The sequence below is a fragment of the Periophthalmus magnuspinnatus genome, chromosome 17 (genome assembly GCF_009829125.3).
Source record: "Periophthalmus magnuspinnatus isolate fPerMag1 chromosome 17, fPerMag1.2.pri, whole genome shotgun sequence".
In the NCBI taxonomy this organism is placed as follows: Eukaryota; Metazoa; Chordata; class Actinopteri; order Gobiiformes; family Gobiidae; genus Periophthalmus; species Periophthalmus magnuspinnatus.
The window spans coordinates 5,148,883-5,267,337 of NC_047142.1; the positions used below are offsets into that span (position 1 = coordinate 5,148,883).

At 41.2% G+C, this 118,455-nt stretch overlaps 13 protein-coding genes across 21 annotated transcripts; 7 read left to right on the forward strand and 6 right to left on the reverse strand.

Annotated features, from left to right (window-relative positions):
- Nucleotides 1-3,742: 3,742 nt before the first annotated feature.
- Nucleotides 3,743-5,151, forward strand: LOC129457038 (tyrosine-protein phosphatase non-receptor type 23-like). Its single transcript, XM_055228663.1, has 3 exons — nucleotides 3,743-3,846; nucleotides 3,919-4,031; nucleotides 4,090-5,151. The coding sequence occupies exons 1-3, from the start codon at nucleotides 3,762-3,764 to the stop codon at nucleotides 5,134-5,136; spliced, it is 1,245 nt and encodes a 414-aa protein (XP_055084638.1). The 5' UTR covers nucleotides 3,743-3,761; the 3' UTR covers nucleotides 5,137-5,151.
- Nucleotides 5,152-6,213: 1,062 nt separating this feature from the next.
- On the forward strand, nucleotides 6,214-12,227 carry LOC117385346 (schwannomin-interacting protein 1). Of its 2 annotated transcripts, XM_055228664.1 has the most exons (8): nucleotides 6,214-6,249; nucleotides 6,338-6,609; nucleotides 8,323-8,435; nucleotides 10,231-10,348; nucleotides 10,563-10,769; nucleotides 11,021-11,144; nucleotides 11,253-11,346; nucleotides 11,447-11,810. In XM_055228664.1, the coding sequence occupies exons 1-8, from the start codon at nucleotides 6,240-6,242 to the stop codon at nucleotides 11,496-11,498; spliced, it is 990 nt and encodes a 329-aa protein (XP_055084639.1). In that variant the 5' UTR covers nucleotides 6,214-6,239; the 3' UTR covers nucleotides 11,499-11,810. The 2 variants fall into 2 exon arrangements, with proteins under 2 accessions (XP_055084639.1, XP_033838537.1); XM_033982646.2 differs by lacking the exons at nucleotides 6,214-6,249; nucleotides 6,338-6,609 and adding an exon at nucleotides 7,299-7,433 and having other exon boundaries at nucleotides 11,447-12,227.
- Nucleotides 12,228-14,208: 1,981 nt separating this feature from the next.
- LOC117385511 (uncharacterized) lies at nucleotides 14,209-20,470 on the forward strand. Its single transcript, XM_033982800.1, has 14 exons — nucleotides 14,209-14,227; nucleotides 14,313-14,473; nucleotides 14,617-14,703; nucleotides 14,777-14,818; nucleotides 14,901-15,023; nucleotides 15,227-15,327; nucleotides 16,722-17,028; nucleotides 17,159-17,271; nucleotides 17,348-17,451; nucleotides 17,722-17,899; nucleotides 17,976-18,093; nucleotides 18,160-18,239; nucleotides 18,300-18,407; nucleotides 20,068-20,470. Exons 1-14 carry the CDS (start codon nucleotides 14,209-14,211, stop codon nucleotides 20,468-20,470), a joined length of 1,944 nt encoding a protein of 647 aa, XP_033838691.1.
- Nucleotides 20,471-20,615: 145 nt separating this feature from the next.
- On the reverse strand, nucleotides 20,616-21,672 carry arl14 (ADP-ribosylation factor-like 14). The gene has a single exon (XM_033982513.2). It carries the CDS (start codon nucleotides 21,450-21,452, stop codon nucleotides 20,850-20,852), a length of 603 nt encoding a protein of 200 aa, XP_033838404.1. The 5' UTR covers nucleotides 21,453-21,672; the 3' UTR covers nucleotides 20,616-20,849.
- Nucleotides 21,673-24,745: 3,073 nt separating this feature from the next.
- ppm1la (protein phosphatase, Mg2+/Mn2+ dependent, 1La) lies at nucleotides 24,746-30,833 on the reverse strand. Of its 2 annotated transcripts, none has more exons than XM_033982512.2 (4): nucleotides 30,015-30,833; nucleotides 26,125-26,299; nucleotides 25,645-25,806; nucleotides 24,746-25,179 (listed from the first exon to the last, which is right to left on the reverse strand). In XM_033982512.2, exons 1-4 carry the CDS (start codon nucleotides 30,411-30,413, stop codon nucleotides 24,827-24,829), a joined length of 1,089 nt encoding a protein of 362 aa, XP_033838403.1. In that variant the 5' UTR covers nucleotides 30,414-30,833; the 3' UTR covers nucleotides 24,746-24,826. The 2 variants fall into 2 exon arrangements, with proteins under 2 accessions (XP_033838403.1, XP_033838402.1); XM_033982511.2 differs by having other exon boundaries at nucleotides 26,110-26,299; nucleotides 30,015-30,801.
- A 1,417-nt stretch (nucleotides 30,834-32,250) lies between these two features.
- On the forward strand, nucleotides 32,251-34,582 carry otol1a (otolin 1a). The gene is made up of 5 exons (XM_033982801.2): nucleotides 32,251-32,282; nucleotides 32,392-32,847; nucleotides 32,923-33,012; nucleotides 33,163-33,234; nucleotides 33,621-34,582. The coding sequence occupies exons 1-5, from the start codon at nucleotides 32,267-32,269 to the stop codon at nucleotides 34,505-34,507; spliced, it is 1,521 nt and encodes a 506-aa protein (XP_033838692.2). The 5' UTR covers nucleotides 32,251-32,266; the 3' UTR covers nucleotides 34,508-34,582.
- A 3,500-nt stretch (nucleotides 34,583-38,082) lies between these two features.
- Nucleotides 38,083-42,591, reverse strand: tal1 (T-cell acute lymphocytic leukemia 1). Of its 2 annotated transcripts, none has more exons than XM_033982908.2 (4): nucleotides 42,382-42,591; nucleotides 40,796-41,365; nucleotides 40,436-40,554; nucleotides 38,083-39,599 (listed from the first exon to the last, which is right to left on the reverse strand). In XM_033982908.2, the coding sequence occupies exons 1-4, from the start codon at nucleotides 42,438-42,440 to the stop codon at nucleotides 39,076-39,078; spliced, it is 1,272 nt and encodes a 423-aa protein (XP_033838799.1). In that variant the 5' UTR covers nucleotides 42,441-42,591; the 3' UTR covers nucleotides 38,083-39,075. The 2 variants fall into 2 exon arrangements, with proteins under 2 accessions (XP_033838799.1, XP_033838800.1); XM_033982909.2 differs by having other exon boundaries at nucleotides 40,466-40,554; nucleotides 42,382-42,581.
- Nucleotides 42,592-43,895: 1,304 nt separating this feature from the next.
- Nucleotides 43,896-59,607, reverse strand: si:ch211-13f8.1 (uncharacterized). The gene is made up of 10 exons (XM_033982803.2): nucleotides 59,518-59,607; nucleotides 57,565-58,618; nucleotides 56,314-56,380; nucleotides 55,505-55,657; nucleotides 53,282-54,384; nucleotides 52,731-52,881; nucleotides 51,484-51,703; nucleotides 50,892-51,004; nucleotides 50,627-50,817; nucleotides 43,896-44,202 (listed from the first exon to the last, which is right to left on the reverse strand). Exons 1-10 carry the CDS (start codon nucleotides 59,605-59,607, stop codon nucleotides 44,009-44,011), a joined length of 3,336 nt encoding a protein of 1,111 aa, XP_033838694.1. The 3' UTR covers nucleotides 43,896-44,008.
- A 429-nt stretch (nucleotides 59,608-60,036) lies between these two features.
- rc3h1b (ring finger and CCCH-type domains 1b) lies at nucleotides 60,037-70,903 on the forward strand. Its single transcript, XM_033983103.2, has 20 exons — nucleotides 60,037-60,181; nucleotides 61,352-61,760; nucleotides 61,894-62,014; nucleotides 62,775-63,014; nucleotides 63,112-63,287; nucleotides 63,387-63,587; nucleotides 63,675-63,807; nucleotides 63,887-64,005; nucleotides 64,166-64,278; nucleotides 64,357-64,602; nucleotides 65,113-65,312; nucleotides 65,390-65,799; nucleotides 65,871-66,029; nucleotides 66,102-66,257; nucleotides 66,343-66,562; nucleotides 66,824-66,911; nucleotides 67,022-67,094; nucleotides 67,175-67,372; nucleotides 67,499-67,596; nucleotides 67,687-70,903. Exons 2-20 carry the CDS (start codon nucleotides 61,530-61,532, stop codon nucleotides 67,841-67,843), a joined length of 3,339 nt encoding a protein of 1,112 aa, XP_033838994.1. The 5' UTR covers nucleotides 60,037-60,181; nucleotides 61,352-61,529; the 3' UTR covers nucleotides 67,844-70,903.
- A 906-nt stretch (nucleotides 70,904-71,809) lies between these two features.
- zgc:110366 (uncharacterized protein LOC550476 homolog) lies at nucleotides 71,810-73,911 on the reverse strand. Its single transcript, XM_033982589.2, has 7 exons — nucleotides 73,808-73,911; nucleotides 73,138-73,386; nucleotides 72,957-73,058; nucleotides 72,777-72,868; nucleotides 72,197-72,379; nucleotides 72,053-72,112; nucleotides 71,810-71,971 (listed from the first exon to the last, which is right to left on the reverse strand). The coding sequence occupies exons 1-7, from the start codon at nucleotides 73,881-73,883 to the stop codon at nucleotides 71,876-71,878; spliced, it is 858 nt and encodes a 285-aa protein (XP_033838480.1). The 5' UTR covers nucleotides 73,884-73,911; the 3' UTR covers nucleotides 71,810-71,875.
- Nucleotides 73,912-74,137: 226 nt separating this feature from the next.
- On the forward strand, nucleotides 74,138-75,839 carry extl2 (exostosin-like glycosyltransferase 2). The gene is made up of 5 exons (XM_033982296.2): nucleotides 74,138-74,199; nucleotides 74,399-74,832; nucleotides 74,914-74,984; nucleotides 75,062-75,177; nucleotides 75,283-75,839. Exons 1-5 carry the CDS (start codon nucleotides 74,195-74,197, stop codon nucleotides 75,680-75,682), a joined length of 1,026 nt encoding a protein of 341 aa, XP_033838187.2. The 5' UTR covers nucleotides 74,138-74,194; the 3' UTR covers nucleotides 75,683-75,839.
- A 232-nt stretch (nucleotides 75,840-76,071) lies between these two features.
- Nucleotides 76,072-78,827, reverse strand: LOC117385053 (presenilins-associated rhomboid-like protein, mitochondrial). 2 transcript variants are annotated; one of them, XR_008649037.1, is made up of 11 exons: nucleotides 78,684-78,820; nucleotides 78,207-78,384; nucleotides 78,012-78,110; nucleotides 77,790-77,922; nucleotides 77,620-77,715; nucleotides 77,392-77,541; nucleotides 77,240-77,310; nucleotides 77,051-77,152; nucleotides 76,752-76,811; nucleotides 76,570-76,667; nucleotides 76,271-76,297 (listed from the first exon to the last, which is right to left on the reverse strand). XR_008649037.1 is itself a non-coding variant. In XM_033982295.2 (10 exons), the coding sequence occupies exons 1-10, from the start codon at nucleotides 78,764-78,766 to the stop codon at nucleotides 76,159-76,161; spliced, it is 1,149 nt and encodes a 382-aa protein (XP_033838186.1). In that variant the 5' UTR covers nucleotides 78,767-78,827; the 3' UTR covers nucleotides 76,072-76,158. The 2 variants fall into 2 exon arrangements, 1 of the variants encoding a protein (XP_033838186.1); XM_033982295.2 differs by lacking the exon at nucleotides 76,752-76,811 and having other exon boundaries at nucleotides 76,072-76,297; nucleotides 78,684-78,827.
- A 2,885-nt stretch (nucleotides 78,828-81,712) lies between these two features.
- Nucleotides 81,713-118,204, forward strand: LOC117385056 (fibroblast growth factor 12). Of its 5 annotated transcripts, XM_033982299.2 has the most exons (6): nucleotides 91,017-92,064; nucleotides 93,065-93,112; nucleotides 96,320-96,430; nucleotides 101,477-101,580; nucleotides 114,879-115,077; nucleotides 115,809-118,204. In XM_033982299.2, exons 1-6 carry the CDS (start codon nucleotides 91,869-91,871, stop codon nucleotides 115,922-115,924), a joined length of 774 nt encoding a protein of 257 aa, XP_033838190.1. In that variant the 5' UTR covers nucleotides 91,017-91,868; the 3' UTR covers nucleotides 115,925-118,204. The 5 variants fall into 5 exon arrangements, with proteins under 5 accessions (XP_055084320.1, XP_033838189.1, XP_033838190.1 ...); XM_055228345.1 differs by lacking the exons at nucleotides 91,017-92,064; nucleotides 93,065-93,112 and adding an exon at nucleotides 81,713-81,800 and having other exon boundaries at nucleotides 115,809-118,190; XM_033982298.2 differs by lacking the exons at nucleotides 91,017-92,064; nucleotides 93,065-93,112 and adding an exon at nucleotides 85,343-85,865.
- The last annotated feature ends 251 nt before the right edge of the window (nucleotides 118,205-118,455 follow it).

The following is a 118,455-nucleotide window of genomic DNA, read 5'->3' on the forward strand; positions in this document are numbered from 1 at the left end:
TCTTGAGTTTCTCAGATTATTCCTTCCAGGCAGTTTTGGAGAAAGTCACTGTCCTCTTCACTCATTCAACTCACCAGATTTGAAAAGTTTCTGAGCCAGGAGATGGAGTCAAAGAGTGGTGAGTGCAGGATTTGGCAGAACAGGATGAGATGAGGCCAGGAGCTGAGCCGAAAGGCAAAGCTCTCGATTTACTGGTCAGTCTATGTTCCTACCCTCACCTATGGTCATGAGCTCTGGGCAGTGACCAAAAGGACAAGATCGTGGATACAAGCGACTGAAATGGGTTTCCTCCGCAGGTTGGCTGGGCACACCCTTAGAGATAGGGTGAGAAGCTTGGGGTAGAGCCGCTGCTCCTCCACGTTGAAAGGAGCTAGTTAAGGTGGCTCCTGGACACCTCCCTAAGGAGCTTCTGGGCATGTCCCGGGGAAGACCCAGGACATGCCAAAGGGACCAAGTCTCTCAGCTGGCCTGGGAATGCCTTGGGATCACTGGAGGAGCTGGAGGACATGTCTGGGGTGAGGGAAGTATCGGAGTCCCTGCTTAGACTGCTGCCCCCCTGCCCCAGCCCCGGATAAGAGGAAGAAAATGGATGGATGGAGGATGAGACAGTGTTCACAAAAATTGGTGAATCTTTTGAGTAAGCCGTTTTGTTTTAATTCTGGATGCTAACGATATTCTCTTTTGCAGAAGTCGGAGGAGTTGGCACTTCTTTACAATTGCCCTTAAAATATAAAACAAACATTTCACATATTTGTACAATATTCTACCATGTGACTGTTGTTTTTAGAAACATACCTTACGACACCAGGCCCCCACATTGAATTTCGCCTGTTTGCCATTTGCCAGGAAGGATACAAAAACCCGTTGCTTTCCCAATACTCTAACTCCAATACTTTTGTTAATACACAGGAAGATTGGTCTGAGAGGAGCGGACCGCAATTTGTGCCATGTCCACCTGCGAACTCTTGCACCATCTGGATCCAAACATTGGCTCCCATATTTATTGATGACCAGCCTATAAAAATAATAAAAACATAATAATGAATCTGTCATATAACTGGATAAGTTGACATGTTGATTTCTGTACCATATGTTCCCATTGGTGTGATAACAAGTGCCTTTGCCATCAGACTGGAACAGAGCTCTCATTGACTGACCAGGGACATCATCATAAACTATGCAGACTCTTCCATGTGCTTTAGTAACTGTGACAAGGATAGCCAAGAGTCCTGACGGGTAGCTGTGATCGTTAGGTCAAGGTATTCATTATGTGTATGTATTAACACAAATGACACATTTGGTTGGTTGGATACAAAACTTGGGCTGACCCATTATCAAGGACTAAAAGGAATTTTTGACCATCAGCATAAAACCTAGTCACAATGTCACCTCCTTCCTTTGAAAAACAAAACATTTAACATTATAAGCACTTTAATTTGTAGTCTGTATTATTTGGTGATTTAAAGCTTACCTGATAATAGCATAAGCCAAAATCAAGTGGTTTATGATCACAAATGGAAACAAAAATCTCATTATAGTTAACGTTTGCATCTGAAAAATTTGTCCTTCTTTCACTTTTACTTTCACGTTCAGGAAACTTCACCCAGCTTCCTTCTTCAGGACAGGATAGTCGGAATTTTATGACATTTGGCCCTGGAGCGACTGAGGAGAGCAAAAAGGTCATTCTAATCATCAAACGTTTTGTGAAATGTACTTACTCCTCAGTGACACCCACCATCGTCTAATACAGGCATGTCAATTAAATAATCTTGGTACGGATTTATTTCTGTATGAATAATAATAGTTATTCCTGATTTTTTAGCAAATTTGCTAAAATCATTTTTACCAGTCTACCTACTCTTTTGGTGACTCCAAAAACATGCTGAATTTGTCCTTTTTCCTTTGATACACCAAATCTCTGTTTTCACTGTAGTCATCTACTGATTTCCCCTTCCACATATTTCTCATCTTTAGCAAAAGCCTGTAAAGCTGTCTCCACTGATCACAGCAAAACACCAGCTCTTCCTAAAATGTAAACAAAAAGGCCATTGCTTGTACATTTACTGTATTATTTTAATCTAACCTCTAATTTATTTCACCTCTCACCTTAGAACCATACATGCCTGTTTCCTTCAGTAAAGGTGAGAGCTCTTGTCCACAATATTCACAATTTATTTGGTAATCACATGGGCCTTCAGTCTTTTGAAAAATGCAAAAACATCAGAAAATGTATTTATGTATTTAGCCTACTTACCAATATTGTCCTAGCACCTTTGTGTCAAATGTCAGCTCACATTCTGCAGATTCCCTCAAGTACTTCAATATTCCTGCAGCTCTGGTACAATGGCTTGGCAACTCAACTGCTAACTGGCAAGAGTGATCCTGTTTCATTCTAATACTCTAAAAGCAGTAATTATTAAGAAAAAAAAAATCTCAATATGGAATTTTAGCTTTGAGCAGTTCTCCTACTTTCATGAGATAAAGAAGGGCAATTCTATCCTGACTGGCATCTATTGCTCTGTCTATAATAAAGGGATAATATTAGTCATGTCATTATAACTTTCATATAACATAGACATATAGATACTTACTTAATCCAACCTCACCTGTTGGGATTTTCTTAATACCAGAGCCGGTACACAGTCCTTTCTGAAATGGCACAAAAAGACAAAAACATTTACCTAAGTGAGTGCATCATATGTAAGTCGGTACTGTCAGTAACCCGGGGGATTCAGTGTTTATTTTGTGCAGCCAATGTAACCAAACTGGTTGTGCTGCTAGGAGAACAGCTCTGGCTTTCCAAACAAACTAACAGCTAACACATTAACTTGTTTTGCACATTTAAAGTATGATTTTGTGTATTTATTGAAAATATATATAGGCTAAAGAGATATTTGGTTGCTCCCTAAATATAATATAATACAATGCAAATCTTACCTTAAATCGGTGGATTCATGTGCAAGTATTTGATTGTGGTTGTCATGGAAATGCATGTTCATTTTTATTCATAAACAGGCCTTCCTTGTACTTGGCAAATAAATAAATAAAATACAATACATGATTTGTCCACAAGAGGGCGGTATAGCGCGGTGTCCAGCTTTATTTTCAAATCAATACAGGTTTTATATCCGTAATCGTTAATTTTATGCGACTTGTCTGACTCAAGCCCACTGAAACATTCTTAAAAATATAAAACACAACAAATAAATAAAATATAAGCCTATTCAATGGGTGGAACCAGCTGTGGGCCTTTCCTCCAGGTGCTCCAAATCTTCCTTCATTACGCGCCGTGGATGCTGATTGGTCTGGAGCGCACGTGTTTCACCTGATTGTATAAATTGGCACCATTTATAAATAAATACCATTGTACTTTCTGAAGCCCACGTGTCCGACGCGTCATAAGATGTTACTGAAACGACGAGCCGAGTGTGCAGCTGTTTACCTGCTCACTGCGTTTTTACTTGCGTTGCACTTGACGCAAACGGAGGCCTCAGTCTTAAGAACAGAAAGACGTGATGGACGGAAAGAAGCGACTGCGAGTAGCTTTCGAGAAGGCATCATTATATTTGGAAAAGGCCCTAAAAATGCATCCTTGGACGATGATGACTCTTACCAAGCAGATTTTCCAGGTAAGACATGAAAGGTGGATTTGTCATTTTTGCTTTCTACTCAAAGCCTCTAAGCTTTTTTTTCTGGACCTTGCAGGATTCCCTGGAGGAAGAGTTTTCGATATGAACCCAAAAGAAGCCCTATGGAAGCGCATGTACCCTGCCCTGCGGTGTGGAGCGGACCAGATGAAATTCACAGCGACTGGCCCACCTGTCAAGTCTTTTGCACTGCACCAAAGTAGGCCTACTGGTTTAAAGACGCACAATTTCTTTGGTTGTGATGGTTTAACTGTGCAGTTGTCTGTTGTAGATCCTCCTGTACCTCTGTCCCACGTGCCTAAAACCTGTGGCTACAATGTGCAGAGAAATCAAGTTGGACTTTCAATGGATGTCCCCTATAGTGGCTGCTATGTTGCACAAGAGGTAAATGACTAGTTTATAAATTTTAAAACCACCCGATGACCTTTTTTTATCTTTTTAGGATGGATACTACAACTTATTCCTGCTCTGGCATGGAATCCCAGTGACCTTGAAGTGCCCCAAGCTTGAAGATGGGCCCCTACCTGTGACACCACCAGTGGTTTACCCTAATCCGTTTCCTGGAGGGGTTTGGCCACAGCCACATCCACACCCACAACCACATCCGCATCCGTACCCATGGTCCATGCATAAACCTCAGGATCCCATGCCTCCTAAAGTGCCACCTTTTTTCCCTTCTCCCCAGTTTTGGCCCTTGACTCAAAAACCAGCACAGTCTCCTGCCCCTCCAATGCAAGAGCCCAATCCCTGGCAGAATTCGATGACTCCTTGGTATCAAGGCCTGAACTTTACTCCTCCCTTTGCTCCTGGGTCTCAGCATGTAGCACCTTTCCATCCTCATCACTACCCTTGGTATTACTACTATTGGTATTATTACTATTTGTACTATTATCATAACCATCCTCATCACCACCAACATCCTCATCACCCTCATCATCCTCACCATCCTCACCATCACCACATTCATCCTCATCACCACCATCATCATGATTCAATGCTCCGAAGCCAAAACCAGGCCATTGCTACTCCACAAGACCCTGTCCCTGAGATGCCCCAAGTTATGCCCCCAAACTTCAATGACTTTCTGAAAATGTTTCACAAAGGCACTGCCACCCCAAATGTTCCTCAGAACCCAATGCCACCCCATTTAGGACCTCCCATGTTTCCCTGGACTGCTGACCAAACCAAGATGCCATATATGCCCCCTGACTTCAACCCTCACATGCATTCCCAACATGTCGGCCAAGCACCGGCACCTCCCCCCTTCGGTCAGCTTCCTTGGCCCGGCCATGTGAAGACTCCATGGTGGCCCCTAGGACGAGATACAGCTGCATCCAAGCCTTCCCAGACTGGCCAGGGGATGGTGTGGCCTCCACAGCCATCAAGCCCCCCCTCCCCAACGGTCAAGGCTCCTGGACAAATGCAGTTTCGTCCTCCTGTTGAGGTTTCTTCTCAGTTGCCGTTCATTTTCATGCAGAAGTCAAAATAAAAGTTTGAGAAATCTAATTTGTTCGCTGTGGTAATATTTCTGTATAAGGAGTCATTTGGAAAGTTTTGTTTCAGTCAGATTGGGTCAACACATAGTGACAAGGCAGGAAAGTTTATATATTGCGCTATTTCATACACAAAGTGATTTACAGGATAAGCAATGTTAAAATCAAATGCAAATCTTGACATTAAACGAGTGAAGAATAAAAACCTTTTCAGTAATTTGCACAGCTAAACAGATCTGTTCTGAGCTTGGATTTAAATGTGGTAAATTTTTGTTGACCAGACTTCACATGGTAGGCTTGCACACTTTGTCAAAGGTCAAGGACTTGATAAAGTGGTTGGATTTTTTTGGTCTATGCTGGAGGAAAAACAAATCCTTTCTAGACTATCAAACGAGGGCTCTTAAGGGAAAGGATGTGAGGTGCAGTGAAATGTAACATGTACTTGTGTAATTTCTCAAATGACTCAAACTTTACATTGATCTCCTTTAATGTGTCCTACTTTTTAACCATCACTAAAGTGGTTTTCTATGAACAAGTCTTTGCAAGTAACACAAAGATATATTTTTCAGTAATAGGTCAACTGCAGGCTAACAGACCACACCTGCTTTGACTTGGAGTTTTACCAGATTGGTAAAATGACCCTTGAACATGGAGAGTGAACTGTGTAATGGTTCTACAGAGGCCAATGCACACACACCCCATTCTGTCTGTTCCTTTACATCTTCTGCACAGTTCTCTTCCTCTGGGCGTCCCGTGATGACACACATACACAGCTCTTCACACTTCATTGCCTCTAAGCTGCACGTGACACAGACACTGCTATCCTTTGAAAAGGACCATTGTACAGCTGTGGTCTTCCTTCCCTGTCCATATAAAACATCTTCTATCATCACTGACTAGGTTAAAATTATGTAGGACACTGGAGATTAGAGACCTGAAACACAGCTGTGATTCTGGCCTCTGATTCTGTGATTCTGTTCCATCTACATCAGAGGTAAGCGTTCAGTATTTGCTTAACATGGGGGGTAAAATGATATCGTCATATAATCCATGTGCTTTTTGTTTATAGAGAAATTACGATGGAGAAGAATGGGACAACATGTCAATAGGTAATTTATGTAACAGTTATTTTTATTTTCTTTATCCCTATAGCAATTACTACAGCAATCTATATAACATTACTCACACCCACATTAGCAGTGGCAGTAGCTCCAACCCATCCACCCTGTGTCTTTATGGACGACTATGATGTGGACATGGAAGAGGAGGATGCATTGTTTGTGATGAAGGCTCCGCCACCCAAACCCTGGTGGATGGAGTATGAGGAGGACAGCAACACCCAGCAAAGGAGCGCCACGCGGGGGTGCATGGTCAACAGTCGTAGCTGGGCCGAGGAGCTCCAAGACATTATAGCACAGGCCCAAACCGAAGACTGTTGTGAAAGAAGAACGAGACTCTCCTCCATCTCTGTGAGTGATGGTCCCAAACCTTTGAAAACACAACACGTATTTGAATTTATATTTGTCATTGTGATGAGTCTATTTATATCCACATGGGGGATTGTGTTATGGCATTCACTGAAGCATAAAGGGTGAAAACATTATGCTTAATCAGCCCATAATATGCCACTGAATTCAAAACGGGGCATTTCTCAGTAGAAAGAAAGTGCTTTGAATAATTATGCGAACACAGAGCAGATATGTGATTACAATGCAACTTGCTTAAGGGCAATGAAATTATGTAGACCCCATTTTCAAACTGCACAGACCCTGGCATGTATCGAAGAAGCTGATGTTCATAAAGTCAGGCTTCCTAATGGTTTTGTTTTGCAGTATTGCAGTGTCATTTATCAAGCTATTTTAAGCCCAGCATTACCATCATCTTTCATCTTAACACTATTTGCCCTTGTTCCTGTTAAAAAAAAAAGAGCAGTCTGCCTGATATTGCCTATGCGCTGCTTTCATTTCAACAAGATCCACTTTGTATTTTTAATAATAGATAGATAGATAGATAGGTGAATGTATGTGAAAGACTGAAGAGGAGATGCATATCTAGTTGCAGCGTCATTTGTACGTCCACTCCGTCCCCCCACCGCTTGGGCTCTCCCTCCTCCTCCTCCTCTTCCTCCTTCTCCTCTCGCGGCCCCCTCCCTCCTTGATTCTCCTGCACGCAGCTGCAGTAACTGAGTGTGTCTCCTGGGTCTGAATTCACTGCAGCACACAGAAAAAGGCAGGACGGCTGTTTTCATACGATGTGCTAAAGGATGGTGCACCAGGAGAAACGCGTCTATCAGGTCTGTGGACACATAGATTTACTGATGTTACAGTGGAAAAGGATGAGGCACAGGAGGGTGAAGGAGAATTCTTTCAGGTATCTGTGATGGGTATCCATCATGGCCGTGCTGCTGTAGATAAAGATCAGCCATACAGAGGGAACAGTCATTTGGAGGTGTGGGTGTGCCTTGAGTGCTCACACATTTGTGGTCTCAATTGAATTCAACTTATTTAAGGATTCAACAAAAATCACTTTATGGTTTATGCTTGTAAAATAATAACATCTTTGGATGTACAGTATTGGCAAGGAGTGTATGGAATAGGACTTTGGTTCAGAAATCTTCAGAAATCTTTTTAATTTCATTAGACCAAGGTATTATGTGTGAATACTGACATATTTGAGAGCTTGTCACTAACATCCAAAGTTTTATATAGAGAATGCTAATGAAAAATGTTTCCTAAGAAAATACAAAATTGTGATTGGTACAACTGTCTTTTTAAAGCTGAAAATACAAGTGCATCGTGACATGGTGGTTCTTCTGACTGACGTGGTCGTCAGCGTAGGCTGCCAGAGTGATCTATATTAAGCCCAGTTTGCTGATTACTGCTGTACCTGACTGCGGTTTGTGTTATTTGTGAAATAAGTCTGTCATAAAGGCTATGTTCCACTCAAAGTCAGATCTAATGAAGAAATGTTGATGATCAAATCACTGTGACTTTTTGATCATTTATGTTCACAGCGTTCACCCTCCTCTTTACCAGCAGGTGCGTTGCTATTTTGGTAGACGTGGCCTAATTCTAACGACTGCATTTAATATCAATACACACTGCAGCAGAAACAAAAAGGTTGCAGAAAAAAAAGAACACAGAAGATGAATACTAACTAAAGTGATTTTTCTCTCTTGTCAGGCCCAGAGGAACGAGAGGGAGTCCATCAGGCAGAAACTTGCCCTTGGCAGTTTCTATGACGACGAGCCCGTCATCTACACCAGCAGCTGCAGCAAAAATGGACCGTCCTCCCGGTGAGTATTTTCTCTCTGGTCAGATAAACTAGGGAAACATCTAATCAGTTAAATGTATTGCTATTCATCCAGATGCAGTGCTAGTCAGCTGACAGCAGGTCAAGCTTTATAAAAACCCAAGAAAGAAAAAGTATAAAAATTGAATTCAAGTTTTGGATCTATATTTATATATTAATTAAATGTTATTATTAACCAAGTCCGTACACATGTACACATTTTTTTTCTGTTATGTTCGGATTGTTTCACTTTAAGTGGCAGTGGTTTATAGCTATAAAGCATATTCATTTATAAATAAAACAAAAACTTGATTCTCCACATGCGGAATTGCCATATTATAAACACCCGGCACAGCAAATGTGGTCAGAGACGACACTTGTTCCCATGATTCCATTTTTATATTCTGTGTACTTTCTGTACATATCAAGTCTCTACTGAGATTTGCTCTGTATGTGAGATTGATATTTCAGATTGTTGAGAATCAATGGCTTTCTTGTTTATTTGATTCCCTCGCCACGAACCTTTTACGGGACAGTTGCATTACATCAGAACTAAAATGGTTAACCAAAGCCACACTGCTCTGCTTTCTTTCCGAAAAGAGGGCATGCTTTTTCTCTTTGGACGATTGTCTATTTATTGACACTGTTACACTGGTGACTTGTTTGAGGAAGTGTCTGCGCCTGTGGTCATACACAGCTGAAACTGGAAGTGCACCCTTATATGTCAGTGTTTAGAGTCATACTTACACACTGCTGTTATATGACCCTCTAAAGGTAAAGGTGGACACATCATAGGTTTAGAACTGGGTGTTGTGGAAAATCCCTCTGTTGTGTAGGGTGAACGCTGCAACAATAACTAAATCTAATTCATTATGATTATCTGAGGTAGTACTGAGATACATATAGTCAGGTCCATGAGTAACATTCTAATGAAATTGTTCTTCTCTGAGCAGATATCAGACAAATACTCTACTTGAGCACTCTTACTCGGGTAAAGGTTTTGGGTGCTCCTCTCATAAGTAAATTTACAAGCGACAAATTCTCTATGTTGACAGTATAAAATGATTTAAACATTTGTGTTTTTTGCACTGCTACAGGTATGATTTTTTTTTTCTATTCTTTGAAAAGACCAAATTTTTAAATTATTATTATTATTATTATTATTATTATTATTATTATTATTATTATTATTATTATTATTATTATTATTATTATTATATCATGTTTGCCCTTCCAACGTCAAATTATAAAAAATATATATTACTCTTAAAACTATATATTTTTACTTGAGTAGTTTCCAAATGATTTACTCTCTAAGCCATTATTTTGAACTTCTAATAGTAATATTATTTTGAAGTACACTACTTTTTCCAGTAACATTTTGGCTACTCTACCCACCTTTGAGTATTATTTTTTTTGGTAACATAGTAATAGGTAGAATTGGGAATCTTTAACTAATTATTATTATGTCAGTTTGCATCTGCCCAAGTATGACATTACCTAATTACCTACCATTACCTAATACTACTAATAGTGAGGTCACTTTGTGTGATGGTTAGGGTTGTGGTTTAGAGACCTGCTTTATTTTTACCTCACCTGAAATGATTCTACAATCCTGAAATTATTTAACACATTAACACGATACCTCATCCTAGACATTTTGCACCATGCACACTAGCTGGATTTCCAGTTACAGTCTCTGGTCCAACATGCCGTGTCTCTCACACATCTCAGACTGTCATAGAACTGTCTTTCTGTACATTAGTAAAACACAAGCTTGTATTGTTTTCTTTCATCAGTCGGCAAAGTGCTGTGAATCTGCAGGTGTGCTTTGTCAATGACAGCAGCAGTGACAAGGACAGCGATGCAGAGGACAGTAGGACAGAGACCAGCCTGGACACTCCTCTGTCACCTGTGGTACAGTACCTCTATCAGTTTGCAATTTTTTAACAAAACTTCTCAGTAACTTTTTTGTATTGCATTCAATACATTTATATTGCACATTTTATATTACAACTACATCTCTGTTATGTTTCAATAGTAGATAGAGTAAAGAGCTTTTTTCTCTCACTATAGTCCCTGATTAGTGTTCCTTTATCGAGTTTTGATGAATGTGCATCTTGCTGTTCAGAGCAAGCAGAGCTCCTCTTTGTCAGACCGGGACACAGCGGAGGAGGATTCAGACCCTTTAGATGACTGTGGGGGCTTCTGGAGGGTGCAGAGGAGGCTCCAGGAGGAGGCTCGCGTGGCTCTGGCCCTGGCACGGCCCATGGCTCGAATGCAGGTGGAAGTGGAAAGGCAGATCCAGCTTCATCGGAGGTCACCTGTGGCTGACCTGGTGAGCCACACAAACTGTTACTACATTATATGTGGATGTATGAATCAGCTTTCAGAAGACCCAATATCCCGTGGTTTTACAGGGGAGAAAATTACTCATTTATAGTATATTACCTTGATAAGCTGTTCTGAATAAAAGGTCAGTTTTTGCCAGTAAGTGGTCAAGAACAGCCCCAAGTCATCATTCAAAAGCAGCATGGACATATGTCTGAGCAGGTTTGAGTAGGTTTTTGCTTTTGTGTTTGTATTTAGCTTCCTAATCTTCCTCACATCAGTGAGGGCCTAATGAAGAGGACGCTTCGGAGAGGGGACATGAGGGACATGAATCTTGGACAACTGCAAGTCATCACTAATGACTTACACTCCCAGGTTCAGAGTGAGTGCAAGCACAAATGCATATTATCTCAGACAGTTTGAATCAATGAATGGATCCACTTGAACACAAGCTAAAACACTGAACACATTCTACTATGTGGCACAATAGGTCTAAATGAGGAGCTGGTGCAGCTGCTGCTCTTGAGGGATGAGCTTCATGTTGAACAGGATGCTATGCTCGTCGACATTGAAGACCTTACCCGGTGAGCTCAATACTAACTTCTGTCTGAACTTGCAACAATATTGTTTTGTTTTGTCTTGTCTTTTACAGAATATATGTTTTGTTTTTTTTTCTTTTGACAGGCATGCTCATACTCATTACCGACACCAAGCAGAGAAAGCTATGTCAAAATAAAAGCCCTGCTCCTGTGTTCTGCACGCCACCAACATACAACATGGTCCAACATGTTACTAATGACTCCATCTGTACTGACTGTCCTTAGAACATTAAGTGCATCATCCCTTTGGATAACACACTACTGCATTACTGGATAATGTTGGAGAAAGGGTAGAGCTGTGTGCATTGTGCAGAAAAGATTTTCACTTCTTTTCATAGCATGAACAAACAATATGTGACTAGGCCAGATAAATAACCCCAACTTCAGTTAAAATGAATTTCACAAATATGGTCTTTATTTGAACTTCTACAACTATTGTTGCCAAGCAAGTGAATGATTCATACATAAAACATGAAATATATTGAGTATATACAGTATATTGACATGGCTACACAGTATCATATTTACATACAGTATATGTAGTTATCAGCTTCACTTTGTTGCTCTAATACGGCAGCAGCTTTATCAATGACAGTTGGATGATGGCACAGGACGGCTTCACCTCAAATGTTAAAATGTTTTGAGAATTGTACTAATGTATTAAGATGTTTCATTTGCCAAATGTGCTCCACATTTTATGGTTCCATTTAGAGGGATAGTTAATGCAAAAGTGGAGACAACTTTACATACAAAATATGCAATGCGTTTTGCTCAAGTTTACTAATGAGATGTGTTTATGTAAACAACATAAAAAGAGATATTTATTTGTCAATACATATTTATGGACACCGTGTGTAACTGTAAAACAGACTTTATTTAAGATGAAGGATACGCCTTGTTTAGCTAGGTTTCCACTCTCGCTTTTTACCACAGATGTCTTTATATGCTTTGTCAGTGGTTGTAAAAATAAAGTGTGTGAACATAATATGCAGTGTGTAATGTGTGAGTAATAAATGGGACAAATTTCTCCTTGTGCCAAAAAAAAGTTTCCCAACTGCTAACACTGTCACACTTAAGCTAACACTTGATTGGTGACGAACTAAGAGAACTTCCCACGCGATACACACTCGATACCTCTATGTAATAACATGTTACATCATGTACTTGTACTTTAAGATACTTTCACAAAATGAGCTCAGTGATGTTCTATACTTTACATACACTCAACATTTGGTGTTTAAAATTATATTTGACCCTTATGGGCCTTTGAAATATATATATATATATATATATATATATATATATATATATATATATATATATATATATATATATATATATATATATATATATATATACACATACACACACACACACACATATACATATTTAGATATAAATATGATAAATACAGCACCCTAAGCCAACACTGGCACTCTATAATGTAGAAAGCAAGCAGTAAAAATCCTTTTTTTATTTTATCATAACCATGCTTTTAAAAACGTTCTCCTGAATAGTAAACAAGGAACAATTACAAATCTTACAGAAATTTTTATTTAAACAATGTGTGTCTGACGTAGGCTGATCTTTAGTGGTAGGATGTGAGACAGAAGACAGCAGCACTCACATGGTTTACCAAAGCACAAGTGCGTTGTGCCTTGGAGGTTTGAGGAGCAGTGTCTCCTCCAGAAGCAGAACATGGTGTGTTGGTCTCAGGCAGCTTTTATACTGTCCCACTAACTGGATAAAACAAATGTTACTTAAGAGAGGTTTGTAAAATTAACATTAACTTTAAAAACTCTAAAACCTCCACAAACCCAAATAAACTCATAAACCAGATTAACTTTATACATATATACACATAAACCCTAAAACAAAACACCAAATATAGTTAAAACCCATAAACCCTTTAAAAATGCCCGACATGCCTCCCTCACACATTCCCCACCCTGGTCCTGTCCCAGAACCTTTTTAAGGGAACTCCATCAGGCACCCCTTTGACCTGGACACAAGGGCACTGGAGGTTAAACATTCTTAAAGCACTATTCACTAAAAACACTACAAATTACACCACACACACACACCCACACACACACACTTAAAAACATCCTTAAACAAGTGCACATATCCAATTGAATTAATTATTAGCTATTAAGTAGGACACACAGCTTCAATTAAAGTGCCAATGTGCCTCTGTATCTAAAATTGTGTGAAAATACAGACAAGTTAAATAAATAAACATGTTAAATTCCTTTGTGTTCAATTGTCTTATTTGTTAAAGTGCAAATAATGTTCAAAGTGCTGTGTGTTATTAAAGTGTAAGTGTAATAGTGCACATAGTGAAGAGTGTAAGGTGCTGAGTGGGTTACTCTTGTAACAAATGGGCAGTTTGTTATAAAGTGCCACAATTACTGGTACCTCAGTTTGATTCAGATTTTACATAAGGAAAAAAAAAGTGTTTTGATTTTAATTGTATGGAGTACATTGAATATAATCAGATACAAGGGATAATTATTCAAAAACATACCGCAAACCTTTATTATTCAAAAACATACCGCAAACTTTTATTATTCAAAAACATACCGCAAACTTTTCCCCAAAATGACTTACTGACCATAACATAAAGGTCTCGACCCCTTGATCTCAGTCCCCTATCAGCAGAGACCTAAATCCACTTTCAACAAAACATTACTCAGAAAAGGAAATGACATAAAGTTGACCGTGCACTTTCAACCTACGGTTAGGTGTCACTTAACTGCATGGAAGGGAATTCCCTGCCTCCTCTCAATAAAACACCTAAGGATAGCAAGTTTGTTCAGTCACAATCTCACATCTGTTGGAGTCAAGATGCTGCCTGTCACGCTATGTAAGTACAGGCAACTTTAACCAACTCTTTATTCTGCTTATACTAATAATGACCACTGTATCATTTTGTGTTTATTGTGCTTTAGACCCTGCATCGATGCTTGTACTGTTGTCTATATGGCATGGAGGTTTTGCATTGCCAGTGAAAACTACAGAACCAGTGACAAATACATGTGTCCTCTACGCACGGGCACTTTTGGATAACATCAAGGACGCCCTCACCCAGGACGATGAGCATCTACATAAGGTTGGGTATCTTCTCTCTGTGCAGTATATACAGTGTATAACAAACAGGCTTATCTGACTAATTAGGCCTGTACATATGAGTACGACTTGCATATCATAGCCTACATGATTATCAGTAATAATGTATTCATATTTATTTGACAGAAAAACTTGTTTAAAGGATTCAACTGCACACAACAAAGTGTAGACCTCAACACAGAGACTGACACAGTATATGCCTGTGCGCCTCATGTAAGAAGTCTCTGTTCTAAAATCTTTTCTCATCATAAAACTTGCCTGTAACACTGTGTTGTGTGTCACACAGGGAACAAGCTGCTCTGGAGTGACAAAATCAGACTTTAATCAGGTAAATTAAATGAAACTACGCTCACGAAGAGAGATTCATGTCATGTTGATATTGTGGTTTTAATAATGTTCTCTGACCCCAGGACATGTGTATGAACAACATTGAGAAAGACCTGCATCATTATTACAAAGTCCTGTCTGCCCATCCTGACCCGGACATGTTCCTCAGAAGTACTGTCCTCGTCAGGCTCAGGGAGCTCATGATGGTAGCTCATGCCTTTTCACTATTTATATTATTATTATAATTTTATTGTTGCTCTACCAGTGAAGAGTTCAAACCTTGTACATGTTTTTGACAGAGTTGCTTTTCAAGGACTCTACCTGGAGACCTTAATAAGGTAATAATGACTAAAACATACTTTGAATAACTCACTGCACAGTTAATAATGTTGATGGTTGTCTTTTATAGATGCCCTCTGAGAGTTCAAGCAGCTACGACGACAGACTGAATCTGTGTAAAAAACTGAAGGGCTTCCATATCCGCACCATCACAATCAACCGAGCTCTGGAGTACATCCACTCTGGGGATCACAACAAATAACTACGTGAGAGTTAAACAGTAACATCTGTGATGTGCTCATCTACTTATGTAGTAGACTTATTTATGAACAACATTATTGTTGTATTTAATTTATTTATTTAAACTATTTATTGTTTATTTACTACCCTTATTTAAATCAAATAAAAGAGAGAAAAATATACATTTGTCTTAATTTTTTGTAAGACCTACAAAGGGTCTGCTGAAAGTGTGTGTAGATTTTATGGCTTGATTATTTTGTGGTGAGAAACAAAAACAAAAAGATGTTTTGCCACTACATTGATGAATGAAGGTGTCTTTTTATGGAAACTCCTCACTGAAAACAAAAGATTGTGTCACACCCAGGTCCGATCAACTCGTATCAACTATTAAGCTCTTAAGGTTATTCATAGAGGCATCAACTCTGAAAAAAACCTAATCAAATAAAAACAATTAAGAATATAACAATATGAATTTCATTAATAGTCGCAGCTGAGTAATATTTTTATGAACCAAATGAAAGAGTTTATACTTTCATGTTATGTCTGACTGAGATAGCTGGCTCACATAGGCTGAGATGTGGTTGAGAGAGTGGTGAAGAGGGGAAAAAAGAGCTATGACACGCTCACCACATAGGGACCAGATTTTGGGCAAATAAAAGCACTAAAAACTAAAGTGTATAATGATGTAACCTAAAGTGTAATGACGTAACCTAGACACACACAACAAAGGTCATTAAAACCTAAGTGACATAACTGAAGAGGATATACCTCTGTCACCTCTGGTTAGTCAGGCCCTTTAGTGTCAGGCACATGAAAATCATGATGTTTCATTTCACAGCAGAGTGGGTCTTTTTCTCTTTATATTAATGAAGGCTGTAGCTGAAGAGCTGCTGTAGATCCTCTGTGTACACCATGTGATAGTCTGGGTTTCAGACTAGTTCTCTTGATGTGTACTCTGCAGAAGTGAAGTATGGAGAAGCGGGTATTGTTTGGCCTTTGGCCAAGAAAACTCTGCTGCTGCTGCTGCTGCTGTTCTGGCGCCCTCTAGAGGATTTTATGATTGGTGTAGTTTCACCAACTGTGTCCTTCTGCAGAGCTATGATCTAATTAGGTCAAAACCACGTTATAGGAAACATCACTGTTAGCACTAAGATACACCGAAGACCAACGCGCAGTTTATTCAGTCCGGTCAGGAGAGTTTATCTGAGAATAACAGTTTAGACCTGGACTGTCCATGTAGCGCATGCGCAGAGAGAGTTTCTCATCAAGGTCCGCGGAGAACACCTGTGGAAACAAACAGCTCCAAGGACTAACCTAAACATGTTGAAAACTTTTACCTGGTTCATAAACATTGTAGTTTTACTTACACTGACAAAATGCCAGAGGTACAACCATGGAGCAGATCAGCCTCATGTGAAAAAATGGGAAAACGACGTTCACGATCCTTTCCACACCTCAAAGCTCCAGAGCGGAGGCTCTCCCCGGGCTGTGGTCGTGAGGTGCCACCCTGACTCTCTGGAGGTCATCATTCAGGCGGACATGTTCAACACTGGCCTGGTGGTGGAGGCCAGTCACTTACGCCTGGGTTTGGAGGAACAAATGAATCCAAATGTCTGTAAAGCTGCGCCCTCAGGACCGAGCGAATTCACTATCCGGGCCCATCTCATGGACTGTGGCACTGTGAAACACCCAGTAAGCGCTACATTGTGTAGTATTATCTTTATTTTATGTATTGGTTTGAGATTAGGTCTAATGATCAGATTTCTAAATCTTACACAATTTATAACAGCAGTAATTTACGAAAAAGTCCATTGTTTTCTAGCCATCAGAAAAGATTGTCTACTCTAATGTGCTGGTCTATGCCCCTAAACCTTCACCAGAGGGTTTACTGAGACTGGAAGAAGCAACCATTCCAATTGAATGTCATTATAACAAGTTAAGTTCAGTGTGGTTATAGTAGCTACAGTGAGCCATGTTAAACTGACAGACCTTTTTTACTCTTTTTGTCCAGGTTTCATTCTGTAAATTCCCTCTCCGTGTTTCCCACATGGACCCCTTTTGTTTTACGGACCACAATTGAGAGTCAGATGGATTTCAGTCTGAGGTTGATGACTGGTAGGCTACTGACTGCATTCTTCATATTAGAAATGTCTGACTTTTCATTATTATTGGAGTGCTATAGTCACCAAAGATGTGACTGAAAGTGTATTTTACGTAGTCCCTTGGTCATTATTACAAAAGCAATCAAATACATAAGATTCTAAGTATCTGTGGGACTATCCTGGTTACATAAAGAATAAATGAAACCCTTGCAGCCAAAACATGTTAATGAAAAACTGCTCTTGAATTTTCAAACAACAATATCATCCGTTGACATTGTTGTAGGAGACTGGCAGTTTGAGAGAGACTCGCATGCGTATTATGTGGGTGATCCAATTTATTTTGAAGCATCATCCATCTCGGGAAACCACAAGCCTCTTCGTGTGTTTGTCGATCATTGTGTAGCTACAGTGACTCCTGATGCAGAAGCGGCATTACGATATGACTTAATTGATCATCACGGGTGAGCCTCTTGGAAATGTCCAGGCCATTTTGTTGTTCTTGCGTTACACTGCATGTTGTTGTGTACTTCCTTTTAGATGCTTTGTTGATGCGTATCTAACAAACTCAACTGCACGATTTCTGTCAAGAGCGGAGGATAACCGGATTCAGTTCCAACTAGATGCGTTTAAGTTCTACCAAGAAAACACTAAACAGGTGGATTTCACATTATATTTTATCATGCATTTGTTGTACTAATTCATTTTTTGATTTAATTTTCAGATTTATATCACCTGTCACCTAACTGCTGTTCCAACTTCGGTTAAATCAAAACACAAGGCCTGCTCTCTCATTGCCAACAGGTACTTTCACTGCTCAAAGTACAATTCTTTCCCTCCGTTACAGTATATGTCTGTTTTTAGGTGGCGTTCCGCAGACGGGAATGACGAGGATTGCAGAACTTGTGGTGTTCCGTATCCGATTAAAGAAACGTCCACGACCGCATCACCCACCGTCGTTTCACCAAGACGGCCGGCCCAGAGCATGCTTAAATCAAAACCGGCCAAATACATATGGGTCCGCCCACAAACTCATCAAAATGTACATCCAAAACCGCCATCATCTACTGCAGTAACTAAGGAAGCGGAAAAAATAAACGGTAAGTTAAACAATGAATGGTTTTCTATTATTATAAACATGTATGTAATAGTTGAATTGGGCAAGTTTGCATTCCTCTATTTTAGTGGTCAGAATTTGAGTATCAAACATGGAGACATAAGGATTAACCGAGTCCAGTAATGCAGCAAACTTCTGATCATTCTGTGTTGCAATGTTTTTAGGGACTGTCAGGCTTGGACCCCTCATAATCCTCCCCTCTTCAAAAGACCATCAATGTTCATCAGACAAAAAGCCAAAGGAGCGATGACATCAAAATGACGTCTTGAAGCAAGTTTTCAATCAACTTCCTGGGTTTTAATTCACTATTCTTTTACATTTGGTTCATTTTTAATTTTTTGTTTTTCCCACACACCATTTAACAGGATTTTTGCATGATGCCGTTATGGGGTGATACTTGATCTTTACAGTTAGTTTCCTGTAATCCTTTGGGTGAAGCAAATGGCTTTGGCAATCGGTTTAATTTGCAGTGGTTTTAAGCACTCAAACTTCTCTAGATCTGTGCTATTGTGCTGTTGCATCATCTCCTCGCCATTGTAAATAACATTTAACATGATAACTACTGTTTTGAAGAGAGAAAAGCACAGACGCTTTTAGACAGCACTTTCGTCCATTACAACCCACAATCTACTCATTTGCAGTTATTGATTAGACGCTGTGTTAGGCTACATCATAAAAAGAATATTTCAGACATGCAGTATTTTCTTATGCTATGGGAATATGTTTCTTCAGGCTGTGTAAGATTTGTATAATTCCAAAACACAAATATCAGGCACTTGGTTTGTCAGTATTAAAAAAGAAAGTGAATTCTCATGTTTCATTTCTAAGCCACTCACTCCTGGTCTGTTTGGTGTAATCATCCTAAATGGACAGCACAGCCTTTTAAAAAGCGCTTTGGCTTTAGTTGACCCTACATTATAGACAGGGCTATATTCAGATTGCTAATGGGAAGTGCATGAGACAGCGCCCTGACTTGGACTTCCTGGGCGTGTGAGTGGCGCTGTCCATGGTCCTGAAACGTCCCCCCCTATGACGTTTGGAAGACTGTTTGGTCTCAATCCGACTCCCACAATGAATCACAGCTTATCCTGGCTTTCCAACAGGACTGGTCGATGACTTGGGCGCCTGTTTACTTTCATGGCATTTACATAAGCACGCATGTTGGACTCATTGTGTGGACTGACGCCATCAAAACCTCTGCCAAGTGCATAATGTATGAGAGACGCTGGTCCACTCAGAGCCCGTGACAGCTACTTTATTTGCATATTGTGTGAACTAGTAAGAGTTGTTTTGGGGGTTTTTTTTGGTGCTACTTTTTATCCTCCTGATGGTCTGAGGTTGCGCATACTCCCTCCAATGATTTTGTGATGTCTACTGCCTGACTCTGAGCACCTCCTTTTTTTAACACACCTGGATTTATCGCGTTTTGAGGATCATGTTTTCTTCCAAAAGCCTAAATATCGCGGTGTTGACTCTCATTTGTTTTGCGCGTAAACTGGTTCTGGCAATACGCAGATGTGGACTGAACATTTGCCGTGACGACCAAGTGTGCTGCGTGCGTGGGAATGACACCACCATAGTGACCTGTTGCAAGGAGCTCGTGGACAACACTTACTACAGCATCGCGATGGTCACACGGAAACTTTCTGGGGTTCTCATCATGTTACTGCTGTTTGCGTTTGGGTATTTCGTGCAGAGGATGCTGTGCTCCAGGTCCAGGCAACTCTCAGCCCCTTATAACGGTCCCCCCACGGCCGCAGTCTCCCAGGAGATGCTCATGGAGAGTTATACGCCCGACAGTTTGCGGAGTCCAGCCTTGAGCGCCCCTTTACCCTCATATGAGGATCTTAAACGGCTCCCAACTTATGAAGAGACTATACGTGAGTCCCGCGCGCAACAAGGGACACTACACTCTTAAAATGTATAAATAAAGCAGCTTAATCGCTTGTAAGGCTCATTGTAGGTTGAAAAGTATATTTTAAGAAACTTTACTGTGAAATAAAGATACATAGACCCTTGTTAAATAATTAAAAACAGCAAACATTTATTGCATATACGTTTAAGTTAATCGATCAACTCTTAAATAATATATGCACGTTCTTTCCTCTCTCATTCCAGTCAGCTTGCCTTCTTCTTTTTGCATCAGTGCATCATTAAGGGTTACATTTCTCACATGTGTTTATTTAAGACATCCAAACATGAACTACAAATTAAGTAAAGCTGTGTGCGTAATGTTGAGCGTCTGTGCCAAAACGCGTCATGGTTTGGAAGAATGTGCCGTCACTCAAAGTCAAAGTCTACAATCTACTCCCACTTCTGATGGATTTCACCGTTTCCTTGATGTTGCTCTTGACTCCAGTGACGTGTGAGGGTTTAATCATGCTGACCACCCGCGTGAAAGCCTCCTCGACCCCGAAGCCCGTGGACCCAGAGCACGGCTGAACGAACCAGTCCCGGTCCGGGCACAACTTGCTTATGGTGAGGTTGCTCTTTATCTCCGAGGCGGTCATCGAGTCGTCTATGTCCTGTTTGTTGGCCAGCACGATCAGAGGACGTCCGCGCAGCTGGTCACTGCTCAGGGTCTTTTCAATCTCACGTTTCGCCTCCTTAAAGCGTCGTCGGTCCGAACTGTCCACCACAAACACGATGGCCGCGGTGTCCTGGTGGTAGCTGTTCCAGTGCTGTCTCATTGCGCCCTGTCCGCCCACGTCCCACATGGTAACGGTGATATTCTTGTTGTTTTTTCTCGCGTCCATCGTTTCCACGTTAAAACCCACGGTCGGACTGGTCTTTACGCAGATGTTATGTTTGAGTTTGTAGAGCAGGGTGGTTTTTCCAGCATTGTCCAGACCCAAAAGCAAGACACGGGCCTCTGGTAATTTGGACCCTTTTTGGCCCATGTCTCAGGATTACGAAATGTTCAAGCTCAAGGCTAAAACTTCTCCTCTTCCTCCTCTGTGTGTGTTTGCGCACTGCGTTTGCCTTCTTTTAATAGATGATGTATTAGTCCCATAGCTTCCGAGTGATCCAACTGATAAAGAGCCACACCAGAGGCCAAAGTTTGCATCACTGATCAACTTTTGCATTAACACGCTTTACATGGAGCTGTTTGAGTCCATGTCCAGCTTATGGCTCATGGCGGGATCATGTTCCATGTAAATGAGACTTTATTTTCCAAATTGCTCTCAGGCACAATTGTTCCAAAACAACTGCAAATAATATTATATACATTATGGCTAATGCAAGTCAATAGTGTTTAACTGCCTAAATTCAATAAATAAATACATAAATAAAATGGCAGGCACCCCTTATTGTAATTTTAAAAGCAATGTTATGTATAATTTCTAACGTAGTCTAGTTAATAAAAGCAGTTTGTTCTTACCCATTTATTTCAGTTCATTTGCACTTTTTTCTGATTTTGCTTTAAAAAATCTGACTATAGTAACAGCATCGGGCTTGGTTGTCAACATGGCAAATAACCAAATATTACATAATCTGCATAGTTTTTTTTTAACAATGAAAACTCGTTCTCAATAAACATGAACAAGTGACCTAAAGTTTAATATTTGCACATTTCGTACAATGTCATTCAGTACAAACGAGTTGTTCAATTGCCTCTAGTGTTGTAATCACAGACTCAGATGATGCTGTTGAGTCAGAGAGCCTCGTCTATTTAGAGAGCAGAGTCTGGCAGGTTTTCAAGCACCTCCATCCCACTGCTGTCTTATTTAAAGGCATAATAAAAATAATATTCCTGACTTTGTAATAAAATAACAGGAATTAAAATAAATAAATAAAAATGTTTACAAAAAGGAAGAGGGATCGAAATCAATGTCAGTGAATCACTTCCAACTGACCCTTTCTAGTCCTGCACTGGTTGTCTTAAACAGACTTAAACAAGAAATCCCAGTGATCATCCAGAACAACTTTCTTTTATCCCGGTTCCACCGCGCGCCGCGGTGCGTAGTCACCACGGACTGATCCATCCGCTGCGTCATATGCGCTCACATACTGCGCCACGCACTGGCACACGTCACACACGATCGATATTCATCAAAGAGAAAGTTACGGATGTTCAGGATCTGGTCCATCGCTCTTTGGACTTGACCCACACGCCCCCGGTTGGATTGTCCATCACGTACTCCAGCCCGTCAGGCTCACTCCGGTACTGGGACCAGCAGTTCTCCGGGCTCTGGGCCCAAGCAGAGAAAATAGGACTTCCAGATCTGCAATCCACCCTTTTCTGGATTCTAACAGAAATGGGACTTGATGATCGGTCCATTCTGCCTGGGGACCCGGTACCAACGCGCTGAAACACAACCCTCGCCTCCATGGAGGATTTGGAGCCCTGCTGACCCATGATGAACTGTACAATTCTTTATACTCAAAAGCTGTCGATGGACTTGTTCTGCGGACAATCCGTAATGTCTGAGCTTGTCCCTGTCCAGTCCTGACTTATAATGCGCCGAGGTCAAGGGGATGGTTGTAATGATTTCCCATAAAGCAACGCGGTGACGTACCAAACTTAATGCAAGGGTGAAACTTGTAGTTGCTTCTTGGCATGTGGAGCAGCGCTATTTTGAGTGCGCCCACCTGGTTTAGACCGTCACCAAACGTTGAGTGAGATCCAAATTTAGCCTAAAGAGCCTTGGTGTTATTTACGTCAATGTCCCGCAACAAATCAGGCGCCACTTGGGCATTTTTAAACCTCTGCATTCTTGTGGTTGTTGATCTACACTTGATGGACACTTATGGATGTCTCTTGGAGGCTGATGACAAGTGCGCACGTTCCCGGAGGTGTTAAAATGTGGAGTGTACAGGAAATGCATTAGTCAGTGCTGTTATTATTTCCAATCATGAGGATGTAGGAATAGAGGCACTGACCATCAGCAAAAACTATGGGAGTGATTTGTCCTCACGTGGCTCATATAACCTGTTCTATTATAATACACTCACGCTGCTTCATTCCATTGCAGAGGACATCATTTTAATCTTCTTTAATAAGGTTTAATAATGCATAAGAAGTAAAGAGGCATGATCATTTCACAAGTGTCCATTTTATTTATTCAGATCAAGTAAAATATAACAAAAACACCTTGACAGACATATCCACAAACTCAACAATAAATAAGGCATTAGGCAAACTGTTAAATAAAAGGCTTATTCTAAACAAATTCCATAGAACACGGTATTTAACATGAATGACAAAACAGTGTAAATCAAGTCAAATCTTTCATAACAGATCATTGCTTTTACTGTATTGCTTCATATTCGCGCCACAGGAAACAAACGTTCAGTTCAGTGCCATATTAGTTCATGATAGTTGTGTATTCAAATATGAAATACTACTGTAGCTATTTGATGGAGTGCTGCACATGCCTGGAACACATTTAAAAAAATGCTAAAGCAGATTTACATACATGATAAAACCCCTGCTGGGGATCTTTTACATTATAGTTTTGATGTAAAAAAAAAAAAAGTCCATTCCCAACAAATAAAAAGTGCATTTTTGTGTGATTGCAGTCCATGCGTTCTATCATCGAGTATCGTATTCTGTGCATTATTCATTTTGATACTCATTAAGTACATCAGCATTTGCAATATAAAGATCAATCCAAGCCAAACAGATTTCAATTAGTAAGTTCAGGTGCCCACTGAATGCACAAAATTAAATTCCCTCAATTATATGTATCTTTATAGGCACTAGTTTGAAGTCTGTTAAATGTAAATAACAGGAAATTGCCCAGAGTAGTTGTACCATTCATGTGCATGTACAGTAGATAACATTGCAATCATAATCTAGTGTACGCTGGTTCAATAATAAACAAGAATGTAATGGAAGAGAATTATTCCAGTTGTCCAAAAAGTAAAACGCATGTTTTTACACAAAAGGTTGAGTTACTAGTGGACACACTGAATGACAGTCTCTTCTACAGTTACAAAACTATGTTGGATACCCTGACTAAGGCCCAACACCAGCATTTACTTGCACAGAAATAAACCAGAAGAAATGAACAAAAAAATGAGCTTCACTTTTAATGTAACTACTGAAATATTGACTAACCCATCATATTCCAGTGTCTTTTACACTGGAATATGCACCTGTACAACATCTTATCAGGTTAAGGGTCTGTTATGAAGCTAAATTCCCTTAACACAACCAGATGGTATTTTGTGGTGTTTTATTTATGTGTTTGTTTTTTTATTTCACACCAACATGTGCTACTCCATCGTCATTCAGATGAAGAAAATACTGGCGTAATCTCTTCTACGTCTACTCACTTGTTTTGCTACCACCCGCTCCACTTTTAAACTTCACCACCATGACGGTGATGTTATCTGGACAGCCCCGGTAAAAGGACTGGAGAACGATGCTCTTAGCTCCAAAATGTGGCTCATCCAAGCGCTCGCGGACAAATCGGACAGCCTCCTCATTACTAAAAGCATCCCACAGACCGTCAGAGGCTAGGATCATGAACTCTGGTTGGAGTTTATCCAGGTCAAACGTCATGATGTCAGGGTCAGGAATGACAACATTGAGGTTTTTCAGGGGATAATCACCGAGAGAGCGGGACATGGCCAGAATTCCTTGGACTCTCCACGATCCATTAAAGCTGATGAAGCCACCTACAAAGTACACAAAAGAGATCCATTATAGTCTGATGCAAATGAGAAAAATAAGGATTTAATGCAATGGTCAGACTAGGTCAGACTTTTTATTATTCAGCAGTTTGTGGAGTCTAAATTTGAAATTTCTCACTATAGTGAGCCACTATGTAAGGTGCTGTTTACATATTAACCACCAGATGGCACTAAAGCTGTACATGTCACGTGAAATGAAAAAAAAAAAAAATCTCTTGTAAACGTTTTGCCATTTTTATGTTGATTAAATTAGATATTTAATCATTCCTAGAATAAAAGGTGAATTTAACTGAATATTTTTATTGTTATAGTAGACAGTTTACTACTAAGTCTGTTTCTTTAGTCACTATGGATGAACCACTGTTAAAATATTGAAAGTTAAGCTTTTTAAAAATGTACTAGTTAATGTATGCTATTCATCCTAGTCTCCATGCTATTCCTGTGTCGTACCTGCTCTCTTGATCCTTTTGCGCTCCTTGAGTTGATATGGTTTGTGATCATGTGACAGTGCAACAGCATTTCCATCTTTGTCACACAACACACCACGGGAGTCTCCAACATTTGCTACAATGAGTTCTCTATCTGACAGTAAGGCCACTAAGCAGGTGGTGCCTGTGGATAAAATACAAAGTAAAATAAAAGCAGATAAATAGGAATGTTAAATTATATTAAATAAAACTTTGTTTTTAAGATGTACATTTTTTAAACAACAGTCTTGTGCAGTTAATTTCAATAAAACCTGTTGCTGTTAATACATACAGTACTGGACAAGCTTCTTTGCATTTTACACAGGGCACAAACACAGAAAAACTATGTTTTATGCTTAAATAAATCATTAGTAGAGGCACAGCTTGAGCCAGTTATTTAAGTGAAACATGCTTTGAAAATTCCAAAAGTAGGTAGTATCAGACATACCCCCTCCCTTCTGACCTGCTTCATCATGGCTGGCAGAGAGTTTGTCCAGCATTTCACGGTCCACAGCCAGGATGCGCTGCTCCAGGATACTAGCATAGGAGAGCCCACTGTCTCTCTTCTCCTTCTCAAAGGCCTGCAGGTGCTGCTTCAGAGCATCGGGCAAGTGAGCCTTCACAAAATCTGCTGCAGCCTGGGCAAAGAACAAGATGATAGAATACAAAGAGTTATTGTTTTTGTTAATAGATGTCTGTAACATATGTTTACTTGTCTAAATATGAATGCTTCAGTGTATGCCCAAGCATACTGCTCTGAGAGTGAACCACCATGTAGCACCAGGGAAGCAAGCATGTGCACACTTCTCCACAGGGTTCTGTCTGCTTGAAGCTTGTTGTCATGGAAATAATTTTGGCGATCAGCTGATGGACTCTCACATGAACCATGGGCCCATCTGGGGTGAATGATGTGTAATGTCTAATGATGTGTAAGGGTGTACGTCAACAGGGCCAACCCAAAAGTGAAGTAAACAGAACTAAAGTTAGTGTGGGGTGAAGTCAGTCCAGAGAATGCATTAAAGTGTGAAAACAACGCTAGGGTTGCTCAAAGATTGTGGGGTAGTGAGGGATTGCACAAAGTATCAAGAAATGTTTTATATTTTAGATCCTTCAAAAAGCCACTCTGCTTTGATCAGTGCTTTGTACACTCTTGGCATTCCACTAAATGGCCCTGACAAGGCACTGGTGAAGTGAACTATTTTAAGTGACTTCATCATGGAGCTCATTGGGAGAAGGCCAGTTTGCAGCTGCAGTGTTGTAACAAAGCAGGCTACTTTGAGAAATCTAAAATCTAAAACTAACTTTTTTCTGCAACATAATTCCATACATCATTCTTCATATATTATGTCTTCAGTACATCTCCACAATGCAGAAAGTAGTAAGCAAATTTTTTTTTTAAAGTGAATGAGAAGGTGTGTCCAGCCTTTTGACAGAGGTACACGCGACAATAGCCAGAAAATGAAGACAATCAATTTGAATTAATATCACAAATAAATATTTTTCTTATAAAATAGATGGTAATAAGATTCATGAACCCCAAGCTGATTCATGCCACAAATCATTTGATTATTATTCCATCCTAGAAGTGTCCATATATTTATAATAAATTATGAATCTAAAAAAAAAAAAAAAAAAAAAGTATACTATATTAGTTAAATTCAATAGCAAACTGTGTCCTTGGCACCTAGGCCTTCAGACTCATATTCACAAATGGCCTACAACTATCAGTAAAAATGTGACTGTTTGCAGCCTTACAGCCCCAGCACATACAGGCGGAGGTGCACATACCTGCAGTGGTGCACGTACAGGCGGCGGTGCACATACCTGCGGCGGTGCACATACAGGCGGCGGTGCACATACCTGTGGCGGTGCACATACCTGCAGAGGTGCACGTACCTGCAGAGGTGCACGTACCTGCAGAGGTGCACGTACGGGCAGGACTAGCCCCAGACACATGATTTAAACCAATTTTCGATGCGAGTGGAACATGAGTTGCGCTGAATATACACAACTACTGTTGTTAAACTGTGCTAAGCCGGTGTGAACCCAGCAGTCACATTCTGGACCACAGTAAACAGCCACTCTGAGAGCGCCCGAAAGAGGAGGTCTCGGAGCTTCTCCACTCACGCTCTGGAGCCGACCTCCGTAGTCCACTGTGACAGTAAAAGTGCTTGGGATTGGGCAAAAAAGCACTTGAATCACATATATTTCTATGAATGGGTGCTGTAGTGCTGCAGTTTGACACATTCATCTGACAAGGCAATTTGGTTCAAATAAACATCAGCAACACATCTCCACCTACCTCTGTCTGCGCAGGTGAGCCTGGGTCTGCCTGCATGTCTTCCGAAAGCTTTCTCTCTTCCACCACCATGTCTCCTCCTCGTACAGTCCTCACGATGTATTTACCCACAGGTGAAAGAAAAGACCACCGTGTACAGGGGACGCAACCGAGCCCGTTTTTTCTTTCACCTGTGGCTAAATACACTGTGAGGACTGTGCACGCTGGTGGAGTAGGGAAAAAAGCTTACTGAACGACACAGACAGGCCCGGGCTCACCTACGCAGACAGGCCCGGGCTCACCTACGCAGACAGGCCCGGGCTCACCTACGCAGACAGGCCCGGGCTCACCTACGCAGACAGGCCCGGGCTCACCTACGCAGACAGGCCCGGGCTCACCTACGCAGACAGGCCCGGGCTCACCTACGCAGACAGGCCCGGGCTCACCTACGCAGACAGGCCCGGGCTCACCTGGGCAGACAGAGGCAGGAGGAGACTGTGGCTGAGATTAAGTTGATCCAAATTGCCTCCTTAGACTAACGTGTGAAACTGCAGCTCTGCTTGGAATGTATTTGTATGAATGGTCATTGCACTTTCACTGCCACAGCGACTGCATCGGTCAGTCTGAGGTCAACTGCGTTACCATCACACTCGCCCAGCTCCAGATGGAGCTGTTTTTACGTTCATGTTCACACCGGCCCTAGTGCCCCACTCTCGGAGCGAATGTTCTTTTACGTCGACCTAACAAGTGGCAGTATGAAAACCACCTTTGTGCACAAATGCATAAACACATGAGCGACGCAACAGAGCACTAGTCTCCATTTCTTGTTTTTAAACTCCACTAAAAGTGAATCGCAAGCTAGCCGTCAAATAACTTTTAATACAAGTAACAGAGTGAGGTGCCGCTGGTGGTCATTCAGTCACTCCACAGGAGCAGTGCAGGTCTACGAGGAGGCGTGGGCGGGGCCACACAAATGCACTGGGCTGCTTTCGGCCTGTTAATCAACTGCAAAGCGAGAATCTGATTGGTCAGTGCTAACCCCAGGGCCCTCAGCTTGCTGTCTGCAGGCCAAACGAACGAGCTAGCAGTTCCTCAAAACTACATCAAATCTGATTGGACATTGTACATTTTTGTACTCAGGACATTACTCCTTATTTATGAAAAGTCTGATAGAAATATAGCCTTAAAATTGTGATTTTATTTTATATATTTAGTGCAATTTAATCAGAATGATTATATTAAATCTAACATCTACATGCTGTCCCTGACAGTTCCCCTCTGGTTAGATTCCTTTGTAGATACAGTCCATCTAATGTCAGTGAGACAGTGATACATTGCAAAAAAAAGTTGATGACTATTCCAATAATTTACTTTATGAAGTGCCACCAGAATCAGTGTATGCAAGATTAAAAACTCAAATGTATGGATTATGAAAATGAATACAATTGTTCTGTTAAGGTTCGACTGGCTTATTTCTTGTCATTAGAATCGTTTCATTGCCACTAAGCCATTTATCACTTCTTACATGTTCCCTAAATATTTTTAGGCCCGGAGAGAAAAAGGAACCATTTGTCCATATTTGGTGTGATAGTACAGCCAAATTTATGTTATGGAGTGAAGAGGAACCTTATACACTAGAATGATTATAACTGCAAAAAGGCCAACAAATCAACCCCTCTTCTCTTTTTATTCTATATTTATCTATAATCACAATGAGGGGAAGTTCTATGGAGGTACATCCCAACATTTCAAATCACCAGTGTTTTTGTTCACAATTATTCTTGTCTTAAAAACAGGAAAGACATGTAATACCTGCAACAGAATCTCTGGGAAACATCAAATACCAGATGGCCACCAAAATAAGACTATAGCCTGTGAGCATAAACAAAAAGGGGACCACCCCTCACCCACAGACTTAAATGCAGAGTCCCACCACAGCTCACAGGCAGCAGAAAATGAAGGGGGTATGGACAAAGTGGTTTAAATGTCTGGTCCTCTACCAGTTGTGTTTTAATGGTCCTATACTGCCATATTAAACGATCTACTTAAAACACAATAACTGTAATGTCCCATACCTCTCCTCCATGTCCGTCAAATATTGCGAATATAGATGGGTGGCTCTTGTTGGTGATGTCAGTGAGCACTTCAAAACGGTCCTCCATGTGGTCTCTCCGTCCCTGTATAGAGTAAACGGCCACATTGTTGTTCTTGAACTCCCATGTTTTGGAGAACTCTGCATCCAGCACACTCAGGCCTCCCAGACGGTCGTTCTGCATCATCTCGGCTACTTTTCCCTTCACCATCTTTACGGCGTCCCGACTGGATTTGACGATGGTTTTCACCTCGTCCGTGTGGAAGAAATAACTCCATAGAGCCAGACTTATACACAGCAAGAACAAAGTCTCCGGCCTGAGGAGGAAATAACGCATGATGCGACCAAGGAGAGACAAGAGTGTCATTGTGTCTCCTATCATCACACGCACCAGGCGGCGGTCTGTCTTCTCCTCTCTGCTCTGTTCATCCGTTTACAGAAACATATCGTGTAGATTTAGCACCTTACTGTTAGGTTCAATCTCAACATTTGTCGCACTTAACGCGCACCTCCAAGCGCACAGCGCCGGGCTGAACGTGTCTCATCTCCTCATGCAGCATTACAGACTCAAGGAGTTGAGGTGATCTCCCGCAGTCAGTCCATTGTAGGACGGTGACTTTGTCCGGACGCTACGGGACGAGGTAAAACCTCCAAATCAACTCCGTGATGTCGAGGTGTCCTGTTTGAGTAAATGACCTGTTTGTTCAAAGCAGAGTCAATTTTCCTCCGCGTTAAATTCGGAAACATTCACACACGTCCTCTCCAGCGATGAAAACAAGAGAAAACACCAGCGATGAGACGAACACACACCGGAAATGTGCTTCTTTTTGCATAAAACGTGCACACATGTGACGCCTCTGTAATTTTGTTTGGGACATTTATTTTGAAAATAAAAAAGGATGCAGTGTTCTGAGACTCCCAGAGCTTGATGCTGGTGTGAGAGGATCGTTGACAAAAGTGCGCAGCTGCAGACTCGGGTGACTGATGCGCACAGCGCGCGCACCAATGGCGCAGCGGTAATGGATGAGGTCATTTGTGTGATAAACATCGAGAACTAATGTAAACTGTGCTCTACGCCTTTATTCTCATGTTGATTTGGTCCCATTGACCGTCCCACTGTAAACGCAGCATTTGGTCGGTTAGATAAAAATAAACTTGAATGTTGTAGGCGGTTTGTCACCTGCTTTAAAAGTGTGAGCAGTGCCCCCTGGGGTCTCATTTCATTTTACACTGTTAAGGGTTTTTGTTTAGTTAAGTTTTTGTTTTTTTAACTGACTTTTTAATTGCCCATACCTGTTCATTTTTACAGTTTTGACAGAATCATTCACTTTTTCCTTGATTAAAACCAACATATGGGAAGCTTTGACCAAATTTCAAATAGAAATGAATGAATAACTTTGTTTATAATTATCCTACAGCAATTAATTGCCTAAGTGGGTTAAAGGTTACACTATGTAACTTTTCTGTTGGAGGCACCTGCATGCCTCCATGTAGATGTTAATGCTGTGCCTGAAATGTTTTAGAATGAAGAAAAAAAAAGAAAAAAAAGATACGTTAATTGCTCTAATGAGGAACATTCCTGGTCAAATAAAAAGGTGATGGCACCTGTTGGTCTCTATGGAGATGCTAGTGCTCCACCAGAAAAGTTACACAGTGAACCTTTAATGTAGAAAAAAAACAATAATTTCTAAAATACAGAATGTGCATTCATCAAGATCAAGAATTCTTACCTGATTGATTTTCTAGAGCCAGAGTTCTAGAGCCAGTGTGGTGAATAGTTGGATTGACGCCTTCCAGCTTCTGGGACATTGATCCGCTCCATTGGGTTTGTGGTGATCCATTTTCTGCTTTGAAGCTTTGCCAAATGGCTTGGCCACTCAAAGGTGATGAACTTACAAATGATTAAAAGGACTAGAACACGCTGTGTCTCTCTATGTTCTGAAGGTGTCTTTCTTTTAGGTAATCTTATATTTATAGTGTGTTTGTGTACAAATCAGAGGTGTGTGAAAACAACACCATGCACTGAGCATGAACCCTCTGTGACACAGGAATCATATCCCATATCACAAAGTCTTGTGGCAAATACGGCCAGCTTTGTAGTATATCCCTCAGGAGTCATATAATCTGTAGGTGCCAACCCACCTTACCCTATAACCTGCAGTGCGCTGTCTTTGTTCACTGGCAATATAAGGGAGTGGGCTCCATTGATCATGAGCTGGAGGCAATGGATGAAGTATGAACACATCAGCAGGTACCTGTGCTACATTATCAGTAAACTTGGGCTACTTTCATTTATATGGGAGGATAAGAGTTTGTTCAATTTACTGGATCTTCCTCTTTGATATTGTTCTTTTTTTTAGTTCGTTTTGACTTTCATCTCAGAATGACCCGCGCCCACTTCCTCCTCCTTGTGTGTATTCTGGTTGGGCTGATGGCTGTGCAGATCTCTGAGGCCAAAACCACACGGGGGCTCAAAGCAGACAGCACTAAGAAGCCCCCCAGAGCAGGAGGCAGTGGAGGCTTCAGGAGGACCACTACCACCACCCCGTCCAGCCACACTGATGAGACCACTGATGTGATGACAGACTCATACACTCTGTCAGCAACTGACAGCACCACATACTCCAGTGACCTTTACCCCACAGGCTTTCACAATGATGCTGTTGCACCTGCCGGGAACGCCCTTGCAAACTACACCCTTGACTACAGTGAATGTTTCTTTAACTTCTGCGAGTGTTGTCCACCTGAGAAAGGTCCTGTGGGGCCCAAAGGAGATCCAGGGCTACCGGGGCCCCCAGGGCAAGCAGGCCTACCTGGTAAATCTTCACACATTTGTAAAGTTAGTTTTCTCAGTTTATCTGTACCACATCTGATTTGATTGTGCTTTGAAGGACTACCAGGAGAGAAGGGAGAGGCAGGGCTCAGAGGACTGCCTGGCCCAGAAGGACTTCCTGGAGCCAACGGACTCAATGGCGACATAGGTACATCGGAGCTTAGCAGCAGACGAGCCTTTGACTCATGTCTGTCTCTTTCCCTCACTTTATGCTTGTCTCCCTTTTTGCAAAGCACTGTTTTATTTAAGTATTTTTTGGATATCATTTTCTACGCTTTATTTATCACAACTACTACAGGTGAAAAAGGTGACCAGGGACCTATGGGCCTGCCTGGGCCCCCAGGCATTCAAGGAAAACAAGGAGAAAAAGGTATGACAGTATACACATACACCATATACAGTGTGATCCTGGATATAAGACCCCTCTGTCCTGCTCTATGACATTTGACAGATACATTAAATAACAATATTACAAAAATCTCAAGGTACCCAGAAACACTTTGCAGTTGAGGACAACAAAAGTATATGTCCGTCTTTACATTAGTCCTAAAGGTGCATTATGTAACTTCTCTGGTGGGAGGTATGTGAGCTGTGTGTCTCCATAGAGATGTAAATGTTATAAATTACATTTCTTGTAAACAGCTCAAACTAATATGTGTAGGTGGGGCCCATTTTCTAAAAAAGTGAAATTGTTCAAAAATACAAAAAATAATAAATAAAGTACATATTCTACATTTGCCTTGTCTTCTAAAACAGGTGATCCTGGCCCCAAAGGAGAAAAAGGTGAACGTGGTGCTATTGGTTTGAAAGGAGATCAAGGAGAAAGAGGTGAACCTGGTCAGAATGGGACTAAGGGTATCGCGGGGCAAGAAGGCCCCATGGGTCCTCCTGGGCTGGCTGGGCTAAAAGGCCTGAAAGGTGACCAGGGACTCAAAGGAGAATGTTTGCTGGGTTCTATGGGCCCTAAAGGGGATGTGGGAGCCCCGGGACCCCCTGGAGCTAGAGGTGAAATGGGGCTCAATGGGACTGAGGGTTTGAAGGGAGACAGAGGAGACCCAGGCCCTCTGGGACCAAAGGGGGATGCAGGGGCTCGAGGTCCTCCAGGCCCTCCAGGAGGACGGGGGATGCCTGGTCAGAGGGGGGAGAGGGGAGTCAAAGGTGTACGAGGACCAAGGGGTCCTAAAGGCCCTCCTGGAGAGAGTGTGGAACCAGTCCGCTCTGGTTTTAGCGTGGGCCTGTTTCCTAGTCGGTCCTTCCCTCCACCTGGACTGCCTGTGAAGTTTGATAAGGTTTTCTATAATGGGGAGGGCCACTGGGACCCAGCTCTCAGCAAGTTCAATGTCACCCACCCAGGGGTCTACCTTTTCACGTACCACATTACAGTCAGAAACAGACCTGTTCGGGCCGCCCTGGTGGTCAATGGTGTAAGAAAACTGAGAACACGGGACTCCCTTTACGGCCAAGACATTGACCAAGCCTCTAATCTGGTCCTGATGCAGCTGAGCGAGGGCGACCAGGTGTGGCTGGAGACTCTGAGAGACTGGAATGGGATCTACTCCAGCAGTGAAGATGACAGCACTTTCTCTGGCTTCCTGCTCTACCCTGACTCAAAGGACAAGCCCATCGCTTTAGAAAACCTCTGACAGTTCCACCTCCAAATGCTGTTAGATTAGACTCATAGTTCTGCTGCTTGCTGCTGCCTCACTTGCACCAAAAGATAGTTCCTATTAGATTGCTTTACTCCTGTGTCTCATATGTACTTTGCACGGCAATAAAATTACCATGCATCACTTTTGTCTTGCATCTGCTGTTTTACCAACCTAAAATAACTTGGAAACTGTAGCTACCATGAATAACCGCTAGAGGGGGTCAGATATCTAACCTCGTAATGGTCGCACTTCCCTCAGTTTTACAATGTATGAATACATTTTAATTTCAACTTTAATTTGCATACTAGTCATTTTGTCAATATTCTAATAAAATAAATATTCCAATAGCTACAAGGGCTTGCAGAAGGTAAAATGTGGATTTGGTTATATTTTATAAAGACTAATCAGACCATTCAAAATCAGACCACCCTCTGTCTCACAGCAGCAGTGTAATGGAGTAAAATGTGTGAGGACTGAGGGAGAGTGAAACAGTGAAACCTGACCTGCCAAGACTAAACACACTGGGACAGAAACATCAGACTACCACAGGTCCATCTATGCATGTAGTGTGTGCCAAATAAGCAGTAAATGACGCAAGTCCTACCTTTTGATACTCTTTATACAGTAAACGATATAATGCAAACAAAATCAACACGCAGTCCAGATTTTCCTTTTATGCTTTATATAATATTTGTCAATGACCTCAAACACAATACACTGGGCAAAGACTAAGTTTAAATCTGTCAACTGGACAAATCGTTGTAGAATTTGTCCAGTTGACTGATTTAAACTTCATCTTTTGCTGTGGATCAGACCTGGATGATTGAGGGATTACACAGACAAGACACACTGGGCTATTTTCAGGGGCTTTTTAAATCTTGCATTTAGGCCTGTAATAATCCTACATTAGCTTAAGTCTTTTATATGGAATCTTATTTCATTTGTAAATAGGCTAAACATGACTTTTAAGGTTAACATTTAAAATATTAAGTATAGTTAGTATAGTATAGTACTGAGTATAGCTATAATGAATGTTTTATGTGAATAACATTTTTATTCAAACATCAGGACAGTAAAGTGGCTGCACACAGTAGGCTGCACACAGTAGGCTACACACAGTAGGGTGCACACAGTAGGCTGCACACAGTAGGCTACACACTAGACTGCACACAGTAGGCTACACACAGTAGGCTACACACTAGACTGCACACAGTAGGCTACACACAGTAGGGTGCACACAGTAGGCTGCATACAGTAGGCTACACACTAGACTGCACACAGTAGGCTAGACACAGTAGGGTGCACACAGTGGGCTACTATTGCAACTGCAAAATCCTGTGATTTAACATAAGTGATGATGAGAATAATGAGTATATGTACTCATACCAAATTTGTTGTAGCCTAAATGCAAACTTCGTAAAAATAATTGATGAATAATTAATTCATCAATATTTGTCAAATTCGGGCTAAGCTCTAACTTATATGGACCAGTGACGTCTCCATCTACTGGTGAAGGACGTAAATGTACTCCAAGTGCCCACATTATTTACGCCTCTGCTTGCACTGGGACTGTGTGTGTATGTAGCCTATGTTAAAATGTTATTTGGCTTGTTTGTTTATAGCCCTATCTGTGTATATGTGTGCGCGCGCATTTACGCAACTTCTCCAGCCTGTGTGGAAAAATATAAATAACTACCTTGGCGGCGTGTGCAGTGTGTAATCTGTTCCCGGCAGGCTGGATTCCCACTGTGAGAAAGACAGTATATTGTTCCTGCAGAGGCGCAGATAACAACTCATTAGCATACTGAATCATTTGGCTGCAAGAGGCACTCTGCCACCCATCTGCACGGCACTGATAAACACGCACACTCGCGCATCCACACATACAAACAGCGTTGGCTTTACGCGCTCCTTCCCTTTTCAAAACCTCATATACCCCGCCTGTATCCCTCTTCGTTTTGTGAGCCTGTCTTTTTTGGAGGAGGCGCAGGTAAATGTTTGGCAGGCATTAACCCAGAGAGGTCCTTCAGTGGAGCCAGGTCCCCGAACACCTGGATGTCTCTGATGCTCCCTGGAAGCAATTATAGTTTTTTAGAAATGCCCAAGAGCTGCTGGCGCTGGAAATGTAACAGTAGGAAATAAGGGCTGAGACTGGGAAAGTTAGGAGAGAGTTGGCTTTTTCAAATGGCAAAGCTATAAAAACACACCTAATTCCCTCTAACTTTTCGATTGCATAAGCAAATAATTTGGCTGTTTCAATGTGTACAGACACAACGTGCGCAAATGAGCACTGGGGAGGCTGTCCAAACTACTTTCACAATGGCAGGATATCCTGTGGGTCAGCAAGCCAGCTTCAACTCTACAGGAAGTTGTCACTTGTTGGGGGGAAGTAGTAGGATTCCATTCTAGTCCAGATTAGGTGTAGATTTTATAAGGACACTGCATTTTAAACTATACAAATATCTATCTATCTATGTGTGTGTGCGTGTGTGTGTGTGTGTGTGTCTCCAATCACCTGCCCATCTCCATGAAGATGCTTTTGCTTTACCTTGAATGATCCACAATAATACATTAAATTTATCTATTTTAATTTTATGTGATCAAATATGTTAAAAATAATGCATTAAAAAACAGCAGCCGGATTCACAGATCTGTCCTGTAATGTTGCCTGGTAGCGTCTCTTGTTTGTAAACATAGAGATATTTAATTCCATACAGTAGAAAATTCCAGGCAAAGGAATCTTTTTGGATCCAAGCAGTCGGTAAAAAGTTGGTAAAAAGTTGGTCCTTTAAATAAAATGGTTGTCCTGCATTTACAGAAGTGTGAAATGCAGAACAACCAGACTTAAGAACTCTTTCTATCCAACGATCATCAGACTCTTGAACTGTTGAGCAAACTCCCTCCTCCTACACATCGACTTACATCTTGCACATGATAATTTGCACTATTATTTATTTGATTATATATTTTATATGCTCTCTTTATTTTATTATTTATCTATTTATTATCTACATAATTTTCTCTGTACTTTGGCATCAGTGTGGTCAGTAAAGTAAGAATTTGATTGTATAAGAAAACGTGTTTCTTACTCTACATCTGATAATAAAAGCTTTGAATCTTGAATCCTATACAGCATGACAAAACCAAATTGATCGTTCAGAAAAGTTTTTTTTAATACAAATCTAATATTTCTAAATATTATAGGCGCAAACACTAGTTTCACCATGTATTAAATTACATTATTGTTGCTTTATACATTTATACATACAGTGTATTTATTTATCTTGAGTAAATTTAAAGGATCTTCCAGGCTGCAGTGGGTGAACCTGTTCAGTGGGTCACACTCTGCCAGAGTAAGTCTCTGATTTGACATAAGATGAGCAACAAACACTGATGCTCACATTCATTACACACTCGGGGTAGTGTATGTATGGTCACTTTTTGTTTTATCAAACACCTTGAAAACCAATTTAAAATTCTGTGTGGGCCTGAAAAGTGATTTTGTTCAACTTCATGACAAACATTTTCCGGTTCCACAGATCCGGATGAATTTAAAAACTGCGCACAACCAATTTTCTCACTTTGTTTATTTAGGATTTTTCATATAAAATTCCTGTGACATTGGATATATTTATAGATACAACTATACAACAAATAGCCTTTACCAAACGTACAATTTCCCTTTACTGCAGTTAACAAAATACCATAATTACCAAAGGTACCAATATAAGCTACAACGTCCTGCTCAGAAAGAAGCAGAACCCAACAACAGCAAGCATTACGACTGTCCTTAGCAGAGAGATGCTGGTGTTGCTGTTATTAACACTGTGCATGTGAGAGATACTGCAATTCAGGGATATTTCTGTGTACCATACTACACTACTAAACCATGTTACAGCTTTAAAAATATGCAAACATTCATATCAAAAGGACCTCATGAGGCATTTTATGATGTTGTGTGACCCAAAGACACACTGCATGTCCGGTACCTACTCAGCAAATTCATATCTTTCGGTTGGTTCATCGTCACCAAAATGGTACCACATATGTTACAAAAATGAGACCTTACATGTTCATGCCATCAATCTATCAAACCCATTGACAAACACTACGTTGTTACCACATCAGTCACTGTTAGTACGTTTGCTCTATTTACAATACGCAACTGGGATTATGACCATCGCTTCAATCTTCTGAAACATGTACAGCATTTTGGAACGGGACTACGTTGTAACCATCATGTCAAATCTGCACATTGTTTGCCAAAATTGTTCCTTTTTTGGTTTTGTATTATTTATATATATATTTTTTGTGAATACTGTGTCTTTGGGCAGCAAATATAATAATCAATTGGTCAAAAAACATGCAGAATGTACAAGTCCTTCAGTAGAACCGATACACTCACAAAAGCAGTGCCATGCAAACTGTATCACTGCTCGAAAATGAAATGAAATTCGAAATCCACTAATGGCGAAACGTTTTTAAAGGTCCTGGGCAAGATTCAACCTTTTATCATCCTCGCTTGAGTTGGTTGAGTTTCGGAAGCCGGCTGAAACGCTGGATCATCGCCGGTTGGCCCCGTCTAAGGTGCGTCCGTTGCGTCTCAAATCTCTAGATGGCAGATGGATGGAGCGTTGAGCTGATATCGTCCTTGGAACTGGAGGCGAATCCTGGTCCTCCACAAAGCTCTCCGGACTGCCCTCTCCGTCCCCGTCGGGCAGACTTCCGCAACTAGAACTGGGGGACATTGTCTCTAGTATATCATCCCGGGCCAAACTCACCACCGTGTCCTTCCGCGGCCCTCCCTGCGGCGTCCTATCGTGAGCTCCCACCCCGACTAGAATCCCAGTGTCTCCATCCGTGGTACTTCCGAGATTCCTGCTGCCATCCTGATCTTCCAGCAGGTTGGATAGGAAACTAATGTATTTCATGGCCAGCCTCAAGATCTCATTCTTGCTCAGTTTCTTGTCCGGAGGGTGAGTCGGGATAAGCTTTCGGAGCTCGGCAAATGCCCCGTTGACGTTCTGCTGCCGCCAGCGCTCTCGGCTGTTTGTGAATATGCGGCGGACGATTTTGGGCTGGCCCGCTAAAAGATCGAAAAAAAACAGGAGAAGTTGGTCAAAATAGGGTTTCGTTGCAAGTTTACAACACAATGACATCTACTGCGATTAGGTGATGTACTTTTAAATAAAGAATGGAATAGTCACAGTAAAGAATAGATTTCAAATACACACATTAACTTGAATCAAAAGAAAACACAAGTACTTCAACATGACAGCTTCATATTGTCCTCCATACAGTCATGAACTTTGTTGTGTGAACAATTCCTAAGAGGAAAAGTTTGTGTTTGAAGTGTATCTTGTGTAACTGTATAATAGGATGAAAGAGGAATAGCAAGTCCCGTGCCAAATCCTAGAAACCGGGGCTCTTCTGCTCCCTGATGGTGTGTGTGCAGGTTTTTTTAATTTTTGTTGTTGTTGGGGTTTTTTTTGGATTCTTTTAAGGATGACAAAACACCCTACTGCAGGTACTCTCATCCTCCCTAACCATGGTGTGTTCAGGCTATTGTTGCCCTTGGAACACACCCAGTCTATCTTAATCCTTCAGCCCACTCTGCAGTAAAGCCTTGGCATAGAGGCGGCAGCACCCCCATCTTGCACCCCTGTATGGCAGCGAGTGGGCAGTGGAAAATAAGGACTACATTCCAAATGAAATAAACTGTCCCAAAATATGTTTCCTTTGAACACTAAATATTGCATGTATGTGACACCATTTGTGGTTTAAATGTGTTTAGCTCATCCTGCTGTCTGCAGCATCTCCTGCAGCACTCAGAGTATAGATCCATGTCAGTGGATGGATGACAATGGAGATGAGGAGGGGACTGTATTGGCAGAAGGAGGACACAGCAGAAGTGCGTCTTACCATACTTATAAAGATCTAAAATGCGCCTACCCTCGTCGAGTTCAACCTCATAAGGCGCCGGGCGGCGCTTTACCCTGTTGCTGGGGTACATGCTGTACTGCTCTGAGTCTCCTCCAAGACTGCAGTCCCATGCAAAGATCACATAAAACACAGGAGTGAGAGAAGTCAGCACACACTGTGAGATGCCAGATCCTGAAACATAATAACAGCCTGCCCTATGATAGAAGTGGCACACAGAAGATGGCCTCATTCTATTGTGCAATAGTTCTTTAATAATGTCTAAGTCATTTCACATGTCAATAAAGTTTTAGAACAGGCCTACACGTCATTCATTCATCATGCTCATGCTGTGTGCGTTACCTGTTGATGGCGGCGAGAGGCTGTGCCAGGTTGTAGAGCATCGCCCGAGCCGGGACAGGGAGCGCGTTTGGGCTCAGCTGGACCATTCGAGCGTCGTCTCGTTGTGGCGGCGGAAGCGGCAGCGGCGGAGGTCTACGAAGTTCTGTTATCGGCACCAAATGATTGTCAGTCCTGTGTTCAAGCGCTTTTATAGCGTCCCTCCTGGAGAGCTCGATCACCGGCACTTCCCTTTTCAGGTCAAGGGCGTTGTGAGAGGCAGTTTCCTTGGCAACGCCGTTAATGATGATGCTGATGCTGGTCCCGTTGCTCGACTTCTGCAGAGGAACGTCATCCGTCTCTTCCACTGCCTTCATGCCCCCTCCTCCTCCTCCTTTACTCCTCTCCTCCTCCTCACACCCCTCGTGCTCCCCCCTCGCCTCCTCGTGCTCCTCCTTACATCCATTCTGTCTCGAGAATTGGTCTTCCCGCTTTTCAGGACCTTGGACTGAGTCGGGACTCCCGGGACAAACCTCCGGCTGCCGTTTTTCCATCATTTTCACCGCGTCACCGCTCGCACCCTTCCTCGACAATCTGGACCATATTAAACCATTATTACAATCTTTACACCTCTTCTACTGCTGCTGTGCTGATTATCAGACAAACAGGATCATTGCACCGTAGAAAAAAACATTAAAGGCTATAAAGGCCTAAGCATCCTGTCCTGTGCAGTTTTGTGCTTTTCTTTTGACCTTCTTTCATGAGCCTTTGTGTTTGGACACTGCAAAAGGCCATGTGTGCACAAAATGATTATTATTATTACTATTAGGCAATATCTTTCATGTATCCTTTCCGACTAATAAACTATTCGTTCTGCTGCTTGAACGCACGTGCTAAAACACATGCTAAAATGCTAAAATGCTTGTCTTTAAATAAAATCCATATTATTTGTGTGTATTTGCTGCATTATAAAGTCGTTGTAACAGACTGATTAGAAGGCGGGTTTTTTCTTGTGATTTTCATGCGTTTTCTCTATAAACCTCTTATTTTCCTTCAGTTTCACATTTCCTAAAAGCCAAACGTGATCAGCTTAATAACCAATTTTAAAAATCCACATTACATCAAAATGAAATTAAATAAGCCAACCTACATTCATTGAAAGGCACAGACAGACACAGAACTATTCAAAACGATTAGTGCGGGGGATTCGTTTAGCCCTGGGCATCCACACAGTCAACAAGACGCGCACAAACAGAAAAAGACCATTTCAAGCACAGGACAAAATATTATGTTTGGATCGAAGTGAGAAAAAAACAGCAACACAAAATATCACTTCTTTTATTCACGAAACGTTTGAGGTAATACCGCGATTTTAGCAGCATTTAACTCAACTCAAACGAAAGGTAATTTAATGCGTAAAATAAAACATAATCAAGCGTAATGCCTGAACTCCCTCACAGGCCCCGCGCTCTTTATGTCTAACCACAGCATCCAGTCGAACAAAAGCGCTCATCTGCTCAAATATAACCATTAAGCACAAAAATACCGACCACCAGCCACAGGAAAGAAGCCCTAACGATTATTATAAGGTGCGTATTTGGAGAACTCACCGCCAGCGCCGTGTTGTTGATGTCAGTGTGGAAGTGGAGCCATTTTGTGAGTGGGTCATCCATGTCTGCGCTTTTTCTTTTTTTTCCGCGAGTTCTCCCGGTGTGAATGTATGTGTATGTGTGTGCGTAATGGTGAGTTATTCCTCTCTTCATCCTCGTGCACGCGCGCGCTCCCTCAGTGTGGGGAGCAGCGGAACACAGGCCGCAATGTGGCCGAGTGAGATAAGCGCACGGCAGCGGCCTCTTCATTCCCGATAAGCTCCTAAACCCATTATTTATGAAATGATTCATTATTATTTGGCTGTCGTTGGCTATATAGGCTTGTGGAGGGCAAAGCATAAAAAAGGAAAAACAGCCACGGAGCAACGGCCTGTAACAACCAGGATACTGTAGCCTGTGAGCTGCATAGTGCTGTTTTAATTTTGATGAGAGAAACAAAAGTGAGGGTTAAGCTTCTGACCTGTATATTCTCAACAAAAGATTCTCTTTAATCCCGGGATAAGATAACAAAGGTGGAATGTCTTTTATTGGCATAATTTAAGGAATAGTAGCCTAACCTAGAATCCATGAATGCCTTAAGGCTGCCGTGTTAACAATAGATCACAAAAACGATGCGCTTCTAATTATGATAAGCGCGCGTTAATTGAAAGGACAGCGATTATTTATGAAAGAAAATGGACGATAAATAGATACAGCAGTGGTCTGTTCACGGGGATAGTTTTGTGTTATGGGGGTCCCTGGGTCCAGGGGGAGTCATGGGCGCGTGAGATAAACGCGTATCTGCTTCTGTTGTATCAGATAAAACAGAAGCTTCAACGAACACGCGCTATCAGTGCGCGCTCCCGCAGGTACGGCCCATTAACGACAAACCGTCCGTGTTCACAGTAAATGGGTCATTTGGTGCTTTTGGTAAAACACCCATAATGTTTGATATATTTTGAGGCGCTTTGCTGCGCACAGTCTGCGCACAGTCTGCGCTAGAACCAACAGTCACGACCTTCATCCCGCTTCCTGTGGTCGGCCGTAAACATGTTTATTCAGCCACAGCTTTGATCCACCTGAGTCTGGGGAAAATGACAACTTTTGTTGGATGGAAAAATTACACACGTTAAATGATTTAAAATGATGTGTCTATCCATGTCTTGTATATATATTTCCATAAAGTTAATACAGAATTGTTATAGCAGTCAACAGTGTTTGTTTAAAATTACTAAGATTAAATTTACACATGAATGTTCCAAAAATAATTTTATTAAAATATTAAAAGAGCAATGGACATGTTTTAGATCTACAAATACCATACTGCAAAGTCTATCATTTTTACTTATAGTAAAAGTAGTCTTAGTATTTTATTTATTTATTTATTTGCAGTTAATTACCTAATCTCAAATAAGAGAATATACTATCAATAATAACAAAAATCATAAAATACACAATATTTCAGTATTAAAATATATACACAATATTCCATTATTTTCTCTTTTTTTCACAGCTGTATAAAACAAAATATTTCTCTTACATTTTGAGAGTTGCTGTGCATTTTGATATTTAACTGTCATTGGCAAAGCCTCAACAGCCTTCGATTCCAGTGTCACATCCACAGGAGGAGTTATGTACCTCAGACCCTTTATCGCGGGCTGTGTCGGGCTGGCATGATCCGCAGAGACGCCGTGCTGTCCCGGGTCATGAGCCTGGTGACCTGATCCAGAGCGAGACCGGCCACCGCCTCTCCATTCACCTGCAGGATCTCATCACCCACTCCCAGGAGGCCCACGTACAAGCCCTCACCGCTGCCATCACCCACCTTCTCCACATACACACCTGAGACAAGAGGCCAACACCACCATGAGTTTCATTTACAGAACACTTATGTGGCAATAAATGATACAAATACATTTCTCTCTAAACAGGTTTTACAGTGACATTTGTGCAAACTGCCAGTTGCAACATGAACTGATATTATGTGACATAACAGCAGTTAATGTTGTGCAATATTACATTTCCAATCTGTCACTAGAATTCACTGGAATTAATAGCTTCAAAATGCAACAGCAAAATCTTTAATGCACATTAATAATAATAGTTGAGCAAGTGGCAGAAATAATTCACTTGATACTTATGTCAGTATATTTTCAACCCCATGTCAAAGGTGCAGGTCAACACGCCTGAGATAATATTTATTTGCCTATATGTTTAAAATAACATGCTTGATTTAAGCAAATACTATCACTGCAGAAGAATCTGGGTATCAACAGAGGAGGTTTAGGTACTACTAGAATGGTACTTGTACCACAGTTTGAGAAACACTGTCATAAATTATAGGAATTAGGTAAGTAATTTGCAAAGTAATAGTCATTTCAAATATATTTTTCTCTTTTGGTTAAAAAGGTTTCTTTGCTGGCTGCACCTGACAGGATCAAAGGAAACGGGTGGTTCAATAATAAATGTTTTATTGTTAATACAAAGCTGTCGTAACGGTGCGGATAGGACCAAAGGATGCAGACCAGAGCAGTTTTAACAGTGTTTATTTACAGCGGTGAAAATGCAGTCTTTAAACAGGTCACAAGAGCAGGTACAGGAACCGGGGAGCGGGAGACGGGTCAGGCGGGTGCGGTGCAGGTAGAGGCGGGCAGGACAGGACCAGGACGGGGATAGAAGCAGGTGCGGTACCAGGGCGGGCGGAGCAGACGAAGACCAGAGCGGGGAGCGGGTGACAAACCAGAGACCAGGACCGGACAGGAGACGAGACGAGCAGGAGACGAGACGAGCAGGAGACGAGACGAGCAGGAGACGAGACGAGCTGGAGACGAGACGAGCAGGAGACGAGACGAGCAGGAGACAAGACGAGCTGGAAGCGATACCGGGACTGGAACGTGGCGGCAGGAGCTGGGCGAGTAGAGGCAGGAATGTTTTACACGCGGACGGTCTGGCACCGAGTGTAGACTGCCAAGCCTTCTTGTACTCAGCAGCAGGTGGTGGTGATTAGGCTGATGCACCCCAGGTGTGCACGGGAGGAGTCAGGCACTCCACCCAGCTCCAGACACCCAGGTAGGGGAGGGGGAGAGAGCACGGGAGGACAGGGAAAACTGACATCATGACAGTACCCCCCCCCTAAGGTCCACCTCCTGGTGGACCCCCAGGCTTGTCAGGATGAGCGCGGTGGAAGTCTCTCACCATGTCGGGATCCAGAATGCGTGCCCTGGGCACCCAGGATCGCTCCTCCGGACCGTAACCCTCCCAATCGACGAGGTACTGGAGGCCCCTACCACGGCGACGAACGTCAATCAGGCGGCGGACGGTGAACGCCGGGTGGCCGTCAATGACTCGGGCGGGCGGTGGGGGATCGGCCGGAGGGCACAGGTCGCTGGTCCGGACTGGTTTAACCTGGGAGACGTGAAAGGTCGGATGAATCCGGAGAGACGGGGGTAACTGGAGGCGCACCGCCGATGGATTTATGATCCTCATGATCTTAAACGGTCCCAGGAATCGGGGGGACAGCTTACGGGAGTCCGTCTTCAGCGGGATCGTCTTGGCGGAGAGCCAAACCATCTGGCCAGGTTGGTATACGGGCGCCGGGACACGGTGGCGATCGGCCGTCGCCTTAGTGCGCGCTCCAGCCCGAAGAAGGGCCGCCCTGGCCTTCTTCCAGATCCGGCGACAGCGCTGGAGATGGCGCTGAACAGACGGGACGGCGAGGTCCCTCTCCTCCGTGGGAAAGAGAGGGGGTTGATATCCCAGCGATGCCTCGAAGGGGGACATACCAGTGGCGGAACTCACGAGGGAGTTGTGAGCGTACTCTATCCAGGGTAGGTGAGTACTCCAGGTCGCGGGGTTGGCGGAGGCTGTGCACCGTAGGGCCGACTCCAGGTCTTGGTTGGCCCGCTCCGTCTGCCCATTAGATTGTGGATGGAACCCGGACGTGAGGCTAACCGTGGCCCCCAAACTGTCGCAGAAAGACCGCCATACCTGAGAGGTGAATTGGGTCCCTCTGTCGGACACGATGTCCACCGGGATGCCGTGGAGTCGGAAGACATGACTGGTCAGCTGGTCGGCAGTTTCTTTGGCTGTGGGGAGCTTAGGCAGGGCAACGAAATGGGCGGCCTTGGAGAAGCGGTCCACAATGGTGAGAACCACCGTGTTCCCCTGGGAAGGGGGAAGGCCCGTCACGAAGTCCAAGGCGATGTGGGACCAAGGGCGACGAGGAACTGGGAGAGGATGCAAGAGACCAGAAGGGGGTGAGTGGGAGGCCTTGGCCCGAGCACATACCTGGCAGGCGGCGACATAAGCCCGGGTGTCTGTGTCCATCGTGGGCCACCAGAAGCGTCTCCTGAGGAGGGAGAGAGAGCGACCGGCACCAGGATGGCAGGCGAAACGGGAGGCATGGACCCACTGGAGCACCTGAGACCGGACAGAATCGGGAACAAACAGTTTATCTGGAGGGCCGTTACCTGGGTCGGGGTCGTTGGTCTGGGCCTCTCGGACGGTGTCCTCGATATCCCAATGGACCGCGGCCACCACACACGAGGAGGGAATAATTGTTTCTGCGGTGACCGGGCTATCCTCCAGGGCGAACTGGCGGGAGAGGGCATCGGGTTTGACGTTCCGAGATCCGGGGCGGTAGGTGAGGAGAAAGTTGAAGCGGCTGAAGAAGAGGGACCAACGAGCTTGACGGGGATTGAGGCGCCTGGCGGACTGGATGTACTCCAAGTTTTTATGGTCGGTCCAGACGATGAATGGTTGCTCCGCCCCTTCGAGCCAGTGGCGCCACTCCTCCAAGGCCAGCTTTACGGCAAGGAGCTCCCGATCCCCCACGTCATAATTGACCTCGGCCGAGGACAATCGCCGGGAAAAGAAGGCGCAGGGACAGAGGCGGTTGTGGGGGTCGAACCTCTGCGAAAGCACGGCCCCCACTCCCGAGTCGGAGGCGTCGACCTCCACGATGAATTGCCGTGAAGGGTCGGGCTGGTGCAGGATGGGAGCGGAGGTAAATAGTCTCTTAAGCTTCTCGAAGGCTGTCTGCGCCTCAGGAGACCAGGCAAACTGCAAAGCAGGAGAGGTGAGTTTAGTTAAGGGCGAGATAACCCTACTAAAATCCCGGATGAAACGTCTATAAAAATTGGCAAAGCCGATAAATCTCTGGAGCTGTCTCCGGCTGGTAGGAACGGGCCACTCAGTGACAGCCTGGATCTTTTCAGGGTCAGCTCTTACTTGGCCCCGCCCCACAATGAAGCCCAAAAAGCTGACCTCCTCTGCGTGAAACTCGCATTTCTCAGCTTTCACGAACAGTTTATTCTCGAGGAGGCGCTGGAGAACCTGGCGAACGTGCTGATGATGCTCCTGGGGGGACCGCGAGAAAATCAAGATGTCATCCAAGTAAACAAAGACGAATCGGTTAAGGAAATCACGGAGCACATCGTTGATGAGGGCTTGGAATACGGCAGGGGCGTTGGTGAGACCGAAGGGCATAACCAAGTATTCGAAATGTCCCAGGGGTGTCTTGAAGGCCGTCTTCCATTCGTCTCCCTCCCTGATGCGCACCAGGTGGTACGCATTCCGCAAATCCAACTTGGAGAAGATGGTCGCACCGTGGAGGGGCGTAAATGCCGAGTCCAGTAAGGGAAGCGGGTATTTATTCTTTACAGTTATATTGTTCAGACCCCGGTAATCAATGCAAGGCCGCAGGGATTTGTCCTTCTTAGCCACAAAGAAGAACCCCGCTCCCACGGGTGAAGTGGACGGGCGGATGATTCCGGCAGCCAGGGACCCACGGATATAGTCCTCCATTGACTCGCGTTCAGGTTTAGACAGGTTATATAGCCTGCTAGACGGTAGTGGGGCACCCGGCAGGAGGTCAATGGCGCAGTCATATGGGCGGTGGGGCGGTAAAGAGAGGGCCTTGCTCTTGCTAAAAACCTCCCCCAGGTCGTGATATTCAGCAGGCACCGAGGACAGATTGGGGGTGTCTGGGGACGGATCAGCGACAGGAACGGACCTCCCGGCCGGAGGGAGGGCGGACCGAAGGCACTTGGCGTGGCAATCGGGACTCCAGCCCGAAACTCCGCCCCTGGCCCAATCGAAAACAGGGTTGTGGGCGCGTAGCCAGGGGTAACCAAGGACCAGAGGAGAAGCGGAGGAGGACAGGACATGAAACTGACGGTTCTCTTGGTGGTTGCCGGACAGAATCACGGTGACAGGTTCTGTGATGTGAGTGATGTGCCCCAGAAAACGTCCATTGAGCCCCTGGGCATTTAAGGGGCGTTCGAGGGGCTCCAGGTAGACCCCGAGCTGCTCCGCGACTTGGGCATCAATAAAGTCCCTCTCAGCCCCGGAGTCGATAAGGGCGGAAACGCATAAGGTCTCTGTGCGAACGCACAGGGTGGCGCTGAGCCGCAGTCTATTAGAAGAGTCCAGGATGTGTTGCTCGCCCACCAGTACTCCCAGTGCTACTGGTGGGCCCCCCCTTTTGGCCGAACTGGGCAAGTGACCACATAATGTCCGCGCTCACCGCAGTAGAGGCAAGCCCCGGCCAGACGACGCCTCCGTTGACGCTCCTCGGCCGACACAAGGGTCCTGTCGAGTTGCATGGGCTCATCCGGCGGGGGCGGGGCAGCGCGTGGCTCCGGCGGGACCGGTGACCGGCGTCTCTCTCGGCGACGAGCCCGTAGGCGGTTGTCTATACGGTGAGTGAGGGAGATGAGGGTCCGCAGGTCGGGGGGTTCGTCCCGGGAAACCAATTCATCTTTCAAAGTCTCGTTCAGGCCCCGCACAAACACAGCCCGCAGCGCGCTGTCCGTCCAGTCCAGCTCCGCCGCATGTGTCCAGAATTCAATGGAATAATCCGCTACCGTCCTGGAGCCCTGGCTGAGAGTCAATAACCGGGAGGCAGCATTGTCCTGGTAGTGCGGGTGGTCAAACACCAGCTTAAACGTGGACACAAATTCATTAAAATCCAGGCTATCCACAGACGTCTTCATTAGGCGCGCCTCTGCCCACTGGAGAGCTCTGCCCCGGAGTAATCCACATATATATCGGATCTTGGTGGCCCCCGAGCTGAAACGAGAAGGGCATTGCTGGAACATGAACTCGCACTGGAACAGGAATCCGCGACAGAGGTGAGGTTGTCCAGCATACGGCTCCGGATCCGTGCCTCTCGGCTCCGGGAGGCATGGTGGCGCTCCAGCTGCAGCAGGCGGGGTGACGAGGAGCGCGGCCACCTGGTGGTTAAGCTGTGCCACCTGCTGGGACAATGTCTGATTTAGCTCCAATAGAGTTCGAATGGATTGTTCGTGCTGACCCAGCACCGCCTCGGGGTGAGAGTGCGTGAGGCGGCGCGTCTGGTCCGGATCTGAGCCTGCTTGGTCCATATTGGCCAGACCGTTCTGTCGTAACGGTGCGGATAGGACCAAAGGATGCAGACCAGAGCAGTTTTAACAGTGTTTATTTACAGCGGTGAAAATGCAGTCTTTAAACAGGTCACAAGAGCAGGTACAGGAACCGGGGAGCGGGAGACGGGTCAGGCGGGTGCGGTGCAGGTAGAGGCGGGCAGGACAGGACCAGGACGGGGATAGAAGCAGGTGCGGTACCAGGGCGGGCGGAGCAGACGAAGACCAGAGCGGGGAGCGGGTGACAAACCAGAGACCAGGACCGGACAGGAGACGAGACGAGCAGGAGACGAGACGAGCAGGAGACGAGACGAGCAGGAGACGAGACGAGCTGGAGACGAGACGAGCAGGAGACGAGACGAGCAGGAGACAAGACGAGCTGGAAGCGATACCGGGACTGGAACGTGGCGGCAGGAGCTGGGCGAGTAGAGGCAGGAATGTTTTACACGCGGACGGTCTGGCACCGAGTGTAGACTGCCAAGCCTTCTTGTACTCAGCAGCAGGTGGCGGTGATTAGGCTGATGCACCCCAGGTGTGCACGGGAGGAGTCAGGCACTCCACCCAGCTCCAGACACCCAGGTAGGGGAGGGGGAGAGAGCACGGGAGGACAGGGAAAACTGACATCATGACAAAAGCCCATCAAAATCATGTGTAACCATTTTATGTTGTAAAGACAAATATTTTGTTAAGTTGCATCTCAAGTGTTCATATGTGCTGATGTGTGAGAGAGTATGCAGAAGAACAGATGTAAATGAGCTCATGGCCACATTCTGGTGTTTACAGGATGTATCTGGTGTGTGTTCATTATCATGTACTGTCTCCACTAAATACACAAATAATAATTAAAATAATAATTGAATAACCTGTATCTGGGCGCCCTTTGCCTCTCGATATAACAAATCCAAAAGGACCATTGGGGGGTTTGGTGAGTTCCAAGAGCAGTGTCCCATCAGCGAAGGCCTGGGTGACCCTGCCCACGGGACGCCCCATCCTGGACACAAGGACATTCTCCACACTGAGGGCCCGGTGGAGTGCCAGCTGAGGGCTTTCAGGACTGCAGCATAAAACAAGGTTTTGTAAAACCTTTTCCTGTTTATTTGGACTTAATCTGAATTTTTGGTTCTTTACCTTGGAGCCAGGCCGTACGGTATCTGCACCTCCCCCAGAATGGTGGAGCGCTCTGTCCTTCTCTCCAAGCTCTGTACAGAGGAGGCTTTGCGCAGCTGGGCCAATGGGAACACCTAGTGGCGCAAGAGGGAACTGTTACTGTAGCATTTTAATTATTATTCGTCATAGATAATTTCAACTATTGCAACTATCACTGCAGCACAGCACCTGCTTTTCAGTTTTCTTTCTGACTTAAGTGACTCATTGTCCACAACAGCTTTTCATTGAAATCAATATAAAACATTTTAAGATTGAAATTTGGTAATAATACAAGTATACAAAAGTGTGGAAAAATGTATCCTAACATTGGAATAATTACAAAGAGAAGTGCGTGAAAAGGATGAAGTTGCAAAGGCCTATAATGAATTATTTGAGCTCAGTGACAGCCAGTGATGCTGTTACTTCAAAGCCTCGCATGATCCACTGTGGCAAACAACTTGTGAAAGGCTTCTCAAAGCCAAACTGGGAACGTGTCATGATTTGAGGCGAATGTTGTGAGCCTTACACATGAAGGTAGAGGCTGGGGATGAATCACATTTGAAGCGTAACTCACTGTGTGCAGGGTTTGCAGGGAGGGGGTCCTCTGGATGCGGATGGTGGGTTGGGGTCTCCGCGTGGGGCTGGGGGAGGCAGAGCTGGCCCGGGGGGCAGGAGGAAGGCTCAGCTGCTCCATGCTGCTGGAGCGAGACCCCTTCACCAGTCTGCCCACACTGTTCAAACCAATGGAGGAAAAGAAACGACGCAGGAACAGTTTTGGACGCCCATCCAACTTTCTGTGTGAGATAACAGTTACACTACATTGAACATGTAACAATATTTAATTCAGGTTTATTATCAAAGTGGGACACCTAAACTCCTCCCACAATTACATTTCAAATAGAACTGCTAAACTATAATAGAGTATACACCTGACTGTAATCAGGGCAGTCCTGCATAATGTCACATAGTGCTTGAAATTGCAGTGACCACTGGAGGCAGACGACCATGCACACACTGAATTTTTTATGTTTTTTTTTTTTTTTTTTTGTACGTTTTTGACCAGAAAGCCATAAATGTACCTAGTTTGCACAAAAATTGCAAAACCGGGACTAGGAACACTAAACAATACAATGAATGAAGCAAAAACATTTTAGTGTTTTAGTGTTCAGTTCTACTTCAGTTGAGTGTGAAAACCCTGCTTGGCTCTGCCCCCTCCTCTCCTGTCCTGCTTTCATAGAAGAGCAGTCAGATGTGCTACCTGCTTTCCAGCAGTCACCATGTGTTCAACTCCACTGTTTTTTCCAATAAATTAAAGCATCAATTGGGATCCCATTTGTCCCATGTATCTCTTCTTATCAAGAATCGAGACATTCTTGGCACCATCACAGTAGGTTTAATGGTATAAGTGTTTCTGGAATCATTTCTCCAGGTTCAGATTCAGACAACTTTATTAATCCCACCAGGGGTGGTTCATCGCACTTTACAGTTTTACAGTTTTAATACTATTAATTACACAATTACAATTGTGCCATAGAATTAAACCAATGAACAATATCATTTTAGCAAGTGTTTTTACAGAAAAGCTAAAATATATCAGTTTGGATATGAGATATTATATGTAATTATTTATTTGTATGTGCTTGCGTATCGCCATCTGTCCAGAAGAGGGCACAATTGTCAAGCCATAGCGTAGCGTTTTGACAATGGTTTTGACCAATCATATCATAGCCTTTCATAGAGTCTCTCTTGGCAAGGTCTATGTTTTGAAACAGCAGTAATGGGGATAAAGGATTTATTTTAAGCTTTTTTGTGATGTCTTACCTCGAGCCATCCGGGCTGTCCTCCCACATGGCCTCTGCTTTCAGATGTTCTGCCCTCAACAGATCTGCCCTCAGGTCGTCTGAGCGGGACAGGGCCATGTTCCGCAGGATGGGGCGACCCTCTACACCCCCACTCCCCTCCACACACAAACCTGCTGGGATAAACAAACACTATGTAAAAGTAATGTTAGTTTGTTGATAATGCAATAACTTTTTCATATTTTCATCATTATTATGTAGCAAATTTTGTTCATATAGATTCTCTCATTAATTCAGGTAATAATAATCACTTAGATAATAGGAGACTGATTATGCACCACTTAACTGTAAATGTATCATGAAATATGCATAGCTTTCAGTTAAAATGTATTTTTGGTATTTCAAAACAGGTGCCTTTTTCATTAAGCAAGCAATGTATGTCATATTGTATTTGGGAAAAATAAGCCCCCTGGTCTAAAGTCAAACTTGTATTCACTCAATTACCCAAAGTACTGCAAAATACAAAAACAAATATTTATATATAAGCCCTTAATCTGTGTAATGGCAACTCACCCGGCCCATCTGGAGCAGAGTCCCAGAGGTCAGCATCTGGCAGGTCGGAGGTCATTCGGGCTGGAGAATACCTCAGAGTGGATGGTCGGATGCAGGAGACAGGGCTGTTGGTACTGGCAGCTGATTGGTTTAAAGACACTGGACTAGACTCTCTTCTCACTTCTGATTGGTCGTGCTCTATGTCCCCCTCCACACCTGCACTGGACCCAGCTTGAAACTGTACCACGCTCTGGTTTGGACTAACACGATTCCTTGAGCTTGATTTAAGTGCTGATTTGATTGGCAGTGGTGGACCTGTTAATTCCTTTGTCCCACCAGATGCTTCTAGCAAACGTGGTTCTAGTGCAATGGGGCTTCCGGGGGCAAAAGTCACCCCCCTGGGCATGTTGACCCTATTTCTTGGATTTGAGTTACGTCTCTGAGCCCAGGATGGACCATAAGGACCATGACCGGACTCTATTCTGCTCTCCCCTTTCCTGCTCCTCCTCCTGAGTTTTCCAAATCCTGAAGACTTCCATCCTGAGCTGACTTCCTTGTCTTCTCCCAGAACGTAGGCTCCAGCAAAAGTGACTGTGAGTGGAGCTTTTGGGCGTGTGTTAACTGGTTTTGAAGCCTGCTTAGTTCTTGGATCTTCAGAGGAAGTTAATTGTTGAAGGTCAGTATTTTGTGGTTCAGATGGAGAAGTAACAGCCTGCGTTTCTCTGGCGATGGACCCACACGCTTCACACTTTTTCACCACCACAATGATTTCCCTCACCACAGTTTGAGTTTCAACACTGACAAGAGCAGGAGGCACGGACACGCTTCTTTGGTTCTTACCGCTGCTAGCATCCTGGTTGTTTTCTCTGCTCTTGGATCTGCCACGTTGTCTCACTCGGTCCAAATATCGAGACTGTGCTTCTTTCTCAGATTCATCCTCGAAGCGCACTCTGGTTGGGGAGCATCCATAACGCCTGGTCCGACCTGTCTGCTCTGAGGGAGATGTGTCTCTGTGCTCTGGGAGAAGGAGCGGGACATAGACACTTGGAGGAGAGAGTTCCTCTTTGGTCTGGACTGCTTTCTGCACCCGTGTCGGACTGTCAGAGTCAAATTGTTGTTTCTTACTGCAAATTTGAAAATAAAAACACAATAGATGAGCTGATTAGATTGCAATCACATGCTATAATTTGAAAATGTAATAATGGACCTATTCATGCGTTTTAGAGTGATGAAAATCATTGCCATAATCAACAAATCAAAACTAATTACATCTTTTGAGTAAAGGTCCTCAAAATATCATGTATAAACAATAAGCTGAAACTCATTCTATGGGAGATTTACTGTTTTTGAAAGGAATACTAAAACTTAAAGCTGAACCAACCGGGATTGGCTCCTCAAATTTGCCATATTAATCTTAGCTTTCAAGTGACAACAATGTCTTTAGGGTTGAAAACTGGTCCACTTTTTTCCATTGTGAAAAACAAAAATCACTTTTTCAATTTGTGCCAGTTTTTGTTTCATGTGGGTTGGTTCAGTAATTACAGAAATATAAACAATAACAATGGATGACTATGACAACTATTAACAACATTTTAGTAGTACCTGAATAATATTTTATTTAAGCAACACCGTGTAACTTTCTGGAGGTGGCATGTCACTTGTATGATTCCATGGAAATATAAAGTTACCACCATACTCCGGAATATTCTCCATGGAGAGAGATGAGTTTTACTGTTACTTATGAGTATACTGTGGAATATTTTAACCAAACATTTGCATAGAAACAAGTAGGAGCATGCCCTGCTCCAGGCCAAGTGTCAGGTTTATGGAGATGCAAGCCCGCTCAGAGTAAAAACAAATATTTTCTATATGTCTTTCTTTGCAATAAAAACAACCAAAATGAAATAAACACGCTTTTATTTTAGTTTGTTTTTAGTCTTACATGGTGGGGCTTTAAGATTTGTCATACATAGCATTTTGCTCACTAATAATAGAGGCCAAAATATATAATCTGTACCATCATACACAACAGACAGTACTATTATGCACTGGATGAATGTAGCTCTACTGAATTTGTCCAAGCAGATCAGCCCTTGCTCCCCATAATCGCTTTGATCTAACTGAGGTTTGTAGCCTAAGATTGCAATTTTGGAGTGAGTGTGTTCATGGGTGGAACTCCAAAAATGATAATCTTCAAACTGTTAGAGTCATAATGATATGGCTGACTGGCGTGTACAGGCTTACATGACGTCACTCTGATCAGGTTCAACTCGTCTGCTGACTCCATCACCTTTCATGTGATTGGACCGTGCTTTCAGCCTTGCTCTCTCCAAAAGGCGTTTAGCTTGTTCATGTCTTGGACTAAGAGGAAGTTCATCAGATATTACAAGAAGTGACCTAAATTTGGACAAAAAAGAAGAACGGATTAGACACTGTGTGCCAGTTAGGTTGACAGTGGTTTGATTAAAATCTGTAGTTACACAACTGTCTAAATGTAATGGGGATCAATGGGGAACAGTAGTGGCAACAAATAACAGCTAATGGTCTATCTGTTCTTTTGCACCAGAGTTAAGCTGCTCAGCATTGTGCTTCAGCGTCTTGTCTTTATCCCATAGCCAGTGATAAAGATAGAATGATACAGCCGCCATGTGAGTAAGCCTCATAATGGGCTAAGTATAATTTATTCTCTAGTGGCGTATCAAAAGCAAAACATATTTAATTAAACTACACTTCATGTGCTCAAGATAAGAGACCTGAGTAAAACATTTACCATAAAAACTTTTCTCATTTCAAAAGACCTTATGTAACACTATGTAATTATGCAAAATAATGCAACGTTTTTAGAGCAATGCCTCTTCAATCCCTGTGCCTCGTTGCAATGTTTGTTTTGATCTTCTGCACAAGGCGGGCTGTTTGTGCTCTCAATGGATTTGCTTCTATTTCCTCAATCCTCACAGCACTAAAGTAGAATTTATGAGACAAGGGTATAAATAGTGCATAGGGGTTGTATGTCACCAGTTGTACCAGGAGGATAGAAGTGCAGGGTCGCTTACCTCAAATATGGTTCAAGTTCCTGAGGAAGAATGGCTGAGTCTATGCAGTTTGAAAGACCTGAGACATCTGAATGACATAAGCAGAGAGGTGAGAGCAAAGGTCAACATACATTTAGACTGCATATTACTCAGCATATTGAAAATAAACATTAAAAAGTCTGTCAAATGTCTGCAATTCGCTTCTCTTTTGTTTTTATACAGTGACACAGTCACATGATAATAAAAAGTACATTTATATGACATTATTTGAGGTTACAGGTAGTCTGGAAATACTGTCATTAGATTTTTTTTGTGGTTTTTTTTTTTGCATCTTTGAAAGCTTTTATTTAATATGAAGTCTAATGCTGTTGGTACCAAATGGATTTATGCACAGTTATAATCACCATTTGACTAAGCTGTGTAAAGTAAAAGTGCACCATTGCAACACTTTATAGAAAACCTCATCTGTCACCTATCAACATGGAGAATGTCTGTTAAGTGCAATAAAACACAAATGCTGGGACTGTTCCCCTGGAGCTCAGGCTGCTAATAATAGCATCACCCTTCTGCACATCTGCACAACTAACATCTGTTCAGAATGGGAAGCCGGCAGCTTCCAGCTGCATTCATAGACAACATGGGAAGACAAGCTTAGGTCAATCTGCAACAGCTGAGACCTGTTTAACAAGGCACATTTTACATATAGGTTTTTGTTTTTTTTTTACTTACTTTTTTTACTGAATTTACTTACAGAATGTTATCCTTAGGCACCCTAAACACTCCAGCATCAACGTTAGGTTATTACCTTTAGCATGCGGTGATGTCATGTTGATTAGGTATAAGGTTTGTGCAATTTTAATAAAGATCAAGATTCAGTCATTTCTTTGGCAATGATACGAGTCATTATAATTGAGAGGGCCACAGACTATTGTGGTTATTGTGATTAAGAGTGTTTTATATCTTCATGAAAGTAATATTTAAAGTAATTTTATTAGTTTTTAATAGGGCAAAAAAATGTAATTGAAAATTGTTATTGATCAATATGAGGAAAGTTATTAGGGGTCACTTAGAGGAGACCTCATTCCTCCAAAGAATTACATTTTGTCTTCTTTATATTAATGAATACTTGGTTTGTTTTAAAAACAATAAAGTTGGTTATTTTTAAGACAATTTCAGAATATCGCTTTTAAAAGAATTACTGCTTTCAGGTGTCCTCATTGTTCAGCTAGTGTGAAAACAAAATGGAAGCAAAAGTTGTACTTTTGATATCACCTGTGTCGTCTGTTTGGTCTGCACTTTCGCCTCCCGGCTCCTTTGTTACTCTGCGACTCTGTTGTCTTTCTCTTAACTTTGCATAGGCTTTTTGTTTGGCTGTAAGTGTATCATCAGATGGAGGACTTTGCGAGGTTGTGTTCACATTATTGGCGTTACACAGTCCTTTGGCCTCCATCTCCTTCTGCTCACACTTCTCCAGGTAGCACTCCATACTATCTGAGTGTTTAATCCCACCCGGGGCATCCGCATCATCTACTGCAACTCCCACATTCTCACATTTGCTGTCTGTTTTGGCAGGTTCCTTGCATTTTTCATCAATCTTAGTGTAATCCATTATGGGTAAAGTTGACGGTGTGACACCACTTAAAAGTAGTGTTTCTGGACGTGCTATCCTCCAAAAACCTTTAGGCGGTGCCCAGTGTCTTGTGGATGTAGTAAAGGTTGAAGACACATTAGTACTTGAAGATGTTGCAACAGAAGGTGCAGCTTGTAGAGGTTCTTTTGGCTTTTCATGATTTATGTTGTCGGACAAAAGACTTTCCAAACTTTTACATTGTGTGATATTCTGTCCTGTTTCTGATGATGCCTCTTGTGCTCCCTGAGACAGCATCTGTGTTTCAGCAGGTGGACTATGGATCTCCAACTTAACCTCAACCTCAACCTCCTGATCCTCATCACTTGTACTCAAATTCCTGGCAGTTCTAGAGCGACAAGGTGGAATAGTTACAGGTGCCAGACTCTTTCCTTTCTCCTTTGGTCTTAGATAGATTTCTGGTGCAATGCCACACAAACCTCCTTCATGAGAGACCAAATTTGATCTCTCTTTGTCCTTCTCCCTGCCTCTTTGCCTGCGCTGGCCAAAAGTCTTCAGTTTGGTTTGCAGCGAATGCACAGCTGAATCCTGTGGCAAGATAGACGGAGAAGTGGAGAAGATGGGCTCACGGACCGGACCAGTTATAAGATTCCAGTTAATCGGTAACCCTCTAGGTGGAGGAGAGCTGTTTTTTTCTTGTACTAAAACCTTATCCACACCAGCTTCTCCCTCCATTGGCTGCAAACAAAAAGAAAGCACACTTAAACTGAATAGATCTTACATCTCAGTTGCTTTGCCTGGCTTGTAGATATGTAGTGTGGATACAGTCACGTTGCCTTATCCACTGATTACTTTGCAGTGCAAAGGATAATCCTTTCGGATGAGAATAAGCAACTGCTGCCTGCTACTGAACCCTTCTTCAAATAAACTATATTGCTTTTCATCCGAAAACTGATCCTAAATTGTAAATGCTTTTTTGCAACTATTTACACAGACTTAATTTTGATAATTATTTCATGATTAGGCCTACCTTTTAGTTGCATCAGGAAATTCAAAAATTGTAACTATCGGTGCGTAGAGTACCTGGATGTTGTTGAAGGGGATTGATGACAATCCTTTAAAAGACAACCTCAATCAGGCCTAAAACTCATCACAAAAAACTCTGACGAAGAAGCTCCGAATTAAGTTGAGTTGTTTTGGCAAAACAGTCATCCGGATGGATCGATCACCATCATAAAAAATAACCCTCCTGATGGGAAAGTGCCGTGGTGCTGATGTTGTGATTTCACACACCGCTTTGGGGAGGCGGTACAGAGCGCGTGGGACGATCCAGCAGTCTCTCAATCATGATTGGTTCGGTAATCCCTTCAGAAATCAGTAGGATTAGAAAAAAATGGAATGCAAAAATGCATGCTTTTTTTCTTCCCTGCCCAGTGAATAGACTCCGGAGAGTCTCTGTCTTGTCTCAAGTGCGCACACAGTGGTTGCCAGAGCGCAAAGAAAGTAGGCTGTTTTCAACTGTGACGCGTAAGGACCATGAGGCCTAGCCTATATAATACAAGCTTTCGCCTGCCCTCCCATAACCAGGTCTACATCGTCATTTAGCCTCCTTTAAGCCAGTATAACAATCTACAAACATTGGCGAACCTTCTTTTGATCAAGTCTGCAGAACCGTTTCCTGGGCTTTTGCCAAAATTATCTGTCAGCTCCACTCTCTCTCGTGCCATGTTTCTCTGCAAACATTTGGATGTTGCTGGGAAGATAACACAGCCATAATATGCAGGCTAAAAATGGGACATCTGACATTTAAAAACCAGGCCTACACTTAGACTCTTGCCAGAGTCTTAAGACTGTGAGCCTCAAAACTCACAATAATTCTTCGAAATAAAGAATAAGGCACGTCCCTTATCTGTTCAGTTTAGGAACATGTGTTTTTTGTGTTCAAATAACAGCTGGTTACCACCGCAAACTATGAGTGTAAAGAAACTACTAAGTCGATCAAAACTAAAAAGCTAAAAAGAATGTTTTAACTCATCAGTTCTTTGCTGTAATTCCCGGTCATCACCTTCAGGGGGCGCCCTTTTCATACACAGTGACACGCCCGCGAGCGTACACGCACACACACACACACACACACACCCGCACAGAGCTAGCTGTAACCGGCTCTTGGGCTAGTGCTGCTGTAGCAGTTGACACCCTCCCAAACCTCGGCAGCCGCAAAGCTGCTCAGTCGACATGGCAAGAAAATATCGCAATCTTATCCCTAAAACGGATGAAAATCTTCCGTATCGTTTGGAATGAGTAAGTTCTGGTGATGCTCGTTTATCTCCGGTGAATAGAACTTAAAGCTGTGGATACATTTGTGAATTCTCCCGTTTATGACGCAAAGCAATAGATAGTTGCTACTAACAGAAGCTAAGCTAAGCTAAAGGCTAACTGTGGGTTAGTGTTGGGAGGAGCCATGGCGCTAGCGTTTATGTACCGTGTCGTATATGTTGTGTTTTATCTGTTACAAATTATCTCTAAATAGTCTCTGTGATCGTCTGCGTGACAATTTGACAGACTGGAGATCTGTTCTGGAGTTGATAACTGGGTTGATCGGTGTTACATAATCTCAATATTGCAAATGGCTAACGTTAGATCTTCGATGTCACTGTGGTTGTTCCGTTGCCAAAGCTCAAAATCATTATTTAGGCAGCAGGTTTTCCGGTAGCCTCCCTGCTTTATCTTCCTATGCACTCGGACATAGTTTAATGTTGTGGCAAGTCTTTTAATGACAGTTTAATGTTAATAACATAACACATAGGCGACGGATACTTGATAGCCAACATATCAACTTAGCCACCCATAGCTTAGCATGCTAACGCTTCAGCCAGCTAGCGTTTGCAAAACAGCCATTTGTGTAAATCTTCCAAATGCGCTTTATGGCATCGCACGCGTTTATAGATCATCTATGACAACGGTATATGTTTCTGCTTGCTTAAAATACAATTTAACTATAAAGTAATATCAAATTACAAGTAGTTAAAACGCAAAAGGACTTGGCTGTTAGCCTGCTGAAGACCCTTTGTCCATAGTCGCAGTATCTGACTCTTTAAAGTAGGCCACAGTGGTTGTTTTGATCTTACTGTGGATCGTTATTAACATTTATTACAAAAAGGCGCAGTGTCAGTGTTTTGTTGTAACAGATAAAGTGTGATTGTCAGTCCATTCTGTATGCATCGACAAATGCATTTAAACAACGCAAAACGAATGAGCAGTTTACTCTGACCAGAGGCTTTGGAAAGGAAACATGGCAGCTCATGTTTTGAATTCTATTATTAACATGTAAAATTACCCTGCATAACGTACATGCTATTGCTGACTAATTATGAAATATTCCATGTTTATGAAGGTGATAAATATGAAAATGAAGTGATTTTAATACATCTATTAATGTTGTGCTTCCATTTTGTGTTTTTCTTGTTACAGTATTCATCATGCAATGTAATCCAACATCCACAATGTGTGGGGACATTTAAGAACAATTGAGTTCGAAAGAAGAAATTTTGATTCCAGTGGAATCTTCCATATATAATTATTATATTATTATTATATATTTTCTGTGTTAAGATAGATTTACACACACTTGTCCCATCATCATATAACCATGCCAGTGCAAGCACCTCAATGGACAGAGTTCCTGTTGTGCCCAATCTGCACGCAGACATTTGAGGAGACTGTTCGACGGCCTATTAGCTTGGGCTGTGGACACACTGTCTGCAAGATGTGCCTGAACAAGTTGCACCGAAAGGCCTGTCCCTTTGACCAGACGGCCATCAGCACGGACATTGAACAGTTACCTGTTAACACAGCCTTGTTGCAGCTGGTTGGAGGCCAGGTAGGACACCCTTCTATATAGCTGTGATTTTATATTTTTTTGCATTGCATTCATTGCAAAATTTCTAACATTATGCTCAGTTCTCTTAGGTTTATCAGGGAATCTGACATATTTCAAATGTTTTTCTCTGTAGGTTCCTAAAGCTCAGCCTGTTGCGTTGATCACCAGTCCAGAAGATTCACAACATTATGAGGAAGCCAGGCAGTGTGTGGAGGAGCTTGCTCTATACCTCAAACCTCTCAGCAATACTAGAGGTATCTACACACATACATTTGATCAGATTTTAGCAACTGTTTTTTACTGACCATTCACAACTTTTATTTTATATATATATATATATATATATATATATATATATATATATATATATATATATATATATATATATATATAATATAAAATAGTACATGTATAATATATATAGTAATTTATGACACCTATGGATCATTGTTATAATTTGGCAATATTGATGTAAAACACTTTAATAAAAGAAACAAGTCACAAATAAAAGGAACCAAGCTGATCATTGCTTAAAATTTTATTTTAAATTAGGGCTGTACAAGTAGTATAGCTGTAGTTCATAGTTTTACATTGAACATCAGTGCTAGCTAAAACCTGACATGCCACTGCATTTTGGACGTATTGGGCCTCAGACTGAACTAAAACCGGGCTTCCTCAAGCACACACATTTGCATTTTTCCTTCACTTACACAGCTTTTTAGTGTTGTGATGGTTCTGGCCATTGGACTTGAAAATGGCTTGTCCCCCCAAGTTGGAAGTTGCAAATAATAATTTTTCACAACCCACAATGATTCTTCATAAGCACAATGTTGGCTTGAAATGCTTCTTTGTATTGTAACAGACCCCCTTGAAAAAGACATGATGCATTTCAAGGAGCTATCCAAAATAAATAAGTAAATAAACAGGAAAATAGGTAGTATGGCTGGTTAGTGTATGAAGCCGTTTTATAGTTTGCCAAAAATAATTTGTCTACTCTACAATGTTTTTTCACAGGTGTAGGCCTGAGCAGCACTGCACAAAGCATTCTCAGCCGACCCATGCAGAGAAAACTGGTGACACTCGTCCACTGTCAGCTGGTAGAGGAGGAGGGCCGTGTGAGGGCAATGAGAGCTGCCCGCAGTTTGGGTGAAAGAACAGTCACAGAACTGATTTTACAGCATCAAAATCCTCAGCAGCTTTCCTCCAACCTGTGGGCTGCTGTCCGAGCACGAGGATGCCAGTTTCTTGGTCCAGGTATACATACATATATATATTCACTGTTTTTTATTTTGTTAAAAGATCCATTGTGGACATTTTTCATATTATGTTTGTTTGTTTGCCTGCCTTCTAGCGATGCAGGAAGAGGCTCTAAAACTGGTTCTTCTAGCTTTAGAAGATGGCTCTGCACTATCCAGAAAAGTATTAGTTCTTTTTGTAGTCCAGAGGTTAGAACCCCGCTTTCCACAGGCATCAAAAACTAGCATAGGCCATGTGGTGCAGCTCCTCTACAGGGCATCCTGCTTCAAGGTAAGTAAAAATCCAGTGCAGAGATATGTTGAGTCTGGCATAATGCATTACATTTTTTATTGAAAAAACCCCCCCACAACATTCTATGTGGTTTTACAGGTGACAAAGCGCGATGAAGATTCATCTCTAATGCAACTAAAGGAGGAGTTTCGTACATATGAGGCTTTGAGGAGGGAACATGACTCTCAGATTGTTCAGATTGCTATGGAGGGTGGCCTACGCATTGCACCAGACCAATGGTCTTCTTTGTTGTATGGAGATCAGTCTCATAAGTCACATATGCAGTCTATTATAGATAAGGTGTGTATGAGAGAAGAGATGTCTCAGTATTTCATATATCTATATTTAAGTCTGTTTTCCATAATAAATTGTGCATTTTCCTTATAGCTGCAAACTCCTGCATCGTTTGCTCAGAGTGTTCAAGAGCTGACAATAGCACTGCAGAGGACTGGTGACCCAGCTAATTTAAACAGGCTTCGACCCCACTTGGAACTACTGGCTAATATTGATCCCAGCCCTGGTAAGCACAATTAAACTTGAATCTTGGAAATTTGAAGATCAAAATTATTAATTTAAAATTGTCTTTTTTCTTTTTGCAGATGCTCCACCTCCAACCTGGGAACAACTAGAGAAGGGATTGGTTGCAGTAAAGACTGTTGTTCACGGTCTGGTGGACTTCATCCAGAATCACAGCAAGAAAGGAGCCGACCCTCAACAGGTCTGTACAATTCCCAGCACACTTTAAAAAAACACTATTGAACCATTATGTTTATGGAAAGAATACTGTGTGATGATCTCACAATGTCATTGACTCTAGTTTATGATGAGGGTCAAATAGTTCTAGTGAACTACAATACATTCTTAAATTCTTTTTTTAGCCTCCTCAACACAGCAAGTATAAAACATACATGTGTCGTGACATGAAGCAAAAGGGAGGATGTCCTCGTGGTGCAAGTTGTACCTTTGCTCATTCTCAGGAGGAACTGGAGAAGTGAGTGGTAAACCATGAGCACGTACTTTTATTTAATGTAAATAATAATACTGAAACTCCCACACTAATTGTATCCAGATATCGGAAAATGAATAAACGACTGGCAGCTCGCCTTCCTGGAAGTGGAGGGCTCATGCCAGAAGATGGCCTTCCCCTAGATGTGGCCGTAACCCGGAAGCCTTCGCCTCTCACCAACGGCAGTGGGGCGCCTTCCCTTCCCCAGCTCATTGCCCGTGGCACTGATTCAGTTTCTTATGAACTGCTCCGCAAACCTGTCAAAATGGATGGAGGCAGTCCCAGTGCACCCGGATCACCACCTGATGTGTAAGTTAACCTGAACTTTGTAGGTCATTCAAGACACTTAACATTGATGTAGTGGTGCATGTTAGTAATTAGCACTTCTCTAGTTGAGATTCTAGTTTTAGTATTTTTTTTTTTTTGCATGTGAGAATTTAGATTTTGACTGCATAACAAAAACATTCCAAGACATTGACACCAACTTACAAAGTGGTACTATAGATACTTTTATCTGTAAGTGTAGTTTGAAAGCACTTTGATAAGGAGGCTTGGGTACAAATGTGCCACCAAAGCCTGATTTTGTCAGATCTCAGAAGCACACAGGGTTGGCCCTTGTAGTAAGTGATGTCTGGACTATATATGACTAATGTATTATCATTATTTCATTAAATGTAATGACTGAGGTATTACACTCATAGTTATACTGTATATCTATTATTCTTTTACACCATTTATGATCTGCTTGAAAACGCATTACCACAGAATTACACAATTTTGTCTTTGTTTGTCTTTGTTTGGTTTTCCTCGTTACTGTAGACTGGAGCCTATTCCCAAACCTGGCATGCCACTACCACCTCATAGCATGGCTCATCCCCGGCTGCCCACAGACCATCACTCTGGGGTCAAGCCGATGCCTGTAGTGGCCAGAGGTTCTTATCCACAGCCTCAGTTAACTGATATGTACTGTATTAGGCCACCCTCTGCTTCTCAGTATGAGCCCTCCCAGTATCCTACAGGTAAGGAACCAAAAAATTCAGCTGTCATTTTAGAAAAGTGTGTGTTTTGTATTGATGGTAATATTTTTCATTGTCAGGGTACCATTATCAACAACCACCACAATATGTCACCCGAGACTATGTCCGTAATCCTCAACCCCCCAGTGAGGCAGGTGGCCCACCTTACCAGGATCCTTATCCTGGCTATGCACCACCTGAGCGGCCGTACCAGGCATCCCACTCTGGTCCTCCCTTCTCCTATCCTCATCCACAGCACTATGATAGAGGTCGGCATGGCAACTACAACGGCCCCCCACCGCCGCCACAGCCATATCCACCACAGAGGGAAAGTCTTGTCAGAATGAGCCCCGCTCCACTTGATGTTCCCCCACAGTCAGGGCAGGCCAACTCACTATACCATCAAGAGCCAAATCCTCGCGATAGATACCCACCTGATGGCTACTATCCACCAGGCACACAGCCCCCACCCATGAGACCATATGTCAGGGTAAGTGTTACATTCTCTGTTATAGCCTTCTGTAAATGTTTAAAACTACAAATAAGCTGTTTGGATTTTAGGGCTCATCTTACACAGGCTCACAGCATAGTCTGGACTACTTACATCGTCGCCGGCAGGAGCTATTGTCACAGCTGGAGGAACGGAAGGTCATCTCCCCACCTCCATTTGCTGCATCTCCAACGCTTTCTCACGCATTTCCCAGTGATTACCCGCACGAGGTTGGTTCATATTAACAGTTGTTTTAAAATTTCAGAATGAATCATTAAATATTATTATTTTTTCCCTCACAGTACGGTGATGAGAGCTCAAAAACAATTGTGAAATGTAGGGAGCCAGATTATGCCAGTCAATATTCTCCTTGGTCATGTGATACAATTGGTTCCTACATTGGTACAAAAGATGCCAAACCCAAAGACGTTATGGTTCCAGGGAGCATGGATATGATGGTAAATAATTTTGCATATCTCAACAGAAGTCTAAATTATTAAACATATGTATTTGAATGTAATGGCTACTTGTTTTTATTTTTAGAATGTAGAAGCAAAAAATCTCAGAGAGCCATCACTGGAGACTCCTCGACGGGGAACAGAAGTCAAGGATGATGATCCTATTATCCCTTTTGGTCCTCAGCCCACTGTGTCCCGATTTGGTGCCATTTCCCGCACCTCAAAGACTGGCTACCAACCTACCGGCCCTATACCGACGATTGTCGCTAGCTCTCAGAATCCTAGCTCAAAACATGCCATGCCAGGTAGAAAATGTTTCTTTTTCATCTACTTTCTATTCCCAACTTCTCATCAACTCCGTAAGTTATAGTTACAACTGAGAACATCCAAAATATTAATGACACCAAGGATGAATAAAAGTTCCATCAGTCCCCAAGTTCTAACCTGAAATGTGGCAGGCACTTTATGTGCTAGTCATGTGCTCTTATTTACTTTCAGCTACCACTTCAGTCTGAATGTGACCCAAGTTATACAATCCCAAAATACAGTTTTGTATTTTTTGACAGAATATTCATATGGAAGCCATGGAGGATGGGGTGGAGCGTCATACCCCTCCCATCAGCCAACCTCTTCCTCTCAGGGACACTTTGAGCGGTGAGGACTGATGCTCATTTACTTCCTAATTTTTTGACTTTCAAACTGCATACTAAATAACAGCTGTAATTTTACAATAAACCAACATTATTATTTATTCCTTTCTGTAGAGAACAGTTAAAGATTGAACTGCAGCAGGTCAACCAACAGATTACCCAGCAGACACAGATGCATAGCATCGAAGTGGGTATATTTTGATATACACCAGATTATCTCGTCTTTTATGAATATTATGGCTAAAGTTATTTTTATTACCACTCCAGGCTGCTAGTAACTCCTTAATGTTGCAAAGGGAAGCCAGTGCCCTTGCAGGCCAGGCTAGCCAGAGCCAAACAGTGCAGCAACAGCCAAAGTGGCCTCCAGGGGGCACAAATGCCACAACAGTTTCCAGCGAACAGCTCAGCCTGGAGCTGCATCAGGTGGAACGAGAGATTGGCAAGAGAACAAGAGAAATGGCCATGGTAAGACATTCTGGGTAAAGTAGATCTCTGATTTACTAATCCAACTTTGCTCAACAAGTAGTATTTTATTTATTGTCTTGGTTTTGGAATGTTGCAGCCTGTATAACATTTTAATGTTTTAACCAGGAAAACCAAGTAGCCCATGAGCAGTTTAAAATGAAACCTGCAGAGAATGGACAACCAGAGCCAAAGGCGCAGTTAGAGGAAATCTCACTGGCCCTAAGGTATAGTAATAATGAGGGGAAACACCATTTATACCACTATATTGTGGGTTAGTTTTTTTTCAGTGAAATATTGTCTTTCTTTTTGAATAGTGAGGTGTCTAACGGCTCCAGCAGTTTGCAAGAAAGTGCAGTGGGCGGGTCCATGCTGTCACTGACCAATAAGACATCTGCATTGAGTCTGTGCTCAGATCCAGGTGCTGCTGGTTCAGAGATTCAGAAAAATGGTGTGGTCCATTCATGCTCTTAGTCATGAGATACAGATTGACACTGCACACACCTACAGAAGAGATGCTCAGTTGAAAAGCATGCACAGGCACACAAACCATTCTATTTAGAAGATGAGCAGTATCTGCCGTGATATAAATTTTCTTTCTTTTTGTTCTGTGAATGAGCTTTTTAATGATTTTCCTTGCCTGGAAACCAGAGCATATGATAACATTTCTCGTGTCTGTGTTTTTTGTGTTGTTTTTTACTGGGATTATACTTTAACAAGGCTCACGGAAAATATATCAGGAAAAGAAATAGTGGTGATGCTGAAAGTAGTATCAGTTTATTTAAAAGGACAAACTTTCACCTTTGTATTTCTGGTTTACTATTTGCCTTTTGCCTTTTTGAGCGCAGTTTACAAGAAGACAATGTCTCAGCCCAATTAGTTGCTTGTTAAATTAGGACCTCTTTCATGGGATCGTAGGATGGAAAGTGAGGTTGAGTGCATGGAGCTTACCCCCAAAGTTGTAAAAAAAAAAAGGAAAAAAAAAGAAAAGTGGTTGTCCAGATTATGATGGTCTGAGAAGGCGAATATTCTAAATGAGGCCTTCAGTATTAAAATGAAGTGATAATGTTCAAAAATGTGGCTGCACCTTCTGCCACATGCATGGTTTCACCTGCCATGAGAAGCATGATTTTATTAATGCATTTTATAAACACATTTTATGTCTGTTTCATACTTGAAAGCAAGTTTATTATATTTGATCAAAGCATTCTGTTTTAAAGATTGCAACAAGTTTTTGATAAAGAGCTTCTCACATGTTTTCTATAAGGAAATACTTGGAAATCTTACTATGTGCTTCTCTTGGATGTGGTTTAGCTGTGATGCCCAGGCTGTAAGAAAGGACAGAGCGGTTTCCCTCCTCAGAACTTCTCATCTGGCCACTCATAAAAACCTCCCCATTGGGATTATCTTGTCATTTGTTCTCCTAACTTCTATGAAGTTGCCTTCCCTTTTGACTTTTTGTTCAATTGTGCTTTGTTTTATTTTCATGCTTTGTTGTTACAATTTTGGGGGTCACAACTCTAATAGCACAGACCTTGCTCTAAAAATAGAATGACGTAACAAATGTGCTTCTTTGATAGGGTCGTGTTCCTAAACAAGCTCAAGTATATAATAGGAAAGAGGGCAGCATATTTAAAATCATGTGAAAAATTATTTTGCACAGGAGAGCTATGTGTTTCCTGGTTGCATCATTATACACACCTTCTCTGTTTTAAGACGGTTTATCCACACTGATTTAAAATTTTAAAACCTATCATCATCACTACTATTGCTATTTTAATTTAATTTTCTTCATGTCAGTTGTTTACTGCAAAGCTCAATGGAGTTTGCTGCCTTTTGTAAACAATTAGCATGACAAGCTTATTTCCAGCTCTGCTGAGAGCGAGTGAGTCCTTGTGCTTAAACGGTTGAAGGATAGAGGAGATGTTCCCACTTAGTCCGGTTTACTGTAAACTTGTCTTTATGAGGGGTACTGGCAAACTGACAAGTGTAACTTATCCAGTGGTAGTATCAAGATGCAAATGCTTTTGTTTCCTTTGAGTTTCAATGTGCATCTTTAACAATGTTTCTGCGCTGCAATAGTGATGTTGGGTTTTTCATTTTTCCAACTGCGTTATAGCCACTGGCTGCTCCTCACTATGTTTTATTGTTTAGGTACACCGCTCACTTATACATATGAGTATGTATACATACATTAATATACTAAAGCACTATTAATGTGCCACCTGTTATTCTACTCGCTCAGCATTTATATTAAATGATCTACTTAGAATCGGCAAAATGTTTTTTTTTGTTTTGTTTTCTGTCCACTTGTTGCCAACACAGACTTTATCCTTTCCCAGACGAAGGACTTCTGTGCGCATTGATGTCTGTTCACTTAATCTTTTGTGTTCAAACAAACATGTTCTTTATAGACTATGCTTCCGAAGAAGACAAAATGTTGTTCCTTTGGAAAGTTTCTTGTGTGTTAGATTGTATTGTAGAAAATGTAACCGGATTTAAGTTGTTTTTCCTCAAAGTGTGCTGTACTGGCTAATAGTGTTCAGGTCTAAGAATGGTGTTGGGGGATTGTTTTCCTACTCAACTCCTAAAACATTCAGGATTTCTTTGAAAGGTTGGCCTTACATTCTCCCACCATGCCCCTCCATGCTCTAGGAGCATGAAGTGACAACAATTTAACAGAAATTGCTATATTGTTCTATAGAAATCTCTCAAAATTGTGTGTATTATTTTGTAAGGCGATGTCATAGATGAGGTGTAGTTTTCGGCAGTAGTTGATTGATTTTACTGGCCTTTGGTTCATGGGGAAAAGAAGAAAGAGTAACCCTAAACTAGTTTGAGTTACTTCCTTTTTGAAGTGGGGGAGGCAATTATGAAAAGACCACAGGTCCCAAATTTATAGAATGACTCTATTTCTAAGTATTGTTGTATGTGGGTCCTGCAGTTTTACTGAACAATGTTTATCTTAAAATAATGCATATTCAATTGTAGTTTACAAAACAACATTAGCAACATTACTCAGAGCTTTCATTTTTCAGTGAAATTGCTGCCTAGACCTACTTTCTCTGGCCTCTATCCCAATTTGACCTCTGAACTCTGTTACTGCTGTTTGAGGCTCACACTTAAATCCCTGACTTTCTGGGGAAGTTCGCAGATGGATTTTTATATGAGTGCTCCCTTGTAAAATATCTCTTAAATTAAGGTACAAGTTTGATTTCAGCAAGAAGAAAGTTTTTATATGTATATTATACTCCATTAAGGAATGTCTAGAATTATCTTCCTCCAATGTGGATGTAGCCATTATTACGCCATTTTATGACTTTGTAAGAGAATTCACTGTGTGAAAATTGGTCTGCATTTTTGTATAATACAATCTGCTGTTTTTTCTTTTGTTTGATAAGAGAGGGAGGTCAAACTGGAAGTTTGAAGAAAGGAAAAAATGAACCTGTGAAATTGAAATAACAAAATGTAACTTATGTGCAACAGTGATTTTAAGCTGAGGGAGAAAATATTAAATGATATTGCTAATTCTGATTGTGTGTTTTTGAGTTTTAATGCTTTAATTATTTACACCAGACGTCTATTATTACGTTATTATATTAAGTACTTATATGATTTTTTTTTTTTGCCAACTTGCAGATACTGAATTTAACCATATTTTCTTTCAAAAATACGGATTTAAGAACTCTTGGAGAAATGTTACAGAGATGTAAATAAAAATGTGGCCTATATTCTGGTGCCATTTTGATATAATAGTGTCTTTCTTTGATAGAGCTTCTCTTCTCAGCACATGACATGGGCGGTGTTGAAAGCCATAGTGCAGATTAGTTATTTTAATTAGGGATTATTTCAGTAATCAATTTATCACAGTTGGATTTGGTATGTTGTAGAGCAGAGGTGCACAAGCTTTTTTTTAATCGAGGGCCACATCTCAAAACATTCGAAGCGGAGGGCCACAGACCAGTGATCAATGCAGTGTCGTGCTTTGACAGAGCCGCTGTTTATTACTAAGGCTTGAAGCACATTCATTTTTTAGGTCTGCTTAGGTCTGTATCTCACTGCAATGTGATGTTTGAGGTTATAATGGTAGAAATAGTTTAATTTGCTGTTAAAACTACTGCTTATGATCAATTGGGCCGGTTCAGCAGGAGGCTTGAGGGCCAATAAAAACTGGTCTGAGGGCTACATTTGGCCCCCGGGCCTAAGTTTGGACACCCCTGTTGTAGAGTTTTAAGATACAATTTTTTTTTTTTTTATCGATTTGATTTATTCAGCCTTTATTTATCCAGGTAGGTCGATTGAGAACCACTTGTCATTTAGAGCAACGACCAGGACTGATTACATCTGATACTGTGAGTATCAGATGTATCTGCTGTATCTGCCTATAAACGTTCTCCAAAAAGTGGACACTTGAAAGTGAAGCTGCATAATAGTCTTGTTGACATGCATTTATTTGTTTAGGATTTTAAGGCAGAATTGAATACTGATCACATAAAAACATTTTTGTCACAGTATGTTTGATGGATCCCATGTCACATGTCTTCCGTCATGCATTTTGCCTAATGTGTTCATGTCTGTTTTATCCAGGTTAAAGTCAAACACCTAAAACAGAAACCGAAGATTCACACAGCTGTAATAACCAAAGCAATGCTAATTTCAATAACGATGTCCAAAGCAACTCACCTGACAGTTTTCTCGTATTCTTTCTGTTTTGGTTGATTTTGGTATTGTAACAACTCCTTTCTACAAAAAAGTAAAGCATAAGACGATGGGCATGTTCTTACGCACCAACCAAAGATTAGGGGCAGTATAAGTAAAGACAACCACCTGTAAGCTCCACCGAATGCAGATCTGGGCAGGTGTGCGTCTGTGTTTTTCTGCTATTTGAAGCACGGTTTGGTCATTGAGGAGCTGGCCCTTGGCAAGAGGACAGTATCCCTCAAACACAATCTTCTCCTGGTTACAATACTCCAGGACTGTGGTGGGCTGCTGGTATGGATGATACTCCACCTGCGTAACATGCCCAGATGCAAGTTAAAAAAAACTCAAGGTACTTTACGAACAAAACATCAACATTAAAGAGACAAAGACAAACTGTAAACACCTTGCCTGTAGTTTTAATGTGTGTAGATGATTGGCGGTCACCTACTCAGGGCTATAGTAACTCATTCATTTGTATCAGTGAATCAGTAAATACAATGAAAAGCGTTTTGGGTGTTTTGTTGTGTGTTTGTTTTATCTAAATACTACATGCACCTATAATTTAATATCTATTGTTTTTATTCCACAGTCTGTTTCTTAGAGAGTATGTTGTACTTTGATGCATTATAGTCACAGGTATAGCGTGTTTTGTAACAAGTAGCCATCAAGGCATTATGATACTCCATTTAAATTATGTGAAGATAACCTGGTTAACATGCGGAACCACACTAGAGTCCTCTTTTAGTTGTTCCAAGTGACAGACCATGAAGTTGCTCACTCCAATAGATTTGCAAATTCCTAAATAGAAGAGACACATTTTAGCACTCATTTACATACATTTTATGTTATAGAGAATGCCAATGCAAAAGTGCTACATGCATTATACCTTCTTTGTAAAGTTCTTGTAATGCCCGCCATGTCTCCGCTCTTGCCTCCCTGTTAGAGTCACAACTTTCAAATGCCCCTGGCCAGTGCATCAGATATAAATCTTAAAGAGAAAGATGATTGCCAGACCACATTAAAATGATATGGCTGATTTAAAAAAAAATGTGTATAGCATTTCATACCAAAATACTCGAGACCCATCCTTTTGCATGATTTGAGGCAGGCTTCTTTTGCTGAGTTGAAGCCATAATGACTTGGCCATAACTTATTAGTGATCCACAGATCTTCCCGTGGCACCATACTCTCTCTGATAGCTTTGCCCAGTTGTTCTTCACAGCCATAGCGCTCTGCTGTGTCAATGTGGCACACGCCACACTGTGTGAGAGCATACACAACAGCATCATGGGAGTATCCTCCTTGATGAGATGTGCCTGTTGCAGAGGTAAGTGGTCAATGTTATCTGGGACAAACACACAAAAGCACAATCCATTCAATCATATATTCAAGCTAATTTAAACCTGTGCACTGAGAAAGCCCTGGACAAAGAGACTTCATACTCATTCATGAACTACATAGACTCATTTGGCTGTTGTGTATATTTTGTAGGCTAACTTGTTCTTTCCTATTTTTTTAACTATGGGCCAAATTATATTTGTGTCTGAAATGAAAAAAATTAAGAATTAGAAAGTGACAATATAGTCAAACTCCAAGAATGAGTTCAAAATGATTAGATTTCAAATTAGGCCTAGTTTTATCCACACTCTAGTTTTTTTGTCAGTATATACAGAATACCTTTACTGCAGTAGACAGACGCTACTTGTCTTCAGAAAATGGATTAAATGGGCCACGTACCCAGTCCAAATATTGGCATTTCCAAACCATTAGAAAGTTGGATCGTGGAAGAGATGTTGGATGCTGGAGATAACATATTTTTTCCACAAATAAAAACAAGAAAAGTTGTTATGTAGCCAGTTCAGTAGTTTCATGACGTCACGCGTGGAATTGTATGGAAGCCGAAGCGGTCCAAACTTTATCAATTTCCAACAGCAGCTAAAACCTCATGGATTGGTCTGAGACGCTTATCTTCAACGATACGATATATATATTCGATATGTACGTTGTATCTGCAGACAGTAGCTTAAATAGTTGAAGTTTCCTCAGTTTTGTCATGTGTCAAAAAGCTCGTTTGGTTTCATTTTTTTCTGGAAAAGTTAACAAGTTAGCCATTTCCAAGCAGTCATGAGGTGAGTTATGATTTAACCTAGTTCTGTGTTGTTGTAAATCTGTGCAAATAACTGTTAAAATGATGAGTGTTTATGTAAAATGTGTTCATATTAAACTGTTAATAGCCATAGCAGCAACCCTTTCATCTGCTAATATAGCACAACTAGCACAAGACAGTTTTCATGCATGATTTCTGATTTTTTCATGTTTGTGATTCAGACTCCACAGATGTTGGATGATTCCCAGGAGAGGTTACATGGTGTTGTCTTTACTGCTGGTTCTGCTGCTGGTCGGTGGAGTCTTGATGGCTTTTGTGCCTTCTGCAGAGAAACATCAAGGAGCAGACTTCAGACAACACAGCAACCCAGGGCTCACACAATCTCACAAGCAACACAGGATGGTGGAAGAGTCCAAATTTACTATCATTATGCAGACTTACAACCGCACAGACGTTCTGCTCAAACTTCTGAATCATTACCAAGCGATGCCTCATCTGCAGAGAATTATTATAGTGTGGAACAATATTGGGGAGCCTACACCTCAGAAGTTATGGGACTCCTTAGGACCTCACCCTGTTCCTATAGTTTTCAAACAACAAAGTACCAATTTAATGCGTAACAGACTACAATCATTTAAAGAGATTGACACTGATGGTTAGTGTTCATTATATTTAAGTATTAACCCATTTTAATATCTGTTCTTAAACTTTTTGGGATGTTTTTATTTACTTTCAGCTGTATTGATGCTGGATGACGACACCTTGGTCAGTGTTCCAGATGTCAGTTTTGCCTTCTCTGTCTGGAATGTAAGATAAATCTACACAATATCACATTTTTGCTTTACATACTCTATATTTTTGTTTACATTTCAATTGTTTTACAGCAATTTCCAGACCAGATTGTTGGGTTTGTCCCCCGTAAGCATGTGGTCACAGACAAAGGAATTTACAGTTATGGAAGTTTTGAGTTACAGAACCCAGAAATCTCAGGAGGAGACCGGTAAGCACTGTTTCTATGTCAACACAATAACCACAACAGTATTATTTATGACATTATATTTGTATTTTTCAACCATTTCAACATCTTAACAACGTCTTAACGCAGGTACTCCATGGTGTTAATTGGTGCAGCTTTCTTCCACCGTCGATATCTGCAGCTCTTTCAGGAACAGGATAAGGCGGTGCTGGCATTGATAGATGAAACTCAAAACTGTGATGACATTGTAATGAATTTTGTTGTGTCTCTGTACTTGAAAAAGATACGTGAAACTAGTTACAACCGGCCATCTGGAGTCTTTGTCAAACCAGTTGACATGCGAAATCTCGAAAAGGATGCCAGTAGCGGGTATCAGGGAATGTGGCATCGTCCAGAACATCTACTTCAGAGGTCTTACTGTCTGAACAGGCTGGCACACATTTATGGTGTCATGCCGCTCTGCTTTTCCAACTTGATGGTTTCTCAGTTTGGTTTTCCGAGCTACGCAAACCACAAAAGTAGAGGCTGAATATGACAAAAGGAATTTGAGTCATTTCTGCTTAAAATGACCAAATTATGACCCTATATTTCCCCATATTTGCAGTTTTATTTGTAGTCAACCTATTTTGGAACCTTTTTTAAAATTTAAGTTTTTATGTTATCCTTATCGTTCAGCATCCCTCTGCATTTATGTAATGAACAATGTCACAGACTTTTCAGGTGTACAATGTTTGGTTTTTTTTGCATATTTTCTACTTAATAAATGACTTTGTTTCATTAAAATTAAGCATAACATTTTGTGTGGAGGAAAAAGGCATCAATAAGCAATGAATATGCATCAATTAATAACAATACACTCAATCTATTGTAAGAATATTGGAGAAAATAATTGAGAAATAATCAAATCCAACAGTAGATGGTGCTGGTATGGCATTTATTAACTTAGAACATTAACAATTAAAATAGTGTCTCTACATCCATCCAAGTGTGGGCCCGTCTCGTCTCTTAACGTTCACCCCTGTCTGCCCCGGGACGAGTTGCAGGCCTGGCCTCATCAGTGACTTTAGAACGCAAGCTGTGCCAGAGCTTCACAAAGGGCTCCCTTCTCCTCCAGATAAGTCGGTGACCATCTGCTATATACCACCTACAGTGGAAAAAAACAGAAAGTTTAATTCTACAAAACATTAACTTACCTAAAGAGAAGTGCTGCACTTAATCTTTAAAAAGACAAAGTGACAGAAACAGACACAGTGAGCAAGGAGAGAAATCAGGGCTTTTACGAATGGAGGGATTTTACACGTAGCATTTCCTGTGACACTAGTCTAAAAATAATACCCAGATGAAATGCAAAATAAAACAGCACTTATTAAATTGTTATATTTCTTGGTACAAATGGAAAAACTAAGTGAAACTCACACTCCAAAAAGGGCTCCTCCGAGGTGAGCAGCATGGTCAAAGAACCGCCAACCCAGAAACAGGCCAGCTGTATCAAAAGCAACAAGTGCTTTCAGCACCTATGGTCCATTGAGAAGTCCAAATAGAAAGTTAATACAACTAAATTAAATAACTATCAAACATTCAGACATACAGTACTTTACTTAGACATTTGCACACATATACTGGGTTATTTTGTTCATGCACATATTTAAATCTGATGACTTCAACAAGACACAGCAAAATCACAATTTGAAATCTATTGCTTTTTCAATTGTTATGCACAATATGACTGTTCGATTATTGCTGATACCGTTTTTTCCATGCCATGATTAAAAGTAAACATGTGTTACACACAGTGGCAAGTCTACACCAATAACACTGAAAATAAGTCATTTTAAAAATGAGTGAAAGGTTAGTGAAACATGGATAGCCTGTATAATTATTCTAAGGGTTAACTTACATGTCCTGCACTGACAGTGACCATGGGAAGGAATATGATGCCTAGTTTGGCTTCTGGCACCTTTGTACAGACTGCTGCCAGCACTGCCATAACAGCGCCAGACTACAGACAGGAAAAACAAGGACATGAATGTATATACTGGTATATATATATGTAAAAAAAAAAAAAAAAAAGAACTAACTCTCTTACTGCGCCTAGTGATGGATGGAAACGTCCTGTGGCAGTTTTGCACATGTAGCTAACCATACTTGAGATAACACCTGGAAGTGTACAAAATCCAGTGTATTACCATTTATTAATGCACACTGGTCAACGGGGGTGATCATGTGAAGCAGACTCACCTGCAGAAAGGTAAAAGGCTATGAACTGCTCCTTTCCGAGGAGAGAGACTAGTCCCGAAGAAAAATTCCACAGAACATACATGTTGGCCATCATGTGGATAATGGAAAAATGACTAAATGTAGACAAGATCATTGGAAGGCACTGTGTTTCTGGTGAGAAAAATATAGAAAACAATGCCAATAATGGTTTACATGTGCATTGCTAATAATTAAAATGTGTGTACTCACTAGAAACTGGGTTTGAGGTAAAGTACTTAATCATGTTTCTCTGCATAGAAGGAAGCCTCCAGCAGCACACAACAACAACGTTTAGTGCAATAATGCCTGAAAGATTTCAAATAAGTTGTTCTTATAAAAGACATGGAAAAATACAATTTGAAAATGATGTCTACAATTACCAGTTACAGTCCTTTGACCCTCTGTTAAGCTACCCCAGAAGTCGTCCACCATCGACATCAGTAGAATAAGCTGCTTCTGAAAAGCTGTCAATTGATTCCACCAATTATGCCAGTACGTTATATCATGTGAGCCCTGCAATAATGTGTTTAAAATACACCATGAATATTACTGTTTTTTAACAATGATGACATAATGTTATTTTACTTGTAATGTAATTTTACCTTTGAGAGTTCATCTGAATCTTCTTGTGCCGCCTTGACCTTTGACCTCAGGTTTTCATACTGTAGGATGGCTGCAGCAGCAAAGGAGCATCCTGTAAACTGACATGAAATTAGACACATCTTGAAGACGTATGCACTCTCTTCTCACAGGTTTTTTTGAGTTTCATCATCAAGAATATTGTTGAGATCACCTACCCCTAACGTGAAAAGAAGAGGTTTGAGCAGTGATGGACGAGGGATTTTGGGAGGAGGTATGGCTGTCTTGTTTGCACTTGGTGGCACTTTTATTTCCTGTTCATTAATGCTTTTCTTGGTTTCTGACCTTTTTGCTTCTCGACGGAAACATCTGATTTGCTGCTGGTAAGGGTTAAGTCTGTGAAATAAATATAAAAAAGTCTCTTAAAAATAATACAATATAATAACATGGTCAGAACGTAACAAAAGATAAATAACATCCCCTCTGATGGTCAGAAACACAACATTTAAAAAGTTGAATTACGAAAAATATTCTTTTAATTGTCTTGTCTGAGGCTACAGTTCACTATGACAGTTAGCTAACAGCACTGCAGCTAACAGCACTGCAGCTAACAACACTGCAGCTAACAACACTACAGCTAACAACACTGCAACTAGCTTGTTCATTAAGGTTTGCAGTCGTACATATTTCCTCACCTATAGCGAGACCACGTTGTGTTTCCCGACCTCACAAACTCAGTTTTGGTCAGTTTTCTTACTATAATTCCTCTCCACGCCATGTTTGTTTTTCAGGCAGGGTTAGTGGGTTGCCAGATTCGGAATAGAATTTCCAGCCTCGCCACGTGGTTTCGTGAATTGGCAGCACAAAAAACAGCACTGTTCAAAAAGAAATAAAAAAGGATCAAAACGGGTTAGAAGAGCAACATAAAATCAATGAAAATGAATGAGTAATAATAAGGACAGCATAATGAGGTCAAATGTTCATAGCCCAAATCATCTTCTTAGTTTGAAAGCAATAAATGATTTGATTTGGTTTTGATATGGAAGCAAATCTCATAACATGTCATTACTTGCATTAACAATAGCCCACATTATAATTATTCATGAAGGCTTATGTCTATAAATGTTTATAATTGGTCAATACAATTGCATTAAAGGAACGCTTTTACATCAATATTAGGCTTTTGTGCATTTTTTAACTGGACTGAGAAGTAAAAAGTAGTTTTCATGTAACAAAAAAAAAAACATTGATTCATATTGTATCTGTTGACCAAAATATTTATCTGTTTTTTTGTTTATTTGTTTGTTTTGTTTTTTTAATCAATATCAGTACATTTACACTGTAACAAATTAACAACATTTGTGTGAAATTCTTTTGCTTTTTATTCTACATTTTTTAAACAGGTACTTAAATACTTGTACTTGAGTAGATTTTTTCATGTGATACTTTTACTTGAGTAACTTTATGCCTCTGTATCTGTACTTTTACTTAAGTATCAAAATTCAGTGCTTCTTCCAGCGCTGCTTCTGTAGCCTGCACATTCAGGAGTCTACGGCTAAATATTGATGATGTTGGGTGTAACTTTTGGCATCTGGACAAGTGCCTCACAGATCTTGCAGGCTTGTGCCAAGGAGGTTACAAAAATAGTACAATTCACGGCAAGAGGGCTGCACTGCAGTGTCTATGTAGTATAGGGTCCTCCTCTTTATAAAGACGCACAGTCTCAAACTCAATGCAGGCACAGTATGAATAGAAGTGTGAGAGAGAGTAATTAATCATAGACACACATAAACTCCAAAATAAAGATAGGATGAGGTGGTGCAATAGAGAAAGGACATCAATATGCCTTTGCCACTGTATAGACCCAAGGACACACGGCCAGGTTAGATGATACCCTATGGGTCCAGGTCTGGGGCAGAGGAGGACACAGATGCAAGGGAAAGGGAGGGCTGCTACAGGCCAGAGCTTCAGGGGAACTAGAATCAGATATTGACATGGAGAAGATAAGTCCTACTGGTGCAAATAATCAACAAATAAATCTATGTTAATTTCATGCTCGATGATCATAATGTTAAGAGGGATGTAGGGTCCTTTGTTCAGCAGAGGTGTCTGCTTTCAGTTCCTCTTCATCGATTCATTGTGAGCAGACGCCAGTCAGAATTTGCCTGTGTCGGCAACCGAGGCCTTATTATGTGTTAGAAAACATCATTATAAATGCTTTGATTTAGTCTGAATATATATGGTTGATTAGTTTATTTTTGTTAGAGTTTGACTATGTCAATATGAAAACATTAAGTGGAAATCTGATGACTTGGAGATCCCTACAATATGTTCATTTAATACATTCCTAATTGCTTGAGTAGCACTATATGAATTTTAGAGACCAATGCCAATAATGTGCAACTGAAAAAAGTGAAACAGGCGACTGTGGGACAAGTGTCAACTTTGAATTTCCCCATAATCTTTCCACAATTCCTCTCTTGGCGTGAATTTGTAATGTAAATGATATGACACTGATGCATGATTTATTATAGCATGAGTAAATAAATAATACATTAACATTTCTATTTTAGTAGAAAGCTCATTTACCAGAAGCGGCCTTTTTATAACGCAAAAGGAAACTGAAGCTGATATCATAGCGTCCCACTGGGCTGCTGACAGAGAGCTTTTTAAGACACTGATCAATGGGCCAGAGACATAACACCAGCGTCACCGCTTCACTGTTTTCAGACCAGATGCTGTTTGTGTGTAACTTCCTGTTTCCACAGTGGACAGAACACCACAGCTCTCACTGTGTGCATTTGGAAGTCTGTATGTAACATTTGTTCAGCAATGATTTGACGGATGTGATTGATGGAGTAAACTTCTCACATTCAGGACACTCCTGATCCAAGAGTCAGTCATAAATTATTCATTTACCCCAGTAAAAAAAATCACCTTTTGGCAGAGGAGCAGTGTATGTGGTTAGCAGTTTGCCAGCGGCCTGTAAATACACAACACTGAGTATGTATTTTTCTAATTGTTTTTAAGATCATCTTCAATTTAATGTTGTGCAAGATTATTATAGATTGCATTATTATAAACATAAGTCTAGGCTCAGACTCCTGCATAGTAGACTTATTAGACCTATGATATTCCTAGAATTTTGACATTTGACATTTTAAAATGGTGATAGAATATTGCAGACACAGATTAAATTTCAGGACAATGCAACAAAGTTACTGCTGTTTGTCAAATATCCTGTAATTTATAGACTTTTTACATTTGAATATCACCTACGTAAATTATACTATGAAGTATGTTAAGAACTTTACCTATGTGTATAAAGTAAACAGAAGTAAACAGAAGTAAACAGAAGTAAACAGAAGTAAACTGAAGTAAACTGAAGTATGCATATAGTCCTAATGTGACTCAGTCTGACGCACAAGAATCTCCTGCCTCAGCATTAAAAACCTCGACAGTATTATGTTTCTTTGCTACAGGACAACAATGTAAGAACAGCTTGTGATGAAATAAAACAGTGTAGCCTCTGCTGCTCACGCTGCATCTGCCCCACCCCTCCTCCCTCCACATCCCGCTTTACCTGAGTCCTGTGATCCACCTCCGTCAGAAAAGCGACCCCACAGCGCGGCGCATGCACAGCCGGCTCCAAGGCGCAGCGCATCAGCCACGAGGTCCAGTTTGAGTCTTTCACTGAGAAACACAAACTTGTTTCCTGTGGTATTTCTGCCTGTTCCCCGGCGGGACAGAGGAAAAGCGGGAATAAGGAAAAACTTTTACTGCACAGAGGGACATGGGGGATAAAAACGCCGGTAAGGAAACTTTAAGTGTTTTAACCGATTCGTGTGGGCAGTTTTGTGCTCAGATGAATGTCGTTATTCGTGTGCATTGTTTGTATGAGTGCCAAAATGTGTTAAAACTTTACATTGTTTATGAATGGAGTGTAGCCTGGAGCCAAACATCACTCACATGCGCAGTGTAAAGCCACGTTTAAGCCACAGACTGCAGACTCTACTGTGAACCAACCACAGATGTGTCCATACTGTAGGCTTCACTGCAGCATCCTCTGGCTCTGGAGCTCCATCCCCTCCTCGGAGTTACTGAATCGCCTCTGACGTGTCCATAAAGTCGAGTTCAGTGCAGCTCACACATCCACGCGAACATAACTTGATAAGTGTTCCATTATAGTCATCTGTGCGCCCCCAGTGTGGCGTTATTAAGGGCTGTGGGCTCCAGCTTTCATTTTAGCGACCCTGGGCTCCGTCAGCTGATTTAGACTGAAACTGCTGCCTCTCCACTTTTTTTTTTTTTCGGTGCAGCTTTTCCCTCGAGCAGCGGTAGCGGTGGGGACGGCGTGGTCTGGGAGGGCTGTTGAAAAAGCTGTTCAGGCTATAATGGACTCTGCTCAAGCTAGAAATGCAGATGTGAATGCAGGCAGTGATGCATGACCCCGCCTCTCTAAAGTGAGCAATGTGCATAAAAATAACTTTACCTACACTCACATTTTTAAGGGACATGGCGTCTTGTTTGCCTTTGTCCTGTTAGATAAGAACACCTGCAAAAGGGGATTGTGTTGTGTTTGCTTAAATTTTAGTGGCAGTTTTAAAGAATGTTAGGGCACAGAGTAAGGGTCATGTGTGGCCCTGTTAATCTTATGTAATTGTTTGCAGTTATAAGGACCATATTTAGCTGAAACGCACATTTATAGGTCTGGAATGTCAGCCTGATTTTGCCTTCCTTCCATAGTGTTATTGTGTTTTTGGGGCAAGACACTTTTTCATGTTTGTGGCCTTATGTGTGTGAATAAGAGAGCTGCTCATCCCTGTCAGTCTAACTTTGGTATATGTTGGGGAATGATTTTATGTTTTTATGTAGCGATTTTCCACCTTCAAGGCTCTCAAAGCACAGACTAATTTAACACCATGTTGTTCAAGATTTACTAAAATGCGTGCTCAATACAGTCAGCACCAACATTATTCTCATTTCTTTATTCATTTGAGTAGATAACCTGGTTAGAGTCCAGTCAAAACCTGGATCGTAATTACAATAATATAAATTTAAAAATGATGGGTTGTTATCTGACTCAACACCTTCACTGTCAGCTCTGGATTAGCAGTGGTATGTGAATCTCAAGGTGAGCACTTTGACCTCTTAGTTGACACACATTAAGAGGTGTAATGGGAGAGGACTTGTCTGGGATCTTTGCTCTGTGTCATCACAGACAGAAGTGAGTGCAGATGGGTGTATTCATGCGGCGTTGATACTGAGCAGAGGGTTTTTGTTGAGTGCAGAGTTTGATTTAGTGCTTGCCTTAGTCTATGCACCTGCTGATATTATAGAGGCTTGAATAGCTTTAAATCAATATTACTAGTGAAGGATAGTTTGTTCTAAACCTCCTTTAAACATTGACTTGACTGTCGCAGAAACACATTTCATTTAAATAAATATATTGGGTACAGACCTGAGGGTTTACACAGACTTCCTCAGCTTTACTGACTTTATTCAAACAGATAATGTGTGTGTTTTTGACCAGGCACGATTAAAGGCTCAAAAAGAAGATTTAGCACAGTACTGAGGCTGTATCACTTTGAAAATTGTACCATTTATGCTCATTCTGCATTTTATGTTCTTGTCAGTTGAAATGATTGACATGGATGTGTCTTTTGATCTTGTTTATCAGTTTGAACATAATCACAGGTGTGTGTCTGTATGTTCTACAGACTGTATTGTCTTATATACATTAGTTTGCTTCTTAGAACTGAAGTGAACATTCTCTGAAAAAAACAAAAAACAAAAAACATTGCAATTCAGATTTTATTTCTGACAAATATCCGGTTTTGAGATGGACAGGTTCAGGCACGTCTTTTAAACAGAAAACCCTGTTGAGACTTAATATTTTGTCAGGTTTCAGAACACATATTACCTAAATAGTTTCAGACTCTTTTGTAGATAATTCATTGTTAATAGTAACCACCAATCAAACCGTGATCATCATTTGAATGTGGCCGGTTGCCTTAGTGTAGTGGGATGTTTTGTGTTTGCAGTGTGTTTGTGTAGTTTGTACGATGCATGTTTGGATTTAGTAGCAAACTCTTCACTGACTTTTCTAAAATTTTGTTTACATATTTTCCTTACATGCCTTTTATAGGTTTTAGAGGTGAATTCAATTTTTGTTTAACTATTGTCAGCTCTCAAAAGAACATTATTATTGTTGAACACCCGCTGACTTGCCCGGGATCTAAAATACACACATCTTTAATACTTCAATCTGTATAAAAACTACAGAGGCATCTCAGTCTGGATTTGCCAGGCAACCTACTAACATAAAATGCCCTTTGCACTTTCCTTCCTAACATTTCAACTCTTTGGGTTATGGCTCCCCCTAGAGTTGCCTTCTGGAGTTAGACTTTGCTTTTGTTGTTTGGCTTTATTATCAACTTTTTATTTTTCATCATTAAAAAAACCATTTAATATCTAATAGAAATGTTCACAAATATAAATGCTGGGTTAAATACATAATTTTACTGTGAAAAATGTGAAAGTCTCAAATGATGGCAGACTGCTCCATCCCTCTACACCTCTATTGTTTCTCACATCCTTCTAAAATTCCAAATAACTGTACTCACCCCAGTGATTAAACATTACTATTCTACATATGTTTTTATCAATCTTTTTTTTTTTTCCCCAGCCACACAACACACGAAACAGCAAACATCCTTAACATTTCAAACATAATCATGCACAAAGTATTGGCCGGGTTGCACTATAAGTTTTACAAGTCTATAAGTCACAGCTTCCAGCACTAGCACATTCCAATCTGCAGCTGTTGTGGCCTGTTCCAAGTTTGCAGTGGTCAGTGTGTGCCAAAAGTGGTGCAGGAAAGAAAAGTGGTGATCCGGCAAAAGGACATAAAATGGACAAACAAGTGTGGTGCATGGGGATAGACACGGACCAGTTGTTGAATCCAATCCACAAACATAGACTAAACATACACTTTACACCACCATCATGCAGTTTTTTTTAAGTTTTGTGTTAAGATTCCTTTTGTGACTACCCTGTACTTGGATATTTACATAACTTTTCTGTATCCTAACTCCTCAAGGACTTTGCAAACCTTCTGCATAACAGCATCCCACATCCCTTTACGCACAATAATGGTCTGAACTGCAAACTTTCCTTCCACAGTTGTCCAGTACTGCCATTCTGCTGCTTGCTCCAGCCTTGTACATTTATATAAACACATCCCCCCCTCAGTTTTCCACATGTGTGCGCGCAGCCTCGTCACCTGAACTGTCAGCTCCGCATTACCTCACCTCACCAGTGACTCGTGGTCGGCCTGCCACTTACCCCTGCAGTTTAACTTTGGCGTGCGTGCACTCTCCCTCCCTCCGACACAATCACACTCCTCCTCTCTCGGCTTTTTTCTTTTTCCTGCTATTACGTTCGCTGCTGCTGCTGCTAAAGACGCGGAGAGACGTAGAGGCTGTGCAATTAAGAGCACATTGTAACGTCCTTGCGTTGCCGTTACTGTGGCGGAAGAAGAGCAGTGTGCGCGGATGACCGATGAGAGAAACAGGACTGTGTTGAGAACGAGAGCAAAGCGGGGGAAACGCTCAAGATGCCCCGTTTTAGCGTCATTTGTCCCGCAGACTGTGCCCTTCCGGCGTTTTGAGGGGGCTATGCTACGCGCTATGCTGTGCCTGACCCCGCTGCTACCACCGTGTTTTTGTGATAGCGCCGTGTCCGACTGTTTGGATTGAGGAAAGGCTCTCATCAACCCAAATCAATGAGGATTCTGAGGCCATTCCTTCAGAAAGGAGCGCATATGCTGCAGTGTTTCTGTGGACAACGATCGAAGTCGACCACTATTACCGACGGTGAGACATCAGGCTGCACCGTGGCCACTGTGATGTTGTATGCTTGCTGTAAATGATAATAGAGAGATGCATTTGCCAAAAGGAGTGTGTGGGTAACATCTTGCCAGTCTGCAGCGGTCTCCTTGTACAGCTGTCCTGAGTTTGGTTGTGCAGTCTCCAAAAGCTTGTACGCGACGACGCTGGATCTTCTTTGGTAGTGTGATGATGATAATAGCACCAAAAACACACTTTGAGCTACATTCAACATCTATTTAGCTCTTCCAAACCAGTAGGATGTGTCGTTTTGTATGAAGAATGCAAGTGATTAAAGTTAAGGCTTTGTGTAAGTGGAGGAGTGAGGGCCCCAAACAAATCAGCACCATGGACAGCGCCATAGCTGTAGCCGCTACTTCCAAACTTTTCACATTATCTTTAGGCCTACTCCAGAGCCTCAGAATCTATGAAAACTGCTGACCACATTACACAATTAGCAGAAGTTACCAGATAATCTCTTATTGGAGTTGCCTGTTCTGTCACTAGAAAGACATTTAGAAAGAAAGACATGTTACATAGGCCACATGGCGCTGGCTCTCAATGACACACAGCGTATCCACACTATCCACAATGAGCAGTCTTTGGCAACACGCCTATAGCCATGTCCTCTACAGTCATGTCTCAGCATTTCACTGCATTGCTGATGTTGGGGCATAATATAACGTCTACAAAGGCTCAGAGTACCGTGCTTTAGAGTTATCCTATCAGTCACTTTCAACTAGAGTAGCAGTTCTCATATTCAGGCCAGAGACAATTAGCAACCCCATTAAGCACAGTTGATTCCTTTGAGGTGGTTGGACCAAAAGCAGCACGCACACTGGGAGCTGGTGTTATGAAGCGTCGCCGGTCCAAGTGCTGTCTCTTTCCTGTTCACCGTTACATGAACCACTTGACCTCCACCTGAGTCAGCTAAACATTCGGGACCATGGCTGCTTGTTTACACTCAGATTTAGCTTTTGGGGAAAATTTGAGGAGCGTGTGTCTGCAGTTTGCAAGCTTAGTCATTCTGGTGTCACCTGTGAGTAATGAGGTCTCAGTAGTTTGCCAGTTTCATAAGAAGTTGGTTTTATTTATATTCCTGAGCTTGCGTACTTGTTTCAGAAAATTAGTTCCCTGTTTGTTTTACAATTGCAGTCAACCCTAAATGAAGTGTGGGTTATGAAAGATGTTTGTCCTGCGGGTGTTTGTTGTTGTTAGCAGTAAAGTTACACATGAAAGTCTCACTGACAATGTTTAACCATCAACACGTGTTTGTTCCTTGAATTACAGTAGTAGAAGGACAAGTTATTTGGGCTTCTTGGCTGACTAAAGACGTGCTCCATTCATCGATTTGTCACTTAAATGAGGTGTGATGCCATCTCTGAAAGCTATGATTCGAAATAACACTTATGCATAAATAGAAGTACAAGTAAACACTAACTTCACATATAAAAATCTACATTAAAAACATGATTCGTCTTGATTCAGCTACTTCACTACTTCACTCCATGCTCTTTTCTGCTGCTGTGCATATAAAACTTTTGTAATCCTGATATAGTAATGATGAAATATATAGAAATGTTGAAATGTTGGCGGCTGATTAATTGTCCAAATGACTAAATGCTTACTGTAATAGTTATACATTAACATTTCCTACACTCCCATTAAGCGGCATGTTATTTACCCAATACAAATGAACAGTATAACTTGTGTTTATGTGAGCACAGTGTAAATCATTGTGGGAAATTGTGGAAAACTGTATTTTTGCTCTAAGATAAATGCTCACGGTTTATAATTTTTATGGTTTTGTAAAGAGGAGTGTGCCTTTACCAGCGATGAACCAAAACTATTTAGACACAGGAACAAAATCATTAAACATGTCTGGTTCAGTTCCTCCAAGGACACTGCCGAGAGAAAACTTCAGATACCAAAGATACTACTTCCTTGTTGCATGTGCTGTTCTCCTTTTTTACAGCAGGTGGCAGCACGTCCACCATAAATGCAGCAGTTGTCGTTGTAGTAGTGGAGAGCTCAGACCTACAGAGAAATGCTCTCTGGGGAAAGCATTGACTTTGATTCATAGCTCCTCGTATTCAGAGGTATTTGTTATGCTGCCATCTACAGTACTGTTATCCACAGCTACTGATGCAATTAAACAACAGAAAGAGAGATTCACACAACCATATGTTCAATTCTTTATTACAGTTACATCAATCGCTCAGTCTAGCAAACATGTATACTTTAATGATGCAAGCCTTTTGAATACACAGCTCCAGTACTATTCCTCACTGCGTTGGACTGATGCACCATCAATTGTCTTTGTCTGAGGTTGAAGCCTTGCAGAATCTCATTGGGAATACTTTATCTTTTCTTGACATAGACGTATTGTCTTGTATCCCTGTAGTGGGGCACATCCCTTGTTTTGTTCACATAATGGCCTACTATAAAAGCATGTATTGCATTTTAAACTTGCATAGGCGCTGCTCTTGGCTCAGCAAAGACCATGTTGAGTCTGACTCTATGCTTGGCACGTATGCATGAGGTTATTAACTGAGCCTAAATGAAATGCAAGGTTGCCATATGTACCAGGGGTAGGCAGTATTGTCAAAAAATAATATGAATGGAAGAATATTTTAGTAAACCATCCAAAATGTAAGAGTAAATGCTTTGATATTGTGGTGATGTTCAAGTATCAAGACAAAGCACAAATGAGTCAAATTAACCTCAAAAGTGCAGATATATCACTATATATCCTTATTTGAAATATTATATTTAAAGGTGTTTGATGTTTCTTAAATGATAAATATTTGTGTCGACTCAACCCTTCACCTGGTTATTCTCAAAGTCCTTTCTGTCTAAGGCCCATAGTTGCTATTAGGCTCCAGTCCATCACATTTTCAATTGGCAATAGCTGTAAGAAGATGAAATGCCCCATATTACTCTTTTTTCTGATCTGTTAAAAAAGTAGTTTCCTCATCAAAAACATACCTGAAGTTGTGTTTTGTTTCATTCACACATGTTCAACACACAAATCCTAAATATTTCAGATTTGAGCCAAACAGAAAACACTCTGTTCCACCTTGTGACGTCATGTGGTAAAACAGGAAGTGCTCCATCGTGTTTTTAAACTCCACACACCTTCACTAGAATCATTTGGATAATTTCATCCCTGGATTTTTCAAGTTCCACTAAACAAAATGTAAAAGGTAGCTGTTAACTTGAAAGGATTTCTCAAACATGTGTGAATGAAACAAAACATAGCTGCAGGTATGTTTTTGATGAGGTAACAACATCATAACATGGCGTCAATTTTACACAATGTAGCTGCTTTTATGTATTCTCTTCTGGTGCTTGATTATTCGCCTTATGTCTGCCTATACAGCATCGTGTGAAAGTGTTTCTTGTTGTGAAGAAAAGCTCTAATAGGCTATATCTGCCGCTTTATCTGCTCTCATGTTTCTCTGTTCTCTGTCTCATGGCTTTGAAAGAGCAACAGCCCCTGAGCATGGACCACTTTGATCTATTGTATCCAAATGTTACATAAGGGACAAGTGTGCTCAGCCAGACAGCAGCAGTGGAACCACACATCTCCCCACATCCATCTCTCCCTTTGGTTTGGAGGACCGGGTGTCAAAACCGGTCCTAGAAAAAACCTATAAATGTTTCATGCAGTTTCATCAGTGGGAAGAAGGAGGTTTGCGGTGCTGCCGAGAATTCTCATGTTCGTTCCTCCCGCTGCGTGAGACGTGGGCTTTTCCCAATGCATAAACAGCCACTTAATGCACAAATGATTTCCAATGACATATCTCCATTCAGCAACTACTGGGCCAAGTTTTAATCATGTAGATCTTATATGCAAATAGATTCAGGAACACGCTCATTTGTTTTATGTTGTCCGTGGTGTAGCATTACAATTATGGGTTATCAGTATGGTTTGCATTATAAGAGCTTTAAAAATATAGTTTGGTAGCTATAGAAAGTTTGGATGGAGCATATAGTTTAATGATATTATCAAAAGCTGGAACTTACAGTGAAAAGGGTAGTTTTTTTTTATTGTTTTGTACTTTTATTGTTCATTTTACCATCTTTTGTTATGTTTAAATTCCAACCAAGACATTTACAGACACGTTTTAGCCTTTCTGATGTATTACAAAACAGTCTATTTTGTCCATTTCACCCTCTAACTGCAGGGTAGACACTCAGAGAGCCAGTCACTCTCACATACAGTTATTATTTTATGAAAGCTGCAAATATGCATGATTATGGTCAGAAATTATCCTAAAAATGACCAAAAAAAACTTGCTCATGTTCATTTTTCATTGCAATAAATAGAAAAAAGTGGTGACAAACAGTAGTCTCCTGGTTCAAGAGGCAGGTCTGAAGAAAAAAATACCAAACACCCCCAAAACATTTGCTGTGTGCTGTTTGTAGACAATAACATTATCACACATCATCATCAGACAGAATTAATACAGTGCGATAAAGAAAATCAGAGAAGAGTGAAGACGTGAAGAAGCGGCTTGGATGAGCAGCAAAACGTCTTCACTCCTACAACTTTTTGTCCAGTTGACAGATTTAACTTTGGCTTTTACTATGGCTCAGACCTGGACGACTGAGGGATTCCACAGACAGTCAGAGAAGAGCTTTTATGTTTTGAGTAGTTTTATGACTCCCTGTGAGATATGGTCAGGCCTGTGGTACAGTGAACGTTAGTGTCCCATGTTCACTCTGTGCTCGTTGTGCTCATGTCTTCACACCTTATTGTTACATGTTGTCATTTGTCATTTGTCTCTATAAACCTCTGATATCACACACAGCCAGCTCTTGTCTTTAATGTACCGTTTTATTGCATGACAAACCTGTTGCAATTCACTGTTTGAGTATTTCAAATAGACTCTCTCTGTATGGCCCTGTGTGAATGTAAGACTTCAGACTGGGCCTGATTGGGATTGCTTTTTCATGCATTCTGCCTACGGGACAGCTCTGATAAAATGGTCGGCACTAAATGTAATTCGAAGAGAGACTCAGACCACCCCTTCCCCACTTACAAACGCCTCCTCCCCTCTTTTACATAAAGAATGCCGCTTTTATTGTCTGTCCTCTGTGGCACATAAATATCCAGATCAGATAGCTTATCTTGGGTCATAAGAAGCCTGAGAGAATTTCTAATACGAACCTCAATCACGTATGATTGCGTTCAGAGTTAGATAGAGGGAAGAGGGGAGGAGGGGGGCTGCTCCGGCGGAGAGCTGGACCGATTCACTTCGTTCACAGTCGGCGATGGAACAGCAGCTTCGGTTCGGTTTGGGCTGCGCATGAGGAAAAAACGTCAAAGGGGCTTCAAAAAGAACATTAACACGGAGAAGGGAACGGTGCATCGTGGCATTGCGTTCCGCTACAACTAATTGTTGCTTTACGGACGCTTTCCTCGGTCTTAAATCACATCTCCGCCGCATCCTTGCAGAGTATCCTTTGGCTGCTCATTCTCTTTTCCAGCTGCATTTTCTATGTAGACGGCAGATCACAGGCTCGATGAGAGGTCCGGGACAAGGACAGCACTGGGGACTGATAGAGTAAATCATTTAAGAGAGGAAAAAACTTCCTCTCAAGCAGCTCGAGCGTTTGAGTCGCATTGCCAGACGTGTTCACCTGGAATACCTGAAGCTCTCCAATGACGCGCGGCCGCATCAACTTATTAAGACTGTTGCATGTGATTTTCATACAAGATCCAGTGGGCCGGGGGCCTATAGCATGTAAATAGATTTACTTATGTATCATATGTGAGCCAGGTGTGCGCTAACTGGCAACTCTGCTGCTTCGTTACTCCTAAAAGGGAGCAATGCATTGGACTTGGAGGATTTTTTAAACGGAGCAGGATGACGTTTGGGTAGAAAGGCTTCACTTCATGGACTTTAAATTTTTGTTGCATTTATAATCTGCACTACATCCCACATCTGCTCATAAAATCAAGGCTTTTCTTCAATCGGGGAGATGGCTGCAATCGCCAGCTCCCTGATTCGCCAGAAACGTCAGGCGAGGGAGTCCAACAGTGACCGGGTGTCTACTTCCAAACGGCGCCCCAGCCCCAGCAAAGACCCCCGATCTTTGTGTGAAAGGCATTTCTTGGGGGTCTTTAGCAAAGTGCGTTTCTGCAGCGGCAAGAAACGACCAGTCCGAAGGCGCCCAGGTCAGTCCGTGTGTGTGCGTTTTCCCCCTTTCTGTAATGTGTGCGTTATGGATGAGGGGACAGAGCGGTTTCCCCCATCCCTCCACACCCTCTCCCCCACCCCACCTTTTTATCCTCCTCCTCCTCTCTCTGTGGAACATAGCATAGGCGTTTTATACTGCAGTCAAAGGCTCCCATACGAATACCACTGAGAGCGATGGTCCTCGGCTCCGCGTAAAGCCCACCTGTTTCTGTAGGTCCTCCCGCTGTCTCTAAAGCCCCTGCACAGGACACAGCCAGACAACACGTAACACATGGCATGTAATCTCTTTAACTCATATTTCTCTACACTTAACCACACTTGTAGTAATTGTTGCTCTCACATCCAGTTGAAAATGCGCCGCTTTCAAAAGCCTAATTCAATATTAATGTATATTGGGCTTCTGAGGAGAGATCAGTTGCACCGCAGTGCACCAAGGCTCTTTTGAGATTAAATGTTTTTTAAAGGTAAATGTTTATTGCAGAGGGGCTTTTACTGCAGTGGGAGGTAAAGCCCCAGTCATTAAGATCTGCTCTCACACGGAGTGACAGTAGAATGACAGCAGAACGAGCCCCTCTGCTCTATACGCAGTACTGATTTTTCCTATTGCAAACCACTTTCTGAGCCTTTACCTTTTAAACGGCCCGGTCTATTGTGTTGTGTGTATCTATGACACACAGAAGGACAGACATTTTGGAGACGACTAGGGAGACAGCCAAGAAGACCAGACAGAATTTAAAAAACCCATATGGTGACATCAGGCGGCGATGCTGCAGCCAAAAGTGAGAGAGATGACTAAACGTGAGAACGTGAGGCGCTAGGATACTAAATCAATTTGCATATCCACAGCTTAATCTTACCACAGCTTATAACATCCTTTATCCTCAATGTTTTGTTTGTATGCAAATAAGATATTGCATGACAACTTCTTTCTGAATTCTGCCTGTTGTTTTTCCTTCTGTCCCTCCCCCCCTTCGTAAGATGCACCCTCCAAACCTCCACAGGTGTCCCATAAGGGCTGCAGGCTAGGTCAGTAGCTCAGCCTCCATCCGTGTGTGATGCTGTGTTTTTTTCTTGCTTTATTTTAATTTTTGATTCCTTCCTTCATCCCGTCATCCCACGCCCATGTCGACACTCCCGGCCTATGGAAGGATGGGAGGGCTTTAGGAAAGGGGTGGGCATGATCACGGGCTCTTGACACTTGTCCTAAACAGACAGCGACCCCCTCCTATCTACTGACCGGTTGAAATATTTGTTTCTTTAATCAGTGTCAACTTTTATGTTTTCTCGAAATCCCCCTTATCAAACACTTGTGTCCCTTGAGTCGCCTTTGGCTCTCTCATTTCGTCCATTGTCAGTCAGTCAGTCAGTGTTGGATCAGTCTTGAACCTCCTGCTTATTGTTCTTTGTCTAAATCTGTGCTATTGTGAAGTACTGTTTAAGTGTTTTGATGTATGTGGTTGGTTATAATGTGTCTGGCAATACAAAGTGTTGATCATTCACTCTTCCACTATCATGGTGCCATTTGTTTCACGTGTTCTTGTCCTTCCTTCTATATTGGTATAATAATAAGTATAAGTACAATTTCTGATGACACAGAGGTTTGAATACATTTGTGTTTTTTTCACCGTGTTGTTTGATGACAAATGTAACAAACTGCAAAGCTACCAGACATCAAAGGCAAGTCAAAAACAAAATGTGGGGTTGCCTAACAAATCATAAGGAAGGTAATCCTGCAGATGCCAGCACACTCTTTAAACCCCCTGCAGTAGCTCAGAGCAGCTCCACTGCACTCCGCTGGGACAAGCTCTCTCTGTACCACCGGCTCTCACTGCTTCCACCAAGACAGTTACAAGACGGTCAGCTGCTCTAAACCAACCGGCCAAAAGCGGACTTCTCCAGATCAGTTTCATGTGTTTTCACCAAATATTTGATTCTTTATATATATTTTTGTATTTTTCTTGGTCAAAAATACAGCATAAGACACATTATACAATAGAACGTGTTGTATTGCTACCAAAAACCCTCAGGAGGCTTAATATATGACAACCTCCATATTAGAAGGTTAGTCTTTGAGATTTCTTTCATACATTTGCAACAATAAAAATGTAATATACTAACACAAGGCTTACACAGCATACTGAAGACTATTATTGATAAAAGAACAGATTATACAAGTTTTTGTGCCATTTTGTTGAAATATTGCTGCTGTCTTTTTATAGATAGTGTTTTGGCATGCAGCTTTAGAGTCTGTACAGTCCAGATAACGATAAACGTTGATTAAATAGCTAACGATTGTTTTAATAGTCGATTCGTCACAATTATTCTGATGAATCGTTGCCTAGTCAGCCCCGCTGTGGAGGCCTTTGGGAACGTGGCTGATATAAGCTCTGAGGTGTGACTTTGTTTATGCTCTATCTCCAGCACATGCATATACACAAAGCACACTCTGTCCACTAAATGATTGGAACTGATGAGCCGTCAGCCAGTGCTCTGCCTCACGTTGGGCTCCTAATTTATGGATGTGTAGTTATCCCCATGATTTACAGCTCTGTATACGCTCCCGTGTGCTTTCACTAACACTAGAGCACACATGGTCGCACATGCACGTCCTCTGCACCTCCACGCCCCCCTGTCCTGTGATGGATGATGAAAAGGCCCGTCCCAACAATTGATGGCCCCACCACAGGGGTAGGTGAGTGAGAGGGGAGGTGATGGTCACGGTGATGAGGAGAATGTAACAACGAGTCACAGCGTCCAGCAGACTTGGATCCTCTTCATTAATGTTAACTCAGTCTGGGTGATTTAAACGCTCATTGTCAGCATCACCAGGTAAAAGTGGACCAAGAACTATTGTGTTTTAGGTTTGTCTTGTGAACAACAGCAGCATTTAATTCTTGGCACGAACGTAAGTGACAATACAAATCTTTTGACTCCTGATAACTGATGTATACAGCAAAATATAGAGTATGAACAAGATGTAACATAGCTATTGCTAAAGCTGTCCCAAGAGACACACCAGCGCTGGTAGGTACGGACCCACGTATTTGCTCAGGATTAAGTATTAAGGGTTAGTCTATTAAAAATGTAATAAAAGTAGATGTCAAAATACTGATTCTGTGAATGTGGTTCTAATGACTGAATGAGCTGACTCACTGCCAAACAAATTTACCTGTTGGTACTAATTAAGTCAGTGTATATATATATATATGTGTGTGTGTGTGTGTGTATAAATATCAGGACAGGTTTACATTTGCATTTCTACATGTCTCTGGTGTTTTTAAAAAATACTATGTACAAACTGGTCACACACACCTGGGGCACTTGTTGCTGGGATAAGCTCAAGCCCTAATGACAAACACAATGAAATTAATCAATGTGTTAATTAGCAATCATCTGTTCTCGTGATCTAAAAAAAAGTCTGTTCTAACATGGCTAATACCACTATAGAATCAAAGTGGTCCAGTCCACGGCATCAGTATTATTCAGAGGTATTTGATACTTTCCCTGTGGCATGTTTTGTTTTTTGGCCTTTTTTCCCTGAGCTGTTCACAGTTTTCACCTGCCCTGAAGTGAAGAGCACATACAGCATAATGTTGGTCCGGCGCCAGATGTCTCCCCTTCCAAGTTAGAGGTCGCTTCAGGGTTAGAACAGGAATGCAGCTGAGTTTCATTGAGCTCATTAGCCAGATATTTACTTTTGTAGACATGAATATAGCATCCTATTCCAGTTCTGTTGTTTCTTCATACAAAATGACACATCACATTATTCTGTAGAATTATCACCACATTAGTCAGTGTGATAATGGCATCATGATTGTGTCTGATGTATGGTTATAATTTTACCCTATGGTATAGACCTGTGTGTGTTAATACGCTGTTGTCCATAGGTTTTAATAATTTGCCTATAAATTTGGAATCATATTTATTCCAAGCCCCTTTTTTCTTTTTATTCCTACATTCACACATCAGGAATGACTTGGTTTGATTATATTCTCAGTCACAGTTTGAAGGTGAAATCAGTTACCGGCATGACGTGAAAATTCTTTCTGTTGAAAATATGATCATACACAAGACTTTTGGAGTCAGTCTGGGGGCTGGGAAAGTATGATTGTATGATGTTTTGGTAACTCTTTGCAGTCTCCATGACCATGTGATTAATGATGTTTTGTCTGTGTAAGTCTTGTGCTGACTCTCTTGTCTGGGTGGGGGCTGTGGTGTGGGTGTGTGTTGCAGAGCCACAGCTGAAAGGCATCGTGACACGACTGTTCAGCCAGCAGGGCTTCTACCTGCAGATGCAGCCGGATGGAACCATCGACGGCAGCAAGGACGAGAACACCGACAGCAGTGAGTGTGCTTAGATTAGACACAATATTAAATAGCAACCAGCCACTTAGTCATATGATCTATTGTTACATTAGAGGCACCATATCATTATGTGTTTCTTATTAAGTAACCACTGACCTTTTTAGGATGCAAGTCACTCAAAAAGAATTGTCCCAGCAGTGAATAGCTCGGGGCAGGGTGAAAAATGTGTATTTGCACAAATTGTGAAATCAAAATATAAAACTGAAAGTTCTTGAATCATATAGTATACATTTTACTGTTTGTTTTTTTTTTGTGCAGAAGCAAAATATTTCATTATCAACTTTAGTTTTGAAACGTTCTGTTTGGTGGTGCAACAAACACCTTTAGAAATCATATCATATGGTTAGTCCTGGATTGAACACATCGTGTGCCCGCACATTCTACAACACAACATACATAAAGATATGACCAGCAAAGCAAAATGAAGTGCCCTGCTCCCAGACGTCTAAACCACTGTGCACGTGGCATGATTATGAGTGCCACACAGATTTGATTGATTCCCTTCTGAGGCATGTGTGATTACTCACTTCCTGGAAAAGCTATCAGCTAAAACTACTGTAACTGCAACAGTTTTAATTCCTGATGGGAGCCCTGTCACAAAGATTCCTGCTTGAGCCACTTCTTTGCAATATTTCACTGTCCAGCCATCGACTTTCTATAGTGGACTACGGCTGGATAAATAGCCTCCTGGGTCTTGTCGCCTAAGGCCTCACACCTCTCCTACAATCCCCCCTGAAAACAAGACAGGGGATTTTCATGTTGGAATACAGGATCGAAATTTAGCGTAATAATATTTGTTAACATAGATGCCTCTCAAAATATTCAAGATGAAAAACATAAAAAATATATAACATAAAAAATAAGTTAAAAAGTAGGGAAAGTATGGGAAGCCAATAAAGATAAGAGAAACGTCAATGTGCGACTTACAAAATTGAAAGTGTAGCATCATCTGAACATTAACATTGTATTTGAAAAGAGTAGGAGAGACATTTAGAAAATAGTCAGAGAGCTGGAAATCGAGCTAGCTGAAGCTGGTGTAGATGCTTTATGTTTTATTTATAATTAAGGATAGCCCCGTGACATGAAACATCTTTTTTCAATAGCTTTATGCTTATAAATGCAGTTTCAGCTCTAAAGCCTTGTCTATAGCAGTGCTGCGGTCTTCCCCTGTCAAGTATCATTTAGGTTACAGAGGAAGTACTCATTAGGAGCTTACATAAGAGGGATGGAAAAGCCTGCATAATGCTCCTTCACTCTACGGCTATATATCACTTGGCCTGTGCAGCTTTTGTGTTGCATGCGAGGGTTCCCCCACCTCCAGGTAATCCTCTTGTTAAGCAGCCTCACTGGCCCAGAGATGGAAGAATACAGTGAATTATTCAGCCATAGGAAACTAAAAATACCAGCGTCTCCGTTTGTACCAGATGAATTATTCTATGTGTGCGATGCCTCCAGCTCAGAGACTGTCCGAGCAGAGACGGTCCAAAAAGCGGGAGTTGCGGCGCGAGGCTTTCCCAGTTTTTATGCTGAGAAACTGAGACACAAGAGCGCGTCAGATAAGACAAAAAGGGTAACAATAGATTCATCGTCCAGGTGTGATACAGTGAGATACAAGCCATTACCTGCAGTTTGATATGCAGGTCTCGCAGCAGCTATTGATCGACCAGCCGTATTATTGGAATAATAGATTACCCCCACTCTTGAACCATGTCACTCTCTGACCCGCAGAATCCGCAGAACAGCAGCAGATGGAATACAAGCATTTGTCCTGGAACGAGTGAACGGGCTGGCGCTGTTACCACTTTTATTTGCGTTAAATTATAGGCAGATAGAAAAAGAAGGCTCTATAAAATGATAAAAGAAAATAGGTGGTGATGGGGAAAGGATGATGAGGTTTGAGGTACCAGGAAGAAAAACAAAAATGGATCTCTGAAAAAGGATGTGGACAAGTTGCCTCTTTAGATTAACCCTACTGCTCTTACTGCTACTACTATGAATAATATTAATAGCTGCATTCTTAAATCCACACTTTTTGCGATTTAGCTGATGACATTCTACAAAAATAACTGCGAAACCTTAAACATGCACCTCAATACGCTGCACTGTACTGCCGAAACTAGCCAGTCTCCCTCAGGATTGTGAGAAGGGCGCTACTCCTCTCCGCTCCTGACAGATTGCACAGCAGGATTGAAGGAATGGTCAAATGCCCCCGTTCTGCTCCCTACAGAGACCCGAAAGCGTGCCTTAACATAGCCATAATTAAATCCCTCTAACCAATTCTTCTATTCGTTATGTAATCATTAACAGCTGATTGACTGCAGTAATTACCTGTGTGTGTAAAATTAGTTGTTTAAGAAGCACCTGCCATCAAAATCCATCTGTTTCCAATTCTCCTGTTTTATCAGAGGTTTGGGTGAGGTGTTCTTGTCTTTGTAGCCACACAGTATGGTATGATATAGGAGCTGTGCCATCTTTGTGTCTGGATGGCTTTTGGAGAGGTGCCATTGGCTGCTAAACCTTCTTGTAGATGCAGGGGCTTTCTATATGCCTACCTGCTGGATTAGCTTGTAGCTGATTAGCATCTCAATGACAAAAAAGAAAAAAAACGTGTCTGGCTTTGTATTGATGGTAGCTCCCTAAAAATCTCCTGCCCAGACTAAGAAAGATACGATTGGGGTTATTATGGGAGAGGAATAGCTTTGGGAACAACCTCAGGTGCGCTAACAGCATCTAATTGTGGTATCCATCAGCCTGGGCTAGTGCAAATAGAAAAGCAGAACATTTAGTATAGAGCTGAGCATCTCCTGACATCTCCTGTCACCAGTGTCATTTTTTGGCAAGCGAACGAGATTGGGGGAACAGCAGATTGCAATTATAACAAAATAGCATTGTAGAGCACCATCTATTATGTCACATCTCCAAGCGAGGCCATTATGGTAATGCTTTTAGGGACGATTTCTGTGCAAGTATGACTGCACCAAAAAGCTTGAATTTATTTGAGTGGCGGAGCTCTGGGGGGGAGCGCGGCTGGATTTTAGCGAGACATGACAGGATTTTGGACAGTGCCTCAGAGACACTGGAGGCAGAAGCCATGAAAGGCAAATGAGACGAGGGTCAGTGAGGGAGAGACAAAGCAGTCATAAATAATAGTGCAAGAAGTAGAGGTAGTGTTTGAAACAAAATGGATTCATACGGAACTTTTAGAGCCTAAACTTTGACAGAGTAGAAGCAATTATAGTAGTACGAAAAACTGTCAACGAAATCCCTGATTCATCCAGGACTGGTCTATAGAGAGTCATCTGAACAGTGCTTTTAAACTCAAGACATTTCACAACCTATTATATTATTATGATTTTCTAATGTAACTAGCATGTATTATTTGAAAAATACGACAAGTACACTCATTTGTAATATATGAATTTAAAGTGATGCATTTCACACACAAACATTTAAATATTCAAAATGCAAAATTTTTATTGAGGATTGATTTAGTAAAAAATAAAATATCAAACAATATTTACATTTATAAATCATATTTGAATAATCAAATATTTAGCCACAGGACAAATGAAAACTTGTTATATATACACCATACCATCAGGAGCTCAGTGGAGTGTTTGTCACTGAACCGAAGGCTGGAGGTTTGAATCGACATAAATATAGTAGAGCGTTCAGATCCACTGACCCACAGGGTGGTGGTATGATCCCAGCTCCCACAGATGAATGCTGTCGTTGTGTCCTTGGGCAAGGCACTTAACCTATCTATGTGTACATGTCTGCATACACTGGTACAAATGTGTGTGTGAATGGGTGAGATGTTCCTTGATGTAAAGTGCTGTGAGGGCCTTGAAGTTAGAAAAGCGCTCTATAAAAATGTGACAATTTACCATTTACCACATGGTCCATATTTCAACAGCACTCATGAGTTACTTGCATATGCGTAAATGTAACACAAATATTTAAAATAACCTATATAATAATCATCTATTACCATAACTACAAGCATTAAATACATAAGACACATTACATGGAGGGAAGTTCACTGTGTTACTGACAGTTCAAGACAGCACAGGTGCAGTGCCCCTTAGACCTTTTAGTTTCCTTTGTTTGACCTACGCAGCATCAGAATAAGGACAGGTTGAGACATGATAAGAGCCATTTGTGAACTTGAGCCATGATATAGGCAGTATAGCAGGCAGGCTGTTAGCATTAGCTGTGTATCACCTGCAACAGTGGCCCGGGGGCGGCTTTCAGTCATTGGCAAGCGGAAGGAGCGTGTCGATATTTATTGAATGAAATTGAATCCGCTCAGAGGACGCACCCGTGTTGGCACATCTCCTCCGGCCTCTGCCAGCTTTATCTGATAGTCCCCATCACCGCTTTCAGAACAATCATTCAAACAGCTCTTCGTCATGGGCGTCCTCACACCCTCGGCACTGTCAGCTGGGCAAAGTCATCACACTTTAGACAACCGTTAATACCAGTGTGAAAACGGATCGATAGCAATGATCGCGATGTAATACAGTAACAGGTGTTTTGTCAGTAGATTAGGATAATGTTGAAAGCGCAGTGCGATTATGAAATAAATAACAGAAAAAACATGCATAATCACACAAAAAACACTTTAAAATCTCAACTAAACCTCAAATTAAACCAGGACTAGAGCAAGTCACCTGTGAACACATCCATTTTGCAGATTTATTTTGTCAATAATCTTGTAATTGTAATACAAAATAGAAAAATAATGAGGTTTATTATTTTAAAAGTCTTTATTACCACAAGGCAGGATATAATAAAAATACAATCTACCATTTGATAATAAGATCTCTTCTTTTAAATTGTTGTATTTGAGACTGGCCCCGACACTGAATAACACCAAAAGGATGGTTCAAACACATGTACACATCCAAGTACAACCCCTAACTTCTATTTTTTTGCTAATTGTAATGGCATCAAATCAGTTTTCGCAATGACTTCTAGTTTAAGTGTCGTCTTTGCTTCTTCTTTTCTCTCTCCACTCTGCAGCCTTGTTCAACCTTATTCCCGTGGGTCTGCGAGTGGTGGCCATCCAAGGTGTCAAGAGCGGCTTCTACATCGCGATGAACGGCGAGGGCATGCTCTACAGTTCGGTAAGATAAAGTTAAGTCACTCACGCTGCGTTTTGTGCTACTTCGCCAAACCTATTCATTACTGCGCAGACGCATCCTCTTTAATCCCCTCTCTGATTCAAGTGCTCTTCACATGTGGCGCCTGCTTTGTCTCACTTCTTACCATTCTTTGTTGTTTTTCCGAAGCCGCGTGGGGCATGCTGTACATTTAATTTGACAACAACTTGAACGCTCACCCCGTTTTTTTTATAAGCCTTTTGTTTTGTTGCCCGCTGACAGAGGCTCATTAAGTTGAAACTGTAAAGAGTAATAGGACTGCGCTTTGTTCTGTGTGTTTTGATTTAGGAGAGGTTGTTGCTTGAGTTGTTAATGTTTTGCTATTACAAAATACAAAGAAACAAACTTGCCCTGAATTTCAATGCATTGGCTGTTCCGTGTCGGAGCAGAGGTCAGGTATAGCTGGTAGAAATTCTTGCCCACACAGGGCCTTCTAAAAATAATCTTTTAGTCCAACACTGTCAAGTTGAGTCAAAAATCAATAATAGGAATATGGTAGAAAAGTCGGTAGTTTTAAATCGTATTTGTATAAAGCACAAATCTATTTCCAGACTTGAATTTTGTATATAAAAGAACCTACTCAAGTCTAAATAATTGAATCTCTTATCAGTATACTCCCTGTGCATGCTCTATACATAGATCATTGGCAAACAAAGGGCATCCGTCTAAATCCGTGTGTAACGTTTGCAAAAAGATGCTTCAGATATTAGTTTGATTCTAGCCTTTCGCGCAGAGAAAGTACAAAATCCTTGGCAATACATAAATCCTAATATAAAACCACCACATCCTTTCCAAATCCAACACTGTGAGAGCTGATTATTTGTATTTTTTTATATTTATGGGGTAACTCGATAAAAGAAGCCAGCGTGGGATGCAGCTGAGCGGGAGGAGGATGCAGTCACGGATGTCAGAGGGATTGTCAAGTTATACCCTATGCAATACGCAAGACATGTTTTTGGTGCGTGTTTGTCACATGTGAGCTGTGAAGAGACAAACGTGGAGGGGGCGAAGTAGACAGGGATATGTGCAGTAAGATATCCGGTAATACTTCAGAGACTTAAAGGTCCTATATGGCACAGAATTGACTCTTGTGAGATTTGAGCCATGTTAGAATGCCGTTACCTCCTCAAAAATATACCTGGAGTTGTGTTTTGTTTCATTCACACATGTTTGCGTAACCCTCAAAATGCTCTGTTCTACTTTGCGATGTCATGAAGTGGTAGTTTTCATGTTAACAGCTCCTTTTACCTTTAGTTCAGTTGAGATTAGCAATAATTCGAGGACTGAAATGATCCAAATGATGGAGTTTATAAACACAGTGGAGCACTTCCTGTATTTCCCATGACATCACAAGGTGGAACGGAGTGTTTTCTGTTTGAGAGAAGTGCTCAGCTTGAATATGCAGGGTTTTTGAGGAAACAACATTACAACATAGATCAGAAAATAGTGTAATATAGGCTCTTTAAAGCTAATTAAGGTGCAGTTAGAGTAAAGTAGTACCAGATATCCCAGTGCTTGTTTTGTTACATCATTTGCTTCAGCAGACAAAGGATAACTGGAACAGGTTTTATACCCATAAGTCCTGGCAGGGCTGGCAGCTGAAGTGATGAATAAGTGACAATGCTAGGACACAGACTGCCCATCAAACTTTGTCAAAATGCAATCATAAAATCCCTCAAGGACAGTGTGTAGCCAGGGCAAATTGCATTGCATTGCTTATTGATAAGAACAACCTCACTGCGGCAGAGACAGGGGAACATTGCAAAAAGGCTTGTGCCAAATAAAAGGATCACAAGCTGCATTTTTAAGAGTGCTTCTTAAAAAAATGAAAGGCAAATGATTTTATAATTGTTATTTCCAAGCATTCAGCCCGATACGCCTTACGGTACTACAAAAAATTAACTTGTAGTAAGTTCAGGGAAGGACATGCAATGAATGGGATGAGTCAGTAGATTCATTCGTATCTATTATTAAGCATCCACCCACCTATCTGCATTGAACTTAAAGCACCTTTCAGTTCATTAAAACACTGCAAATCTCTGACCCAAAAACACACTCTCTTTACATCATACGAGCAGCGCTGACAGATTAAATGATCATTATTAATCTACACAGACGCCTAAGGTCATGTGACACCTTTTGCAAATATGCTGTTTATCAACTGAATTGTCATTTTTATGGGACAGCCAGGTAGAACTTTGACCTTTTAAGCGGTTGCCTGAAGCCTGACAATAGCCAAGGCATTGACAATAGAATTAGTTGAAACTTAGGGGATGTAAAGCGACGTCCCGTTTCACTCTCTCTCTGTCATATGGAGGTGACGTGAGTGCAGACATGTAAAGAAATGAACAAGCATTAGTAATGAGAAGGCAAGTGGAGCTATTAGGGATCACAGCCATATGAATTTTTAAGAGACTCAAGGCTGAATATTGATGTAAGACACGCAGGGCAGTTTTATTCCCTGGTGTCCTTAAACATATACAGTTTTGAGCATTAAAAATAACGTTAAAGAAGACTTATTGTGCTTGTGCCTGCTATATAGCTATAATCTATGAGACCCGTAGATTCATGTTATAATTTGCACATTTTAAATTGCAATATTCATCTAAAACGACTTAATAAAAGGAATTCTGCTGTGTTAGAAAGCTGCGGTGCCCAATGGGAGCCGACGTCGATGTAAATGTCATCACAACGAAGAGCCGTGTAGCTGTCGGCCTCTCTTATGGATATCTGCACATCACACTAGCGAGTAACACATTTTTTTCCATTTATATCAAAGTGACTACTCAACACTGCCAAATTCTACACATTTACCATCGATTATGAGTATAAAATTGGAAAACAGAGCAGTGGGCGTATGCCGGTGGCGGTGAAAACGGGGATTGATCGGCAATATAGTGTCTTAAAAACAAGTCATTAGAGCAGAGGTGGACAAACTACGGCCCAAGGTCCACACACAGCCCACTGGGCTTTATAATCTGGCTCATCGAACATGACCAAATTATATTCAAATTGGTAAAGGTAAACTTTGTTCAATTTACGCATCCCAAAAGATGGTGCACTTCAGCTACATCAACCTTGTTCACGTGTATTACTTTCTTATTCTCTTATCAGCCCTTCTGCCAAAATGAGCTTATCAAAGAAAAGAAAAGTGGATAGTGAGCGCTGAGTGTTTAATACAGAGTAGACAACAAAATATTTTTTTCACCGAAGTCCAAACAAAGTAGCAAGGCAAGTTTTTTGCTGGCATTCAAATTAGCAAAAGTGTTAGCAAGCGTTTCTCCGAAGGCGACTTTTTAAAAGAGCATTTGGAAAACAATTTGTACAATGAGCCTTGCATATTCATGGTTTGCTACATGTTACAGGGCAAATCTCTGAAGTAATTAATATTTCATATATATATATATATATATATATATATATATATATATATATATGGATATGGCCCGGCCCCTCTGTCAAATTTTAGAGCCCACTGTGGCCTGTGTGTCAATAACTCTACCCACCCCTACATTAGAGACTAGTCACACATGCACAAATCACTCCAAAAACAACTTAAAAAGGGTAAATGAGAAGGAGGAACAACTATAATATGGTTAAAATCTCTGAAAAGTCAATGTTGCAAAATAGAACTGCTTTAAAAACATTAAACACTAATTAAACATCATTTAATAAGAATTAAGATAGGGACTATGGCCAGGACTAAAACTTGTCGTGTGGTACAAGGGCCAAGGGTTTGGTAAAGACAAATATACAATTAGCTCCGTGCTATAGTCATTACTGAATGTCTCTCCCCCACTCTTTGTCCCCATTTAGTGTTGTTTGCTGCCCTGTGCGGTAAAGACTAGACTGGTGATGCTTGCACACACTCAACACACAAGTTAGTGACTTGTCTCATAACTAACCCTAGACTAGATAAGGACCAAATCAGGACTAAACTCATCCAGATCAAAAAAGTAAAGAGTTTAATAGCAAAAACAAATATGTCTGTTTTGAAAAATTGCTAAAAAAGCTGTTCTGTTCTTTTTGTTACCATCTTCTAGAGATATTATCAATGACAATAACGTATAGCGGACTTTATTAAGAAGGGATGGAATCATTTGATAACAGTAAAATACAGCTGGCTTTTGAAAATATTACTACACTAAGAGTGAACAACAAGCCTCCGATGACTTTTTCAAACGGCACTTTCTGCAAATGAGCTCTGCAAGTGCTTAATGAACTTCTACTGGTACTAAAACATCTCAAAACGAATTCTAGGACGCAACAACTAAACACAAAACTGAAAAAAGAACTGATCCATGAATCCAGAAGTAATCCAGGTTTAAAACTCTGCCTTTAAGAGCCATAGATCTAAATCAAACCCAGTCCAATAGAATGTGAACTGTGACTTACTCCTGCGTCCCACTAGCCCAAGTCCACATCCCAAGAGTTGAAATTTACTAGCCAAATTTACTAGTGCTGATTAGGCATATGATTGACGGCATACGGAGCGTGTTTCGAGGCAACCATAAAAAAGAACACAGTGGTTCTTATTCACTCTTTTATGGCTCTCCTCGTGGTGGTACATCCAGGGCTATAAAGCAAACCTGGTCCGCGTTCTCCGTAGTAGCTCAATTTACGTTATTATTCCATATCCCTATCTTTATCTGTTCTCAAATTACTACCTACAGTCCTGCACGCCGTTGTGGTTTTGGTGGTCTTGCTTAGGCCTTGTCATATGAGCGAGTGGAGATGTACGGAAGCCCTCCTGGGACGTAATTACTGAGGGGTTCTCTTCTCTTCCACCTCTAAAACTACCTCCCTGGCTTTTACCTACTCCACTCAGCGCTTCTATACTCCGTCTTCCCAATGACAAAGCTAATCTCGTAGACTAAAGGGAGCTACTGCGGCAGATTTGCAGCCTAAAGCCGTTCTAATAGGACCGTCATGCAAAATAGTTTCTACGTTTTGCCATGTGTGTTTGCTTATTCAGGCAGGGAGATGATAATATCTGAGTGGAGCGCTGCTGATGAAGTGTGTGGGGGCAGAGCATCGACAATGAACAGTTTTCCTACATTATTTATACCACTTCTCAATATGACCTAGTTTACAGCACAGCGGCAAACAGTCCTCCATCATCAGTATGCATGTGGTAGTGTCTATAGACGTTTAGCGAGGAAGAAACTCGTGACGCTATTTATTCAAACATCAAGGTAAAGAAAGCACATAACGTAATCTTCCTGTTTTGTTTCACTGTCTCACTATCCATTATAACCATGGAATAGAATTAATATTAATACGTGAATGAATTAATTACTCCAGACAAGTTATTGCCGCTCCTCAGTCTGGAAAAGTTGGAGGATTGTTAAGGAAAAACTAGCGCGAAACTTTTTAATTAGGGCTGTGTGATAAGACAAAAGAACAATCTTTGTTTTTCCAATTACGATTTTTGAATGCGTTTGATTTTGTCTTATTAAAAAACAAATATAAATGACTTTCGATGTTAATTTCCTGAAAATATACGACGCATTAGTCAGAACTTTATTAACCACAGTCCAATTTCCTCCTCCAAAGTTTGAACTCGAAACCTCAAATATTTTTATACCAACGTTTAAATTTCAAGGGTGAGCTGTTTTAAAGTCTCCTGCGTTTGTATAATTATCTTTGCACCATTTTTTATAAAGGCAGAAAGAAAATTGTTATTACAGAGTCTATATAATTTAAAAGTATGAGGATTAATGTATTAAGTGGGTTGGTATAGATAGTTTAACAAACATTTATAAGAGAAATAAGATGTACATGTCTTTTCCGTTGCTTGTGTCGTCTTTAAAAACGTCTTATTAAAATTCAAGTCAAAGTGTTTAACAATTTACTCGTCTGCACATTGTGATAGAGTGATTAAGTAGCACTATCGAAGAAAGAATAAAGACAAAAAGCAGGGCAGAAGTAACAGGGAAAGAGCTCGGAGACGTTTCTCACTTAAGTAACGTCTAGACCAGCTCGGTTCTCTCACAGAATAATGATAAGCTCGGTCGGATTTAGAGGCAGACTTGAGATTTATAGCAGCCAAATCTCTAAAACCTCCAAACCTCCAAACCCTTCACTGGTGTCATCTGTCTCCGTTCCTGTCCAGACATCCCCCGCTGGACACCGCTGTGATGCAAGACCAAACAAACATGGACTCACTCAGGGCTGACCTTCTGTTTGACTTTATATTCTTGTAGTTACTGGGACTTTTCACTTTGTGCGGTGTTAGCAATGGTGTAAAGATATTTGGATCTGTAATTTCCACATGATAATTGGATCGCTGCACAGTCGGAATGAAACCCAAGAGAGCTTAATTCTATTGGAAGTTTTAAGCAAAGATTATCAGTCCATTGTTAACCACTGTCTGTTACATTTCATATGAACCAGTAGAGATCGGCAGATATGGGTTTTTTTCATGGCCGATGCCGATACTGATTGTTTAGATTTCAGAGAAATCAATGGCCGATAAGCTCTGTTGATATGTTTGGATCGATATAAAGGGCTGATTTAGATGATCTCCCTCAACGTATTATATTAATTTATTACAAACTCACACACAAACCTGTTTTAATTGGACAAGTCGACAAATTTTATGCTGTACTCTTGTGTGTTCAAAAGAAGCTTTATACATGTTTTGTTTTTTATACATATTTTGTATACATATTTTTATTATTTTATTTTATTCTATACATATTTTTATAGATATTTTGATACATTTTTATACATATTTTTTATTATTTTGTTTTATACATATTTTATACATATTTTTAGTTTTTATACATTTTTATACATATTTTTATTATTTTATTTTATACATATTTTTAGTTTTTATACATTTTTAATACATATTTTGATTATTTTTATTTTATTTTATACATATTTTTATGCATATTTTATTTTTTATACATTTTGTATACATATTTTTATTATTTTATTTTATTTTATACATCATACATTTTATACATATGTTAATTTTTTAAATATATATTTTTAGGTAGTTGGTCTGGTGGAGATTTAAGGCCAACCGATATATCGATATATGGTCTCGATAAACCAACAAACTGTTATTAATCTCTAAAACCCTAAACCATATTTTTATTTTGCCTAATTGTACCTAATTGTGATGTGTATTTGCCCATAACTGTGTAGATTATGATTTGAATTTTAAATCATTTCTTTATTGAGTGTTATGTTATTCTATACATGGAAAAAACCTGGAAAATACCTTGAATTAGCCCTGACAGTGTTTTAATCTGCAGTACCTGTGTTTATAATCCATCTTGAGCCAGACTTGTAATGGCGACGCGCAGAGGTGCCACGTGCCCAGTTTCTTTAGCAAGTCCTTTATCTGAAGGATAACGACAAGTCCCACCGAATATCAATGAGCGTCCTTGTAATCATTTTTACTATCAATTGCCTTACCTTTAAAACGCATCTTAAAAATATTCCTACCAACTTGTTGAGGACATTACAAATGGGTGGTGGTGGTGGTGGAGGTGGTGGCAGAGCAAAACCTGTTGGTGTGCATTTTAATGTGTTACTTAAGTCTGGCTGTTTTTTATGTGGGTCTGTGGTTCACACGTGTCCATTAGGCAGCTGCCATTAATCATGTTAGACCCTGGCTCTGTCTCCTTACCTCATATTTCTACTCAGTCAACCATAAACAAAGTACTCTGTCAAAGACTTCAAAGTCACTTACATTTCACCCCTGTCATCTCCGAGCTACAGGCCGTCTGCTCTGTACTGTACCGAGCTTTTTCACGGGCGCTAACAGAGCTCTGTCCTTGTGAAACACTTGGAAGGGATATCACGGCGTGTCAGCAAAGAAAAGGTGATGATGGGGAAGATTACGCTCATAAAGTACATCCATAGTATTGTTGCTTTATCATGTTTATTAAAATGACCAGCGTTAAAAGTTTGAAGCCAAGACAGATGTTTGTGAGATTGACATAGGGGCAATGGGTCTTTTCCAAATGACAGAATAATACTACTACTTCTAAAAAGATTGTTTATGTTGATGACACTATTTACTGGCTTGTGTTAATACCTTGTTTTGTTTGCCCAGTATAATCAATCACACACTGAACTACAGCTGGGCATTGCCAAATACTTACACTGCAATACATATCCCTAAAACATGGTGTTAACTTTACTACATTTATATTTTCTTATGTGGAATTATACAGAGTTTTGGAAGTTTATGTTTATACATATTTTTATTATTTTATTTTATACATATTTTTATTATTTTATTTTAATGTATACATATTTTTATTTTTACACATTTTTTATACATATTTTATTATTTTATTTTACATATTTTTATACATATTTTTATTTTTATACATATTTTTATTATTTTATTTTAAACATATTTTTATACATATTTTTATTTTTTATACATTTTTATTCATATTTCTATTATTTTATTTTATGCATATTTTTATTATTTTATTTTATACATATTTTGATTTTTATACATTTTTTATACATATTTTTTATTATTTTTATTTTATTTTATACATATTTTTATTCATTTTTTTATACATATTTTTAGGTAGTTGATCAGCACAAACCAAATATCAGCTTCTGGTGGAGGTTTAAGGCCAACCGATATATCGATCAATCTCTACAAACCAACAAACTTTTATTAGTCTCCAAAACCATAAACCATATTTTTTCTTTTACCTGTTCCCTAATTGTGATGTGTATTTACCCATAACTGTGTAGGTTCTTTACAGGTTCCACACTACAATACATATCCCTAAAACATGACAAACTGTAGACTTAAGCAATTTTACTGATACTAAATGATGCTGCAGGTAACTTACTGTTCTAGTTTTGTATTTACTCAATAACAGGTATTTGTATTTGGGAAAAAAAAAACATGCAAATAACTGATCTTGACCTCCATAAAAATAGACATGGATGCACTTTGACACACCCCCTTCACATGTGCAGTACGCGTCGTTATCGGTATCGCTAACATAGCTTCGCCCTTGCAAACGTGCAGAACAAACCTGTCCGTGTGTCAGCAAAGCAAAGGTGATGATCGTAAAGGTTATAATAGTAAAGTGCTCTTTTCGTGACATTGTTTGGGTGTGACCTGATTCGGCGAAGAACAGATGATGCTGGGACATTGCCTGCTGGTCGCTAATACATCACTGTCTCTAACATGTATGTCCACGCACAAACACACACACACACACGCTCCCATAAGCGCCGCGTGACCCTTAGCGCCCCCAAAAGGGAGAGAGATGTCTACAGTTTGACAGTGTGTCCTCCCCTCCCGCTGACCCGCCAGACACCTCCACGCATGCTCACCACCTCCGAGTATTTCTCAGTCTGTTACGGTCCCGCTGTGGCTTGGTTGGAGATTTATAATTGAAGAGGCGGTAGAATGTTGCTCTTCTTATTACTATCTCATCGTACCTGTGTCCACACGCGCACACACGCAGCCGCACAAACCTTTAAACAGTCACCTTCGACGGGGAGCAGAATGGGGCTGTCAGTCAAAAGCACAATCTAATAAGAGCCAGACAGGATCCTGCAGGAGAAATTAAGGAATGAAAACGCAGAACAAAACAGCGGCGTCCTACACAGAGACAGCTAAACACACTGTGGACTAGAGTCTGCTACGAACGGCTCCATACTCATTTTCTGAGTGATTTTCGACACAAAATAATACTACTTTCTTTGTGTTACCATGTGGTCGATATTACTAGCACTGATAAAGTTTAAAATTGTTCTAAAACTGTTCAGAAAAGGTTTAATATTTGTACGTTTTTTGTAGTATCGATACTTGCTCAATTGAGTTTCTATTTTCTATAATAACTTTAGCTAGAGATGCACCAATACCACTTTTTCCAAAACAAATACGAGTACAAATACTTCATTCTGAGTACTTGCGGATACCGAGTAACGATACCAGACATTACTTTTACAGGGGTTTGATTAAAGTGGTAAACCTGTCTTTTCACTGTAATACTTATTTGAGGAGCTGTTTTAAATTTCTACTAAAACCACTGTAGTGATTTTAGGTATAATTCCAGTGCAATTTAGAAAAAAACCTTGTTTTATTGCAACGTCTTTGCCAACTGCGCGCTCCGAGCTAACTGCTACGGAGCCACTTTTAGCATAACAGTGAACGTTCTCTTACTTTTACCATTACTTTTCCACCAATATGGACATGCTATACCTCTTTTAAAAGCTCCGATCAGACGCTAAATTTAACTGTCAATTACAAATCAGGACATCCGCACCACTTAGACACATTAGCCCGCTGCTATGTAAACACAAGCACTGCGCTGATATCCTTTGTGAATTATAAAAACCTTTGAGAGTCCGGCATATTCCCATAGTTCATGTAACAGTCACATGTGATTAAAGCTGAGCACTTAATAAAGGTGCTCATATTACGCTGTTTTCTGATCTGTTATAATGTTGTTTCCTCATCACAAACAGACCTGGAGTCGTGGGTTGTTTTTTTTTGTTTCATTCACACATGTTTAACACACAAACCCTGCAAACAGAAAACGCTCTGTTCCACCTTGTGATGTCATATCTAATACAGGAAGTGCTCCACTATGTTTTTAAACTCCACACACCTTTATTTCTAGAATCATTTTGATCATTTCAGCCCTGGAATTATCAATCTCTACTGAACTAAAGATAAAACATAGCTGTTAACTTGAAATCTACCACTTGATGACATCACAAGGTGGAATAGAGCGTTTTGAGCTTTGGAGATGTACAGACTATTGATGAAGAACAACTCAAACATGTGTGAATGAAGCAAAACACAACTCCAGTTCTGCTTTTTGACATTGTGTGTGATATAGGACCTTTAACTGTGCACCGCTCAGCTGAGAGGCGTCAAATTAAGAAACTACGCCCTGATAGTGGTATCGGTTCTTGGTATCGGCAGCACATTGACGAGTACTGGCACCTGGCATCAAACCGATATCCGATATGGTATTGGTATTGGTGCATCCCTAGTTTTAGCACTGGTTAGTATCAGATTTTTGATTCCATCGAAAACCCTATGTACAAGGGTGTTGCATTTATACCAAAATGGTTTTAAACAATTTCAAGAGCATTAGGACAAACCCAAATTGGAAGTTTAACAATCTGCTTTTCATGCATTTAAACTCAGCCTGTGTATGCATCATTTTACTTCCCAGTAGAACCTTTTTACTTTGGACTTGGGAAAGAAACCCAGTACGCTTGTTATCCCTCCTGACTGGGTTTTTATGTTAAAATAAAAAACAGCCAAATGGAGCGTAGACGGCATAATCTGCATATATTTGTTATGCGCGGCAAAGTTTTGGCTATTAGAGGCCAGTGACACTCATTACACGTGTTTATTTTAGCTGTAAAACTTTTTTTTTTTTGCTGTGTCATCCTCTTAGTTTCCCAATAACACCTTGTTTGCACAACATAACTAATAACTGTTGTTTCCATTTTTGCTTCTAGTCCCACATCTCTGCATCCCCTTCATTTTCTCCTTGACTTGCAGATTTTATAATGAAACCACAAGAAAAAAAAAAGAAAGAAAACTCACCATGTGCGCCATTACTGTAATAAGACATTTTTATCACTTGGGTCTGAAGATGTGTGCGAGAGGATAGATTATATTTACCGACCTTGGCAATGTACACATCTGAATTATTAGAATTGACGCTGGCACGGTCCGAGCATGTGTTTCTTCTTGGGGGTGATTTGCCCGTCCCTCTTGTCTGTCAACGCACAAAGGCAGGAGCAGTTTAATCAGAGGAGGATACGTGTATTGAGCAGAGAGAAAAGTATCATGACTGACTGAGGTCGGAAATAGGAAAGGTCCCAAAGGGAGCAATGGAGAAATACTTTAACAGAAGGTGAGGTGACTACTGGAGATCAATATGAACTGGCAACAGGATGAAGAAGAGGAAAGACGCCGTGAGCTGTGACTATTGTGACATTTAACAACTATAAGCTAACGGGGATTACATGTTTTATTGTTTTGATATGTTAATGTGTCCCTAACTTAACTTTTTTATATACAACATACTCATATTTATCAAAATTATATTATTAAATGAAGCGAGATGTAAGTCACGGTAGCACATTATAAGTTGTGAAACATTTCTGAAGTAAATATACAAGATAAACGATAATACAAGTTCATAACATTCTCAAATCTGATCGTACTACAGAAAAATACCACACATTTTCCCAGCAATACAATGAAAAAGCCCCTAGTGATAAATACTGACCCCCAAATATTATTGTAAGTCGGTATAGTAAACTGTAAGTGTGCATTAAGGGGATTTAGGTGTTTATCATATCACATTTCTCTACATTAGCAGATGCTGTCATTGCAATGTTTAAAAGCATATTTGGTTTTACAACAGCCAATGAATAAGAACGACCTCTGTAAATGTGTTTTTTATTGTTGCGCGATGCTAAAATTTCAAACTCCATCTCGGTGCTAAGGAGAAGGCTTGACACTCATTACATATTTATCATTTTAATAAACACAGAAAAGTGGTTTATTTACCTATTACCTTTTGGTCTTATGCTGGTTTAAAGAGCTTTGTAAGACTACTCAGCAAAGGTCCACTTTTGTCCGGTTTATGTGATTTGTTTCCCAGTTTTGTTCAATCTAGTTTCTGTATAGTTTCAGTTTTGACAACTGTCCTATAGCAGATTACAGCACTTTATCTTTGTCTTTATCTTTGTCTTTATCTTTATTTATACAGGGGAACCCAAAGCGGCCCTGTTTAAAATGCAGTACAAACCGAAAAACAGACAAAAAACAACTATACTAGTCCATATAAAACATTAAAAACAGGAGCAGGTGTGTGTATAAAAGTTTGTTAGCTGATTATTAAATTACGATTGTTTCACCAACGTGTCCAGTTTTGCTTTTCCTTGGAGCGTGTTCCATTTCTGTGAAGCAAAACAGCTAAAAGCCTCTTTCCCATCTCAGTTCTGGTGCGGCTCGTCCTCATGCAGTTATGTGATCTGGTATCAATGATTAACAAACAGGTGAGGTGTTCTGGCAGGTCCCTCATAGATATATTTCATACAGTGCTGTTCTCTTCTAACAGACAGTGATGGCCAACCCACTTTTTCCTACAAAATACAGTGATAAGTTTCAAATCCATCACCTGTAATAAAATAAACTAACAAAACTACTTGGTTCTGATTCAGATCTCATTCTAATCCAATAAAAGTAGATGTTAAAGTGTAGTTTCTGTTTTGTTTTGCAGGAGATGTTCACGCCAGAATGCAGGTTCAAGGAGTCTGTTTTCCAGAACTACTACGTGATCTACTCGTCCACTGTGTACCGGCAGCAGGAGTCGGGCCGCGCCTGGTTTCTGGGTCTCACAAAAGAGGGGCAGGTTATGAAGGGCAACCGGGTGAAGAAAACCAAGCCCTCGTCACACTTTGTACCCCGGCCCATTGAAGGTACTGTACGAGTACACAGCCCTGTGAGCTTTGCGTTTAAGCACAACACTGTTGCTGTCTTTTTTGATATTTTCATAACATTTCAGAGACAAAACCCTGGATACTCAGAAAAGGTCAGACTTCAGAATGTTGCCATGTAGCAGTTAACCATCAGTAATTACATTGCCTCTTTGCAGGAATCAATGCTATCAGTATTTGGCCCGGGAGCAGAAATGTGTACAATGTAAATTAGCTTTTTGTCCTACCAATACACAAACTCACAACAAGATGAAAGTCTCTGCTAAAGTCACAAGATCAAGATAATGTGTACACAAAATCAAACATTTACAAAAGTTTAATTGCAAAGTATTATGTAAAGTACCTTCTTATATTATTATGTAAAACAGTTTTATTGTTTTTGTTTTATAAGCTTTGCAAAAAAAGCGTACACAGAGGAAATAAATAAAGATGCCCTAGTTACTCTATTTGCCAATTGTTTCTTCAGTTTTCATTGTCAGCAGCCCATGTCATACAGATGTAGAATCCATTCTCATGAATTAATTTTGCTCTGTTTTACAGGCATCTTTTCCATTTGCTCTCATTCTTGGTCCTGGGTCTTGTGTAAAGGACATAATCATCAAACTCAGTCAAGCAAAACGCTGACATGGTTCTAATCCTGTATATTGTCTCAGTCTTTAATCAATTCTCCTCACCATTCCCTCTCTCCTTTTTATCCCTCTCTTCCCCCTTAGTTTGCATGTACCGAGAGCCGTCGCTGCACGAGATCGAGGACAAGCACCGGTCCAGAAAGAGCTCAGGGACTCCCACCATGAACGGGGGGAAAGCTGTCAATCAGGACTCCACATAGCAGCAATGAATACGGGGCTTCCAAGGCACTGAGCAGGGGGACTGGCTTTTGACTTTTGGAGAGAAGACGCTTCCCCCCCAAAACATCATTGACTATGAAGAGGAGCGATGCTGTACCAACCCTTAAAAAACGGATTCCTTGCCTGTGAAAACCTTTTAGATTTATGAATATGATAACAGACATTGTCAATCAGGACATGACATTTTATGCAAAAAAGTGGCTGTGGTTTCTCTTCACACAAATATTTATCATTTCAAAGTTATGCTGTGAAAATCAAGCTTTAAAACTTGGAGTTTATTTTCCCTCATATGCTTAGTTCTGTTATTGGTTATGATCCCGTTCTCTTGACTCTATGATATTTTTGTGGTTATTTTGATCTTATCTTAAATGCACTGTCTCGCTTGCTCCAGTGTGAGGGTAAAGACTGAATGTAACCACTAGGACCGGATTTAGGAGTGCTTACGTGGGATGTATTTTATTCAGATGTTTACTGTAAGTTTGACTCATATGTGACAAATAGGGCTGCCTCCAAAATCACTGAATGCTGTCCCACGGTGCGCCGCCGTGACAGGACAAGACTGATACAAGCAATACAGGAGAGCGCTCTAGTATGTTTCCAGACAGTGTTATTAGTCCAGCAGCATGTCTGTGGTTGTCTGCTTGCGTCAAAGACAGGTACAAGAAAGTAAAAAGAGAAATGTTATGTTCAATATTCTATAGTGCTTTGTGAAGATTATTCTATTTTAGATATATAGATGTCCAAATGTGACCAAAAATGGCAAAAATGTATGGAATAATCTATAACAGGGAGGGAGAGAAAGCATCAGCACTACGAGCCATGGCCTTCACTGGTCACTCCATAACTGCACCTCAATAACACAGACCCAGCTAAGCGAAATATCACAGTATAACTATATAACATGCTTTTACAAATATGAACATAAACGTAATATTTTAAAATGCTTGAAAGAAATTATTTTTGGCAGAGGTATAGAAGAAACTGGATTCAGTGTATATGTGTTCCTGTTAATGTGAAAGAGAATTATCAGTAGTGGTGGACAGGGTGAGACTGTTTAAATATCTGATTATTTTTCATCATTGTTGATGTCTCACTAAAGAGATATGTGGTTAATTAGGATGTACCATCCCAGTAATACCTATTTGTATTCTGTATTCTCGTGCTCCATACATCCTCCATTTCCTGGTTTTCTGACCCATGAAATGAGCCATTTGCTGCTAGTGTAGGAGGCGTGTTCATAAATCACACTGACAGGGCTGTATAAACAAGGTGAAGTGACTGGTATACGTGGTACTTCATGTATGCTACTAAGCGTATCTAATGCCCACTTAGTTCATCTAACTCAGGAAGTTCTCTAACTGTTCCGTGAATGGGGCCAGACTAAAGACTGGCTGCTCGCTGGTGATCCAGCACTTGTTGCACAAATCCTGGCCTGTGTTGCATTCACTGATGTCAGGATTCCATAATTTTCTTAGTTAGGGATACTGTACAGCTAAACCTAACCTGGTTAGGAAGTCATTACGCATGAAGAATGCATGTATTGTAAATGTATCATGAGGTGGCAACTGGTAAAAGATTTGCAGATAATTAGTTCCAAACTTTTTATGCAACATTTTGATCAGTCTTTTAGTGAGAATTCATACCTGTGTGGTGTCTGGTTATCATTTTGTAGGTTGGTATGTACAGAAATAGCACATATTCAGCTGCACAGAGCAACATTGATAAATCATCCGATCTGGGAGGGTCTTCCAGCTTGACAAGCCCACTCCCACTCACACACACGAGCTACCAGTCAAAACAAGTTGAGCAGCAGTGACACATGCAGCATTACTCGACATCACAGAGTACACAGGCCAGACCAGCATATATATCTTTTATAGAGGTTTATAATGGTGCAAATGAGATGTGTGTGGATTCAAAGAAATGCATGAAATTGGAGGAAGTCAATGTGGACAGTTTGACAGTGAGAGTGTGAGAAGTGATGGCTAGAGCCTGGTGTTAAAAGAGCTGAGGTGTAAAAACGCGCTCACGAAGCAGAGCAGCACTTTTGAAGGATTTATTGATGTATGAAAGGGAGTGAAGGCCACGGTTGTATGTGTATGTATTATTTATTCTCTTTGTTTGCTGATGATTTCACAGCATCAGAACATGCTCATATATGCATTATGAATTGTGAGATGAAATTAAAATATGCATTGATTATACGATCAGAATGACATTAGTGATTGTTTAAGAATAAAGAATATGTTATCAAAACTGTGCATTTGTCGTGACTCATTTACGTACTTCTATTGTCATCAGAGCTTTTCAGATTCACATCTGTCTATCAGTTCAACAGTTTGGATTCATCTCTCCATCTTTTCCCCAAAATTCGGTATGCCATTTTAGGACGTCTATCCTTTTCCGGCCTTAATTCTGCCGTTGTCATGGAAACAGACCGACGGTGTCTACAAGGAGAGAGAGGAGCACAGGGATGAAGGTTCCCCTGACTTTTGGCTCAGCTGTGTGATAG

Bases quoted from the DNA above. Each gene is read 5' to 3' on its own strand.
- extl2 (XM_033982296.2), top strand. The intron at 74,833-74,913 runs GTTAGTGTTCAT...ATTTACTTTCAG, and splicing joins TAAAGAGATTGACACTGATG to CTGTATTGATGCTGGATGAC. The intron at 74,985-75,061 runs GTAAGATAAATC...ATTGTTTTACAG, and splicing joins TTGCCTTCTCTGTCTGGAAT to CAATTTCCAGACCAGATTGT.
- zgc:110366 (XM_033982589.2), bottom strand. From the start codon at position 73,883: ATGTTATCTCCAGCATCCAACATCTCTTCCACGATCCAACTTTCTAAT. The intron at 73,059-73,137 runs GTATGAAATGCT...TTTCTCTTTAAG, and splicing joins GATGGGTCTCGAGTATTTTG to ATTTATATCTGATGCACTGG. The intron at 72,113-72,196 runs GTGGTTGTCTTT...ACTTTTTTGTAG, and splicing joins GCATTCGGTGGAGCTTACAG to AAAGGAGTTGTTACAATACC.
- rc3h1b (XM_033983103.2), top strand. From the start codon at position 61,530: ATGCCAGTGCAAGCACCTCAATGGACAGAGTTCCTGTTGTGCCCAATC. The intron at 62,015-62,774 runs GTATCTACACAC...GTTTTTTCACAG, and splicing joins ACCTCTCAGCAATACTAGAG to GTGTAGGCCTGAGCAGCACT. The intron at 63,588-63,674 runs GTGTGTATGAGA...TTTTCCTTATAG, and splicing joins TGCAGTCTATTATAGATAAG to CTGCAAACTCCTGCATCGTT.
- ppm1la (XM_033982511.2), bottom strand. From the start codon at position 30,413: ATGATAGGAGACACAATGACACTCTTGTCTCTCCTTGGTCGCATCATG. The intron at 26,300-30,014 runs GTATGGGACATT...TTCTTTGCCCAG, and splicing joins TTGACGGACATGGAGGAGAG to GCTGCAGCAGATTTTGTGAA. The intron at 25,180-25,644 runs GTACGACACAGG...TGTACTTTGTAG, and splicing joins CAAAAGGATCAAGAGAGCAG to GTGGCTTCATCAGCTTTAAT.
- LOC129457038 (XM_055228663.1), top strand. From the start codon at position 3,762: ATGTACCCTGCCCTGCGGTGTGGAGCGGACCAGATGAAATTCACAGCG. The intron at 3,847-3,918 runs GTAGGCCTACTG...TGTCTGTTGTAG, and splicing joins GTCTTTTGCACTGCACCAAA to ATCCTCCTGTACCTCTGTCC. The intron at 4,032-4,089 runs GTAAATGACTAG...TTATCTTTTTAG, and splicing joins GCTGCTATGTTGCACAAGAG to GATGGATACTACAACTTATT.
- LOC117385346 (XM_055228664.1), top strand. The intron at 8,436-10,230 runs GTGAGTATTTTC...TTCTTTCATCAG, and splicing joins AAAAATGGACCGTCCTCCCG to TCGGCAAAGTGCTGTGAATC. The intron at 11,347-11,446 runs GTGAGCTCAATA...TTCTTTTGACAG, and splicing joins GACATTGAAGACCTTACCCG to GCATGCTCATACTCATTACC.
- tal1 (XM_033982908.2), bottom strand. From the start codon at position 42,440: ATGACCCACTCACAAAATGGCTCCACTTCCACACTGACATCAACAACA. The intron at 41,366-42,381 runs GTGAGTTCTCCA...AATATGGTCCAG, and splicing joins TCAACAACACGGCGCTGGCG to ATTGTCGAGGAAGGGTGCGA. The intron at 40,555-40,795 runs GTAACGCACACA...ATGGGACTGCAG, and splicing joins CCTCTCGCCGCCATCAACAG to TCTTGGAGGAGACTCAGAGC.
- arl14 (XM_033982513.2), bottom strand. From the start codon at position 21,452: ATGGGCCAAAAAGGGTCCAAATTACCAGAGGCCCGTGTCTTGCTTTTG.
- LOC117385056 (XM_033982299.2), top strand. From the start codon at position 91,869: ATGGCTGCAATCGCCAGCTCCCTGATTCGCCAGAAACGTCAGGCGAGG. The intron at 93,113-96,319 runs GTCAGTAGCTCA...TGTGTGTTGCAG, and splicing joins CCATAAGGGCTGCAGGCTAG to AGCCACAGCTGAAAGGCATC. The intron at 96,431-101,476 runs GTGAGTGTGCTT...TCCACTCTGCAG, and splicing joins GGACGAGAACACCGACAGCA to CCTTGTTCAACCTTATTCCC.
- LOC117385053 (XM_033982295.2), bottom strand. From the start codon at position 78,766: ATGGCGTGGAGAGGAATTATAGTAAGAAAACTGACCAAAACTGAGTTT. The intron at 78,111-78,206 runs GTAGGTGATCTC...ATTTCATGTCAG, and splicing joins CTCTTCTTTTCACGTTAGGG to TTTACAGGATGCTCCTTTGC. The intron at 77,716-77,789 runs GTAATTGTAGAC...GAAATCTTTCAG, and splicing joins GGGTCAAAGGACTGTAACTG to GCATTATTGCACTAAACGTT.
- si:ch211-13f8.1 (XM_033982803.2), bottom strand. From the start codon at position 59,607: ATGGCACGAGAGAGAGTGGAGCTGACAGATAATTTTGGCAAAAGCCCA. The intron at 51,005-51,483 runs GTGAGTTACGCT...TTGCGCCACTAG, and splicing joins CCCTGCAAACCCTGCACACA to GTGTTCCCATTGGCCCAGCT. The intron at 44,203-50,626 runs GTTATTCAATTA...CTCTTGTCTCAG, and splicing joins CAAAGGGCGCCCAGATACAG to GTGTGTATGTGGAGAAGGTG.
- otol1a (XM_033982801.2), top strand. The intron at 33,013-33,162 runs GTACATCGGAGC...CAACTACTACAG, and splicing joins CGGACTCAATGGCGACATAG to GTGAAAAAGGTGACCAGGGA. The intron at 33,235-33,620 runs GTATGACAGTAT...CTTCTAAAACAG, and splicing joins AGGAAAACAAGGAGAAAAAG to GTGATCCTGGCCCCAAAGGA.
- LOC117385511 (XM_033982800.1), top strand. The intron at 17,272-17,347 runs GTTAAGTTCAGT...CTTTTTGTCCAG, and splicing joins ATTGAATGTCATTATAACAA to GTTTCATTCTGTAAATTCCC. The intron at 17,900-17,975 runs GTGAGCCTCTTG...ACTTCCTTTTAG, and splicing joins GACTTAATTGATCATCACGG to ATGCTTTGTTGATGCGTATC.